Source organism: Vanellus vanellus, assembly GCF_965231255.1.
Source record: "Vanellus vanellus genome assembly, chromosome: 5".
NCBI lineage: Eukaryota > Metazoa > Chordata > Aves > Charadriiformes > Charadriidae > Vanellus > Vanellus vanellus.
Window position 1 is genome coordinate 40911617 of NC_138910.1, and position 126140 is coordinate 41037756.

At 41.4% G+C, this 126140-nt stretch overlaps 1 protein-coding gene across 4 annotated transcripts; it reads right to left on the reverse strand.

Moving 5' to 3' along the window:
* Positions 1 to 13485: 13485 nt before the first annotated feature.
* IKZF2 (IKAROS family zinc finger 2) lies at positions 13486 to 121426 on the reverse strand (the record flags this gene model as incomplete). 4 transcript variants are annotated; one of them, XM_082484201.1, is made up of 7 exons in its annotated part: positions 13486 to 14210; positions 20067 to 20210; positions 27546 to 27683; positions 51490 to 51657; positions 61312 to 61578; positions 120541 to 120645; positions 121384 to 121426. In XM_082484201.1, the coding sequence occupies 7 exons, from the start codon at positions 121415 to 121417 to the stop codon at positions 13486 to 13488; spliced, it is 1581 nt and encodes a 526-aa protein (XP_082340327.1). The 4 variants fall into 4 exon arrangements, with proteins under 4 accessions (XP_082340327.1, XP_082340324.1, XP_082340326.1 ...); XM_082484198.1 differs by having other exon boundaries at positions 61390 to 61578; positions 121384 to 121417; XM_082484200.1 differs by lacking the exon at positions 20067 to 20210 and having other exon boundaries at positions 61390 to 61578; positions 121384 to 121417.
* Positions 121427 to 126140: the final 4714 nt, after the last annotated feature.

Consider the following 126140-nt stretch of genomic DNA (forward strand, 5'->3'; position numbering starts at 1 on the left):
AGAGAGCTCAGAGGAGCACAAGCATCTTGCAGAGAAACAGGGTAAATCAGCTTAGCTCCAGGAAGGCTGCTCAGGCCACACAGATCTGTAGCAGCTGCAGACCTGGTCCTATAGGTGATGTACCCCTTGTGCCTTATACAGCAGCTCGTCCTTCCTAAGATGGGACCGGTTCAGAAAAGAGTTTTGGTGAGCCAGAGCATCTGTGGTACCGCTGACAGCAGGCTGCCAAAATGCCTCTTCACAGCTTTTGTGAAAATACAGCTGTGTTTCAGGCATGTCTGCTACGACTTGCGTGGAACTGAAAACAGCTTGACAATTTTACTCGAGTCCAACAGCAACTGCAGAGCTCCCTTTTGTAGATTAGTCCCGTTTCTTCACCATCATGAACCACATTCAGAGAGAAACCTTTAAACTTGTTTTTTTAAAGTCAGTTATCAAGAGACAGCCAGTGGTAGGCTACCATGGGAGATGAATTTTGAAAAGGGAGGCTGGTCAGATTTTGCAACTAACTGATAAAAACAAATCAACCGCAGAAACAAATTCCTCTGCTCATTTCAAAGAGAAAAAAAAAAAAAAAAAGAAAAAAGAAAAAAAAAGAGAAAGGCTTCAAGCAAGATCTCTTTTTTTTCCATCTCTGAGATTTCTGGGAGTGCTTTGAATGCTTTATTTTAGCAAGGAATAAAAGTCCCTGCTCCTGATAGATTGCAACGTTCTCTGCCCTGAAGACAGATCAATATTACAGATCACAAATAAAATAGTCAGAAGGATTGAAAACAGGATTTACAACTGAATAGCTACCACACCTACATAAAAATAATAATTTACATTCCTCACCACACCCTATAAACTACACACAGGCAGCCTGAAACAGGAAAAGTAACAAAAATAATGGGAAAGAGCAGCAAATAGGGTCTTGACATTATTTGAACTGATATGAAAACAGGAGTTGAGGGCAGGGAAGTATTTCCTCTTGAAACCAAACAAAATAACCCAGAAACCTTGGAGGGTTTAGAGTTTCAGGCTTTCTTATTGAGAAAAAAAATCCCCAAATCCTCCCAAATCTATGAAAAGCAGACACTTTCCATAGAAAATGGGTTCATTGAAAAGCAATTTTCTGTTCAAAATCAGTTTTGACAGGGTAGTTTCATCCAGGCTCAGATGTTGGATGCCAGAGGAGCGTTTGCCGGGAATAAAAATAGGCATTTAGCTCCGAAGGGCCAGGCTGCCAGGGTTAAAGACTTCTTCTTGCCTGGGTGAGAGGTTCTTCCGTCCCAGGGACGACCGGTGACAGATCAGAAGGGATAGAGGTTCACGATTTGTGTGGGAGTCTTGAATAATCTGTTCCTATTTTAATGTGAACATGGGTGGTAACATGGAATTACAGCGTGTGGAGGCGGGCTGGTGTGCGCGGATTAATGAAAAATAATGAGATAATATTGAGCATTTATATAGTCTCATTAGAAGGGCTCGGTTTCTCCACCGACAGAAATCCCTGGGAAATGTTGTATTCTGGGACTTCATCCCTAATCTCTGTACCAGGAGTTAATAGGATACACAGAGGCTATTTCACAAGTATATTCCTTTGAAAAGAGCTTTCATTCTTAGTCTTAAATTTTAAGCAACCCGAGTACTTACACAGTAATCCCTTCAACTCATATTTCATTGAATCCAGAAGTCACTGTGGCTTCTAAGGTACTCTGCTGTGAAAAAAAAAATAAACATTGATAATTGCATGCTGGAAATTATGACATGCTTATACGATGCACCAAGAAGAGACAAAAATAAACACTGAAGGGCAGAAGGGTAAAGCTGGGTTTATTGAGGACCAACTACATTAGGATTGACTAAAAAGAAAAAAAAAACCCAAGCATCTTCAAAAACTGCAATCCAAGCAAAATTTATTTTTAGTCCCTCGATTATTGTGAGTTTCATAATGTGATTTTGAGGGCCTACTGTTGCCTCCCATTAACACAGTTCTGTTATATATTCTGCGGTGTCTTGGTGGGAAATGATTCATTGGAGGGCTGGGGTTTGACATTCAAGCACAGAAATGGAGAAAAACGTACTTTGATTCACCGCGTTTCAAAAACACAAATTCACTCTCAGATGAAGCTTTAGTAATTTCTTGAAAGTACTGCATAAAAAATAGAAATATTAGCGCTATAAAAGGAAAAGCAAGGAACCAACACTTAATCTTTATTAACTGGGAAAATTATATTAGTTTTGGTAAAGCACTTGAGCACACGCTGCTCAAAATTCACTTGTGCTGTCACTGCCTGTTGGTGACAAGGGGAATTTCAGCTTAATGCCATGGTGCTGGACAGGCAGGTTAGATATATGTCACTTACCTGGCTACTAGATTGATCCAGTCAATCAACATGAAGGGTGATGCTGCAGTTTAAAAGACCCGCTGCAATTACATCATTTGATCCAGTAACAGAGAAAATTATGAACTATTTTGAAATCAGTTGCTTCCCATAGACCAAATTAAGACTCGGTGATGACAGCATGCGCAGATACTGGTCACTGGAGTAATTTCTAAGCCTCTGTTGCTATAAAGCAGCAAAAGGCTATTTTCAACAGAGTAAGAGTTTCTCAGCAAAAGTGATGCAGGGGAAGGATTAGACACGATTCCCTGTTGCCTAGGTATTGTTGAATGAGCGAGGTCAACCTGTCCTTTGCTTGCAACTGCTGACAGGGTGATCTAGAGAAAAAGGCGATGGTACACCATGGCGTGACTCTCACCCAGACACTTCAACAAGCACAAACAACACACTGGCCCTGAATCACGGCCAGGAGATTTCTAAGACACTCTTCCTCAATAACATGAGGTCATACACAGCATCTCGCTCCTGCAAACAACTCAGCAGCCTTACTGACTATCAGTCATTTAGTTTCTGCCTACAAGCTCCCCCCTCGTCTTCTCAGACCCTTATCTGAAGTCAATTAAAAGAGCATCACCATCTCCAGTAAGTTTTGGGACAGGACCTTGAGTTGGTCAAGCCAGTCGTTTCTGTCTTACAATGGCACAATGTGATTTCTCCTCCACACATTAAATATTTGGACTGTCCCATTAGCTGAATCCTGGGTCTTTCTGAAGCAAAACCAGTAATTTGGCAATCCTGAGCAAAGGAAAATAGGGGAAATTCTGCTCCTCAGAGCAGAATTCTGCATTCCTCAGAGACAACATACATCAAACATGACTTAAAGGAAGATTAAGTTTTATTCAGATGATATCTAAAGGAGTTTTCATTCTCATGTCAACGATGAACACTTTTATTACGGGGAGAGGCTGGTTAATCTTTAACCAAGAATTTACAGGAGAGTCTTAAAATAAACAACAGACAACTTACAAAGCTTCATGAGATCTTCCTTTTTATTCTGAAGAGTTTGTACTGTGAACGCTACCACATTGATAGCTGCATTACGAAAGAAAGAACAAGTTAGGTGATGTGGACTACCCAATAAATCCCTACCGGGAAGATCATCTCTGGATACAAGAGAGGGGAACTCAGCCAAAAACCCATGCTGAGGGAACGGTTCAGAGGAATCGTTTATGTGGTCTGAGTGTTTTCAAGGAAAGTTGGACCTCGGGCCACCAACTCATTTCAAAAACATGGTAGACCAAGTGGCGGGTGACTGATGCCACCATTTTACACAGTAGGACCTTAGGGGGAATACTTCTGTAATTTTACGCTGAAGCTGATGAAAAGAATGGCATTAGCTTCAATGAATATTAAAAGCGGATCTGCGCCCAAATCGCCAGTCTCATGACCCATACTCATAACCCCAACTCATAACGCATTCAGTCTCTCTAGTTAATGAATAGGATTTGTTATCAGGTAGAAATGCAATTCCTTTGAGATGCCAAATTGCCATGTGTGTTTCCTGCTACAAGAAAGAAACATTTATGCATACACCAATGTTTCCAGAAAGCTTGAGTGGAAAACCCTTTCATGTCAGAAGTTTATTTTTATTGGTAAAATATTAAATAATATACAGAATTAAAAACTGCACTTACACTTCTGAGAAGAAATAATTCTTGGACAAATTATATGCTTGTTCCTGAGATTCCCTACATTTATTCCAGTAGCTGTGCACTCAAGACAGTACAAACCTTTATAATATAATCCTTTTCACAAAGTATTACAAAGTTTCTGCAGCTTCTTTTATTTATACACACATACAGACTCACACTCTCACATGGCTGTACAACACTCACACATGTACAGAGTACACACATACAGCTGTGGAAACATATGTATGCATGTATAATAAGAAGAAAAAAAACCCAAAACACAACCAAGTTCCATAGTTCAGTCGATAGCGGCAAAACTTTTTTAGCAGGGTGATACAGGTTTACATTAGGGTTGCCCATGTGCACCACTGTCATAGTGATCATTTCTGAACTCCTTGTATAAAAGCCTGTTCCAATGACCACGTAAAGCAATGGGACAATTCCCATTATCTTCATTGGCTTTTGGAACAAACTCTGATGATTTTTTTTTTAATTTAATTTTTAATTTAAAAGATTCCTCAATTTGCGCTCAGAACACCTGTCACAGAACTAAAAAATCATAACCTGGGAGAAAAGTGGTCATTTGTCAGATTACCACCTGGCTTGCGTCAGGAAAACAGCACTAAAGTGGGCAGAGTGCAACACCGTATGAGTCAGGGAAGATGCCGTGACAAATGGGTCAGACCCCATGGCCTGAAATTACGCTCACAAAATGGTGCGTGCTTTGCTATGATCCCACTGCTTCATTGCGGTCCCCGTTTGTGGGAGGACCTGAACAACCTACGTGAGGTGACCAGAATTTGGCCCTAAGAGCGTGAGAACCCATGGGCAGCCACAACAGTCACCCATCGAATGCATTTTTCTTCTTGAACTCAAACACAAGAGCCCGGGAAATAATTTTGGCAATCAATCAGAACGGGATACTGTTTCCTCACCTTTGTTACAATTAAAAAGAAATATCTTAAATACAAATTTAAATGAAAAAAGTGGCTACTGTGCATGCGCAGTAACTGCTTTTCAAAGAAATCTCAGTGGGATTTTTTTTATTTTATTACGTACCTAAATACATATTTACAGAACAGCGGCTTCAGTCTACTGGGGGGAAAAAAAGGCATTAAAAATACACTATATATAAATATGTATGATATGTAAAACAAGTCCCATCTAAACTTATATAAGACAAGGACAACTCTAAAGAAGCTTTTCTGGTCTCTCAGGTAGATAAAGGACACGAGTCCTGTAATTCTTACACAGGCAAATCTCTCCCATTAGAGTAAATGGCAGTTTTGCCCTAGCTAAGAGATTAGGCCTAATCCAAAATCCATTATCAAAGTCAACAAGAGTCTCCACTGAGTGGGTTTTGGATCAGACCAAATTTTTTTTTTTTTTTTATTTTTAATAAACATCAGTATTAAGTGCTTTTCCTAAAAAGAAAGCTGCAGTTACAAAAGAAAAGGAAGGAAGAGGCAAGAACAGGTATGTCCTTAATTCATACACTGGATGTGTTTCAATGTCAAATAAAAGCAGTAGTTAAGGTACGGGCTTTAGCCTTAACTTACAGTTTCTCACCTTTTGTCAGTCACAATCTTAATTTACATAGTCACTTGACCCTTATCTTTGAATGTATTTAAGACAGAACATTTTGTTTCACTGATCTGCGTGGACTGAGGAAAGAAAAAAGAAATCATTGTACATTAATAAGACGTCAGGGAAAGTATTGCACTTGAACAGAAAAATAACCCAAAAAGGTGGTTTTGTTGGTGATCTTTTTTCAAACTAATATAAGCAAATCATCCATGTCTGCAATGAGCATGTTTAGAAAGCAAGATCCAAGAATGAAGCATAAGAAGCAAATCTGGGGCTGGTAACCCCCACCCTGGAATACAACAGTAGTAAAACTTTTTTTAAAGCATTTTCTTCCAACAGGAAAAAAAAATTATATGACTTTTTTTACTGTACAATTTTAAGTCTTTCTAAACATTTGCATTAAAAGTTTCCAGTTTCTCATAAAAAGATATACATTTTAGGAAAAAAAAAAAAAAAGAACAGAAAATAAAACCAACTAAAAAGGAAGGCAAATATACAATAATATAATTACATCACTGTGGAGTCATCTTGGAAGGTACCCTAGATCTTTAAAGTGTTACAAAGTGTATGTACCTTAATATTTTTTTTTCTCAAATCAACTATCTTTTTTTCTTTTTCCTGTTTTTAATATAAAACTACACTTGAGTACAAAAATATGTAAACAGACTGTACAGCCAATGAACAAAAAAAAAAAACACCCCAAAACAACCCCCCAAACCCCTAGACAGCCCAAAGCTACAGGAGACAAGAGCAGGCCCAGACTTAAAGCTCAGAGAAGGAAAAGGGGGAGAGAGAAAGAGAAAACCACTGAAAGCCAGAGGAGATTGCTACATGGCAGAGGAAGTGAACATGTTCAAGCTCTGAGGACACTTGACAATTTGTCAAATAATTGATCACAGTTTCAGAATCTGAACGACTACAAAAGTAACCAAAAAGTCCTTCCCTTGTTACAGTGTGTTCAGAAATGAACATCCATTTCCAGTAAGCAATGTCAAATCCCAGTAAGTGCATAGTAGGGGATTCAGTGACCTCTACCCCTTCAAGAAGCTTTTCTTATTCGATGTCACTTGAGGTAAAACTAAATGGCCCGATTTACTGCAAACTGGCCTCATTGTGCCAATAACGGAGTCATGCACTCCACTACACCTTGTGGGAGGCATCTGTATTTTATCCGTGATTGATAATACAGACTAGAGGCTACCGGTATTCACGTACCGCCGAGTGCGAGGGATTAAGGCTACTACACAAATGTAAGCAAACATGTCTTCACCGCAGAGCCCCGCTACCGAATGCTGATGACCGAGACCTAACCAGAGCTGCTGTGCTGCACCAGTTAGCAAGTAAGTCCCTGTTCTCACAAATAATGGTACTTATTAAGCACATGGTTAACTGCACAGCTCCTGTGCACTTCCAGATCGGATCAAAGGGATGGCAGGAGGCTAGTCGTGCTCAAATGTTTTATTGGGCTGCAGTGCTGTGGCCTAAATCAGTACCTGCCGCAGGAAGGAAGCGGCTCAAGCTTTGGGTCAAGCTGCTCCCTTTCTCCCAACAGAGTATGCATCACATGAGCCCTTCTCAAGACACGATCTGATTAACTTCATCGTCATTCACTCTGTTAAAATACTTCACGTACTGCTAGTAAATACATCACAGTATTTTTTTTATGTAACTGTAAATAATATTAGGTTTTACTACAGCAATGTAAGTCTTTATTGAAATGGTCATTTCTGTTCACAGATTAATTAGGTCCCATGATTTGTATGTAAAGTAAAAGTTTTTATAGAAGGAGAGAGCATGGACAGTTATCCTCCCAAATGAGGATCCGCACAACCATACCAAGAACCACCTTTCCGAAGGCTGGAAACGAACAGAAACCAGGAATGCTTGTCTGCACGATTAACTGAAAAGCTAGATGATTTAAATAAATACAATTTTTATTGTGATCTTGGCCTACTAAGTGTGCAGCATGGCAAGATGTCAGCACACCACCTCCTCCTGACTGTCCCGTGTTCACTTCAGAGCCTCAGCGGAGAAGGACAGAAATCTCTCGCTTCCTGGTATGGTTGTAGGAACCTAAATTAGAAACCGGGGATGTTCTCCTTGGCCTATACTTTAGGACGACTCTTAATGGGATAAAAAGGGAGAGATTTACTATGAGGCAAATTCTACCTCTTTTCTACCCAATTCCTAATTCCTCCTCCCACATACTCTCTGTGACCACCGTGGCCCCGACCCCAGCAGAGAGGTGCCAAGGAGCTGGCACCGGGCTGCTGCTGGGCTCAGGGTCTGGCCGAAAGCGTGCTGGCCTAGCCTTCTCCCCTGCCAGCAGGCTTCATACCGTGCCTGCGCCTGCAGCCTTAGAGGCTGCACCCGTGCAGGGTAAATAACTAGATCTGAAACTAGGTCACCAACCTGCCAGGAAAGTACCGAAATAACACTGCGCTTTTCACCAAAGTCTTCCAGCTAATAAACCTCCATAACATCTTCTACAGATGGGCTTCTCATCTCTACGTCAGCTATTAGGGTGGCAGCAGCACGACAGTCAAACTTCCAAACCATTTCCAAAGGACTTTTGTTATTGCCGGATTTCTTTTTCCAGGTTGAAACAAGTGGCAGATGCTTTAAAGTCTGCTCCCATTCCTCAATGGGAACTTAAAAGTACAGCAAAGTCCATTTTCAAGTGTGCTTTACTTAAAGCTGTGGAGGGGAAGAATACAGGAGACAGCTGCCCCAGCACTCTGCGGGGCACCACGCAGCTGGGGGCTTTTGCAGCAAGTCTCAGCACCACTCTGGGGACACTGTGTCAGTTGGGACCAGCTCTGAGACCAGCTCTGGCTGGATAGCTGGAATGCACTTCACTTAGGTAATTTTCAGCCCTTCCCACTCCCAAAAGCCAGTGGACTCCAGGAAATCCCACAGCCAAGTACTAAGATGGTTCTCTCTATGGGTCAAGCTGCCAAGGAGGGTGGCAGGAGGGGAGAGGGATCTGCCTCAATAACGCTGTAGGAGAAGGGATGTTTAATTTGGGTTGGTTTTTGTCATGCATTCTGAAAAGGTATGGTAGGATATCATGAATGACACCATGAACTTCCAAAATGCATTTGAAAAAGGCACATATACAATAAAGCATGTATCTAATTATATGATACCATATATATAAATATACTTTCTCAAAATCTCCAGCTTCCCTAGATGGCAGGCCATTACTACCATCCATTTTTGTTTTTAAATGATACTAAGCCAAGCTAAGATGCAAATTTCTAGCATCAAAGTCAATTTCATCGCACTTTTCCTAAAATCCCACACTGAGTTTAGGCAACTCAGGTATCAGTGCAGCCTCCCTTCTCCCTCCTCGTTACATTATAACACACAGCGAAAGTTAAGGAAAGAGTATTATCTAGCAAAGGAACTGTATTACTGTGGCTCCTGTCCTTGGCTGAAATAAGCACTGTTCCCTAAATTATCTCCAAAGTTTCTCTCTGGAGGAAGGAGTGTCTGCTACCTGGCTTCTTTCAAATATGAAAAAGCCAGCTCAGGACCTAGACAACAGTAATAATGTTCTACTAAAGGCCAGTTTTGAAGGATTTGGTTTAATTCCTGGCCTCCTCTTCTGCATGACAGCCCCAATTTAGGAATACCCTTTTAAACAGAAAGAAATTTGGAAAGTCTTAAAAATGAGAATTTCTTCACCTTTTACTAAATATACTTTATGTCCACATGGCTATTTTGCAAGCTGTGTCCTCACATTATAGAAACTACCACCATTAAGCCCACAAAAAAAAATCAGGCCAATTATCAAATTCAGATTCTTTCTGTCTAATACAGACCAATAGACATTAATGCCTAGACACTTTTCACATCACATCATAGATGGAAGCACTTTTTAAGGAGAATAAAATTGTTTTAATGCCATAAGTTACTGAGTAAAGAGCTGGCTTTACTGAAAAATGCTATATATTTTGATTTGCACTCCTAACTGACTGCAAAGAGAAGGGGCTGTAAAATTCATTGGCCATAACAGCAGATATATAGATAATGCCCTTTGCTCCAAGAATATGGATCATACCCAGAGCAGAATAAGCAGTCACACTTCTTCTTTAATTAATAGATTTGTAATACTCTAAATTGAGTCAGAATCTCGCCATATTTGATGTAAAAAGCAGCGACAGGATTTACTGGCAGGGATGTGTGCAGAAATGTTGGGTTTTTTTTTAAATGAAAATGGAGAATGCTCATAGAAAGACAGTTCTAAATTTGCAAATGCATGTTTTTAACTGGAAACTTGATTCCAAGAATTTCAAGAGAGTCCAATAAAAATCAGCCAGGTTTGATTTCCAACACCAAATACTTAGAACAAATGGATCCGCAGGCCAAGGATTATCTAGTGAAATTCCTAGTACACTGTGAATGACTAATGAACTTGACAAAACTCAAGAGCTTTTCTTAGAAATCTGCAGAGAGCAAGCAAGAAGAAAAAAAAAAAAATAAATCCCCGAGGCCTCATTTTGCACACTTCCATGTAGGGGCAAACTACTTTATATAAAACCCTCCAATAATTTTCAGTAGGAAGTGAATGCTGACATAAATGCTAGTCCAAAACTTTGTTCAAAATTTGAACTAGAATTTAATCTTTTTCCTTTCCCTAGCTCTAGGATGAAAAACGGCAGTGAGTGTTCAGAAAAGGACATTGATAATAAAAATTAATGCAACCCCTCGTGATCTTGCTCTCCAAAAAACGCAGTTTTTTGGAAGATACCTTGTCTCCCGACTGCCTCCCCAGTTCTCCGTGCCTGTGCTCACATTCAGACGTGGCAGTGCTCACATTCAGATCTTGCATGCTACCATTGGAACAAGAAATTGGGCTTAACTGAAGGCAGATAACAAAACCACTGAGCCTCCCCATCTGATCCTTTAAACATTTACAGAATGTACACTACAGAAGGTATCAATGAATGAAAGTGCACACTAACGAACTGCAGATATAATGGCAGCCAACTTATTTGGGGATACAGAAGAGATTGCCTTTCCTGTATTCTGATGCCTTCCCAAACATGGAAAGAATTTTTTAACACTTTTCCATAGTGCTAACTATTTGAAGAAACTATAGCCCATGTTCTTTCCACTGACCACAGAGCAGAGAATGGAGTTCCCCAGAGACTGAAAGGAATTGGCAGCAACTCTGGCTCAGGCACATGTCTTTCTGGAGGCCCGTGCAAGCCTTGTGACCTTCAGGGCCAGCACCTTTCCCACCTTTTTTTTTTTTTTTTTGGTGTTACATGCTGTAAAAGCAACGCTCCTTTTCTGAATTTCTGAGCACATCCTGATGCAGAACATGGCTGGCTGCTTCCTAAGCCAACCTTCATAGCTACAGAGAATCAGCCATACAGGATAAAAGTAATGCCCTCCAGCATCTCCCCCTTTTTCTCCTACATAAACTCCTGTGATTGCAACAAGCACAAGAAAGTGAGAATGGTCTGGAGGATGGCAGCAGTTCAGTTGCCTGAGTTTTCTCTACGTTAGGGCGAAGAAAGGAGGGGGAGGAACCCAACGACATTAAGAACAATGTTGGGAATAGGTCTTTAAATCTGTCTCTCCAAAGCCCGTATATTCCCAGCCTTGATAGCTCTCACATTACACAAGATGACGTTTCTCTCCATATTGTATTATAATTAATAGGCTACTGCAAGACTTTACCAGCTCTTACTTAATAGCATTTCAGTGCTGGGAAGCAGTCATCAGGTAATCTGGCCATGATCTACTGTATCCTTTCTAAACACAGGTTCTAGCTGCCAAGAATGTCACCATAAAAAGATTTCAATCAATACCACTCAGCTCCTACTTTCAAATGCTCCAGGTCTAGGAAGAGAAGAAGAAAAAACCCAATACCCTCAAAACGAACAGCAAACTGGCATATGCGTCGAGTACGCAGATTGAAGTGAGCAGATGGGAATTCATTATGGCCTGATCTTGCTCTCTCTTTTACACTTTAGTAACTTTATACTTTGGAAAAGGTCTCACCAAGCGCATGGAGACCGCGTGCACAGAGGGGGTTAAACCCATGCAGATCTTTCCATTCTCAAGCTGTGCTCTTGTTGCCAAACAACAACATTTCAATTGTGATTGGTACAAACAGTTGGGTTTCAATGGCAATCTGTCATGTAGGTTTAAGCCCAGTTTTTACTGATGCAACCTGCAACTTGCTGGCTTTGTTACTTACTGGGAGAAAAAGAAAGGAAACAAAACAGATTGGTGTTTTTTTTTCCTTGTCCAGTCTGTAGTTCAACGACTTGCTCTGGAGTTTGTTTCTCCATTTGTTTTCCCTACAGTGAAATTAATAAATAGGAATAAAAATAAAATCTGCAAATCCAAATCAAAGCACGGCACCTGCATCTCCACCTGAAGAAGTAGGGAAGGTCATGTGCAACCTGTTTGTTTGCAGGGCTTCTGTGGTCTCCAAGAGCAAAGGCTATACAGCAAAACCTGCAAACACTTCCACCCATAAATTAAAGCAGAATTGATGACTGAAAAACAAAAGGAAGTCACTGGTTCAGCAAATGAGCAAATAAGATGTTAACAATAGGAAAAACAGTCAAGGCTCGGATCCTGATGTAGCTGAAGTAGTTGGGGTAGTTCCATTAAATTCAATGGAGCTAAGAGGATTAATGCTGGCCAAGGATCTGGCTCCTAGCGTTTTCCCAGCTGCAAGTCTCAGTTTAGGCTGTTGCCAAGAGGTTAACACTGTGATAATAGAATGAGAAAGTATTTATACAACTATATATCTACATATACCTATATTTAAAGAACACTTTGCTACTAGTACTTCTGTCATTTTAAAATCTGTAATTTTAAAACAAAATTATTTCAGAAGAGCAGCAGAACCTCTTGAGTAAACTACAGACTCTCACTCACTCCTAGGCCACTTGCTGTCCTAGAAGCAAGTTTAAATGTTATTTCTAAATGCTATTTCTTAAAACGTAGGGTGCAACTAAATAAGTAAGGCTCCCAAGGGTCGCTAAGAAGCCAGTGAGTCAACACACAGGCATGGAGTAACAGCAAATCAACAATTCTAAAAAAGGTGCTTCATAAGTTAAGGAAAATAAAAATACAAAGCCTCAGACTTACCACAGAAGGCCCTGACTTATGAAACTAAACTGCTGTGATGTGGTACAGTGTTAAGACATAAATTTCTTTTTTTTTGTTTGTTTGTTTTGGTTTGTTTTTTTTTTTTTTTTTTGTTGGTTTTTTTACATTCTAGAGGGGCAATACATACTGAACCCAGGAAAGCAGCTCACCTAGAAAGTAATTTTGAAAGGAATATCGACTTTGATTCGTGCTCCTAACAGTTTTGCTTTAAAAATAATTGATCATTCTGCAGAATAAAGTTCCCTCCCCTCTCCTCCAGCCACCGAAACCCCACACCATATCTATACATTTGAAAAAGGCTCTCCTCTGAAATGTTTCTACCTGTTTGTCTGAAATTGTAAATGAGTGGCATCTCATGGGGACTTTAAAGCACCTAGCAGGGTTGAGCGATATCCAAAAAAAGGACATGATGTACAGCTGGTTGAGACAGAAACGGACTGCCTTTCAATTCCCACAGAAAGGGAGGCGGGTCACTCACCACAAAGTGATGGCAACAACAAACCCCTCTTTTATCCCTTCCATTCCTTCTTTCCATTCTTAAGCTGGGCAGAGCAAATGAGGTTGGGTCCACAAAAAATAAGGTTAATAATAATAATAATTAAACAACAGCAACAACAACAACAGCAACAACAACATAATAGGCGTCTCAATGTCTGAGGAAAAGTGGGATTGTAAGTGCAGTATTTCTTCATGTGCAGTTCTTCTACTTCATACGAGTCCCCTTTGGATGAGAAGGCCTAGTGGAATGTGTGCTCCCCTCGGACTATGTGCGACGAGAACTCATAGCGGTCCTGGCTTCGGTAGCCACAGATGTTGCACTCTAGTGGGTCCCGGTAACCGTGGCAGCCCATGTGGATGGTGTACATGACATGGTCCAGGAAAAGGACGCGACAGTGCTCGCACTTGAAAGCCCTAATCTGCTCCCCTTCTCCATTGATGACCTTGTAGATATCCTTTAAAGAGCCCTTAGAAGCTTTTGTGGCATCCAAAGCCTTGGCGTCCTCCTTCATATAAGCCGGGCTTGGCTTTCTCTTGGGATTTAAGGCAGAGTTTCCTTGGTAGGACTGGCGGTCTTCGTGGCTGCTCTCTGAGTCAGTAGAATCCAGGCAGCTATTGCTGGGGGAGCCCTCTCTATCCTGGGTTCGACTCTTTGGTCTGATGAGGGAGATCGGGCCATCCATGTTGTTCTCGTGACTGTCAGCTGTTTCCCTGCTAATGGGCCTTTCTATCCTGTTAGGATGATAGACCTGAGCGTAAGCTGAGCTGATGACCGGGGCCACCTCTGCAATTGTGCTTGGTGTGTGCTGCATCAGGGGGTGAAGTGCCTCGGTTCCAAGGTAGGTGATTGCATTGTTGATGGCTTGGTCCATCATGTGAGACTGCATCAGCTCAGCCTCCTTCTCATAGGTTAGGTTCATATCAAAGGGAATATCTGGATAGCCAAATCTCATGAGCTTTTCACCTAAGGGACAAGAGCAAATAAATGAGAAAAATCAACGTAATCACTCCAAGGCTGCACTGTAAAAGGTGCGAGGAGAGACAGAAAATCCCCGACTTGGGGTGAAATTCATTCCAGAGTCCAAAGTTAGCCTTCTTCTACTTGTTTATTGACCTCCTACAAAATTTCTGTCCTGAGATGGGTAAAAGAGCAACCTCACCAACAGCTTTTTTTTTTTTTTTATTCCAGGTGAAGTATGTGGCTACAGCGACCTCCAGACCAATTACAAACCTTCCACTGTGCCTGACTGTCCTCATTCGTCAAGTTAGGAAATACATGTTAACTGGTATAACATGGGATTGAACCACTGAGGTCAATGAAGCTCTGCCGGTTTATACCATTAGACATACTCTCCCAAAATTAAAGGAGGCAGTACCACATGTCCCCTGCACTCCAAGGTGCCTCATACGTACCTTACAACAGGGCTGCATAGTGAGAAATTTAACCAACAGGTACAGAGGACTGGTACAGTGGGGACCTTACAGCTGTAGAGCCACAATATGTAAATCTTTCAACCAGCAGACAAAATATAAAATGACTGAATACGGCTACAGAAGAGAGCAAGTAACAGGAGCACAGGGAGTTTGACCTGCTGCCTTGTGTTCAGGCTATAGTATTTTTGTAGTTCCTCCCCCCCAAATAATAATCCTACCTCGATATTTTGGACTGAGAAAAAAAGACACATACACACACACCAGTGTCCATTTAGGCAAGAAAACAAAATAGAGAAACCACACGTGTAGCTAAGTTTCATTTGGTAAAAGGCAAAAGTAACTTTCATTGACACAGGATAAATGAATATATAATGATCATGAAGCCAGCCAATTGATCACTATGTGAATCCAAATTAACATCCTTGTAACCTTTTTAAATCAATGGTGTTACAGATATGCGAAACCAGAACCACACAGTCATAAATTACGTTAGTCACAGAACATGTTGCGTATCACAGCTCTACTTTGAAGTTAACAAATTTACCACTGCTTACATCAGTGCTCAGCTCAGCAGCACTGCTTTCCCAGTGATGGCCTTAGAGTGCAAGTACAGGGAAAGTTCATATAACTCTTCTTTTTCAATAGAAAAGGTTATATGTATAACTATGTGTAAGATACAAGACATACATACTCATATGTGTTCATGCACACAAATATTAGCTAGTTGTTAACAGTTCTGAAGCTGATTTTACAAAGTCTGGTAATTTTGGTTGGTTTTCATTGTCTTTGTTACTTTTCACTGCCTCAGTACATAAAACCAGACTTTTCTTCAATAGTGTAAGCTAATAAATTCATGGCGTCACTACATACAATTGGTTTGGCTATTCAAGAATTAAAGAACTCAAGAATCTCGTATCACCTTTTGCCAAAATTGCTTGGAACAAAATGCGTATAAACCACCATAAGAAAGAAACAGAACTGTAAGCCCAAATCTGTTCCAAATAACATTAGTACATCTCAACATAGCTATCACTCAGCATTTTATTTTTCACTATAATAATTCATTCCACTTAGTGTGGCTTATCTTAAAGTGATGCATAAAGAGAGAAACAATTTTACATTACCCACGGAACAATCAGGTTAACCTTGGAGATGATGCATCACTTTTGCTTGGGAACTTAGCCCTGATTAGCAAGGTAATTAAATGCAAGTCTGAAGTGAAGCACGTGACTATTCCTACTTCCTTCAGCAGTACTGCTCATTAGACCCCATGTTCATGTACCTCACTATGTTGCCCTATGGCTGGCTGTGGTACGCTTATAGCTTACCGAAAGAAAGCATAGTGTAGAAAACCATTCCTTTGTTACACATTAGACATTTGGAGAAAAAATAGGGAAAGAAGGAAGAAGCAATCGGCACTACAACGATCACTTTTGTAATCTAACATGACCTAGGGATAAGTCTTGCCATCAAACATCCTCTTTTCAGTATTTCTACTGTGGGCTGACAGTCTTGCTGTCTGTCCTGCCAACTGACAGAACAGACAACTTTTTAATGGGAGGTGGCTTCTTCCCAGGTGGGGCCAAAGTGGGACTGGAGGAAAGCTCCAGGAAGCATGTGGTGTCTTTGGCACGGTGGGAAGAAAGAAATGAAAATGGAAAAGTCCATTGGTTCTCTGGCCACCTGTATCATTCCTGTGTTTGAATAAAGAACTGGCTCTGTTGAGAGTCTGATTCAGACTCCAAACACGCTGTCTCTTGTAGGCTACATAGATCAATAAGTAATACTTGTTCTTTATGGACTACTTGGATGAACTACGTAAACCTTATTTTGATTCCTTTTATCTTCCACGTTTAGTTACTCCACCACAGACAGCAGAGAAAACTGTAAATTGCCAGTGACCTTAATTATTCATTCCTTTAATTATGAACCAGTTCCAAAGATGTCAGAACCTAAGAAATAGTGTGACAAAAAAAGTAAAATAAATGATAACGTGGGGAGGAGAGAGCATAAAACATAGAGCTCAGAAGAAATGTTAACAAACCAGTCCAACATGGTTTTCAATTTTAATTCCTCTTTAGCCAAATCTGTACTTAAAACTGACTAATCAGATTCATCATTTTGAATTTTCATGCAAAATTATGCTGAAATTCTATTTAATCTTGCCCTACATTCATGAAGTAGAAGAAGAAACATTCTCCACTGTGGTCATCTTATCATATGACATTCAAAAAAACCTCAAAAACAGGTATTTGAAGCTAGATGAAAGCACACAGACACGGCTGTCCTGTGATACCTTTAGTCCATCTTGTCAAGTATCTAAAGCAACTGCAGTGCCAGACACTTGGGAGAAAGCTGCAAGAAACCTTGGAGAAAGCAGTTACAGAATTTACCACTGCGTAAATTTCTTCCCAACCCTTATTAAGTAGAAGTTCACTCTAACTTTGAAGCTGGCTGATCTTCCAAGATGCCTGTGTATTTTTAATTCTTGCTATAACAACTGTGGCCTTATCGTAAGCCACATAAATGTCTCCGTTTTGTATCCTGCTAGCTCTTAACCTCAGTGATACTCTGTGAGAGTAAGCGCTACATTCAAACTGAAAATACGTGAATCTGCTTCATGTCATCAGCTTGAAAATGGTTGCTTTCAATTTCACTAGTGCCTGCTTCTCCCTTCATTGAAGTAGAGGCTAAAACAAGTACTCAGACTCCTGTGCATCATAAGTTATACTTTCTGCCTCCATTATTTCAACAGGTTTGGTAAGACTAGTACCTCAATAGCAGATATATAACCAACTCTCTCACTCAGAAATTAACTCAATTTGCTGTATGCTGCTTCCCTTCCTCACGAAATTTCAGCCAGAGTAGAGACTGTGGTCCATAACCAAGGTCCCTTGGAAATTGCTGATCAGAAAAAGCAGTAAAGCATTGATAGATGTAGCATGCAAAGATTTTAGCTTATGCTTACATGACCTTCTCATAAACACCATTAAGTTGTTTTGGACAGGTGCCACACTTGCAGTATGCACAGGAAAATTTCCTGCAAGCAAGAGAACCATTACAAGTTCTTCCTGATAGAGTTGAACAATATTTCATGGGGGAGAAAACGGGAAGAAAAGTGAGGTCATGGTGAAAAAAAGAAAGGTAGCAAAGCAGACACTGCTGTTTTTTCAATTCAAACGCTGTGATGCCATAAAAAAAATCAGAAAAGGCAGAAAAATAAAATACGGTAAATATGAAAGAGGACACTTTTCCCTACAGCTGGATCTGGATGAAAAGCTGCATGTGACATGAAACCCTGGATTCCTAGCCCCAGAAAAAAGGAATACAAAAGTGATCTGTTACACCTATAGAAGAAACAGGTTTATCTAACAACAAAGTACTATACCCTACTGAAGAGAGTAATACTCTGCTACGCATATCTCAGGCAAAGATTTCCAATCAGTAAATTTGCCCTTGAAGATAGTAACAGCCTATGGCCAATTGCACGTAGGTGGACAAGTAAAATAACCTTCCTGGTCTGAAAAAAAGAGACAATCATCTATAGCTTCCAAAAATTGATTCAATTTATACCATACAAAAAATTGGGTTGCCTCAGTTGTGACGTATACTTATAATCAGTAAACTATACTGCTTTGAGAGCAGGCGTAGGTACACCAGAATTTAAGGGAAGAGAGCAAGGTCTCCAGCCCTCTCAGATGAAGTCTCCAACCCCTGCAAAGATAAACTCTGAGAGGTATTGCAAACACAATTCTGTTCAAGTCTGAGGACAATCCGGGGGGAAAAAAAGAGAAAGAGGTATGAACCGCCCTTGGTTTTGTTGAGTCTGTAATGTTTCTGAGGTCTAGACACACCAGTTTAGGCATCAGCATGGTTAACTATTTTACTGTTGATCACAACCTGCAAGAAGTACAGCATTTGCTGAGACAACACTAGGGAAATCTGCTATGATAGGGCCATGTTTACAATCTCATAAAGCTGTACTTGGCTTGTCAGTAGAGAGTCCCGGTCCCATGTCCACCCTCTTCAATCCCAACTGTTGTCACAGCAGTAAATTAAATCAGAGTATAAATCCTCCAGTTCTTGTCAGCTATACAGTAATTAATTTCAGACCACTCTTAAAAAAAACAGGCTAAGAATTAGGCTTTTATCTCAGAAGGACTAATAACAATATAGGAAATACTGATGCCTTCCAGCATTTCTCGTGTGGGTTGGATTGTTACTGACCTAACCTTGGTTTAGCACTGATATTTGGGAATGGTCAGATGACTGAGAGCTGCCAGGTCAGCGTGTCAGTGTCCCCTCAGGTGAGCTGCTGCATGCTGCTAGCCCCCTACTATTCAAAACCATGTGGGTTAGCTTAAAACCACCTTCAGTGGTGATTTAACAAATCCATCTGAATCTGCATTTAGCTGAGGGGCAATGACTTTTCTAAATGTCTTTGTTAATTGCTTACAGTCTCTGATCCTCTCTCCATAAGTGTCCTCTGTATAGGCAGAACAAGTATAGGACATCCTTAAAAACTGTACAACTGTCCTTCCAGGGAGTGTACGTGGAAAATGCATATTACATGACTTTGGAGTCTAGCCGCATAAACTTACCCCAAATAATTCTCTGTCCCAGCTCCCCTCCTAAGAAGTTTATCACTGCCTCAGTAGCAGTAAAAAGAAGCTTTAAGTTACAGCTCAAACAAAGCAAAATTCCCCATACTGTCTCCTGTTACAAGCTGAACAATTTAAAGATGTCAAGATACAAAGCAAAATATGAATTCTGGGCCTAGGATTCTAAATTTGGTAACCAAACCATGTTTTATATTCATGTGTTAATAAATTTATTGTGTGCAGCATGGTGCACTTGGAGCAAGCACTTCTTCCAACAGAAGCAATGTGATTTTACTTCCTCATGCCGGTATGATCAGACCACTTGTTGCCAACTCTCAAGAATTTAATACAAGTTACAAGTCTTGAGATACTTGGGTTTGGTTTTTTTTTGACACACACACATATGGAGACAGAAAATTATATGAGAGTCTTAGTTTTTATTTGCTGGGGCAAGGAGAGGGAAGGATGACAACTCTAAATCTCAAAAGGGCCAGAGAAAAGTTAAAAAAAACCAAAACAGCCTTAAGGCACAGTAAAAAGCTCAAGATTTTCTAAGCCATTTTCATGATTCGCGGGACCTCACTTTTGAATTCTCTGGGTTGGTAAAATTAATTCAATAATTTTCAGGATTTTTTGCTGTAGTTTAACCATTTCAACTGTTGTCCCTCCCCATCACGACCAAGTTCTGAGAGTGCTACTTCTCCCCTTGTTCTTTTGGCTATTACAAATTACAAGTAACCTATACCTATGCACTAAAAATAATAAAAGGCGTATTTCAAGCTTACCCACAAACTTCTGTGGGGTGGAGCTTTTACGCTTTCCCATGTTGCTTGTCAGCTTCTCTATAACAGCAGGTCTCTCAAAAGGCACCAGAGAAATATTGTTGTCCATCACAGGCTCTTGTTCCTTACAATCTTCCATAGGAGGTACTACATAAAACCAAAAAATCGTATCAGACAAGTCTGGTCTACACTTCACAGACAACACAAATCATTTGAGCCCTGCTGATTGCGCAACAAGTGCAACACAAAATAAAGCAAGGTGTAGGAACACACTGGGCATCAAGATAGCAACCACCTTTAAGCAGAGCCACATTTTCAAAACATCTCTCTTTGGTACCATCATATTTAGCAGAAGCCCAACTTTAAGCATTTATTAAAGGACTTGTTTTGCTCTGAATACTCAAGATCTCCAGTGAGGAGGAACACTTTTGAAAACTCACTCTGTAGATAATATTTTCTGTTATTCTCCCTCCAATATGGTCACCTGTTGCCAATGTAACTTTTTAGTTATGATTCTTTGTGTATTCCCTTAACTTCACACTTATGATAGGGCATGCTTACCATTCTTATTTTCTTTTCGTGCTAATCTCTACGACTAGAAAACATACAAGGCACTGATGAATTATGTTTCTTGGGCCTGGTTGTGCGTTCCCCAAGACAAAGGCTTCCAGAATGAAGGATCTGTTTGTTAAAGTGTGTTTCCTCTTTCTATACGTGAGACTGTAAAATCAACAAATGCTGTACTGGAATTAAAGAATCAACATTGTATGGAAATTCCCTTCAGAATCAGTTGCAGAAACCAACATTTTTTTTATTTTATCCCTAACAACCAGTGAATGCAATTCTTCTCTGTCTGTCTTCTCACTTTCCGGGATCAGCAGGGAGCATTCCTGTGCTATGTTAGGGGAATGCTCATACATTGTCTTTGAGACAATAACAAGAAATTAATGACCCATTCTGTCTTTACTCATTTCACTCTTTGTTGCTTGTTGACTTAGGGAATGAGGTTCTAGAGCAAAAGAAGTATAGGAACTTAGGAACTCCATGGGACCAGGGTAGCAACCAACTCACACGGGGTTTTATGTCACTTGCTGACATAGCTAATCACTAAATACCTACAGAGTACTCCGTTTTTGTTGAGCATCCTCTTATAAACACCAAGAAAGGTCAGTGGTACCTTGCTGCAGATCAGGCTTAGAGAGTCCAAGTCATTTGCAGTATATGTCAAATAATGATTTCATGTGTCACTCTTCCCACTGCTCTGCTGCCATGAATTTAATACGTGGCCTAATTGTCCCGCATTCATCTTCATCAGGTAGCAAGAGAAACCTAAGAAGGATCAGCTACTAGTTTGTGCACTAATGGCATGGCTGAGGGATAAAAAATTATTTGAGGCGAAAAATGGATGGCAGAGAAATAGAAACTTGGGTGATCTTGCAAGAAGTTCCTACAATCTGTAAACTGTGAGCAACCCATTGCATTCTCTGTATCAGATAAAACTTACAGTGAAGTCATGGGTGGTATCACAGAGGTAGTAGAGGACTGAAACCCACATCTTCTGCTAGTCATCCTCTGGTGTCTCACTGTAGCAGTCTTTTGTGTCACAGATACCTTCAGCCTGAGACTGTGCCATAAATGAACACCACCAGCCTACTTTCCTCCCATGTAACTTTACTACCTTTAGGACCCTAATATGGAATAATCACTCCCCTGTTCTTAAACATGCGGCTGTTTGCTAGCACATAAGATATGAAAAATGAGGTGATAAAAGCCTTGTCTTTGCCTTCTTTCTAGTAAGGAAGAGCAAATACCAGGCAATTACAAAACAGAGTATCTGCTCAGGTGAACTTCTCAATTCAGACATTCATAATAAGAAAACATGGCAATTTATTCATTTGATTCCATTTGTGCCTCTGCTGCTATGGAAAGCTGAGTACTTTGAGGCTTAGAATCTACCATATGCTATAAAATGATTTACTCTGCTGCTTTTTTATTTGTACAGGATGCTCCCCCTGAGAAACACAATGGTTTCTCATTTACAAGGCAGTCCTGCTGGCATCAGTGAGAGATGAAGAAAAAGCATAAATATGAAATGAATCTAATGTTGCAACAAAATGAAAATGGGATGCAGTGTTTGAGTGACCTAATTAATATCCAGTGCAGACTGGGAGGTCTGGAATACTTTAATAGCTAACGCTAAATTCTTAACATTATTTAAATACTGTGCTTGCTCAGGAGCTATCTGCTCTAGTTCTACTCAAGCATTTACCAGTAAGATTTTGGAAGAAAGGAAATATTATGTCTGTTGATTTTCACTGGGAACTGGTGTCTGACTGTCCTTTTGGCTTACCAAAAATCAGCATCGGCATGCACATGCACACACACTCTGCATGAAACCCTGCTCAGTGGCAATACCAATCCTCACTGCCATGGGCCAGGTTTGCATGTGATTGCCACTTCAAGAATTTACAGCCGTTGGTGTACGGGACACACAAGGCTGGTGGTGAGGATCTAGGGAGGTGCAGAGGTCCCTAAATCCCAAGGTATGCTGGCTTTGTAGGACTGTACTTGCCCAGGAAATCAGTTGAAAACCTCTTAATCAGATGGCTATTAAAGTAATCAAGCCCCAAATGTAGTGACATTTGTATGTCTTATAAAAATTAAGTAATAACTAATAATTCTACTGTTGGGTATATGTGTGTAAAATTTCCTAGACAGAATTTAAAACCTTTCTTCCATGAAAAATGAATAGCACTAAAAAAAGACATCTTCTCCAAGTCGCAAAAATTCTGTTTGGACTTCTTTTAGAAGTAAAGTCTTCACCAGTAAAATCTTTTTCTTTTCTATCTTTCATGCTGCAAGCTCTTTTTCCCACCTCAGAACTCAACTGTATAATCCAGGGCATGGCTCTTTTGCAACAGAATCACTGTATCACACCAATATTTGTGTTATAAAGGGAATAAGTTACCAGAATGTGTTTTGTTATGTATATCTCCTGGGAGAAGGGAGTGATGGAAATAGCCTAGTTTCCGAAACCATTTAAATTGCATGCAAAATGGGAGCAAACAGGTGAGATGTCACATTTTAGAAACCCAAAGAGTTAAGCTAAAGATCCCACTGTCAATTCTAGATACATTAATTTTCATTTCAATTTAAAAATATACATATAAAGGACAAATAGCCCAGCCTGCCTTTTTTTTTTTCTAGGAAAAGCAAAATAAAAAAGGGGAAAACCAAACTGATCACACACAACCAAGAGTTATCACAAATCAGCTGCTCTGTGATAGAAGCTCATGTGTAGACATTTACTCTGCAGTAAATTCAATTCCTTTTTTGTTGTATTTCATTGTACTTCGTTACCTTAGTAGTGGGATGTCACGAAGAACAGCTGACACGTTATAACTAGCTTTGATACAGCAACTCATTTTATGCTATGAACTTATGGTCTCAGCTCAGGATGGCTTTTTTATTCTAAAAATCAAGCATGTAGTCCATGAAAAGCCCACGCTTGAGTACGTTTCTGTTCAGAGATGTTCTTAATCAGCTATCAGGGTGTGCTCCTGGACTGCCCATTCAAAGGTTTACCATCTCTGACATTGTTAATGTCCTCAACTGCAGTTAACACCAAATGCTGTTTCCAAGCCCAGACTCTCAATACACAAACCTGGATGGTCTTCAGAACAAAGCCTTTATGTTCCTGAAGACATTGGTCTTTCAATCATAGTGCTTAAAAGTGGCTATCTTTTAAGTTTTGCTTCTTAATTTGTAAGAAACCACACATACTATAAAAAAGTTTATGCTGTTCCAGTGAGGAAAGAATAGGGAAGAAAAGAAGCAAAAAAAATTACCCAGTATGCATTTTGCTGATAAATACTTTTGTGTGCAGACAACAGACACTGGACTAAGTCTCAGCTGGTATAAATTAGTATTACTCCATCAACCTCAATTTCCTTTCCTAAGCTCACAATATCGCTATTTAAAAAAAACTGTGTGCAGAGAAATGACAGGAAATATTCCCATGGACCCTGGTGTGAAGTCTCCTGTGGGACCAGCATTTTAATGATGTTTTAGCAACTATGTAAGAAGGAAGGACACAAGGCCATTGTGTGTTCTATGTGGAGCTGCCCTTTAAGCCTCACACAGCCTAGGACTAGACTTATTTCTCCTTCTAAAAAGAGTACCCTTCTCCTCTCCAATTTAAGAATTTGTCTGGATTTTTGCTTTGTGAAGATGGAAAAGAATGTATAACCATGGCTAGCCTTCAACATTTGTCCCTGTTTGTTCCCACAAAGGTCATGTTCTTGGTATTCAGAGACTGTCACTTTTGTTACCCCCAAAATGCTGCTAGCTAGAAGACCACAGACTAGTTTCTACCTTTGGGGCCAGCACTGCTTAACCGAGAATTGCCATCAACAAAGTCATGGGACCTCTCTTGCAGCAGCCATCATGCTGAGAGCCAGGGACAGGACCCAGCCACAAGGAGGGGCAGCTCAGCAAGCAACCAGCACACTGCAAGAGGATGGAGAGAGACCCAGAAACTTGTACCTTCCTACCCACACACGGAAACTAGCCCTCCTTCCTTTCCTCTTGCTTCCCCTTGTGGCTTTAGTCAGGTGATCTAGCCATCTGCAAGACAATTATAATTGAAATTAAAGGCATCATGAAGCCATGGTAAAAACACCCAAGTAGGTGTCTGTAGCATGCCTATAAACTGATCAACTTGAGCACAATGCTTGAAAAAAATCCAAACTCTCTAGGGGCTGCCTCCAGTTTTCTGGAACAATTAATCTCTGCAGAAATAATTTAGACTGATGTTAAACGGTGGCCATATTGCTTGAGAACTAGCACAGCCACCTGTGTCCTTAAAGCAGGATGTTGGTTTGGGTAAGAAAATCCCTTACCTCTGCCTATTCTGTGCATAACAGTAAAGTTGTGACAAGCAGTCACACCAAAATGCATTCAGAGGCTTCAAAACACTCAGCAAGAACAAAATACTTTGAAAATATTTGGAAAGACAGGAAAACTTAACCCCAATGTGAGGCGAAATAAACCACTGATCAAAATCTCCAAAGCATGCACTCACTCATCCTCAGGAACACCCTTTCCATGTGTGACATGGGAGAGAAAGAAATTAGTACATTTTTCAGGGTTAGACTAAGACCTATCTTTAAGATGAGTAATCATTTGTATACTCTTCCCTGGTGTCTTTATAGTCCCAGGAGAAAGGAATTTGCTGCAGACCTCTACAGGGTGGTGCTCATGACCCTCACTTCCATGCTGAGCTTCATGGGTGGGAGTGATGCTGGGATGTGATGTGAGATTTATTACTGGTTCCAGCTGATTTTGGAGCTCCCTGTTGCTGCCTGTCCTTGTTATGCCCTCACTAAACAGCACAATGAAGACAGTGGATCAAACATCTCTTAAACGTTCACCAGGGGACATATAGGCATATTTGCCCAGAGGAGAAAGAGGCACTAGTTGAATTCAAAGTGCTGTTTTAAGGTAATTTTGTTGAGAAAAGTAAAGTGGTTGTGTGAACATTTCTATTTTAAGCCCAAGCAAAGTCAGTCAGGCTGTAAATAAAAGAACTGTCCACATGGGGTTTGCACTGGTTTAACTTCAGTTGGTAGAAAAATCAATGCAAGGTCAACCATGCCCGCGTCTTTGGGTAGACAAGGTTAAGGACTTACCCTTCTTGTCATAGCATTAAGCAGCTTAGAAAAAGCTTTAGATTTCCTCAGAAGTACACTGTCAACAAGAGTAAAGCCAATTTTAATAAATAACTGAAAAATAAACCTAGAAGTTGGGTGGAACTTGGGAAGATCCTCCACACCGTGATTTCTGAAACAACCTGGCTGTCATAACTATATCAGTCTACTGTTACTCTGACTCAAATCATCACCCAACTGGTTAATAAGACAGGCACAACCTTGTAGAGTTAAGAGTGTATATTTTGTTGGGAACGGAGTCGGTGATTAAAACCCTACTATCAACTCCAACTAGCATCCAGTGCTCCATCTAATAGACCATGCACACAACAGGTACCTGCTAATAGCAAAGCCCTGAAATCAGTCTTTTCACTGACTTTTACAAGCGTAAAGTCAGGTCTAAAGCAGGTAATCGCTAACTTCAATGTCTTTAAAGTCACCCATTACATTTTAAATGTTGATTTTAATCTCCATGGTGTCTACTAGGATAATAATTACGTAATAAAGCTATATAAACATTTTGGCAATAGATATTAAACACTAAAATATTAAATATTATTCAGAATGCCTTTATAGGATTAAATTGTTCATGGAAAATTACTCTTTAAAATTTTTTGGTGATTTTTTTCACAAAAAAATACCCTGTATTAGAAATGCTGAATAGATTTTATTTAAGCTTGTATTTTTAGTTTTTTAGAAATGACTTTTCAGAATTTTTACATAATTAATTTCCAAATGAAGCCATATGACTCCACTCAACAATGAAAAGCAAAATGGAAAAAAAAAAAAAGAGGAAACATTCTTTTGCACCTTTTAATTTACCTACAACCTAACTTTTTGGTATTCTTAGGTATAAAGTAATTTTTAATGAAAATGAAAAACATATTTTTTATATTTTCTGATTAGTTAGAAATTTAAATACTTCAAGTAATGAACATTTAAAGACAACTTTTAAAAGCTAAAAGATGTTCAGTTTTAGAAGACTTTCTGAAACACTGATTCTGAATGAAATTATAACAATTTTTGGACAGCTAACATTAAGTATTTAGTGCAACAGATTAGCCTATAAGCCTGCCATCTGAGATATTATGCTCATTATCCATACTAATAGCTACAGAATTTTTTGAAAACAAATTCACGGAGTTTGACATTTGTTGCTTTCAACAATCTTTTTGGCAATCTTCAGTCTTTATGTATATTAACACATGCAGTGTTAGTTAACATATTAATACTAACACATGTAAATGCATATAAACATTTTTTTTTGTTATAATTACTTTCTTCAACACTCTTGAATTCCATTCTGCTCTGAAGATTTTTATATCTATCCCTCCCTTTTGGGGGGATATAAGATAATATCACAGGGAGTAGAAATGACGACTTCCAAATACCTCCACCATCCTTATGCCTTATAATTATGAGTCACTATCAGAAAGGAAGGGGAGGAGAATCATACATTTTATACCTGGCTTAGTTAATTTTTAGGGTAACTTTGCAGAGGTCTGCTTTATTTTCATGTCTGCGTATTTATGCATACTAAAAAGTGAAATACTGACATAAAAAAAAAAAAAAAAAAAAATCAGCAAACCTAGTGGTGTTAAATTAGACAGAGTCAGGATTTTAGCCCATCTTTTCTCCTCCTGCCCATCTGAGTATAAGCAATCTACAAGACGGAAGTGATGCAAAGCTGAAAGGAAGGAAGAAAAACAGATGGAAAAAAACCCGCAAGAGATGCTCCAAGTCCAAGACACCTCAAAAGGCGGTTTCCACCCACCATGGTGACTCATGACCTGCCCAGCAGCCTCCATACTGACATTCTGCAGATAGTTGTGGCAGCGTTCCTTGTGCTCCTCCAGCGAACTGCGCTGCTTGTAGCTCCGGCCGCAGTAGTTGCACTTGTGAGGCTTCCCCACTGTGGGAAGAAAGAGAGCATCGGGTCAAATCCACTGCAACCCACTTCTTGCTATCAAAAATCACACCTTTGCAATAAAACTCTTACAATGGAAAGACACCTAAGAAAGGTTACTCAAGTCCCAGACCTTTTTCCCAGCCCCATTTTCCCACCGCACACACTTCCTCCCACCCATGAGGTACTTTGCCCCATCCGTTTTTCACACTAACGCACAGTATCAGCAGAAGGAAAAAGAGGCGGACTTGTTGGTCGCGCAGCAAATAAACAGATGACAAGAGGGGAAAACAAACCAGACAGCTGAATCACACCCCAGCACTGCCTGTGTGTCACCAAGTCTCATGGGAAAGAAACTTCTGAGACATTTTGCCCATGGTATGAACAGTTGCCTTCAAAAAAATGGGCTGCCCCAGTGGCCTTATTCTGCTCCCAGCTGTGGGGAAACCCATTACGTGGCCGAGAGGAGTTCTTCTTTCATTGAGACAACTTTGCCAAAATTGCTAAGGGGAGTTTGGAAAATAAAAGACAGCAGAAAGTAACTTTGGCTTTTGGCACTGCTACATGCCAGAAATTAGCCACCTCCAGTAATTCACAGAGATCGGATAATATTAAAATATATGTAATATATATATATTTATATTTTAAAAAATATAAAAGGCCATGTACAATGAAAATCAAGCCAGATGAATGCAAGATGTAACTCTAATTTTTTAATTTTTTTTTGTTTCACTCTGCAGTATTATGAACAAATGCCTCTTAATACATGCAAAACCTGGCACCAAATTCTCATAAAGTATATCCCTTTTGTAGCATGTCATTAAGAAACCACAAGAATGGCCTAATCCAAGGCCAGAAAGCTAGCCAGAAGTGTATTTTGCCAAGCTGTGCTAATAAAGGTTTTTAATATAATTCAGACTTGTAGAACATGAACATTTATTCTCTAATAACTAAAGAGCTATTTAGTCAGTATTGCAAGTCTAGTAAAACATCACCAGCTGTGATTTTCAGAGCTAGCTAAGGGATGGGGAAGGTCAAACAGAGTTTTGAAAATCCTAGGTAAGAATTTCAGTTTCTGACCAAAGAAATTGAGAACATCCTCTGTTGGATAACATACATGTTTCTATTGGGTTTGTCCCAATATTGAAAGCTTTTCACGGTCATTTACTTCATGAAATCCAGGCTGTACTAATTGCATCCAAAAGGCACTGTCACCACTGGGATGGGAAAATGCAAGGCAAACTGCAGGGAGGACACCTGTAGCCAACAAGAAGGCAGTCAGAGGGCTCCTTGCGTTGGGGCTGAAGCCCCAAACATCAAAGACCCAGAATCAGGAAAATGTTCTGGGGTCTCTGCAGGACTAGCATATAGCCCAGTGTGTGCCCCACATCACCTATATGATGGAAGATGAAGAAGCCTGAGCCTCCAGTATCGGAGCTGGTCAAAAAGTTTGAATTGGTTTCGTCTCAGAGCAAAACGGATTTGGTGAAATGAACATGCTTACAGAAAGTTTCTGTTTTTCTCAAAAAGTGTGTTTGTGTGTGCAGTTCAGTGACACAACCAAGTTTTCCACTGGGGAAAAAAGCTGCTTTTAATAAGCGTCCAAACTGTGGATTTATTTCTCTTTATCTAGAGATAAGGCTTATCCTTAGGAAAGTATTGTGTCTTCAACCAAACAGTTGTGGTCTTTATCTTATTTTGCTCACTTACACTTTTGCTTTAACTGGCAGTAGTACCGGGAATCTCAGTGGAGGCCGAGTATGATGCTCATTATCATTCCCAGAGTAATTGCCCTTGATGGGAACGATCTGGAGCAAGCCTCAGCTTTTAAACATAAACAAGCCATCTCATTCTGGAAGCACCTTCAGGAGAACATACTGGCAGCTCCCTAGGATGGAAAGACTTCTAGCATCACCATTACAATGCTTCATCATGCATCTAGATGGCATCAATGTCTGTCAGTCTGACACCTTTATTAGAAGCTAACTTGCTATCTAATAAAAAAAATCCAATGCAATTGAAGGGATTACATCAACCAAGCTGAAGCAGGGCTGAATTAGCCTGCCTGATCTGGCTACACCAAGTTTTCAAGCAACTTCGATAAACTGTAAGATACAAGGGAAAGGGATGATTGCTTTCAGGTATTCCAGAGGTAGCTACAATTAATTAACTATATTATCATTTAGCACAGAGAAACATATTCCCCTACAAGCTTGCAGTACAAAAAATTGATTCAACAATCAAAAAAAATATTGGTATTATACCTCTTCAAATGGTTGCCGCTTGCATTGCAACAATTTCACAAACTATTCACACACCACAAGGCTGAGCTTTTCCAATGATGGTCAGCTATCCAAATTCCATCAAATTTCAAGGTTCATAGAGACGATAAAAGCTAATGATGATAAAGGCATAATTTCTACACGCAATATGGGATTTGAGGAACGTAACTCCCAAAGGAAAGAAATACTCCAGCACACATGCTCCTTCCTCTGGGGAGGAGATAAAAGAATAAACAACATGTGACAAATGTTAGTCGTGTTGCCTAATACACAACTGGAAGCTGCTCAGACACAACTATGAAGAACGAAGTTTGTGAGCTCCAGTTGAGTGAACTCCCTTGGGTTCATTTCCAAATTCTGTCCCCCCTGCCACATCTGCCCCCCCCATCATAGTCCCACATGCGTAAAATCTGATTTATACTATAAACTTATACAAAGTGACTGTGACTGGGGTTGCAGCGCAATTAATCAGGTCAGACCACAATGGAATCGGTTCTGATAGCAGCAGTTTGTGTCACTGGCAATTCTCACAACCCATTTGGCAAGAGGTACAGCTAGCCAAGGTAAAAATTACGATCTGGATTTTAGAAACCTTGTTGTTGTGACAAATGTCAAGTCATTGAAATAACTAAAAATTTCCCCTCATATTCTCAAAGTAACTCATGACAAAAAAATATATGTATTTTTGGATATGAACGTTGCCAGTGGGTGTACATTTTTCCATATTTCGTATTACCCAACAGAAAGATGTAAAAGTGTATACGAGAATTCAATTCCGGTGATCTCCTCAACAGCATACTTTGTTCCACATAACAAACCACCATATGAAACCACATGACTGCCAAGAGATATTTCAGCCTTTGTTAAATACTGTATAGTAGGTAAACGTTAATAGTCAAAATTTACCCCCAAAACTTGTACTACTTGGCGTGAGCAGTCTTGGTCTATAGGCCACTGACTTAAAGGCAAAGAGTTCAACAGTGCTGTAAGCCTACCAAAACCCTCTCCAAGCCCCCACTGAAGGCAGCCCTTTCCACCATAGAGCCATTTCTACAGAGCTATTTCCACTGTGAAGCCACTCAAAGCTTGGCTCAGCTTGCTAGGTACGAAGCTGCCTTCTCCGAGATCCTCATGGAAGACCGTAGTACAGGGACACCACATTCAGCGTTGTACGTAACCACCTCTGCCAATGGTAGTGGCACACAAGCAAAGTCAGTTTGGAAATCCCTGGTTTGGGGTACTTATTCCTTTATCACCTTTTCAGGGTAAGAAATCTGATAAAAAATTACCGTCAGTCATTCTCATAGAAATGACACAATACAGTAAATGCACACAAACCCAAAATCTTGAGAAATCTTCGATCTGTTGTTGAACTGGGAAAGACCAGGGCACTGGGCAAAACCCAGCGGCCGTACCTATGAAACGGCTAACTTGAAGAATATAAAAACACACTTAATATTTCTTACTGAAATGTCAGAATTTCCACACATTGAAGCTCAGATTCATACAGATGACAATGTGGCACAGAAAACCCACAGTGAAGTCTCAGCCTCAAATGGAAAATATTATGACAGTCACAGTGAAAGCGACGTTTAAATTTAAAGTACAATTTTTACCATGAAACAGGTAAACCACTCATCAAAATTCACAGAGAAAGGGAGTTTGCTTGTGAAATTAAAATGCTCATGTGGAGGGAGGAGGGGGAAGAGGAGGAGGACATAAAAGGCAAGGTGTTTCTGAGTTAGGAATACTTTGAGTCCTGTGGGTTAGCTTTGATAGCTGAGAAGTCTGCGTGCAGCGACAATGAGACCGTGTAACTCTAAGGTCAATATTCAAGGCAGAAAGCAGACTTGGGCCTAAGGAAACTTCTTTAAAGTCATAAAAAAAGGTCAGTGAAAGAGAAGAGCCCGTAAGGCACTTGCGCAGCATTTTGTTGTCAGAAGAGATGGATGTGCATAGCAGAATATAAAGTAAGTCAAAGGGAAATAACAAGGCATCTCAGGTAATACCGTGCCATAAGCATATAATATGAGAAAGGCTTAGAGAACAGGTTAAGAGCAATGATACACTTTGCTGAGCTAAAATCCTGCCTCCATTAAGACCGATGACAAAACATGCACTGATTTCAGCAGCCAGGATTAACTACTCCCACCTTTCCTTATTTCAGGTACCATGTTCTTCTCTGCAGCAGTGCAGAGCAGAATTCCTTCCCGTCCAACTACCCACGTCCCAAGTCCCTGCAACAGCTCAACTGCTAACACTACCTGCTCATACAGGAAAAGGCATTACTATGGCTGTGTGACGTACATCAGCCCAATCGAAGGACTAGAGACTTTGCACTGAGCTTTGTACCAGACTTTTTATTATTTTTGCATAATTGCCCTATTAGGGCTTTGGAAGGGAAGCCAGCCAAGATTTATGAACTAAGTGGCCATCTGACGTAGCTACTTTCGGTCTGTGGAAGTCCCTCTGACAGCAGCATGATGAGCACGACTCATTTCTGTAAAATCTGAAATTCCCACTTGGCCCCTAGCATCCCAGAGCTGGGGGAAACCTCAGTAATCTCCAATTGAAACTTTCTGAAACAGCATTGAAGTAGTTAAAATGTTCTTTTGGGCTGATACTTGCAACTATCAGTGAGGCTGCAGAATTGTCTGCCACAATCACAATGAGTATTAATTCATTATTTCTTCTTTCTTCCCTAAAACTGGAAGCTGCCTGGGCGAGGGGAGCTCTTCTACAGTTACACAGTGCCTACCACAAAGCAGCCCTTTGCCTTGAATGGGACTTATCACGTAAGATCAGTTCTAACACAGAGGTAGGAAACATGATTAAGGCGCTGGGCTGGGACTAGGGAGTGTAGTGTTCAGCTCTTAGTTACGCTACAAATTTTGTGACTGCAGGCAAGTTATTCTGATTTCCTGGGCTTCAATTATTCATAGGTATGATTAAGGTAATAATTCCCTTCTTCACAGCATGTAAATGAATTCATGCACTTTGTGAGATGCACAGAGGCTAATTTGGTGAAGCTCACACAAGTAGGTAGACACAGAAAAATATGGCCCGTATCTCTTCTGAGAAATTAAGGACTTAATAATACACTGTGATTTTATTAGATATGGGAGTGAACATTAAAGACCGAGAGGAGATATTTAGGATGGCACAAAGTAGAGGACCAAGCAGGAATAAGAAAATCTAATCAGAAAAAAAATAGATGGCATATGAGGCGATCTACAGGCATGGTGTCTTTTCAGGCCATGAAATGGTCAGCCCAGGGAAATGCAAAATGTCCCTGAGCTTGGTGACATTTAACACCACACAGGACAAAAAAAAAAAAAGAGTGTGCAATAGTCATGAAAAGGTCGATATAAAAGCTGCTATGATCCTTCCCACCTCCAGTTTCCCTGAGCCGAGGAAGCAATTGTCAGAGCCAGGGAAGGCCAAGGCAGTTTCGGCAGGAGGGCTAGGGCTGCAGAGAGGTGACACACAGTCCCTCCAATTCACTACTGTAATTAAATAGAGCACTTTGGCTTTTTTAGAGCTGCCTAGCTTAAAACTTCACACACAAAAATATTTACATGAATAATAGACCCCTGAACGAATTAATCACAAAAAAATTAAAGTGAGACCTAAGCCCATGCTGGCTCTGAGCAGCACGTAGCTTTGCAAAGGAAACCGCCTCCCACTCTGATGCTGTATCTCGCTGCTGTGCTTAATGACTGTAAATGTGTTCATTGAAATTCATGGGGGCTCTTTGATTTGTTGCCTTTTTTTTTTTTTTGCATGGGAGATTACACACACACACAAATCAGTATATACTGGAGCTCAGAAATAACAGCAAGTCCCACAGCTAACCGGAGATTGTCCAAGACAACCTGCATGCAGAAGTCACAACATGTAAACATCTAAAATAAGGCTCCTGGCTGCTAAATCACAGAACACACAGACTTGATACGCAATGTCAAGTACCTCCACTTCTGAGCACCCAACCTGTGACATCTTAAAGTAGTCTGATTTTCAGAAAGAACCAAATCTCTAATCACATTGTGAAAACTTTGTTTTAATCTTTTAATGCTTGCCAGTCCAAGTGGAGGCAGTAATACATGGGGTATGTTTCATGGGATGCAGATACATTTCTGAACCTCGTGGAGTTCTGATGTCTCCATTCTACAGGCACTTTTTAGATTAGCATGTTTTTGGCCAAGTATTAGGGTTTGTGAGATCATATGGTAAAGGACAGGTTCACTAGATCATGTGGTATAGGAGATCATACAGCTAAATCTGTGCTTAAAAAAGTTTCTGGACACTCTGGACACCTCAAAAGGTTAAAAAACCAAAATGCATCATTACAACAGGAGAAGCCTACACTCATGCCATTAAACAACTAGTACTTTCTTGACTTGGGCTTGAAATAGAGCACTTGTCTCACTTCATGATCTCATGGCCCAAAGCCTCTTAGTAAAGATTATGATCAATTGCCTATTGATATACATGTGGCCATTCAAAATTTTGTGAGCCTCCCAGCAAACAAAAACCAGCTTGTCCTGACTTTTTGCACAGTGGCAGTCAATGATTAGTTATTTCTGTCGACAACTACCACATACTGTGCCAGTAGCCCTATGCAGCTAGCACTGAAACACCACTAGATACTTGTGGTACATCAGCACACAGTAAAACAATAGCAAAACATGGCACCTACCCACCCTTTGTTTTCTAGACACGCCTGCCTTTCTTATAAATATCTCCAGGGCACAAAACAGCAGCTTGACACCTGCATCTACCTGCCAGTTGTTTATGGTATTGTAAAATAAGTGGCTAGCAGTGAAATACTCTGCTAGTGTGCTGTCCTTCCTTGATCTTCTGCCGCAAGCAGTATTAAACATCAGATTATATATAAACTCTGAGGACTTCATCCATGCTACATTTTGGCCAGATCGGACCCACAAAAACATGAGCATGCACATGTGGAGAAAAAGTGAATATACTAGTCAGGAGAAACTTCCAAGCATCTATACCTCCTCTATGTATAAAGGACACAGCCAGAATCTAGTGTAAATCAGAAAACATTAGTGCTCATGTACAACAGCTATGGGGTTGGGGTCCTTATTCATATCTTCAAGATGTTTCTGCCTGCAGCCTTTTATCACTTTAGCACTTTACTACAATTTATCTTGCAGCTACCGGTGGCTCTGTTATTTAATCTGATCCATCAGATTGTGTTTATTTATTAACTGATCTGCAGGATTTTACAGATAAAACAATGTTCCAATCTGCCACAAGGGTTATAAATAAGTAGGTGGCATTTTTGTGCCAGAAGTTTAACAAACAAACAAACAAACTCCTGTTTCATTGGCAGTAACAGAATTACTATAATCTCCCTAACCGTGCAGATACTTGCAGGCCTCCTGCCACAGTCTTGCAGTACCCATTAAATAATTAAAAACAGAAAAGCAAGAACCTTACACCCCATTTTCTTCCTTTGCAGCACAGAATACAAACAATTCATTTTGCAGGTCTGTATGTTTATGTATGTGTGAAAAACGAAGGAAAATGTATCTGTCAATGTGAAACCATGCAAATAAATTACATACTAAATCAAGGAAAATACAGATAAGGACACTAAAATCGTATTTAGTTCTGAAAAAGATTCAATTCATGGCTATGTGCTCCAATTCCATGTCCCAAGAAACATACACTGCACCAGATAGAAGCTCTCCTTGTATATTTCTCTTGGCTTACCTTTATTTCTTTCAATATAAGCTTCAAAGTTGGCAAAAGGCATCTGACACTCATTTTTTTAGTTTATATTAAGGGCTATGGAGCTTTCAGATTCCCCCCATATATATTTGAAAATTTCAAGTACCAAAGTTCTGCACCTGCTCTGTGAGGCCACTGAATGGGACATACTGTCCTTGTCCCATACCAATGTGTCCCTGTCCTCCAGGCACCCCTGGTGCTGGTGGGGTTCCCAGCTATTTTACACCGACTCAGCTAACAAAAACCAGGAAGACCACAAAATAACTGGGTGTTTTATCACCTGGCCAGCTTCAAAATTGCTTAAAGGCAGCCAGGTTTACAGCAACTTACTTTTAAAGGGGGAGAGGCCCTGCAACAAATAAAAGAGAGGGGACTTTGGAAGGAAGCCTCCTGCCTGCAATGCCTCCGCACTATCTGGATGTGGGTGGGAACCAGCTTAAGATGGAGGTTAAACCTTAACTGTCAGTACCAGCTCTGTACTTTCCACTCCACTTCAGACCTTTAACATTATATTAAAGATGACTTGATAAATGGAGTGTTATTTGGTTCACACACCAAACCATCCAAAACATGCTTGTTGGCTTCTCTTAGTTTTAACCCTTCTCCACGGACACTGCGAGCAGGAAAAACAAAAACAAGGTTAGGTTGGTCTGCTGTTCTTCTCTTCCCTGTCCTGTCTGCTCCCTGTCAGTGCCACAGCTCAGCAGGAATTTAAAGAGGTGACTGGAGATCCACACGTCATCACAAGCTGAGTTCCACAGCAACCGACTACAGATGGAGAGAAACAGCTCACACAGGCAGCGCAGGGTGTGGGTACCTCGGTGCAGATCAGGAATGCTGCTGGACAAACACTCCCTTGAGAAGCACTTTTGTTTGGTTTGGGTTGTTTTTTTTACCCCTTTGGGTAAAACAAGTGTAGATGTTGGGCCAGATTCGTAGGTAGTATCAATGGAAGTAATACCCTGAAGTCAATTTGCACCAGCTGCTTATAGTTTATATTTATTCCAAGTGCAGCCCCCTCGCGTATCTCGCAGAAGTCCTTTAGCATTATAAAGCCAACAGAATCTATGAGTTATTTGAAGCAAGCAGTGCCAAACACAGTGTTACCAGTTATTTTATACTATATAAACAAAGGGAGACAGAGAGAATACATGACATTTAACTTTCACTATAGCACTAGTTTCCTTCTGCATAAAAACACTGAACCAGCCCTTAACTCTAGCTCATTTCTTCTCAATCCCATGGCAATGTATTCCACTGCTCCACCTACATGCTCCTGCACAAGAAAAAGTATTTCTTTTAGTACCTGGCATCTTTTAATTTAATGTCTCATATTAGGAGATACAAAGAATGCGCTCCAGTTTCCCTTTACGTAAGTAAGTTTTCCCTTTTCTTGTCACTGTCAGAAACATAGTTTTGGAAACAGACTATTAAGAGCAAGCTGTCATAAAGATGATAGCGATGCGGGAGGAATGATATTGACAGCTCCTCTTCTTTTCCCAACCACCGAAGTTGGGAGTTTTCACTTATTTTCATCAAGGCCAGCAGTGAAGGGAACCTTGCTTCCAAAACCAGGTCAGACTGTGAAACTAATGGGCTCCTTTGGGACATGAAAATTTTTATTCATACTTTCCTTACTGCCCAAGAATCAGTGTGGCCCTTGTGTTACCCTCGTAAAGATCTGCTTGTTCAAGCATGTGGTTTTGTCATGTCTTGCACAGATGTCAAATGAGGTCAAACAGAAAAAGAGCTGACTGACTCCTTTTAGCTATGCAGTTTTCCTATCTTCTCCTGTTGCTCTCTGCCTGACAACATACATATTTACCACCACCATTACAGAGGAGCTCGAAATAAGGGTGGGACTTTTCTCAAGCAGACAGTGCTGAGCCAAGCTGTGCTGCCTACTTCAGAAAATCTCATGTGCTAAAGGCTCTGCCAGGATGACGCTTTTTGGGCCAGCTCGCTGCTCCCAAATGCTCTTCCCAACACCCAGAGCATTTACTCCAGCTTCATCAAGGCAAATGAACCTGATGCCATCAGGGCTGGACAGACACCTCCTTTCCCTACCACACTCATCACCAATGGTGTTCATTGCTCCATGTTCAAAGTCAGCCACAGTATTTGGCAAGGGAAGTCAGCACCATTTTGTATGAAAACAATTCTTAGCACAACAAAATGAACAGTAAAGATGTCTTTTAAAAGGTGATGGGATCTTTTAACTCTCTGAGAGATGAATCTGGGATACTGGACAGCTTCTGTTCTAACACAAACCTCTACATCAAGTGTCTATATCTGACATTGAAGCTAGATTAATCTTTTCTGGGTAGTAAAATTCAGTGATTCCTGTTAGCTTCAATATCTTTCCTAGTTGTTTGGGGGGGGGGGTTCTTGTAACAAAAAAAAAAAAAAAAAAAAATAACAACAGTTCCAGAGCACTTCCTAAAACCCAGGATTTTTTAGGTTTGCTCAGTGGGGATAATGAGAAGGCAGGGAGGGAGGAAAGATTTGGGGGTTTAGGATGGGGATTTTTTGGTGTGATTAGTTTTGCACTACAAGCCCTGGATAGATTGAGAAACTGTTATTATGGCTGAAAGGGAGGCAGACAAAATGAAAGGAAATTAAATATGGGTGTGAAATAAACCAAAAGGAAGAAAAAGAAAAGAAGGAAAGAAAAAGCAACTGTTTGGGCTGAAAGTAAAGACAGAAAAGCTGGAGGACACAAAACAGCTCTCTAGACATCCAGAAGTACTTTAAAAAGGTTTCCTGTAAAAACAGGGAATTTAGGAAACTGAACGTACTTAACTCCATTCCTTGACAGGGAAAAAGAAAAAAAAAAAAAACCAAACAAAAACAACAAGAATTCATACTGAAGGTTCCACTAGGCTATTAAAGAGAAGTATCTGAGAGGTCTGAATCAAGACTGAAAGAGTATAAAACAACTCATTTCTCAATATCTAGGAGAGGAAAAATCTCTCTCTTTTTCTTACATCTATTCTTTTTTTCTTTGTGTGTGGAGAGTCTTGTAACTGAGACAACGGACAGGGATTTAGGACATCTGGGTGAATTTCTGTCTGCGACACTGATGTCTTGAATGCCTTGGACAAGTCCTTTTTTGTCTGTACTCTAGGTTCATCCTCTGCAGAAGGTGGTTGGGCAGTAAACCTTGCTGTCTTCTTGTCTTGGACAATCTGAGAAATTAGTGTGTCTCACTATGAGTTATCTATTACGCAACACAAAACGGTCCTTTCTCTTCTTTTCACCAATGGTGCAATCCTATGCAAGGAACTGTACATCAGGCAGGTCAAACTTGTCCTGGACTTGATGCTTATCAAGGCAGAAACCTCATGCGTCTCAACCAAAACGATACTCGCAGCCTCCTGAAGCTGGCTCCTCATTAGCCCTTGGGACAAACTCATTGCTCGTAGAAGACTAATGATATGAACATAATGGATACATTTTTCACAATATAGCTAACGTGGACATTTTACTGTGGCACGTAAAAGTCAAACAAAGCACTTTTCCTGGTGGATGATCTATTTGTTGAAGCTAAGCAGCTTCATTCCAAGAAAACATGCCAAAAATCCATCCTTTGATACTGCTCAATGAAAACATAGCTATGGATATTGAGACAGACCTGATCCTACAGTATTACCTGACCTTAAGTCAGATACAATACTATGCTTTCCTTCATCTCTAGCTCCTGAAGTCAGTTGACCAGAGAGAAAAGTCAGCTTGCATGTTTTTCACTCCCTCCCCACTCATGAAATAAATATCGTAAGGTAAATAAAAAGGCCAATTTATCACCTTTCACTCTCCTCATTTGTAAGTGTCTATGATCTGGGGAATCCAAATTCATGATTTTTTAATTCCTGGGGTTAGAAACACATCATTAGTGTAAACTCTGAGGAATCATGCCAATATCAATCGATTTTCTTTAGATTAGTACAACTACAATTGATACCAAAAGCTCGGTCATTTTGTTCAAAAACACTTTCATGAACCACCTATTTTCTGGAAATTTTCCACTCTCCTCTGTTTTAAAAATCCAGTGGAGTAAGATGGCTTTTCTCCCTAAATGTGCTCTTAGTTACACCTTAAATCACTTTGCTGTTCCATCCTGGTGTTTTATAGGAAGAAAACTAATATTATATAAGATTCACACAATAAAGTGCCTCCTACAAAAGACATCACTCTATTAGGAGCACATTCTAAGTGGCACATTCAATGTGCATTTAATTTTCATTTACAATATGTGCTCTATACCCAGTACGCTGCCTGTATCAGTTTTTGTTTTCATAACCTATTCCTGACACCTAACAAGAACTGGGAGTGCTGATCCAGGATTTGGCAAGAAGGAACAGGTTGTGGATGAGCAAGTTTCTCTGACTCACCTACACGGATCAACAAGGAAAAATAAAAGGGAGAGGGTGGGGACTGGGGGGACTGGGGGGGGAAGGGGAAGAGAGAGAAGTGACGTGTTCCCTTGGATGCAGTGTGTAACGCAGCTGGCAGACTGCCTGCTCGCTGTGCCACAGAGTTCCAGACATGCCAGTCCAGCTGACTCAGCTCTTCGGAAGAAGGAAAGGGAAGAGAGAAATTTCACAAATGTTTCTGATATTTGAGGGACAGGGATCGCTAGGCTGTCTTCAAGGATCTTTGAGCCTGTCTTTCACACCAGGGACTCAAGCAGTGTCCCCAAAGACATATTACAGAGAGATGCTCACTCAATAATCTTTTACAGAACTGCTTATGCTTGTATCAAATCATGCCTCTGTGGCTGTTGGAAAATTCAGCAGCACGGCTTCATCCCACAAACCAGAAACGTCAGGCCTTTCCTAGCCAAGGCTAGCTGCTCTCAGACAAGCCACTGTCTCCAAGGAGACGAGCAAAATGCATGCACATGAAGGGTATCCAAGTGAGAGAGAGTCTATGGCCCATGTCGCTTTTCTATATAAAAATTTCATCATCAGATTCTCAGCAGTGTATCCTTTGCATGTGATTTATTTTCTAGGAAGAGCTTGAAGCCCTTAAATAGTCTGGGCTCTGCCTACCTGTGAGACCAGCCCTATCCCACGATACAGTACTGTGCCATAGGCAGCTCAGAACAGCCTCGGTCCGGTTTGGCTGCGGGAGACGCTGTGCTGTCCTAGACTTCCACTCCAAACTGAAGAGGCAGGAGGAAGAAAGTCCCTATTTCCCAGCAAAAGGAACAGAAACACAGGCTAATGCCCAGACTGTCAAAGCCCCTAATTCTCACTGAAATCAAGCAGACCTCAGCTGTTTTGAAGATATGAGTCACAGTGAACTGACCCCAAAATCAGCACTAGGATGAGCTTGTCTTAATTTTCTGGTCAGGATCCTCACCACGGGTTCTCAACTGTTTCAGAGCACCTAAGAGCATTCACACCTGTCTTGCTGGAAGGGAGGGAAAGGACACGTGTTTGGGGAGCACATTCCCCCATCCTTAATACAGAGTAGCTGGCTCTCTAGGCAGGAGTTGTCTCAGGGCAGCGGCATCCCAGGAAACTCTGCTCCCTGACATCAAAAATCCTACTGAACTACTGCCCCACTGACCCCCCACAGCACTTCCCACAGAGGTACAGTGACTCTTGCACATTTAATACAAAAAGAATGAACAACCTTTAAGTAGAGGCTTTTCCAAAAGCGGGTACTTTGCAGCATACAGATAACTGCGTGGTTGGGGAGCGTCCCAGCCAGGTGCTCTTTGTCAAAGTTTCAATAGGCAAGGCCTCAACAGCATTTCTCCAGCTTCAGGAATGAAGATAGAGATCTTGTCTCTCTATTGCAAAGCACGGAGGGAACTTGGGGCACCCTGTCTGAAATCAACACAGCACAGTTATGCAAAACATGTGTGCAACTGGCATCTCTTGTGTAATCCCGGCTGTAATCAACCACTCTAACCACTCCAGAAAGGAAGGAGGGGCAGAGGGTGGAGAAAGTTCACACTTAGATCAAATAAAAAATGGGAAAATATCCAGAGAGCTTTAGTCAGGTAAAAACACAGTTCCCTCTCATGGGAAACCTCCAGGACAAGTTTCCTTGAACTTCATACAGGGTTATAAATAGGAGGAGAGTCACACAGAGTTCAGTACAGGTTCAGTGTAAAAAAATCTAGACATTCTCATTTTCCTTCTTGAGTGATATCCATCAATATCTTAGCTGTAAGCCAATTCATAATTACAGGTTGCTGAGAGCTCAGGAGAATATATCAGTAGCAGCTTTCCGTAGCTCTGCTATGGCATGGTGTTAACTGGGTTATTTTTTTCCCCCTTTAGTTTCTCTTGGCTTCCTTTCCAGATGGCAAAAATACCTCTCTTACACCTTAAAGCACTCATATATTCTCAAAAATGTCAGCGGCTGTTCTCCATTTCGCATTGCCCCATAAAACAGCTCTGAGATAGCAGTGAAAGATGGCCTCAAACCATTTGATTCCAAGTGCAAAAGCTGAAAGGTTTCACAAACTCCTTCAAGAACTGACAAAGGCCAGCTCCAAACTCTGGATCTCCTTTCCTCGGAGGCAATATGCAAAAGCTTTTGCCCTTGAAAATAATTTTCTCAGGGGAAAAAAAAAAACAAAACACAAAAACTTTTTTAATCCTTAGAGCTGCTGTGGTATTTTGCTGTTCAAAGTACGTGCAAGAAGTGGTCTTGGTTTTGCTGAGACATGGCTTTGTCAAGTCAAAACCATGTTCTCATCTCAAGCGCACGAGAAAGCTCTCAGTCACCTCTTGGATCTCTGTTCTGCAAAAACCACTGCAGCTACCTCAGAAGGCTGCCTCTGGAGCAGGAGAACTCTTGATGCACTGCACCACATCCCTCAAGCTTATTCTACTGCAATGAGACACCCAGCTCCCAAAGACAGTCTGGAGTCCGGCTGTGCAATGCCTGTGTTTACAGCTGCACCTTACATTCTGAGTTTGTACGTATATATGCCAACTCAAGCATAAAAATATTGGATTTGTGAAACAATCCCTGATGACGAGGAAAACAAAGCCAAAAGAAGCCTCTATAGCTTGAACTTAAAGGAGCAAAGGACTACACATCTTTAAATAACTAAGCTACTACACCCTCACCTGCCAGCCTGTCCATAGTAGTTCTGGTGCAGAAAGAAAAGTGATTCACATGAAGCTACCCTGGTGCTTAGGTACCTGAATTTGCAAATTGGGTCTCATAGGGTTTTTTCCTCCTTCATTTTCCCATCACTGAAAAACGGATAACGAGGTAACAACACAAACCCACTTCACACAGGCTTTGGGCTGATGAAGTAAGATAGGGTTCATAAAAGAAACAAGACGCAAAAATTGCAGGCTAAGTAGTAAGTCCTTTAGCATTATTAATAATCACCTTACTATTGTGTCTAAGATAATCATGCTGGTATCGGGGTATAATACCTCAGTGGTTACTGTAACAATACAAAGTTATTATTCCTTCCACTTTGTAATTATCTCATTTCACTATTGCACAAAGGCTAAGGAAAACTAAGGAGATAATATGCAATGCTATGCAGCAGGGGCACCAGCAGCACTGGAATACTCTGCTACGTACTTGCATGACCTTCGTTGCAGCAATACGTGTGTGCCTTGCAATCGTTTGTGCATCCTGCCCTCTCACCATCATGACAAGCTTGAGAAGTACTCTTATTTAGATTTCACCGACAGGCAACTGAGGCAGAGATGAAGTTCAGGAGTCCACATCTCTACTGGCCCATGTTTCCAAATCATAACATGACTTCCCTCATAACATTTACGTCCCTCACAAATGAGTAAATAAGAGTAGCAAAAATTTCAAAATTAGTAACAAAAAGAGAGATGAGAGGATTGGAAGATAAAGACAGACTAGAACAGAATCAATGCCAGACATATGACTACAGCCTATCACAGCGTAAACTGAGCACAGGAATTACAGTCACAGAAGACCGTGTTAGGAAGAGCAATAATCTGCAGCAAAAGAAAGGACAGTTTAGGTTAAATATCAGGATGAGAGTAACAGCTATAAAAAGCAGATGGGAAGTGGAAGTGTCTCCCTAGGGAGGCGACAGAAAAACAATCTCTCTGGACATTTAAAAAACAGGTTAGGCATGCTGTTCAGCAGGACTGCTGCCCTACATGCAGCAGTCTTAGCACATTCATCTGCTTTTTTGATGCCACTGAAATCCCACATACAGCACTGTGGCAGAATAAAAGCCAGAGGAAAAAGAAAGTCACTGTCTCATTTGCTCCTCCAAAGCAGGATGGCTAGAGTAAGAACTGGCATCACTGAGCAGTGGAGAAGTGTCCGTTTTCTCTCCAAATAGCAGCCCAGCAGGACCAGGTGCTTTGCTCTAGTTGTATATGGCCTGAGGCAACACAAAGAGGGACAGAATCTGGCTGATGATGCCAGGATGTGAACTGGTAACGTGGAGGGGAGGCAGAAAACATGCAGAAAACTGGACATCAGCAGTCCCCTCCCAAACACACAATTCCACCTTGGCACAGGCATCCTATGCAGAAGAAAGGAACTGGCCAAAATTAATGAGGGATGATCCCATGTGAATTTACAGCACGCTGATGCTGTCTAAACAAGGGCCTTGTTTACCCCTAAGTAGTGGGGTGCTACCTCATCCAGCAGGTCAGATGACAGCAGGTTTGAGAAGTCTGAAGAAAAGGGCAAAGGTCACCCTGTCCCCTCCTTGTCAGCACCTTGTTGCACTGCAGAACTGAAATCTGCCCTGGGGAAACTTTCCCTCACAGTAAAGCCACAGTATTGGGGCATTAGTACTCTTCCCCATTTTGGGGTGCCGTACCTCTTGCCTTAACACAAAAACTCTTCCTTGCAAAGGGTCCCGAGACTTAGCCTGACACCAAACACAATTCTGCCACTGTCTCATTAAAGACAGGAAATGTGGATGATCAGGGAAAGGAGGAGACAATGCAACCTCCTTCCAGACCTGCTCTCCCCCTTCTCTCTGCTGAAGAACAGAGGACTTGCTGGTAAACCTGCAGGTGGCAGAGACATAGCAAGGCCACGTTCCACTGAGATCTAGAGCAGGAGGCAGGAGACTTTTCTCACAGCTACCACAATAAAACTTAGCACCTACTAATCTTCCTGTGAACTGATATTTAGAATGAGGATACTCCCATGGTGTTCACGTCTTTAATCGCTAGCAGTGTGGGTGAGTCTTTCTCTATTCAGCCAATTTTCAGGCAGCCCCCAGGCACTAAAGGAACAGGGCATCTCCTGCTTACACTGGGGCACCACAAGAAGCTGGGAGCCGCACAGCATCTGTTACCCTGTCATCTCAATCACACTCCCCGGAGAGACAAAAAAAAGGCAAAAAAAAAGGCCGGGGGGCCGGGGGGGGGGGGGGGGGGAAGGAGCTGATACCCAGTCCTAAAAGAGAGAAAGAGAGATTCATGAAGCTGGTACACAGCATATCTACCTTTGCTCGCCAGAACCACTTCTCCTGTTTCTCCATCTTATCTGTTGGAAACAGATCTCCTGGGTTGAGCAATCAAAGATTGATCCATAACTACTGCAGATAAGAATAGGAATCTTTATGGAATTTCAAGACTTTTAAAAGTCCAACAAGGAAAAAGTGAACACTTACGGCTTTGGGTGGGACCATATCTTTTCATGAGTTTCCCCCGAAAACAAAACCCAAATGTACTTTTTCCGGAAAGATCATGATCCTACAGCATCTTTAAATAGAAGATGGTTTCTCAGTGGAAATTATACTCTGTAGAAAGGGCTTAGCATGACCAAGCTTGTATACTGAGATAATTCTGAGCACATAAAAGATGATCTTTTCACATAGCTGATACTAATACTTGTCACAGGAGTGCTCTGGAGGTGAAGAGGACCCAACCACTTCAAGGATCAGATTCAGATGGGGCTTTAGCAAAGCATGGGATACAAGTTGGCTCTACAGAGGAGAGCTTTTACTTTAAATAAGGATGCCTAGGGAAGAAAAGATCTGGCATACCAAACTCCTACCCTTGTACACATTTTGATCTTACCTTCCAAAAATGCATATACAAACAATATGGAAAGCAGAATACCAGAGATTTTAGATACTCTACAACACAGAATGAAGACCTCTAGGTACTGGAAGCATTAATGAGAAAGCAGAGCTGCTGCAGTATTGTGTACATGCTAATAACAGTTCGGAACCTGGAGTTCGATAAGAAAAACACAAAATGATTTTGTGACGAGGTTAATTCCACTGAGTTTAACTGAAACAGCGTAAGAAAACCTGAGAGGAAGAACAGCTCTGCCTGATTAAACAGAGCTCTAAGTATCAGATCAACAGAATAAAAGCCCACTGGCTCATCACAACTGAGGGAAGATGCTGTTTGCTAACCTATTTGCAGAACTGGGATTTGTATGCAAAACATTCCCTCCACCCCTTCACTTACTCGCTTCATTTTTCACAGATAGTATCCCACTTGTTCACCTTTAATTTTTTTCCTCCATTCACAATGTGTTTGAGTCAGTCCAGCTCAGACTGTAATGAGAATTTCAGGTCCCAAGATTCTTCTAATTATGATGTTCCATCCTCAAAAACATGGTAACAGAGTAGATACCGGGCCTTTTGAGAGTAGAGATGTTAATAGTGGTCAAAGTCTCTTCAAGGTGAAAAAAGCAGTTTAAAACATTTACTCTTTATTATTCTTAATAACCATCCTTGCCACTGTTTCAATAATTCTCACTGGCTTTTGACAGGCAGAACTTCACACACAGCATTGTGTTTTTTAGCACTGTACTTAGTCCAGCTGAAAAATTGGATGAACGAGACACTCACAAGTGGAATGACTCCCAAACATGTACCGAGTCAGGCATATCGTCAGAATTCGGATCCAGGTTCCTTCTGCCTCTGAGCACAGTTGCGCACATGGATATCACTTGTCAGTTCTGCTGACAACAGCCATGCAATTGCAGGCATGTAGGACATCTCAAATAGCACACTACCACACTGGAGGAGCTGAGAAGAAAGTCCTTATGGAGAAGAGATGAGAAAGACAGACTTGCAAACCAAGAAATGCAGAAAGAGTTACTAAACTACCTTTCCATGAACAGGGCATTTACCTTTTTAATTATACATGCCTTTTATCTTGTGCACCGTACATAGTTTGCTAAGATTGCGCTTTTGGGAGTTTTTGCCTAAGCCTTTCTTTTCAAAACAAATGCTTCACTGCTTTTCTTTTGCAAATAAAATGATACCATTAGTTCAGTGCTATTGAAGAGTTGGGCAATAACAAACAATGTGCAGCAGCAATGCAGGAAGAAGAGGGGGAGGAAAAAGCAAATATTTGTTAAAAGCAAAAAAGGGGGGGAAAAAAAGCATTTTCTAAACAGGAAAGAAGTAGCTTGGAAGTAAATTTTAAAATGTATTGTGAGGAAAAGCTTCTGTGACAGGAAAAAATAATGATCTGACTCCCCATTTTTTAGGACGAAATAAACAGTAAAACTGCTTTCATATATGAATAACACTTACATACTCCCACAGTAAGGGAACATAATTGAAGTTGCCAAGATAAAGAGAAAAATCAGGAAATTCCAGAATTAAGGTTGCCTGAGAAGGCTTCTTGTAGCCAGTTTGTGTGTATGCATGACGAGATAGTCTTTTAATCACAAAATAATTTGCCCACAGGACCATTCTTGCTTAGTGTAAAGGACAGATGGATGGTTCTCACTTAATTAAAACCTATTCCATGCTTTGTTTTCTCCTTAGCAAGTGATCCTATCCTTCATTTACAGCTTACTGCCCTGATTGGAAAACTAATGCACTAATGTTTTCTATGGGCTCTTCCGGATTGTTCATCGTTACAGCCTTGACTTTTTTAAGAACTATCAAAGTATTTACGTTTACAATAGCATTATGAAAGAAGGGCTCTGTTTTAGACAAGAGAGAAACTTGGTTCCGTTTTAGACACAAGAGAAATAATTGTCTAAACATAACTGCTAATTTTATGTGCCCATTTGAGGATGCCTGGCTTTTCAGGGTAAAACAGCATCAGGTTGTACATCATATCTTTCAAAGTATGGAAGTCAACATCTAGGTGCTTTAACTATCAGATTGATCTGTCAGATCAACTGTCTTCCTTAAAACTTCTGGGTTTTGTTGATTAATTGCCTACAGTAGAATTCATCTCATCTGTTTCGTGTCTCCCTTTCTCTTGTTGTGCAATTCTGGAGATGCTGGAGAAGATGGGCACATCTCAGGGTGGGATAGCAGGTACTCTGTGACTGCCATCAGGAGATGGGCTTTGTCTGGATGTTTTCCTCTTTAAAAACAGCAAAACCTAGACAAGGTGAAGTCAATCCCTGCTGTGCATCCTGCAGGTGCGTCAAGTCCTGTGTCAAGCATTCTGTGTCAAGTGCATCCTGCAGGAGGGGGCTACCAACTTTTGCCCCAGCCCTCCACAGCCTGTCCTTACACTCATGTCCTGGAAGCCCACTCGGGCACCTCTCCTGTATTATCTGTGTTGGGGAACTATGGAGTTAATTCTGAAAACAACATCTGAAAGTCCTGTAAGTACCTTGAGGCTCATGCCCACTCTTAGTGTAATTCTGTGCATGAATCTCTCCCCAGGCGTTATCCTACTGATGTCCTGAAGGCATCATTATATTCCTGAAATCAAAGAAGCTGCATGTGGGAGGAAAATATAGACACAAAGTTCATCAGAACTCCATATGTCAGTAAAAGGTAAATAATCGCAGGAATAAATCACTGCAAGATAAGTCCTTAATTATTTAGGGTTAAATAGCAGCAGCATTACAGCTGCGAAGTGATATTTTGTTAACCACTCATCCTGGGAACACTTACATAGAAAGATATTATGCTGTACAAGAAAGGAAGGCAAAATGAGGATTGTGATCCTTAGAAACATTTTCAAATAAATAGGAAATAATATTAAAAAGCATGAACAAAAAATCTATCCAAAGCAAAAAAAAAAAAGGAAAGAAGCTGTCACAAATCATTATTTTAAGTTAATAGTAGTTTCAGCTATTTCGAATATCTCTGAGATGCTTCTGCTAATTTCTGTTTACAGTTATATTTCCTTATTTTTTCACCTTTCCTGTCTTACTGTATGAAAACCTTCCACTAAGCACAGGAAAAATTCACTAACTGGCTGTAGTGAGAGGGTGTAACTAAGTAGTGATACAAATAAAGGGCTTTCAAATTCACAGATCAAACTATCTGGGAGGAAAAAAATTATTCGATTTCTTTCTTGCATACTCTGCCTTCCATAAAAAATTAGTAGTTTAAAACCTTCTGGGAAGGCAATAAGACTGGGGGGTTTTGATTAATAGGACTCTCTTATTTAAGGAAGAAAAGGACAGACAACATAAAGGAAATTGGTCTTGCATTTATGAAATCATGTGCCAGATTCTCAGCTCGTGCAAAATAGTAATGCTTTGGGATGTAATTTCAATCTATGTCAGCTGAGGAGCTGATCTAACGAGCTTTCCTCTTATAAACATAAAACCATATTCAGACTCTCCTCAATTTAGACATCAGGTGTACCAGATTGAAACCGGATTGAAGTCTCATATTTCAAAATAGTTTTCAACCTCTTCTTCATATATTTTATCCGATATCCTCTCTTATGGTCAGAACTAGCAGAAGTGTCGACATTTGATGAAGTTTACTAGATTTGCTATACCTTCAAGATCTACTTATGGACTTCGATGTGTGCTTTAGTAAAGCAGAAAGTACTTGCATAGTACACTGATACGAAACTGTTTAAAATCTCTAGGGAACATCTACCCATCTTTTCCACAAACCAGGTTCACATATCTACACATAAACCAACCAAGCCTGCCTATAGAACAGGGACAGAAGGACACCTTAACTCTCATGCTTACATTCATATTGGCATCTCACCTTCGTGTAGGTGGGAGTCAGTTTTTAGGGGAATATCTCAGGTTAACTCTTCATGTGAGTGCTAAGAATTGTCTTGGGGAGTGTTGTGGAAGCACTTGACTGTTCCTGCTGGCCCTCTGCTGAAAACTGATGTAGCTGACTGCTTAGAGGGGTGAAACTTTCTCCACTGAGAACAAAACATAAAATTACAAATAGAGCACAGCTGAGCACAGCTAAGTCAGTTAGGGAAGGAGCTCCAGGGGAACTTGTGTGTCGAAGCAGCTTAGGTGCCTTCTGAAAAACCCAAACCTTTATATTTCATCCTCATGCAAAAAGCAGAAACATCAGTCATGTACTTTTCACACAGGAAGAACGAACAATCTCTATCAATGGCTGTATCTAGGTAACAAAATCTATATTCATATTATGAAAACAATCTTCAACCGCAATGTTCATGTATTGCAATGTGGGCTATTTTATGTCACAACTCTCCTTTGTATTTTAATTGTGAGTATTTTTATCTTGTTTTCTTTTTTACTAAATTTCAAGTTGAAACTACAGTTATGGTCAGATATGTGAAAATTACAACTCACAGTTCCACAGACATTTTCCCTTCTGACTTTCAGATCTAATCCTCTCAGCTGACAACTCTCAAGCTATTCTCTCTTAGCCTAGTCCCACACTTGCATTCCCTTGGAAGCTGACTTTCTGTCAGCAGTATGTTTGCATCAATACAGCTTCCTGCATAGTCCAAAGTCTACCTGGAGAAGCTTACTAGCTTATCCTTTCTGATTTGTAGAAATGTCAAGGCAACTCTGTATCCTAAGTCCAGCCTAACCCTCATAAAACAGAAACCTCTACTGAAGTGGGGCTGACCCTGTAGAAGAAGCACATATAAAGAGACAGGAAGCTCCATGATTACATTTCACATGCAGAGTGTCTGTCTGTGGCTCGGCTGCACTTCAACCACTGTGTTTCAGTAGTCACACATTTGCTAACACCTCAAAAAAGTTCATCTGTAATGCTGTCACTTGTATCCAGTCCAATTATCTCTGCTCATTCAACAATGAAAAACACAGTCTCCTATAAATGGCTTGGACACAAAGTTCAACATCCTAGGAGATAAAAAATACTGCAAGTTAAGATCTTACTCAAGAGTCCTACACAAATGAGTAAGTGGGCAGAATGCGGCCCCTTGGTGTAGCATACAGGGACTAGAAACACATCTGATCCTAACCATCATGGCTACCAATGTGACTACTAATATGCAGTTACACGATGGGTATTTCTTTAGAACATATCAAGAAACTCTATCAAGTAGATTTGATATAGACATGATACTATCAAGTAGCAAGGTAAGACAAACACAATCTCTCTCCACCACCTTCTGCTCTTGGGCGAGTGCTGTGGCTGCCATCAATTAGGACTTTACAGCAAGATGGAACTGAATCAAAAGTGCAATTAGGAGGTTGTTGAAAGATGAACAAGCATGAACTCCACCAGCATATGGCATTTATAAGATGAAGAAATGGGTATGAACTGCAAAGCAGGCTTCCAAGAGCCCACAGTTATTCTTTGTGATCTTTGGAATTTCACAGCCACTTTGGGGCTGAGAGTGTCAAAACAAGCAGCCAGTGAAGCCTGGATACACACAAGGAGACATTCAAAGAGAAATGCGATAGCATCAGCAGAGGAGTTCAGTTACACAAAAGGAGAGGTGTGGCTGAACCACAACTTTTCTGATTCACATCAAGGCTTTCCCAAAGTTCAGAGCTGTGCTATCTGAAGAGGATGGTACAGACCCAGAGCCACCAGGAACACACAGTTATTTTTCATAACCTGCTTCGCTTGAACGGTAACAACAAAGGAGAAAACAAGAGGGAAGAGAAGACAAGGTTTGGCTCACCAGAGTGTGTCCTGAGGTGTCCTGTGAGGGCATCCCTCCGTCGGCAGGCATAGCTGCAGAAGGGACATTTGAACGGTTTCTCCCCAGAGTGCAACTTGATGTGCCTCAGCAGGTTCCCCTTCTGGGTAAAAGAAGCTCCACATTGGTTACAGTGGAAGGGGCGTTCACCTGGAAGGGCAATGGAAGGGAGGGAGCTGTCAAGAAACATTGGGAGATGCATGGTGCCCATTATCCCACTCTTTGTAACAGTGCCATCTTACATAGACATGGTCCCCACTCACCATCATCACACAGCACTTGCTAAAGTCAGAGGCTGTTTCTTTTGCACAAAGGCAAAGCCTCCTATAGTGATTTGGGGCTCTGTACTTCTGCAGCTTCAGGTTGAGGTGATCAACACAGCCTGATTTTCATGAAGTTCTCCACCTCAGAGGTTTTATCCTTCATAAAAGATGAGTTCTGCTCAAAATTTAGATCCATAACTGTGGTATTTTTAGTATAGGTCCAATCCACATGAGTATTTAGAACCCATCATAACAATTGGTCTCGGATAGAAGTTAAGGTCTTCGCTTCAAGCCAAATCTTTTGCTTACACTGTACTTTAATTGAAATCCCTTTTTAAAGGCTGTTTTGCATTGCTAGAGTGGTATGAAGAGAATCAGTGTAAGTGAGGATCAGGCCCACAAACTTTGGGCAGTAGTAAACACTGAGAAAAATCTTATGCCATTAAATTGTGAAATAAGCAAATTTATGCTCTAAGTAAAACTACTTGAAAAGACTTATTTGACAAAAAACAAACAAACCAACCCCATAAAATCTACATGTTACCCTCTCCCTTCACCCCATGCATTCACACACACGCACAACTTGTTTTTGTGTTAATCCTTCATATTTGCCCTGGTCAGTGGGGATTGGGTCCATAACAACAACTACCCACTTTTTAAAAAATTATTATTTAGAGGAAAACCCCTGACATACTCACATAGGTTTTGTCAAATATTATCGAAACCATACTCTATGTCAACATTTGTTGAGGATGCTCAGTCTGCTCCAGTATTCTTGGGTAGGCAGTCAGCTCTAATCATCTACCTATGTCCCACTGGGTACAGTGCAAATCAATAGGACACGAGCATATACTCGTGCTGGCCACTCACCTAAGCACTTCACTGCAACTGGGCTCTAGATGCTGAAATATTTTCACCAACTAGGGCCCCAGTTCAACAAGGTCTTGAACATCAAATTTCAGATGTATGTGGTCTCATTCATTTTTTTTTCAGCATATTGCCTATTACAGAGCCTTGGTCAATGCCTGGTGGGACTTCCTGCGGTTGAATTCACTGGCCTGAAGCACAGTTTTTGTGAAAAGCAAACACATTCTGTGATATGTCACATCTCTCCAAAGCCTTTTTCAAGTGCTTTAAAATGATTACTCCCTTGCTGGACAAAAGTAATGCTATCTTTTTATCAAAGTAGTTCATGTGATTAGTGTAAAGTTCAACATATGTCTGTTGATTCAAACGGAAAGAGGGAAGAAGAGACCTCTTACAGATGTCCACGAGCAATTCTTGTTTCAGTGGTTGAAATCACTGCCAGCATTTTGGTCCTGCCAGGAGAGCAGTAGAAGGCAGGTGTGCCAAATATATATGCCATACCTCTGCAACTTCACTTCACGTGCAATTACATCTGAAACCACTGCAGATGCACTGAAAAAGATACTAAGGTTCCTACGATCTTGCCAAGAAGGTTATGGGCTAATAATAAAAAAATCAGGGCATAAAGCTCTTCTGAACACGAGCTCATTGGAATTGATAAGGAGTTTGTGGTTTGCCTTTTAAACTCCCACACTATACTTAAAGGATCTGATTAGCCGTTATCTTCTTTTCTATCATTTCAAAATGTCCATAACAGAGATATGTAAAGAGACTGCAATAGAAAAATATATGTCTTTTTTCTTTTCTGTTTTGCTTTCTCTGTCTGAGAAAACAGGCAAAACCCCTTCCTTTGACACGTTTCTCAGTATTCAGGAATGATAGCTTCAGTTTCAGGATGACAACATTAAAGAAGGTAGCAAGTTTCTTACCAAGTCTAAAGTCTTTCCTTTTACTCCTACTGTATCTAAAACTATGCAGATAATGTGTTTTACCCACTACATCACCCACTTAACTTTGATATTTTGTAAGCCACATATGAGCAGGAATTATTCCTCAATAAACTGGCAGCTGAAGAGATGCTGAAAGCCTTGGTCAGGAATTCAAATAATCACTACACTACAGTTCAGTGGCAAAGATGACATGAAAACACTCACCACAAAGTCACCAATAGTCTGTTCCTCTCTTGCAACAGACAGATTCTGCTACAATAGCACATCTTACCTTAAATAACCTTTGTATCTATTTAAGCTAGCATGAATTCATTTTTCCTACTGGCTTAATTCTGGGTAAATAACTGCTTTGTTGTGCTTGTTATACTTTTGTCCAATCATTTGATTCCTACTCCTTGTTTAAGCTGCAGGCTTATGGAATGACCATAATTTTAGTCACACCTTCATGCTATCGATTGGCAGCTTTTACATTTAGCACAGCTAATCTGGGAGACAATTATCCAATAGAAGGGTGACCAAAAAACATAAAAACTGAGTAAGAACATTTTGCTGGTTTTCCAAGAACTCAGCTGTCTGATGCCCACTCGAGATAGTAGCAAACCAGCCTTCTTTATCACTTCAGTACCTTGAGAAGACTGCTTTCCAATTATTTCCCCTGCTGCCTTTTCCTAGTAGGTTTGTAAGCAGTTTTCCATATTATTATTTCCTAATAACAAAATAACAACCTTGACATCCTTATTCACTTCCCTTACACTTCTGTGAAAAGTAAAATTTTTATTCATAGGCTGAAATTAATCACACTTCAAACTAAAAAACCACTCACAAAAAGACTTTACCTAAATACATTTCTTCTCTCATGCCAGTCCCTGACTGCATTTAAAATGTTTTCCTATCTTTGGGGGTGATGGCAGCAAAGACATAAAAAACATACCAAAAACTGTAGATCTATTAAACAAGTGGCATACATGACTACACGAGGCTACTGATAACAATAAGCTTGGTATGTATTTCACAATTATAGCTAACTATGTATTTACTGTTTGACTCTAATAAACTTAAATTGATTTATTAAAATAAGAACTACTTATAAGAAGGACATATACTGAAATGTGACTAAGAAAGCTTTTAGCTTTTCAACACTGGAAACTATGTGACTGCAAAATATTTTTAGTCTACTTTAAGTAGCAAATCTTTTCTCTATTTTAGAGCTAAACCAAGTCAGAAAGCCCCCAAACTTTAATGATTAAAAAAAAAAAAAAATAGTTTCTGAGTTGGAAGAGGGGGAGGAACATCAAACCAAACAAAAAAGATGTTTCTTTTCAACTCCAGATTTAAGATCTAAAGCCAGACAAAACCAAGAATGCCTAAAAAGCCTTGTTCTCCAGTGGAGGGAATTATCTAAAGGTACTTCAGGAATGGACAAGGCAAGGTAAGCCAGAGTTGCAAAGTATTACCTTTTGTAAAGGCGCAGTAATAGGGGCTGGTGCCAGGGAACAGCCCTGATAAATAACATAAATAAATAAATCTGTGGGGTTTTATCATTTTACAATCAAATAAAGTATTAATTAAAAGGTATTATTTCAAATATTTACCTCTAAATTACAGTAAAATACTGCTGAAACTTCACATTTGATTTTTTTAACATGCATCCATTACAACTATGTCTCCTCCAGGAAAAATAATAATGAAATATTACTGCTCTTTAGCTACACCACTATCTAAAGTACACAAGTTAACTTGCTGTTGTGTAAACAAATACTGAGATGAAAGGTGAAGTGGACTGACTGAGTCAGGGTTATTAGCGAGACACTGTCGTTTCATAAGTATCTTTAATATATGGCAGCTGGCTGGAGACTTCATAGCACAAGCTACGAATGCTGTCTAGCTGATACAACCTGAAATCAGGCGACTGAACTGATTAACTTCCAACAAATAGCTTTCATATTTTACCATGTATATGTCAAATGTTATTTCAAAAAGCAAACCAGCTCCTTTTTCTGCTTAATTGTAAGCTTCCCTGCGCAATAACTCTCCTTTACCACCTCAGCACGGAAGTGCTGCGCAGAAGTTTCAGTATGAGTTACCCTTCTTCGAATCTCACACTGGTGCAAAATACATCAGTGATGTTTTCTGTATTAAAACAGAAATTTAACTGAGGATAAAGAGCCTGCAGACCTCACAACCTAGGAGACTTAGATTTTCGTAACCCATGGCTGGTAACTTCTGTCCCTTTGAAATCAAATGGAGCAACTCACAAAATAATAGTGTCCTCGTTGACAGCGAGGCCTGGTTACTTCTACAGCAGTGCTCAGGTCTCTTCCTGAGAACGTTTTGATTCTTTAAAAAAAAACAAAACAAAAAAAAAAAACACCAAACAACCAACACCAAAAAAACAATGCTGGTTTTAAAGTCTCTTCACAATAACAAGAAAAGTGAGGACTGAGTCCTTCTAAATATAAGAACCAAGTCCAATGGGACTACATTTAAAATCTGTCCTGGTTAAATTTATATCTAAGATCTCAGCCTCTTTTGTCTGGCACATACTTTTGATATGCAAAGGATAGCTTACGTACTTCTCAAACAATGTTTCTTTTTAACCTCAATGCAAAATTACTGTGTCCATGCTGCCATCAGAAAGTATTTGCGTATACTAACAATACTGATTTTCACCCTTCCATAGTAGCTTTTTTTTAATATTCAGTTAAAATGAAACATATATCCTGATCATCAGGTGCTGCAACTGCTCTGATTCTGCTCTGTCCCAGGAGCACAAATGAAATATTAGATGTACTGATAGGCAGTGAGTTGCAACCTGCCTTTACCCAAGCAAAACACAGAGCAGCAGACTTTGCTCCATTTCTATATTTGTTATTCTGTTTGACTATCTAGCCTGCATACCTACTTACTGTTCCATCAGATTCACTTAAATGGCTGCACATCACTTAAAATCAGTGATTTTACTAGGGTTTGTTGTTGGGAAAAACCTACTTCCAGATAGAGAAATTTATTATAAAACAGTAGTGACAAATTCCTGGGAAATCCTGGGTGATTTCCAAGTGTTCTCTGTACACAAATTTATGACCATATCCTTTAGAGAGAAAAATCCTTTAAGTGAGCTAGCAAAAATATCAGAAGAGTTTAGCTCCTGAGTACTGCAAGTAAAACACATCCTTATGCAGAGAACGATTTTGAAAACCTAAGTTTTCCCTCCTTATGCTTAAGTAGAAAATGAGGTTTTGGAAAAGTTAGATTTAGGAACCTAAGTAGAAAACATTACTTTTAGAAATTTGGCCCTACAATTTTTGATTCAGTGCCAAATCAATTCATATTACAAGAGGCAGGAGCCTGCACTAGGTTACAAATTACAAATTGAACCAAATAAAACCTTTCTACTAGAAGAATAAGACAGGCAGTCTGATGGAGTTAATTTTAATGTGTTAATATGACCATTTGTTTAAATTTCTTCCTGGTTAGTTGCTTTAGGCATAAAAGTCCTTTATACTGAACAGCACGATTGGGGTTTTCCTTATTTAGTAATTGTGTCCTGAAAACTTGAACTCTGCATGAAAAATAAAAATTAAATGGCAGCCAGAGTTCCAGTGTTGCATATGTTCAAATATAATGCTCTGGATGCTAAAGCAGAACTTGAGGATTTTCCTCACAGGCACATAACATATCTCATTTCACTGACTTTATGGTACCAAAATGCATGTGGAGTACAAGCAAAGATCTGAAACCGTCCTGCAGTTAGCACCCCAAAAAAGCCTAAAAATAACCTATCAGCAGCCCAAAGAGAGTGGGGCAAGATTGCTACCCCTGCTGCATTGTATCCTGTACCCAGGAACCTGGGCTTTGCTCTGCCACTGTCCCGCTGCATCCACACAGACAAAGCATTTAAGCTCTGGGCGTTCTTAAAACAATGAGGATGATGCCAACCCTCCCTTAAAAATAAAAAGTGTTTCAGAATCCAGCAGTAGACTAGATAAAGGACTGGACATTATGCTGGAGAAAATCACAATTCACAGTGCAAGGAGAACAACGTGTGGACACTGTAGATCACAGAGGCAGAAGCACGGCTGTACTCGCAAATGGTTTCTGCTTTACCAAAAATGAGGTGCAAGGAAATTTTAATTCCGGCCCACTAGCAGAAAGCCTAAAGAGGTAAGAAATCACTGGAGTTCCTTTTCATTACCTCAGATAAATTGGATTATTGACCTTATCTTCTTCCTCTCCCCTTCCCTCAACATCCCCAAGCACAAGCCTCTGGAGTATCCAACGGCAATATTATGTTACCAGTCATCTCCTGCAGTAACAAAAAACTCTGATAAAGATGCTGCAACTTGGGGCATGTGCTGTGGAATACGAAGTTTGGACCAAAGGAAGATACTATGGGAAAGGAGAAAAATAAATCAAAGCTGACAAATACTATTTTTCTGACATGAGGATGTGGCACATGAGGGAAGGGGTGGGGGGTTACCCTGCTCACTAAAGCAGGGAGTGCATCATGCTTAATTCCCACATTGAGCGTTTTATTTATATTCTGTCAGCAATGACAAATAAATAGAAAGGCCTTCTCCTGATGCCCATGTAGATTACAAAAAGACTTCACCTGAATTATCAGTGTTTCAGAGAAACACTGTGTTTGGTTGGTACCAGATGAGCAGGGCCATGGGCTCCATGATGGAGGTGCCGTGGACCAAAGCGTCGCTTGCACTTGTGCGGATCTTAAGGATCAATGGGAAAGCCCTGGCTCAGTCTATCATGGAAAGGGGGCGATGGCAGGCATCAGAGGAGACGGGTGCTGTGGCACATGAGGACGAGAGATGGGACACTGAGCTCATCTACTCTGGCCTCATCTGCCGCACGGATTATTTCCCCCATCTCTGTATCTGTTTGACTGAACTACCATACCATGGCAGGGGAAGACAACTGCTCCTCAGGAACAGATGAATAATGGTTGGAGAAAACCATGCCCCCTTACGTGCGTAACGCAGCCAAAGCAATATGGCACAGCTTCTTGCAAAGTCCGGGTCCCCAGTATAAGGAAAGCCACAGACTCATCCCAGCATACATGCAAATTACAGCCTCTATTATGGACCACAGCATTTCACATGATTTACAGAGAATGCTGTCAGGTTTTTGGGGAAGGGAAAAGAACTTTAGTTTTTGCCAATGCAAACAGCTGGCCAGACCATGCTTTGGTTTTGTACAGATAAAGAGGAGAATAAGGCAGGATTCAGCTCCCAAAACATACTTAAATTGGCTTTGAGAGGTAAGGATTTACATGCCAGTTGCATTAGCTGATAAAGAATATAGTCTGTTTCCACTCACTAGGGACAACCTCCCTCCACCATTCTCCCTTGGGCTGCAAAACCAGACTACCCACAGGTTAGGGCTCATTCCAGAGCTGGGGCCAGCCCATCATACCCTGCTGCTGAGGAAGTGGCAATATATTTTAAAATACTGCACTTTAAAAGATAGATACCAGTATGTTAAAAATACTCCTTAAAATCAAGGATGTGGAAATCTAAGCAAACTTCTCCTTCTGTTGTGGACAGTGAAGCAGCAGCATGTATTAAAAAACAAACAAACAAAGCCGGGGGGAGGGGAAAATCCCCCGCAAAATTTGCCAACTGGTTTACTGAGAGTAGAGCACTGAGCTGCACATTAAAAGGAATGCCATTTCTATATGCTCGAAATCTTCTGTATAGAGCAATACATCACAGCTCCTCCACTCAGATGGGAAGAGAGTCAGAGCTCTATGAAGAACCAGCAGTAGCCCGAAGGAAAAAGCTACCAGTTATGCAATTCCTACCCATACACGTGCCTACAGCCGTCTTGCCTACACACAGACGAGATTTTGTTCTGTTTGCTTTGAATGTCCATGTCTTTAACATAAAAAAGGCAGCTTGTCTGTATTTAAAAGATGCACTAACTATTCAGTATCTGAAAGAACGCAGACCATTTAATTAAGTACCTAAATCTAAATTTAGCAGGTCTAATTTAGCTGTTCAAGTTCAAATACGTGGACTCTGACGCACCTACAACACATATGCTCAGATATGTGTGAATGCCAGTGAAAACTTTTAGGGAGGTTGAAAACTGGGGACTCAGTCTGTTACATTCTCTATTCTCTTTCCTTTTCTTAGTAATAGGATGTCAAATTGTTAATCAAGATTTCAGTTCTGTGGCTAATGCTTTTCCCCTGTCGTAATTGCTGTCTAAAATCATGACTGCATCATAAACAATACTGCAATGCTTTGCATTATACATTTATGTTAAGTTATTATCAATACAACTTATATACAGAGCATTAACTATGCAATATATATTTATTATTCCTCTGCACAGAAATTCTATTGATTTCTTTCCCATCCCATGTACACTACTTGACTGCAAACTACCAAGTTTACAACAGGATTACACAGTCTTTCTTAATCTACCTTAAAACCCCACTTTTCTTTTTATATCCTAGCAGATATCTCACAGTCAGTGTGAGTCTCTCACCCCATTAAATAACAGGAGAGAAAGATAAACAAAATATCTTTCATTTTGTCCAAAAAATATGAAGAACAAACACCCACTGAGGCTCCAACACATAAACCTGTGCTTAATCTTAAGATTTAAGTGTGTATCTTAAGTTAAGCGTATATTGTAGCACTTCAGGGGACTTACACGTGCTTCAATCTCATGAAAGTTAAGCACAAACTTAAGTGATTTTTTGAATCAAAGGCTCTGCCAGGTAGACCTCTGCGAGACTGGAGTGCGTTGCCTTCTGGCACCATCTGTACTTTTATCCTGTTGGAGGTTAACTGTCACTCCCACCTGAGGAGCAGCAGAAGTGAGCAAGTACCAGCCTCTTGGGCACCCCAGTTTGTCCTATTAGCCAAAACTCCCCTGAAATTTCCTGTTTTGAACTCAAGGCCTCATCTTTCAGGCCCCAAAAACCTGCTCAATCAGCATACAGTAAACATTTTGTCTGCCTCTTGAATCCTCAAATCCATAAACCTAGAAAGCTGATTTGGTCTCCAAACAGTAGTAGTACTAGTAGTAATAAAAATAAACGGTAGGAGAGTGCAAGCATTGAAAGGTGCCACAAAAATGGTAACTGGATGGAGAGGGGGAGCCAAGCACTAGCCTATAAGAGTGGTTCAGGTGAAGTTTCCCTGATGGAGCTGTCACGCGATGAGCAGCAAGCCCACACTGGCATCAGGATTGCTAGGTAATGTGTGTCCCCTGCAGGGTTTCTTAATCCCAGTTTTGCTGGGCCACCAGAATCATGCCTAGCCACCTGCAAAGGAGGTGTGATATCTGCAAGAAGCTGCTGGCCCTGTCCACCCGTGAGCACCTCGAAGTGAAGACCATCTAAGACCCACCTTAAAGGTTCAAAAGCCTTGCACATGCACACACACACCCCCATGCCAGCGAATGGCTCTCACCATCTGGTCCCATTCAAGAACAGTAAAAAAAGGCAGTTTCCAGACTTTTGTGCTGTTTTTAAGAACCAAAAGCTGGAAACAAATGTCAAGAAAGCCCCATGCTTGACAGAAACATAGCATCACCAGAATTTGGGGAGCAGAGGGAGAACCAAAACAACAAAGCCCATCTTTCCCCTCCCCAGCCTCCTGCTACCCCATGAATAAAAAGGGAAGAGAGAAGAGTTGTCAGGTAATATCAACATCAGATGCCACAGGCAGTCATCAGGTTTTCTTTCAGCTGCTTACCAGTGTGGCTCCTTTTATGTACCATTAGCACATTGGGCCCAATGCAAACCATGCCACAGACGTCACATTTCAGTTTACCATTCGGAAGCCGGATTCCTCCCTCGCTCGATAGCTCCTGGATCTTTCTGTTATCCGCCATCTCGTTACTCTCAGTGAGGGGCTCTTCCAGGCTGCTTCCTTCATCATGAGCCCTGATCTCATCTTCCTGACTCAGGGGCTTCCTGTCACATTCCTCATCACTTTGCATTTCTAGCTTTACTGAATTTGCTGAAATAAAAATAAATAAAAAAAAATAATTAAAAGGTGTATTTCTGAGTTCCCATTTGCTAATATCATGAGAAATTTCTACTATTATCAATATTAAAGCACAGCCATGAAGCTCAAACCAACACGAGGGCGTCGTGGTGGTGACAGCACCACAAGTTATAACCGCATATTTCTTCAAGGCCCTTTTTTAAAAAAAAAAAGAAAAATTCCTAATTTCTATCCCTATTTTACAGCTTAGAAACTAAGGCTTGGCATAATCCAGAGACCTACCGAAAGTGGCAGAGATGCAGCAGGCTTAAGAACTGACCCCCTGCTTCTCTGCTTGAAACACAGGAGCCCCCTTCCTTTCAAGGAGCCCAAGTCGCAAGAGCAAAGGACATAGCCAAAGCTGCTTCCTTTAGGTCTCTCCTGCCTAGTGCACCAAGATGCAGAGTGTCCAAAGACAGGATACTGCACTGCCACAGCTCATGGAAACAAGCACCCTTTGCAGGCAGGATTGTTCAAAACGCAGGGAACCAGTGAAGCTGCACTTGTGAGCTGTGTCAGTGATCTCCAAATCACCCTGCCTGCATGGGCAGGTCTCCTGACTGAGGGGAGACCAATCTCTGGATGAGCCTCCAGTGCTTTTTTGCTACCATCTTCTGATTCACGTAAATGAGACACTGCCAAGGCAAACAGGTCTGAAGTGAGACCTATGCTGCTGGCTTATTTATATTTGCAAGTGAAATAAGTGCAGCTGAAGATTTTTCATGTCTGCCTGGTTGGACTGACAGGCTCATAGCTGATATCTGTGATCCTTGGGTCACAGGACAAACCTCCTCTAACTAGCAAGAATCAGCAAATCTTTAAAGAAAATGAATGCATCAGGCTTTTTCATGTAGGGGTGTTGGTACAGGCATGTTTTAATCACCAGACACCCCCATTTCAAGGCCTCAATGGTTGGTTGAAACTGCTGAAAGGCCTGTCCCAGAGTCACACTCTCCATCCACACCGTCAGCCAGAAGGCAAGCCCACGTGTCTGCTTCCCTAAGCCTTGATCCTGCTGAGGGGTTTAAAAAGGAGGTGATTCAGCCTTCATATCTAAGCAGTCTTTGACCTCTGTACTAAGGCCATTAATATGAGTGTCGGTGGCAGCAGTAGACCTGGAGTGCAACTGCATGCCCTGGGCCTGGTTGGTGTCTCTGAACCCCAGCCAGGCGTGCTCCAGAGCAGCCGCCCAAGGGGACCTTGTCCAGGAACCCAATAAGAGAGTTAGCAGTAAATGTATCTGATCACTGTGAGGCATCACAGTTTCAAACAGCAAGCCTGGAAATGTCAGAAGAACAAACCCTACTACTTAGACTTACTCTTTCATCCTCCTTTCTCCTCCTTCCCCAGAATTTACGGTTAAAGAAAACTGATGTTGACGTTGCAACTCTAAATAACTGCTCTTACTCCTAGGCAAAGCAAAATGAACAGGGCAAAGGCACCAGAGACCTAACAATGGTAAGATGCTGCTTTTTAATAATAAAATTGTTGAAACGCATCTTCCACTATTCATCAAGGCACTAATGGGAGCTAAAGAATGAAAGTACTATTACGGAAAAGCCCATCCAGAGCAAGGACACAGCCAGATCAGATCACAGCAGACTAGTACTGCGCAGACACTCGTCATCAAAATGGTCTGTAACTATAAAATATTTGAGCACTTCATTTCTAGAAGGGAATTGATATTTTGTTGCCACAGAGATGCATTTATTGTTTAAAAAAACCCAACAAACCAAACAACAGCACAGACTGAGCTTGACCTTGACCTGGCCTCAGTTGGTTGCCTGGGGGCAGTGCGTGGCTGTGTTGGCCTGGGTGCAGCATGGCCATCCCCAACTATACTCAGTGTGGCGGAAGAGCACAGTCCCCTGGGGACAGCTCGCCGCTCCACAGTGCTAACCCTGGTACCAACAGCGTGCACAGAGAAATACGTGGATGAAAGCAACATCTTGCTGGCCGTGAAAAAGATGCTGTAAACTTCATGTAATTGCAAATCATCCCCCAAGGACAAGATACATTTTTCCCTACAGCTTCTTCTGCAAGGCCACCACCACCTCAAGGGGAGGAAGAAAGGCAGAAACAGGTCAACAGGAGGCTGTTTGCATGACAGTGTGAGGGGGCCTGCCTCAGCAAGGCAGCAAGAGAACCAATGGGAAGCCATACTACACTTGTGTGGAGCCCAAGGTATGGTGGGTGGTGCAGCCATCGCCAGCCTCGTGACCAGGAGGATGCACCCTTAGTGGAAGGGCTGAGCAGAAGGGAAGAAGAGTGGGAGCTCTGCCAGCTTCGTAGACTGGTAGGGAGAAGTCCAAGGTGCTAGTCCCACCTCCCCATGGAAAGCACACATTGGTGATTTTTGGACAGCCCACTTTCAGAGGTAAGGAATGGCAGTTCCCTCTAATAATAATTATTATTATTGGAAGATCTGGAAGATCACTTACTCGCTATCTTGCCCTAGTATGCGTTTCTGCTGAATGATGGCTTTCATCCAACAGGATAAACTGCACAACAAAACAGAGAGAGCTGTTTGCTGAAATGCAACCTTCCAAAACACACAGGGCTCTCAAACTCCCACTAATGTAGCTCACAAAGCCCAAGTAATTCATGTTGCATCTTTCACGATATCCCAGCTATTCTGCAGTTGTGCAGGCTGTTTACTCTTCTTACTTCCCTCACCTTAGCACACATGGAGCACCGTTGTTGCCATTTTCAGAAACCCTCTGCTAGCTCTTGTTGCTGTAGGAAGGTTTCCTTCAGCTGGGACTAGTCACAGGTCTCCAAGGAGGGGAGCACTGGTGCAGCAGGGGATCTCCTCAGCTCGTTCTGAGGGCTTTGCTAATCAGGTCACCTCCACTGCCTTGCATCATACTGATGTATATATTAGGTTTGTGTGGTAGCCTGCATACTAACAGGCACTTAAATTGCATATGGTTTGCTTTCTCTGTTCTTAGCCAGCCTTTGAAACTACAATCATTTTTTGGCACTGTCTTTGTTTTCACCTACAGACACAAACTCAGAGAGCATAATGAACTCTGCTGCAAAGAAAAAAAGAAATATTCAAGGGATGTTTATGGCTATCCTGCATCTTACACAAGTCTCCACGTCAAATTTCACTCTGGGTTCCCTTGCCTTTCTTGTTCACACGCTTGCAAAAAGTGGCAGGCTTTCTCATTCCTTGGCAAAGCAAAGCATAAGTAAGTAAATGGAAAAATTTTTTAAAGTTTTTGGCACTTCTCCTAAAAATCACAGCAAAAGAGATAGCAGGGATAAACTGTAATCCAGCTCACTGCAAAAGCATGAGCTTGAAGTCAAACCATTTCCCTCCAGTTAATACGAGTCCCTTCCACTTTTTCCCAGTCCAGCACAACACCTCGTGGGAAATAGAGATGAGCAGCCACAATAGCTTCTACCTATGAACACAGAGCTAATGGCACATATTCAGCAGACCACACAGCAAGGTTTCTTTCCTCTTTTTTTTTTTTTCTTTTGAGCACCAACCAGCTGATCCTGAATCACACTTTACCCTGAGTGGTCAAATTGAATGCAATTATTGTTAATGTCTCATAAGTGCTAATTAAACTGCAATTCTCTGTTAAACGGCATTTTGGCAAGTTTTCAGTATCAGAATATTTCCCTCACCCACGAATTAGTGTAGCTACAAACCAGAAGTTGGAAGATCCACCTAAGAAAAATATTCCTAGTATTTCATCCTCTGTCATGGAAATTTGCTTCGCTCAGAAGTAAGGTCTGAGGGGGAAAAAACTCTCCAGTCTTGCTGAGAGATTTGATCCCCAGGTAGGGTGTAAATTAAAGCACTGGTCATCTTTTTCTTAAGCAAATGCGCTAGAGTGCAATATCCACCACAGAACAAAAATCCTTCTGTCCAACATACCAGGAAGCAAGCAGCAGGACTGTGCCCCTCTGTCTCCTCCACTGTCTGCTGTCCTAGGTTGTTGCTTATTTTATCTGTGGCCTTGGAAAACCAGGCTGGCCACTGTCACCAAGGGTTTGTGGTCTCCAGCTAGAGGTTAGCCTTTCCTGGCAGCAGCCATGCACCGCCAGCCTCTTCCTGCTGCCCCCAGACGAGCAGAAAAAGCAAGCCTGACCCCTCAAGCCCTCCTGCGCCTCTTCCCCCATCCCTCTTCTCTCGTCAACCGGAAACAAAGCTCTGGCCCAGCTTCAGATACTCATCCTTGAGGACGGCAAAATTCAAATCTGCCACCCCCAAAGAGCCTTGGGGTGGCTCTGTGGGCGAACACAGCAAAGGACATTTGCAGCTAACAGGGACACAATGTGTTCTCTAACCAAACTCGTCTGATAACAGGGGGCAGGTGGTGCATTAGCTCTCCTGGGGTCTGCTGAAGATTCCCGGTCCAGAACACAATATAATGTGATATTCAAAGCCTGGATAACGTGTCTGTCTTTATGCCAGAATGCAAAGAAATTAAGAAATTGTTACTTCCCTCTAGGAAATGAGGCCGAGCTCTAACTACTGCAGCACAGTCACAGGCAGCTATAGCACACCCTTCTGCATATTGTCTTGTCAATGGTCAGTGACACCATCTATTTTAATCATGAACTTCTCCTAGGAAGTGGATTAATGACACTGCTAATTGGCAGCTAAAGACAAATAGAATATGACCCAACTTCTTGTGTGTTCTGAACCTGGGTACCTAGTTTTTACACATCGCAAGACTCAGATGTGGTGTGTTTCTAATACTATTAAATATCCTGTTTCTATACTATTAAAAGCACTCAGTAATGGTGAGTGGAATACAGTTAATTTTAAGAGCTGGAATAGCAAACCAATAACTGTTTTGTAAACTGAAAATTAAGGACGGGGGAAGAACTCTTCCATCTTGACAAATTTTGAAAATTCAAGGTAAGGAATGCCAAAAAGCTGGAAACAACGAGCCCTCACTCTTGTTCAGTCTAAGAGCACTCTGGTAACAAAAAGGGTGCTTAAAGAGAGTGCTTACACCACTCTGAAAGTGTAGTGAGACTTTAATGAGTGTTTAAACATACTTACTTCCTGGAATAGTATAAAGGGGTCTTAGTGAAAAGAAAACTTCATCTTTTAGTTTCTTGCTGCTGGTAGAATTTGGCTCTTAATTAACGAGGCTTTCCAAGTCCATTTTGGCTTAATTGTGAGCTATTAAATGTGTAAACAAGCCAGCACCGACAAATCTTCCCTTTTTAAAAAGGCATGCAGGCAAAGGGTGAGAATGCCATCTGAGCAGTGGCAGAACCAGGCGAGGAATCTGCTCTGTTTGTCACCTCATAGCCACAAAGTACTTGGCAATCAGGTTAACATTAAAAAGCAAATTAGCTGGAAATTATATTTAGTTCCTGAGAAATGAACAGGCCCCCCCTTCTCCTCATGCTGTGCTGGTGCAAAGCAGGTATCACTCCAAAGCTGCGTAGGTGTGATGCTGAGGAATAAGGACAGTCAGGTTTGCTCAAGCAGCGCATCTCCTGCTTTGGGGTTGATAACCATGATCTTGAAGATGTCTCTTAAATGACACCTGTGGGCAATGCTGCCCTAACAACACTGTAATGGAAAATGTTTCAGTTGGGGGTTAGAAAGGTGTATTTCAAGGGAGCCAGTTCTGCTTTCACAGTACATTGAGGCTTAGAGAGAAGTGAAGCTGTATCTGGATGGAACAAATGGGGGTGAACATCACCTGCAAAGAAAGGGGAATTACCAAACTCCTTTCTCGAGTCAAGCGAAAAAAAGCCCAAGCAGGGCCTCTTACATTACACATGGACATCCCCTATGCTGGGTGTCAAATTTGTTTATCTCAAGCTGTCAAAGCTTTAGTTTTTGGCCACTGAGCAATTCCAAATCTTAGATGGTGACACCATGTTGTCATGGTGACCTCAGCAGGGTTATGTGCATTTGTAACAGTTAAATAAAATCAAGTATTTCCTACCCAATAAAAAGGAGAGAAAGGAAAGATTTTGAAGCTTTGTCCCAAGTCCTTTTCTGCATTTACAAATGGGATTCTTCAAGCCCACGTGGAGGTGGTTAATACGCCAGAAATTCAGTGAGAAACGATCAGCTTATTTAGGCATCCTTAGAAATTTTTAGTTTTCACATTGAAAAATCTTGGTTTAAGATTACCTCTGAAGTCAATTACCAAGATTACCAAGATTACCTCTGAAGTCAATTTAAGCTCTCACTAAATGCAACAGAATACTTATTTCATATCTTCTGGAGGTGGTGTGTGCAGTAAGTGTAGACTAACAGGTCTGTTACACCCAAGTTTAGTTTATATTAGGATGTGGTTACATAGCTAAGCCAAGCTTCAGTCAGGTTTCAGCTGACACAAACCATGGTTGCCATCCTCTCGTTCCCCACCCCTTCCATCTTTTATACTTGCATCAGTGCTTATAGAACTGGGTGGTAAACCAATCTGGTTGAAAACTAACCTTCCTGAGCATAATCAACCATTTTCAGCTGGATCAGGCCCCTAATCAGGCATACTGTACCATCACAAGAACCAGCTTTGGCTGATGTGGAGCAGCACCCTGCATGTCACTGCATGCTTTCAGAAGCAATGGCTTTAAAATACCAGGCGGCTTCTCCCAACCCAGCTGTCCACCACCAGACACAAGGAATGAAGACTGCAACAGTGAAACCTGCAGAACAACTTTTATGCTCAAATGGCTATACAAGCTTATACAAATATTAAACTGAAAAGACCACAGTTACAGTTGGAAGGGCTCCAGATTTAAGCACACAGCATCCCAGCAAGTGCAGCATTAAGACCTGAAATTTCTTTCCTATCACAGGACCAAACTCTGATAGTTTCAATGATTTTTGAGTCGCATTCAATGAGAAACCTGCTGAAGTCCAAAGGCTGAGATGCTGAGTAAGGAATACCTTGGTATAAGCAAGGGTGACAGTATCTAGACTAGAATTTGTCCCACATGCCCAGCCTTTAGGCATGACTGTTTGCTCACAAGTCACCCATGCTGCATACCTCCACCTGGCAAGAGTAAGAAGTCCTAATTGAATATATATGATTGCTCAGTGTCGCAAGATTCTTCTCCAGAAGGGCCTCAGGCCAAATTTCACCCACAAATGCATCTATGCAGCTCTCAACAAGTAAGAGTCATGTATTCATATCCCAGGGTAGGAAAAGTACTCTTGATGACCCATCCTCCCCCTCCTTTTTTGCCTATACTTACAAATTAATTATGGTGCAACAAGTACTGTGCTTAACATAAAACAAGGCTTCTGCTGATTCCCTATAGGTGCAAGGAAGAGCTTCCTTGCTGCCATGTGCCCCTATCCATTTGCAATGTCAGAACGTGGTCCCTATGAAAGATGAGTGGAATGTAGCTGATGCTTGAGCAAAGCCAGTTATTAGGCTTGAACTCGGATTTTTTCCTAAGGTCAAATTAGGAGCAATTATTGGATACCTGTTTATTTGTTCTACTGTTTTGATGGGGTGAGAGGAAGCAGAGTTTTTCTTTTTCCTCTCCTTTTTCTGTTGCATGAAACACGCTTTTCTGGGCAAATGTCATCTATCAAACTTTCTGCCTTTATGCAACACCCGGTCAGCCCTTATGCTGCCCTGCTCTCTCCTACCACATACTGTAATCACTAACATTTTCTGCCTTTGTCTTTCAACCCTTGTGCTCCGCTGTTCTCTCCTATGACATGCTGTAATCACTAAGATTTTCTGCCTTTGCTTAATGACATTACACTTGTTGCAGACGGGCAGGTGATGTTGGGGGGGCTGTGGTGCATAGCAGGTGTTCTCCAGGGCCCTTTTTCACTGTAAACTTTTATTTCACAGTTACCGTGAACTGTAGGAGGCAGGGTTTGGTCATATGGTCGGTCTTTCACAGCCCTGTCCCTTGCCAATCTAAAGCAAGTCTCTTACTGTCTGCAACACGTACACTGCAATACTATCAGCCTCCTCTCCTACCACAGCTCTTTTTTCCTTCAGTAGAGTTATTTCTGATGCGCACCGGAAAGCAGAGAGGAGGAAAAATAAAATCAGGTTCAGTCCTGTAATGAAACACTGTCTCTCAAAACATTAAACCATTAACACCTTCTTATTTTTAAGACTGGTTCAAATTCTAATAAGGGAGCAGAAGAAACATATACCCATTGAGCAATGACACAACATTTACCTCTAAGTGGATTTTCTAAGAGGTTGCTGAGAGCTCTATACGGCACCCAAAACTAGAAGTTTGCAATGGAAAACGCTGACAAACTACAGCTATATATGGATCATCTCTTATAAACAAAAATAAAGTGATTTATAACATCCATTTAAAGTGACCAAAACCTCATTGCTCACTCATTGTCATCTCTGCTTCTTAAAAAGTGCATGACTTCCTAAAATGCTTTCCAATGTACGCAAGGAGTAGTAATTATAACAGTAATGATTATTTCATTTATAAGGAACTTTCCATTAGGGATCTGCACTATATTTGAAAATACATTTGACAAAGTTGTTTGAAGCCAATGGAATGACTTCCCTGGGTCCGGATCAGGTACTTTGCTTCATTTTCTGGCATTTTTACCACTAGAAACATTTTAAATAAGCGAAAGGCTTTCATTACAAAGTTATACGTTTGGATCATTCACAGCTTTTAGGAAAAGATGTATTTAATTATATAAACTCTAAATCATCTTAATGCAACCTGACCTAGCGATGTCGTCCTCCTCCTCCTCTAAAGGGAGGCACCTCCCCTGACTCATCAACCCACAGAAAATTATAGGATAAGCACCTGCCACAAAAATATTTTCTGTCTTTGTCACTACATTGTAAAAGGAGATTAACAATAAAAACTGTTGTGTTTATTTATTTAAGTCAAAGCTTTGTCTGCACCCTTGGAGGCAGGTGGCTGATGCAAAGCAATGGGCAGATCCCCAGGTACAGGACCATTTGCAGCCCTGGATCACTGCAAACATCTGAGCATAGGGACTTCTCACCATGCACTTCACAGTCGTTGCCGTGTTGGACTCCACCGTGATTAAAAGAAAAAAGGCAAAGCAGTTTTGCCTAACCACAGTATGACTGCATAAAGTTGAAGGAAAACTCTTAAAAGCCAGTGTCTTTGTAAACACCAAGTTCTGCCAGCAAGGTGCTGCTTTGAGACATGTATTTTTACTTAAGACGGCTGAAAAAGTATATTTCCCTTACATTTTTTTTTTCCTTTACTGATTTCAGATGGCCAACTGGGACCAGGATCTGGGATCTAGAGAGACAAGCTCAATCCCCGCAGTGTTGGATTCAGCACATGAAGGCAGGACTTAGAGCAAAAAAAGTTCATGTACATCTAAAGATGCACATGAAAGGGCTACTCTGAAAACCAGACACTGACAGTATGTTATAAGGATTGAAGAATCTGTTTTAGTCCCTTAACTTCTCCAAATTTAAAGGACAGAACAGTTTATAATAATTTTCGACTTTCAGAAGTTACTTCAAGAAGCTAAATCTGTTTAAACCCAAAATCTAATATACTAAAAATGGGGGAGGGTATCTCTGTTGCCTGCTTCCCACAACTTAAAACACACCAGCTATTAAAGCAGCAAGATATTTAAATGACTATTCATTCTGATTTTTTTTTAAAGCAATGCTAGGCTTTCACCTGTATCATTATTATGTAGGCAGTGACAGATGGCAATGGAAAAATATAAAATAACTCTTAGAGTATTAACTTTTTTTCAGTACCGTATGTGTCAGATTCTTTAGCATAAATAAATGGCATTACACAGTCTCATTAAATCTATACATCTGTGTAGTAACTTGCAATTTATGGATATTTTCTGACACAATGTTCAAACCAACAGGTTTAGCTCACATGTTTCTTTTCTCACCATGCCATCTCCAAGTCACCAGAAAAGCAAACAAAAGCAAAACCCTACAGTAAATATTCCTGAAGAATTCTATGAGAAGATTTGCTATTCATCATCTACACATATTTAAGGGAATGAGAAGGAAAGAGGGTGGTGAGATCAAGGAAGAAAGGGCCTGGAGGGAGTTAGCAAGTAAAGCAGATAATTAGGTAACTAAAATTTACATATCTAACAAGTAAGGAATGTTTGTTCAAGATAGATGAAAACAATAAGAATGGGGGGGACACATTTTCTTATATCAACCACTTAAACACCACAACCACCCACCACATTTTCCCCTCGGTACCCAAGAGCACAGAGCCAATACCCCCATTGACTGCTCAAACAAGAAAGGACTAGGGATTGCAGGACCGAACCCCAGGCTGACACATTTCAGACTGCTGAGGACGTCATACGATGCACCATCACCAAACAAGCTGAAAAATGCTGCAAATGGCTTTGAGCACCACTTGGTATTATTCCAGAAGAGTCAAGAAGATGGAGACGTAACAGATTCATAGACTGAAGCATCGGATACTTCCTCAGCAGATGCATACAGCTCTGTCCTGAGCCGGCCCCATAAACTCAGCTACTCTGTGGAAACAGTGCATTCAACCACCACATACAACCATGCACACAGCCCCTCTGATGGACAACAGAACTGTTACATTTGCTTGTCTTCAGTTAGCTGTAAAGCAGCATGTGTCCTTTGTTTTATTAAGGGGCTGAGGTTGGGCAGCATCAAGGAAGGTTCTGGTTGCCTTGTTCTAGCTTCTGCAGCCCAGGTTACATGGGGAGAGCAGGGACACTGCCCCTCCTGGGGCACAGGGCCACAAGGAAGGTGGGATGGGAGGAGAAGAGGGCTGGCTTGTGTGCCTTGTACGTACAAACTGATCCTGGGAACACTCCCAGGCCCACCAGCATTTATCCTTAAGCAGGAAGAAGCAGGGCAGCTGCAGGGGCGTCGTAGCTGCTCAGTAGCTGTCTCAGTTAAAGAGTCTCTTTTTGGGCAACGAGTTATTTAGGAGCCCTCCCTTTAACACAACAGCTCGCTGGTCAAGGCCAGTGGGAAGGGATGCAGCACCGCTCACTGTTACTAAACATTCATTAAAGACATCAACAAAAGATAAAAATCTGTAAACATAGCCACAGGGATGGTCCAAGAACAAGTGCCTGCCACAGAGGTGTACAGCAGCCCTGCAACTTCATTACCAATTGCTTTAAAATATACCTCCTTTTTCAAATCCCGGGATAGTACTTTGGAGACATTCTCCAAAGAGCTCCAACAGATCTGGAGAACTGTTAATACCTCCAAAATATCAGAGTATCAAGAAACACTCCTGCCTGAACACCAAGTCACATCTTATAGACATATTCAACCCTCACGTACACAACACATTCCCATTGGAAAGCTTAAATTTGGCATTAGCAGCAACTTCTGCATGTCAACCTTTTGTCTCCTTGGGTAAAGGATCTGTTGGGAGCTATTTATGTACTGGCTCTTTTCCTCTAGGAGGAGCTGGTATCTGCCTAAAATTAAGATTGCTTGACACTTCCTACGATAAGGCCCTGTTTTTCACTTGCTTATCATTTTGCCGAAACCAATTTAGGCTGAAATTTGTGGGCAATATCTTAAATTTTTTATGTGAAACTGCAAATCAGACCCATTCAACTGACTCTGACAAAACGGTCAAAGAAACTGCCACCACTGGTTCTTAGTGTTCAAGTAAGGTGATCCATGACTGCCCAATCTAACAAAGCCTGCTTTTATACAGATTTGTACCTTCAAGTCTCTTTCAAGCCCCCTTCCCTTGCAGTAATCCCCATTGAAGTACCTGCTGCCAAACAGAACGAGTAACATCTGAGTTCCACTTGCCTTTCTCCTCACTAAGGCCATCAATCCCAAGATCCTCTGATCATGCCCCAAATTTCATCTCATGGATATACTTCTTCTATTGTGTCAGTTCAAGAAAAGTGAGACAAAAAGCGAGAAACAAAATATCACTGACATGCCTTACTTTGTTTTTGAGGATGGGTCATGTGCATTTAAAAATCATTGCTTACTGCAATGAAAAGAAGAAGAAAGAAAAAAAAAAAGGAAATAATTTGGCATCCTAAGAGCCTCACTAAAGCTCTTTAAAGTGCATAATTCCATCACTGTACTGTACATAGCACACAATCTCTGAGGGGTAATTATCCATGGATTGGAAGCCAGTGTGAATATACACACAGTCAGTCAATATGATGTTGTGCTTGCTGCTGCTTCTCTTTTTTTTTTTTTTCTTTAAAAATCAATTTTAATTGTCGTGGATCTATTTCTGCTAATAAAAGAGAGTGAACCGATTCTGGTTGGATAGATTTCTGGATACGGAAAATGAGTGAGCAAAACATGTGAGAGTACTTACTGTATTACCAGAAATATTTATAAATGGCTCTTCCCTCCCTCAGCTGGCAGAATATCAAAGCACTGAGGAAGCAGCATGGAAGGCTTCTGAAGGGATGGAGAAAGCAAAAGTCCACTCCTTCATCATCAACCTGGGAAAGCAATGCCACAGAGCTCTGGCAGAAGCCCAGACTGAACTGCCCTAACAGCAACATCTCCCCTGTTTTCAAAGGGCCAACGCTATTCTGAGCACAAACCGTATTAGAAAGGATCACAAATGAGACTCTACAGGGAATATATACTGCGTCTACTGGGTTATGACTACATATGAACTGGAGACCGAAGTTGTTTTGTAATTCAGATGCGATTCCTGGGACTGTCAGTCATTCCAGCTGAGGACAATCATCTTCTCCTAAGGCTTGATGGCTACGTACACCAGGACCAACCTAGACTCTTTGGGCTTTACAGCAATGCAGCCTTCTCTGTAAAACACAGCACTACCACAATGCATTAGATGTATTTAGATTGGCAAAATAAAAATGTGGAGACAAGCACATTTTCAAGAGGCACACAGAAAACCATCCATATCCTCGTGTGAGAACTTGGCTGAGAAAAAAAGGACTCTGCACCACGAGCCCCTGCAAACAGGGTTTCTACAGAGGTACACACACACAGAACTATACCAGGATGCAGATCCCTGGCACGGATGCATGCTTTTGCATAACTCATACCTGCACACAGACTAATGAGGCTTTCTAGAATTGGATTAACCAAGTCCACGCTCTTAACTTTGCCTAACTTCATGATTTGTTTCCACATATCCCACTTGTGTTAACACAAAGGCATACAGGCCAACTGTGGTCCGAAGGTTTACCTGGGGGAAGATGAGCTGCTGTGCTCCCAGCTGTCCCTGTGCACAGCGAGACACTTGCAGTGACAGCCAGGCTGTGGGAGTGTCCCAAGCCTGCTGTTCATTCCCATCAGTGGAGAACTACAATAAGGTGCACCAATTCCCAAGTTAGCTTGTGCATGTGAAAACGCCTGGGGGTCCTGATTCAGTGCAATACTTAAGCAATCACCGATCTTTAACGTTTAAGTCAACAGGACTTCGGTACATACATAGGTAATTACATGAATTCATTGGGCTGAGCAAGCATGTTCCAGCTCACAAAAGCAATGAAAGGACAACGTGCAGGAAGAACGAAAGCCTTCAGGAAAGGATTAGTAGTGTCACAAGTTAAACATCTCCTCCCTGATGACATACAGGATCGGGTCAACTGTGCAGACAAGCGAGAACGCTGTAGCATGAAGTTGGAAATGGTAATGGCCTGCTCAAACTACTGCCTATAGTAGCTTTTCAGATAATAAATGCAGAACACTAAATGTACAATAAGCAATAGTTTAATAGCTCTCCTGTATAGAAGAAGTAGAGATTTTTCAGTGTTTAACTGCACATCATTTCTATTCCAAATCTCCTACTTGGCTGTTTTAACTTACCTGGCAGATTTAAGTGTAAGAAATAACAATAAACTTATCTCCGTAATCAACCTCTGAAACCCTGCAACTCTTGCTTTACAGTTCTAAAAATCATAACCTAGGAGGGCTATAACCTAATAGTGATATGCTGTCATTAACAGTCTGCTGAATTACAACGAATAATGTTGAAGGACCTGAGCAACAACTCTCCCCCACTATTTTAAAAACAAGTAACAGGGGTTTGGTGACAATATGAACACATTTCAGTTATATAGTACTTAGTAACTTACTAGTAGTTATGACCAATCTTGGTCTTTTAAAAATAAGCATTATTTAAAAAATTGTCTGAATCCATACTAACTATACAAGTTCTGCAGATGATTAGGTCTTCTCAAAAGTACAGTAAATATCAAGAATTTACAGTAGGTCATTTGAGTACCCTGGCTCACAGCAAGCAGAAAGTAGTTCAGCACCTGCTGAAATAATTGCCAAGGAAAAGATAAAACTATAAAGCAAATTTATTGGCTGTCTAGCAGACTTTACATTCAATTTTCTCTTGTCACATTCTCATCAAGTGTATGTACCTGCACCATGCTAGTTGCAAAGGTTACGATCAGAACTGTGTCAGATTCAACTACTACCCTGGTGCCAAATTTGATCTGATGGGTTCAGGAAGGCAGTATGCATACTCCCAGATAGGACATACAATTTTATATATCACACGCAATGCTTCATTTATGTACTTTCGTGTCCATAGTGGATCCATTGATTTCCTTTAATGTTCCTGAACATTCAAACCCACCATTATTCACGCATATATGCTAAACAGTCTTTGCAGAAAGTGACTTATTCATATAAGCAATGCCTCGTTACTACTCTGTTGTCAAGTTACTGGCCTGGGGCTTTGGGATCATTGGCTTCCTTAAAGATATCATCAACAGGGGATTCTCACTCTAAGGTAAGAATAAAGCATCTACTATGAGGCAGAGCCTGAGATGCTTAAAACTTGGAGATTTATTTTAGGCAGCTGCACCCCACACACATGGAGGTGGAATATTCCAGTCTCCAACTTTCAGTTCTGGTGAGAGACATAAGGCAGATAAAGTTTTTGCCGTGACTACTGAAGACAAAAAGAAAGAAATAATCATATGGGTCAAACAAACAGAAACATTTCATTTGCTATGAAAATAATTTGAGTTGACTTGAAACATTTATTTGAGCGAAAAGAAAATAAAACATTTCTGAAGTTGTATAACCTCCCCCTTTTAAGTGCTGGCCTTTTTGAGCTGAAATACATCATTTTGAAACAAACATGGAAATGTTTTCTACTTTCAAACATCAAAAGCCATTTCAATGTTACTGAAGTGTTTTCTTCCCCAACATTTTCATCTAACTTGACTCAAATTTCATTCTGGTCCCGCTCACAAGCTGCCTTTTTCAACAAATTTATTACTTGTCATTTCCACCTAGCGGTTTCCACAGCAAGCTCACTCCCAGCAGGCTGCAAGGATGCAAACCAGTCTCAAGCTAGTCTTCTGCATCAGGAACTCGGGACACACTGAAGTCATTTAAATCAAGGAATTTCTGAAACAGGCATTGTTTAAAACTAACTAACTAAAAAAATCAAAATTACATTAAAAAAGCAAACATTTGACACCTCTGTATGTGCTTAACTGTACGATGGCACAGTTATGTAATATTTCTGAGAATGAATGTGCCTCTTATCCCTTTCTTCATCACAGGTGCTCAATTCAGAAACCTTCACTGTGTTCCTGGTTGCCCAGCCACAACAGGAATATAGGAACTCTGCAGTCACTACACCTCCATGGGTCCTGGAGCCAAACCCTCTGCTGTGTCTGGAATTGATCCAGCTGAAAAATAGGAAAGGGGTTGCTGATAGAAGTTCGAGGCTGGGAACAAACAGAAAGGGGGAACAGTGGCTGTGTATGCCTGTGTGAGTAGTGCTGTCCCCAAATACAAGCCGCAGGCTCCTCAAGGACCCAGCTTTCATCTCCTGTGTGCACTTTCTGCCTGCCATGAAGTGCAAGTCTGAGTTTAGGTCTAGCTCTGCTCCCAAACACAGGGGAGACCAGGGAAGTCATTACGAGGCTGCTATAGATACTCCAGTGCCTAGCTGAATTTATAAAAGCCCCTCACTTCTCTGAGCCTTAAACTTCCACTCAAAATCAGTTAAGGCACTTTCATAAATCTTATTTGGCATCTAGTTGCATCCTTAGGTGCCTGAACACACGTTTAAACAGGAATCTAAATCTCTTTGCAACTCAGTTAATCTACAAAACAGAGGTTGTAATTCTTTATCTTATGGGGGTTCAGCGACAATAATTGATTAATGTTGGAGATTAATGTTCATGTGCTGAAGTCAATGGAAGCAGAAACAAATCCTAATTCAGTGTAAGTGACATACACTGCTCACAGGAATCCTAGCATTTGTACAGCCAGTGCCTTCTCTATTAGGGACAAGATACATCTGCTTGCAAAGAAACTTGCACAATTTTCACTCCGTATATTTTGGCTCAAGCTAGTAGTAGCAGCCTGCCTCTTTTATGAGCCCTTCAGAAAAAGTATCTCTGTACATCATTCAAGTTCTCTACTGTTGAGTTCAATGAAATTGATGCAGAAAAACTTGGAACATAAATTCAAGTGACAACTGAAGTTTAACACAGGCTGCAAGAAAAAGAAAGGCACGCAGGGCTTTGCATACATTTGTGCACAAAAAAAGAAATTGTTTAAGCAAGTGGGAAGAAATTTCTAACACTAATGTCTTATAACGTGACCCCATCCCAGTTAAGATGTCTTTCACAAAGACCACGTCACATGCTGTTGATTCCATGACTCATTATTTCCAATGTTAAAAGAAAAGCATGGCTGGATACTATGCTAAGAAGGAAAATTAATTTGTGTCTTTACAGTAAGTTTTTCTTATATTGCAAACAGAATACATTGATTCAAAAAAACCCCAAAATCTAGATGTTAATTTAAGGGAAAATAGATCATTAATAGTAATTTGGTAAGAAAAAGTAACTACGTCTGCTCAAATAGTATCTACTTGAAGAGACACAAACCAAAATCCTATCTAATATTTAATACATATTATTCTCTTCCTCTATAAACACAGTGCATGACTAGCTCTAGTTTTAAAGAGTGGTTGCATTATACAGAGAATATCAAAGCTGTCACTGAGAAAATCACGAAGACGGGGCAGATTCAGGCTCAAGCAGAGGGAAGAACCCTGCCCCCTTTGGGGTCTACAGCAACACTTCGAGCACTTGCTCAGGTTGACCGAGCCCAAGCTCTCCATGGCACTGCTACAGCCTCTACCTTCTAAGATGGCAAGGGTGTTGATCATGCCTCTGTTTTCATCAGAAATTCCATCTGGATTTTAGAAATCTTCTCAATTTAGATCTCATCAAGACTTGCACACATCTGCAGAGAGTTTTGATTTCTAGACACCAAAGGCTTCCAGTGGGAAGAAAGCTTCTCTGAATAGTTTCCCACCCACTCTCGCAGCAAGACTGATAACAGTACATTTGTGCCTGTACTTTTGCACAGAACAGGTACACATATATATATGTACACACATGTGCTTCTGCTGGTGAAGCCATGCCCTCTTCTTAGCTCGGGTTTGGGTGTCTTTGCTTGAAAAATATCACAGCGTCCTGAACTTATCAGAATAGCATCCACCCTAGAGCTTTGCACCACAGATTTAATGAGGAAATGCCTATGCTGATAGGTTTTGTTTCTACCGTATCTTTACCTGCTGGCTGGAGAATTTAGGTGTGTGAAAGAATGTGGATGTCAGCTGGATACTAAATATCATCAGCCACTGGTGAGCCAAGCAAATGGCAGGACTGAATGGAACGGATTTGACCCAGAGGTTAGCAACTTTTCAAAATTTTACATGTGACCATTCCTCAAATAGATTAAAGGACACATTCTCAGCCAAACACAAACCAGAAAATGGGATTATTATCCTCCTATTTGCCCTCTTTTTGGAAAAAAGGGACAGCAAACTTTCAACTTTCTTAAACAGGCAGTGAGCTTTCTGCATTCCTGACCTTTCACTTGCAGAGGGAATGCTGATTTCTTGCTGAGCTATGGCTCTGATCATCCTTGCCAAAGCTAAGATGTGCACGAGCTGGCTTACCCTTGTTTCCACTGGCTGCTGGAGCACGGCAAAGAGACTGTGTGCCCTACTGCCTTAAGCACTGAGCCAAGCAACGTGATACTTTTCAGAACCTTATATAGCACTTCAAGAGCTGTATAGAGGAGCTCAGAACAGGATGACATAGAGGGCAGCGGTGCAGGGAAGTTGAGAAATGTCTTCTACTTCGGCTGTGAAGCAGATCAAATGGTCAGTTCCAAAGTATGGAATGATAAACTCCCTAAATTTTTGGAGTCAAAAGTTATTTGAAAGACTAGAATAACACACAGTAGGAGGGGAAAGTGGATGTGATCACCCACAGACAAAAAAAGAAGGTTTATTCAAGCATTGCAGTATGACGATCGTGCATTGCAAATGCCCCACTGAAGTTAAAATTTGCAGACAGTACTGGAGGTCTGAGGTTTCAGCATTCACAAGGTAGGTCAGCTAACTGAAGCACTGCATTTGCCTGTGTCATTTCTCCTAGTAAGCCCAACAGGAAACACTTGTGCTGAACTACCACTTCTAAATACACAAGTTACTGTTTGAACAGACTTCCTGCTATCCCTTCCATCAGAGCTCTGTCTGCAGATCCTAAACGATGCCAGCATCCTTTCCTGCCCATTGCCCTGTTTTACCCAGAGTAAGAAAAAGGTGCAACAGCAGAAAGTCAGGAGGGTCTGTACCTGCAGTGCCCATTTATCTATCCCTTTATTTAGTGTAGCGCCTAATACATGCTGCAGTCCTACGATTCTACTTCTGGATGAGTAAAAACGAATCAGAGTTTCATTTTACAATCACTGCAGCATATATCTGGGGTGCTCTCTAGCAGTATCAGCAGACAGACTGTATCTTCAGGCCTGAGGAGAAGAGAATTTGGCCCAAGATGTTAAAGGGTTATTTTAAGGAATGCCTTTTTTTTTTCTTCCCCCTCCCCCTCCATTTGTTTGTTTTGGAATTGATACCAGGAAAAAAAAAAAAATGTAACTAGGAAACAGAATACATAACTGCCTGAGGTGATGTACAAGAAGTTTCTTCGCATTCTCTGACTTTTTTCCTGGTTAAAACCAGTTTGCCTGGGGATGGGCCAGCTTGGTTTCGGCTTCTCCTGCTTTCCCAGCATTCCACAGACAAACATGACCTTCATTAACTCAACACAGCAACTGGATCCAGCTAACAAAATCCAACACATGTAGGCACTTGTCCCCCTCGTCCTCAAGGGTAGAGAAACAAGGATACAGTTGTTCCAAAACTGGCCTTGCCATTTCCAATCCTTATCCTTGCACAACAGATGCTATCAAGACTGCTCGTTTCTGGTCAAAGGCTGCAGCAGTTTCTCGCACCCTTTCTGCTCACTGGGTTAACACCCAGTTGCTCTCTTAAGGAATTGTGGATCTAGTGAGAGCGCTTCATGAAAAATAGTTTTCAACAAATGATAAATAACTAGTAGCCAGCTCTATACTTGTGTTGGCTGGGTGTCAGGGTATTTGTTACTGAGAATATGGGACTTGTCCCAATTTAAAAAAAAAAACAAAACAAAACCAAACCAAGCAACAACAGAAAACCTCAGAATTGTAGCAATCTGGACACAGTTTGATGGATAAGGGGGCAGGAAGGATGGAAAGATCTAGTCAGTCTGCAAAACTACATATCTGAAGATGCAACAGAGATAGTGAGGAATGCACTGAAGATAACAGACTGGCCTCACATTTCATTATTTATTCAAACTCTTCATGTTTTCAGCAGAAATTCCGTTTAAAAAAAAAAAAAAAAATTCCAGTAGCTATCAGTAGCAGAAAGCAGGACACTATTAGGACCTAAAAAAAAATTTAAAAATCTCTATATATACCATTCAGACTCAGGACCAACACTCACAAGCCCACTCAGCAGCAGCAGGTCTTATATGCTGCCTTCAACAAAACTATTTTTCTGAATTTACAGGTTAGTAAACAAGAGAAGCTTCAGGCCTAACTACTCCAAAATTGGACTCTGCACCTCATCTACAGCAAAGAACTACAGTACATAGAGGGACTGCATTATTTATTAATTATGCTGTTTGTCAGGCTGTACTATTACTTGTGACAGCCTTACAAATGCTAAATTGGATCTTAATCCAGAAAGGCTCCTCCAGTGAAACCAGCCCTTAGCAAAGTGGCTGTGCCCAATAGCTACAGAGGCAGAGCTTAAGCCTTGCTCTAGATGAAGCCTAAAGCCATTCTGAATCAATTCAGCTGTAAATGGATCTCTGTGTTCTGAGACAGGGAACCAAAGGAAGCTGGGTGTGATGCCAGTTGGTCAATTCCTTGAGGAGACAGAAACTGGCACACCTCCTACTCAGGGGCCACTTAAGAACAAGGAAGACCCTTGACATGTTTCTGACTATAAGTGTAAGTCCTTTCCCAACTGGGACCCTTTCCCTCACTCCTTAAAAATCACAGAAAACTAAAGTCCACGGACTAAATAACCAGAACGAAGATGGACAATGGGAGACGGTGGAGGAATAAGCCTAAGGGAAATGTTGCATAAGGAGTGTTAGGGTTTTAGTGGGTTTGGTTAGTTTAGCTTGTCATCTCAGCAAAGTAAGCAGAGAAAAGTGGAAGTGTTCCATATTTATAAAGATCAATAAATACTTCTCAGGACCTTGCTCCTCCGTAAGGATTTCAGGTACCGCAGTAATACCAGAAGGAATAAAAAGTATCATCAAGCTTGTACACCAGTTGCTATGTCTCTGTATTTGAGCAAATAGAGAAATCTGTCATTTTTATCCCCAGTTTAATCTCAGACATAATCGTCTGGTGGTGTGTGTATTTAAGCAAACTCCTCATTATAGTGCATGAGTTCCACTAGCAGACAGCACCCTAGATGATGCTACAAAGATCATTACTTTTATGAGCATATACTATATCAAAACAACCACTGTATTTAAAGTAACCAACATGAGAGATGTCCTCGCCATACTCAAATTCCAGAATGGTTTTATGCATGCATTCCCATCTGTGTTTGTCCTTCCCCATGGTGAGTTTAACTATCACCTCACCGTTTACTGCTGCGAGGGCAAATTTATGCCACCTAGTTTTACACATCTAACAGCTAGTTAGCCAAGTCCCAGCTAGCACTGTCTAGGTTCCCTGTGAAGTCAATCCAAATAAATAAGCATCTCCAGAGGGCAAATAATTTCATCCCACCTGTTCTGTGAGATGATGATTTCTGGAAGAGCCTACAGAATAAGATGAAATTATTAGTTCGGACTAGATATCTAGCTTCTACAAGGCTGAAGTGCCTCAAAATGAACTCTATGTGGACAGGACTATTCAGTGCAGAACCTCACAGATCCTTCCACAGAAGTTGGAATATCTTTACCAGCTATTTTGGTTGAAACTATTTATTAATAAGACAACAGTCCTAAATCACCTTCAGAACAAGTCATCCTCACTAGGTATCAAGCAAAGCTGGACCATATTGTTATGTCATCCCAGCTTCAGGTGGATGCTCAGATTGCCCACCACCACCTCTGTTCTACTTTCTTGCCTGTTTCATCCCTTCAAAAGTCCTAAAAGGACATGGCTTACCCATGCCTTCATTTCCATGTTTTCCATGTGATATTGAAGTCAGGTTCTTACAATATGATAAGCTCCGTCTGGATTTGAGAAAGTTTTAATCAGATTATTTTGTGTTACTGGAACTTCTTATACCAAATTCTTTTTTACAGATCATGGATTAATTTATGCCAGAAGAAAATCTTGCACTTATTTTAATTACTTTATTGATTCTTGGAAAAAGTAATACAAACTCAAACTGAGAAGAGGGAAAGATAACGTGCACTTCCACATACAGTCTAAGTCCTTCCAATGATGCTGGTTTTAATAATGCCCAAGATCTACTTTTCTGCTCTACAGTGGTAAAAACCAGACCCTTTTCTTTCCCCTATTCCCATGGGAGAAACAACTACAGAGAAACAGCAGGAGTGAAAAAGACATGGAGAGGCACACTCGCCTATGAAAGCTTTCATATACTACAACTTTGCAATGAGGCTACAAGCATTTATGCAAAGTATCTTACGGTGAGACAGAACCTACCATTAAGTCACTGTGAAACAATGAAAGGAAAACTACCAGTAACAATGGGGGCGTAGGATGGTTTGAGAAGTCCAGAGTCAGGTAGGAGTCTGACACAACCTCGGAAGAGGTTGTTACAATCTTCTAGTCTGACCTCTCTACCCACAGAGCTTCTCCTATCAACGCCTGAACAGAAGCCACAGCTTGTTGGCTGTTATCTTCCCTTAAACCACTGACGCTCTTTCTCTGCAGGTGCCAGAGGTAGGTAGTTCAAAGGTTTCTATCAACTTGTTTCACTCCCTTGTAAATGACAAGCACATTACGTACACAGCTCTTCTGAGGACAGTCCTGAACTCTAATGGTGTGACCAATGGAATTAACTCAGGATTCATTACATGCGTGCTGTGATCCGCCCTGAAAATACCGGGACACGTGGCCACACTTGGCTGTCCACCATGGTAAGTCTTCCCTCCTGTCAAACTTCCAGCCAGGACACTGAGCAAAGTCAGGTTTAATCCCCGGTTACGAGCGCGTATGAGAGCATACAGCTGGAAAAAAGTGGTTTAATAGAAGCTGGAGTTCCTCCTAACTTCACAAACATTGCTAGGGAAGAAGTCCTGCAAGCTGACTCACGCAGTTCCCCACCCTCCCTGAAAGAAGTAAGCTTGTTGAAGAGACCTATAAACTTAAACAGAAAAGAAAACTTACGGGTTTTCTCAAAGGGGAAAAAAAAAAAAAAACAAACACAAAACCAAAAAACCAAGACGGACAGAAAAAGAGGTCCCAAAGAAACACACAGAGAATTTAGCTACACTTGGATATTTTCTAGGAATTTTTTTTTTTTTTTTTAAAAGTAATGGAGAAAAATAACTACTTTCTTAAATTTAAAAAATTCTTAGTTTTTAAATTAATTTCTATAAAAGCTAGTTAGAGCTCAAGACAGTTGTACCGGCTATGTTCTAAACCAGATCTGCAACATAAGAATTAGAAATTAAAAAGTCCTCTCCCAGAAAACACTGTGGTTTGGGTTTTAAACTCTGGCTTTTCACAGCTCCAGGTTTGCTGCTGATTTTTGAAGCACAGCCTGCTCACATAATTCAACCAGAAGAACAGGCAGTGCACAGCCTGCAGTAGCAAGGATATGAGAACAAGCAGGCAAGGGATGAAGGTCCTATCCTTTTCCTGTTGCCAGCAACACCGCTACTGGAACAACAGCCCAGCAACATCGCACGAGCCCAAGTCCTGATCTGAGAGATGGAAAACAAAAAAATAAATCGCTTCTTCCTACAGTGAAACTGAGAAGGATCAACAGGTTTTCCATGCTATGTAAAGGGGAAAAGTGATTATTTGGCTTTTCTTAAGAATGGCTGCTCTCAGGTTAGAGATTATTCTAATAAGCATTATCATCAGTTGCTTTGAGTTCTTTGGTTGCTGCCTGAGCAAAGCTGGAAAACAGTTTTGTACTCCCTGCAATAAATTATTGACTGCTATGACTCTCAGGAAGCCCAAGGTGTGGTCCTTGGCTGGCAGGTGTGAGGGTGTTTGTTTGCCAGCCTTTCCCCCAACTGGAGGAAAGGTGCTCATAAAGTAAAACTGCAGAATAAAAGCAAAAAGTGAGAGCCAGGATTCCCCTAAGTGACTTTTCAGTGTTCAGTGGACACGCACATTTTGACCACGTTGAACAACAAAGGCATCCCACACCAGAAAACTGATGTTTATATTGGTCTGTATTAAAACGCACGGAGATGGCCGACCTTTGGTATGTCTCCTTCTTCAGACCCACAGGTAAACATGACCAGGAACGCAGAAAGCACCGATCATGCTTGCACCACACAGACCAACTACAGAGCAAATCAGGACAGACCACTGCTGTGTATTAGGTCACTGTTAATAGCCACTAAAGGATATTCATGCCCTGTGTGGTGATGTTTCCAAAGATTCAGGTGGGGTTTAATTAACTATTCTGCCCAACACCCATCCTGGGAGGCAGGCAGGCAGGGAAACGTCCTTACCCCTTTCCTTGCAGAGGGGAGAAAAATTAAACAGAAAGGTGAAGCAGCTTGCTTGAGTCTGCCTCATGAGCCAAAACTAGATTTTACCACCTCCTGCCTCCCAACCTAGTTTTCATTCCTGCAGACCACACCACTTCTCAGATCTGCTCCAGGTGAGCAGATAACAACACATGTACTTCATACCACAGAGGAGGAAAAGTCATAGCGAAAAATGACTCAAGGATTCAAAGGTTTGGTGTGATTTATAACTAAGCACCCTGAGAACAGTGGAGGCTGATGATATTTGGAAGCGGGTAGGTAAAAGCATAAAATTAGAATGGGAGCTAAGGTGCTGTGCTAAGCATGACAACCTGAGTGCAAACAGCAACTCCTTTCGCACTTCTCCAGTGCCCTCAGAAGCAAGGCAATTTGGATTTCATTCATGAATCCCTGGTACTACACCCAGTTATCTCTCAGCACCCTTTCCCCACATTTCTCCTCTTTGTGCAGCAAAAGATTAGTTATAAGTTTCATGAAAAAAAGTCTCTATCAATGATACCATTCCTTAGGGCACCAACAGTACAAAAAACCTAAGGGATGTAAAATTAAATGCCTTATGTCCTTAAATATTGTAAAGTGTATTTCCTAGGGGTTTTGGTTGCTGAAAGGTTCAAATGACACCAGGCTGTTCAGAGATATCCTTCGTGGGTGTTTTCGTTGTTCTGACCTCCTATTCTAAAACACAATTGCTAATTCCTGCAAGTTAGAAATAGGAAATTTTAATAAAACAGCCAGCTCTACCTCATATCATTATAAAGTAATGCCACTTGCTATCTCCTAGTTGTAAAAAGTTGGACTTTAAAATAAATCTTATGCTCTGGAAACAGAAAGATATCAAGCCCAGACTTACAGCAGTTGGAACAGTACAAGTATTCCAAGGTGAAATGCTCTACGGCCAGAGGCTCTGAAAAAGCACACACTTAACTTAAAAGCCCTAAAGTTACAGGCTAATTTCAGTACTTGGTGAATCTTAAAATAAAGCCTCCACGTAAGCCTTTTCAGGATTGTGGCCTTCATTTGTTTCTAACTGAAGAAATGAAAACTATCATTATATAGCTCTGGAAAAGGCTTATTCCCAAATAGATCCTATTTACAGGCCAAATTCTACACTCCCATAAAAAAATTAAATACCTTCCCCTGAAGATTATAAGATCATGCAAATACACACGGGCTCCCAAGCATGCTCAACGTGGCCAGGTTCCTCTAAGGCAGCATCTGTTGCTCCCTTGTTTCCACGGGTACCAGTGTCATGGCCACAGTGCCTGCGGGTTCCCTGGGCTGCAGTCAGGGTCGATACCCAAAGCATGCTCAGCCTGTGCTGCTGTGGTGCAGCACTAGCCCTCCTTACATGTACACACAAGCTAATTTACAGCCACCCCAGGTAAATCTGCAGAAGCTGCATTCACATCTCTGACCACACTGTAGATGTACTTTGAGGGGAGCAGAGCAACCCCCAATTCTTTTGAAAAACTAGCCCTTGATGCTGTAACTTCAAAGATAAACTTTTTCACCTATCGCAGACCTGACAAATTTATGGTTACAGAAAAATGAGTTTCCATAAACACAAGAAAGGTGCTGCATTTTACCTTATTTAAGAGTTAAGACTTTCAAGATTACAAGCATTTTCCCCATCTCCTTGAAAGCACCACCTCAGCCGTACCTTGGTAGACCAATACAGGCGAAACCAAAAGGGCGTGTCAAAATTTTAAATCAAAATCACCACCTTTTGGGATGACGGATTGTAGCATTTCTTGCTGAAAATCATTTTTAGTTTCTTTTGATAAAAAATACATTTGCTTTTTTGGAATGCTCTTTGTGAGTAAGCAAATCTGCCTTGGCAGCCCCCTCTCCACGGTGCTGCTGAATTTCAATTTTGTAGGGAAGACAGGATGGCTGTTAATCTCCGTATCATCAGGTCAGCATCACAACAACATGCTCCTTCAACAGTCCCACACCTCCTGTAAGAGCATTCCTCTACCTCCGCTTGTTTTTCCAAGTTTAATTAAAATCCACCACATTTTTTTCCCCATCTGCTCTGTGAGGTTCAGTGCCTCTGCCTTGTTTCTGCTTCTGGAAAGCAGCAGTAATGGAGGGGTTAACGCTCTGTATTCAGAACAAAACCCACAATGCTGAGGCAGATCTGCACTCATCCAATCCATTCCCTGACAAAACTTGTTGCTAGTCCTGTCTGCACCATCCTAGATCTCCCAGGTTTCACTGGCCTCTAGCCAAAAGTGTCATTTTACTCTCATAATGAAGGGGGCCAGAAGGATTTATCTTTCCCAACCTCTCCCTACATTATGTCCATCCCTGCAGAGCAATCTTCTTGTTTTTCCACATTTTCTTGCAGTCTGAAACCCTCCCAAGGGCATATCCCCAAGGATCTGCTGAGACGGAGGGCTTCTCAGCTTACAGCTTCTGCCTACAGTGCTGTATTTAGCCCATTAAAAATCCCAATAAGGTTATACATAAAAGCTCCTTCAAAGTTTTGGCCCTGACACTTTACTCCTTGCCTTCTAAATCAAGTTATGCCTTATTTGAAAATCTTTAAAAATTGTTTGGTGGAGTGAACGACCTATTCTGAGGCTTTAAAATTAGATCAAAAGTATAAAGTTGCTTCCTCCCAAGCCACTGTATTACTAAACAAGGAAACGGTCACACAATAAAATTTCCACAAGAAGAATGGAGTCTGTAAACTGAAGCTGTCACAGGTGAAGTAGTAAAAAAAAAAAGTAGAAATAAAAGCAAAGGCTGATGCTTTAGTGTTTGTTAACGGCCTGAAAGCTATTTTAAACACATACAAATTGCAGTTCCCATCTTCCAACTTGCATTGAGAACTGCCTCCCCCAAAACAACCACCCCTCCATAAAACCAAACCTCTGGGGTCAAACATTTTCCCTAGAAATTAGGTGCAGGCTGAGACTCGGGTTAATGGGGGAGATGCCAATTTTACCTTTACCTGCTCAAGTAGTCTGCTACTCTACTAGAGTCAGAGGATTACATGCAAGTACAAATAATGACACCTGCCCACTGGATCCCACCATTCCCTAGTCTCTTTTCTCCCTACAATGTATCATGACTGAGTTGTCACAATATTGCCACTTACTCACAAAAGCCCTCACAAAGCACTGAAAGCACACCTGAAAAGCAACCCAAAAATCTAGCTCTGTACAATGGTATGTTAGCTTTTTCTGAAAGGATTCATTTTCCTGGACCCAGAAGACTAATCTGAGATTTAAATTGTTCTCCTCCTGGCCTGTGAGGAAAACCCAACAGTAAAAGTTCTGTAGCTGGAACTTAACAAATAATCCCATTGACGAGGCACAGATACCTGTTCTTCTAATGTGGCAGTTATGACTCTACTGGCTCAGTCAATACTACAGTTGGAATAGAAACCTCCCTTATTTTTAGGCAAAGCGAGCAAATAAAAGTCTGAAAGCAGGGAGGATGATCCTGAAGCCAGTAAGTGCTAAGCCAGTAAGTGCTATTTTTACACGTTAATTGCCAATAAAACCACACTTAAGGGAAGAAAGAACTTCAGCAGCACATCCATTGTTCCCCATTGCCATGGTCTACTGAAGGGAATATCAACTAGATCAAACCTGCCTTGAGTTTTACTTTGTGTTTTGATTCCAGCTTTGATAAGGTCACACCTTAGAAGAGCCATGCACAGTGTAACAGATGGGAATAAAGCTTTCAGCTACTCCCAGACTCCACTAATAGCATTTCTAAGAGAAGAAAAATATTTTCTTTATATCTATATAAATAGGTATGAGTTTTCAAGTTACTTTTGCTCCCACCTCATCCCACCAACCCACATGGGGATGATTTCTGGTGCAGAGGAGGCTGTAACAGTTGAGAGCACAGAGGCAAATACCCACTCAGACAGGTGGAACGTCTGCATCTGCCTCCCCATGAGGACCATGATTGCGCTTGGACCATGACCGTGCTTGGCCTCCTCTCTGCTGAGCCACAGTCCTCAGGGAAGCAACTCCTACCATGAGTTCTGCAAACCACCCAGATCCCCAAACCCAACCTACTCCTATGGTGTTAAAGAAAATCTTATGCTCAGACCTTCCTTCCCAAATAAGACAGCCATCCTCCACTGCTGCTCTGCTCCTGGCACTGACTTCACCCCTCTGAAGCCTCAGACCCTTCCTTCGATCTCCTTCCTCCTGCTGCCAGCTTGGGATCCAATCCATCTTGGCTGTCATTGGTAAGACAGCAACAGTGTCAACTATAGGATTTAAAAAAAAAAAAAATAGTGAGGTAATGGTGACCTAATTTCCTAGACTGGCTGTTTGCTAACCACAACTTTAAGGTTTCAGAGACTTTGGCTCACTATCAGCTTGCTCTAAAAATGCCTTCTGTGCAAAATAGAAATAAGCATATTATGTTGTTTTCAGATAATACCATCCATAAAAAAATGAAGGAAGGCCACAAACTTGCATACCCATGAGTAACAAGCCAAAAACTTCTTTATTCATGTCAAACTTCTAAAAGAAATAAGAACTTGTATATAAAAAGTAGCTTAACTGTAGCCCATCACAAAAATGATGGTGTCACACTAATGACCTTGTACCAAGATTTCTACAACACAGGCTTACAGTTCAGTGAATTATGTTATAAAGGCCTTCAGTTTAGCATCACTTTATATCAGGTCAAGAGATAAGTGGTAACATTATTAGCCAGAATGCTGAAAATCAACTGCGGGGAGAAAGTTTTGGAAACTGCATACAACCAGAATGAAATGCTAGGAAAACGTGGAAAGCGATGTGCTTAAGACTGTGACAGCTGGACTGAGGCAGAAGAGGTCATGCTTAGCAAAGCCTCAGGAATTCCCTGGGGACGGCACTGCAGTGACATGAAGGAATTTCGGGGGATGTTGTATATTCAGAGTGCTAAAAATCATTTCACAAGATTCTGCACCAGACAGCAACAGCTAAGGTGAAGAGTTTTGGAAGAAGATCTAAAGTAGGAGCCTATACAGTAAATAGAGTTAAGAACAGGAGCCAAAGAGTACCAAAAGTGAAGTTATTTCAGGTTGGAATGAAATCAAAAGATCACTCCAGAGGTCAGTTGAAACTTTTTTTAAAAAATACATAGGTACTCATTTATTTATACAGGCTCTTCTTGCCTATTTATGTGTTCGACAGAAGTATAGTAAGTCCATAATGCAGTTTTGGTTTGCTCTTCTCTTCCATGTTTCAGTGTATTATATTTGCACATCATGTTACAGTTGCTAAAAAGCAAAATAATGAAATTAATTGGAATAGAACCAGATCAGTGAAGGAATAGAGCCATCATACATCAAGTGATGTTTGACAGATGTGAGCCTTAAGTAGCTTCATCAGTATATAGCCATGTGTGCCTAAATAGTTCATACTCGGGGGTTAGTATACACAAGTACTCAAAAACACAACCCAGCACATGTTGGTCAAAAAAAAAAAAAAAAAAAAGATTAGGCTGCATTTACATGAGTCACAAAGACATTTGTTCCAGAAACTAGAAAAGGTCTAGAAAAGCTATGGAGGCGAGGGGGCAAAAAGCCTAACCAAATTCAAGATGGAGCTTAAGGGAACTGAGACACAGTTGCCTCTACCACAGCTAAAGACAGTATTTCACAGCTAGAAGAGCACAGAAGACAGAAAGGCTCCTACATTCGTAAGTAGGGATCATGGCAGAAACATGGCTGAGAAATTCCAGTACCATACACAGGAACCAGTAAAAAAGCAAAGTATGTGGTTATTTTTCTAGAAGTCTTCATTCAACAAGGCTCGTAGTTGCACACTCAAATCCTGTACAAGCCATAGGGGCTTGCTAGTGTCTTCAGACCCCTGGTGAATGGGGAGAGGATTACTCAAAGCTAAAGAAGTACATAACTGTTTAACTAAATATTGTGCTACTGAATTCCAATCCAAGACATTTGCTAAATACCCATATTGATTAACTTGTGTAAATCCCAATTCAGTTGCTCAAGGACATATTACTATTATCCCAGAAACAGTTCAATGAAAAGCAATCAGAAAGATGCCGAATACCAAACCCCATACATTATGAAGAACAACTGAAGGAGGCAGGTTGATTCCCAGCAGAAGAGACAATTTCTAGGAGACCTTTTTGAAATTTTTTATCAGTACAGGAGGGACAGACATCGTTCACACACCAACTGTTTCACAGTGGTAAAAGGTCTAGAAATGAAGGAGCAGTGTAAAAAGAACAGAAGAAAACAGATTTGCTTCAATGCCTGATTAACTCAGGCAAATATAACTTGGAGAAGAAAATTGAAGTTTTTAATTGAGCTGAGAAGAGACTTACTAAATAGCAGTTCTGGATGAATCCACCAAAGCTCCCAGATCAACTGGTTTGTGTTGGACCAGTCTCTGCTGAAAAGCCAGCCAACAGCAAAAATCCAGCTCCAGGAGCTCAGAAGGAATAGAATACAGTGAGCGTAGCTCACCTCATACTTTTTCAGGAAAGAAGAGAAGTGAAAAATGAAGTTATTCCAAAGACTGTCTCCTTTCCCTAAAGCATCCTCAATTTTGCCAGTTCCACCACCATCAAGCAGACAAAACGATCAGCTTTGCTCATATACACTGAGCTAAGTACCTCAAATGCTGCAGATCACTGACATGGTTTAAGAAAAAGAGGAAACAATGTTCTTATCACACAGCATTTCTTACATCCAGCTAAAAGTTAGCAAAGCCTTCGGCCTCTCAAAATATCCTATACCTAAACTGCAACCATGAGCTTCTCTAATGTGTCACGGCTGTTTGCCTAGTGATTATTCAGCAGAACTACAATGAGAACAGAGTACAATGATTCTCTACTTCCTGGCTTTTAGGCACAGATATTTCTCAAGTCAACTGTTCTGCTTTTCTCCAGCTTTACTGCAGGCCGTGGCCATAGAAAAATTCTGGACCCATCTGGTTTTACTAATATTGCTAATGCAAAGGAACCTGTATCAAACTGAGGTCTATTTGTGCCCATAAATCCCAGATGCCATTTTTCAGCTTGCTTCCAGCGAACGAGTTCCTTGATAAAATGGAAATACATTATGTTCACATTTAAAGAAAATGGGCAAAAACTCACGCAGTGATAGTTTCCAACTTTGTGCTTTTCCTTCCTCTTGTCAAGCAGCCCTTGTAGAGATAGTAACCCAGCAGTGGAAATAGGTGTAGACACAGAAACAAATTTGCAAGAACTGATCCCTATTTGTCACTTTGTCCATGAGATAATGAATTATAACATTCCGAGAACCAACCTCAGGGTAAGCAGGTCCTAATCTGTCATGAATCTCACCCCCCGAGACCCCCACCAAAACACCGAAATTATATTGAATGCAGATACAGGCACCATTTCTTATTGTTCAGGTCTGACAGACAAGGTATCTTGAGGTAAAGGTGGTTAAATAGCCTTTCTCCTGAATAGCACTATAGATATATTCTCTTACATAAACATAATGAAGATACTTATCTCCTAGAAAAGCCCAGCTTCTTTCATTGTCACATCAGGCAGCTCAGAAACATGAAATTTCTGTATTAAAAGATAATTTTGAGGTAGTCCATTACTTTGTTTTAAGAATCACTTATAGTAGTTTCTTCCAGTAGGTACTTTAGATACGATAAAAGCTAAGAGCACTGGGAAATTCTTAGTCTTTAAAGAATACAGTAAGTCTTAAACATGCGTCCAGAAAAGTTCTGACACTTAAGGGTACATTTTCAAAGCAGCTCATGGGAGGTACATGCACAAATCCCATTATTTGTTAACAGGATTAGTGAACACTGCTTCGAAAATATATCCCAGGCTGTTTTGACATTAGCATGCACATTTGCAAATCTCAGACATTATAATTTATTCTTGGCAAAAAAACACTGGCCTACTAACTGTTGTCCAAAAATTCCAGTCAGCCAGTCCCAAGTAATCTCTTGTCTCATTTACTATTGGGGCAGCATACCTTGCTTGTCTGACAGAAGTGACATTACACCATTCTATTTCATAGTAGAGGAGACATAGATTGTGAAACTGAATTTTGATCGTTGGAGTGAATTCATAATTTCAAACATACTACTTAAGAATGGCACTCCTTTTCTGCATATGATAAATACATGGGAAAGGAAACCAAACAACGGTTTACTATGGAGCTTTATGATAAATAAAAACAATGGCACATTTTTAAAAATGAAACAAACAATTTCTGCTACCACTAATTCATTTAAAATTGAAGATAGGCCTAATCTTGCCCTCAGCAAAGTAAGTGGAAAAAGGAACACACTGGGTTTTCAGACTCTGCACCTACTGTCATGCATCACCCATGAGGAACACTGAATCCTCAGATTTACTCTTTCCATCTAACTTTTCCCTTCTAATCAAGATTAGATTCTGAGTATAGGGGTGTAGAAAATAATATGAAAGTCAGTTAAAATGTGCATGAGAGGTATCAAACAATTTTCAAGGGGAAAATTTCACAGTAAAACCTACCTATTTTGATGATATTTGTTAGGAATGGGGACATATTGTCTAAAATGTTGTTTTTCTCTGCTTGTTCTTCCTCTCTTCAAAATATTTAGCTTGCTGCATGGCTGGCCTCAAGTTTGGATAGCAAGGGTTATTATAGAGAAGTGAAGTCACCTTGCTCCTGCCAGCTAATGAAAGAGCAACACTGGAAAGTGCCAAAACATCACATCATTTAGACTCCTTCCACAGCTGCTCAGGGAGATGACTTTCCTTCTTTCACCTTCCTCTCGTAAGGAGAGGAGGAAATTCAAATGTCTGAAGACTTTCATTTTTGCATTGCCTTGCGGCACATCAAAAAGAAAAAAAGAAGCAGACTCTTAAGTCCTTGCTACTCCAAACTCCCCAGTTCTTCAGTAAAATACAGAACTTCTCATCCAACTAAAGAGAGTTCATAACCATGCCTCCAGGCATCTTGGGGCTTCTTGTAAGCAACTGCTTCTTTGCTGTAGATCTAGTATAGGTCTTGCCAAGGAAAAGCTTGGCTTTCCTACTGGAGCTCACCTTAATCAATGGGGCAGCAAACTCATGCTACAGCTGCAGAAAGTCATGAAAAGTACGTGGAAACAATGTTTCTGCTGCTGCACAATTGAACTTTCGGCCATGAAAAGCAAGACATTGTATGAGTGCACAGACATTGCAGGCCTTGACTTGGATGTTAAGATTAGAGAGGGACTGACATCAGCCTTTGAGTGAGAATTTGAGAAGATAAGGAAGGCGTTGCTTATGGCTCCAGGCAGGCCACACAATTGGTGACCTCTATAAAGTGAAAAGGTGCCTCGTTGCCCTACGTGACTTTCAGCCCTCTGCTGTCAGGCCGTCACGCCATACGATCCCATTCAGAAATGTGTCAGACTCCTGCCCAAATTCTAGCACAAGCAAAAGGGTAACTTTGCTTTCTCGTTGTCTGCTGCTTCTCGTGACTTTTTTTTAAGTTTAAAAAGCTTGCCACCCTGCCTGATATTTACCCCTTCCTGTACTTTTCAATGGGCCCAATCCCATGCCCTTTCAAAAGGTTTGATTTACCAGACTGGCTAGACTGGGCAGAATACACCTTCATTTCTTCACAGAGAGGAGAGATTCCCGAACTAGTTTTAAAAGGGAGTTCATGAAACGGAAGACGTCTAGTCGATGAAGCTCAGACTTCTGCGTGGGCTAAGCTACCCTGATTCTCAGGCTTGTAAAACAGCATCAACATTTCCCTTCTCCACTGGAAACACTTTACCTGTAATATCACATTATGGCATGTGCCTTCTTCGTAACTTTATCATGTTGGTGCCTAACAGACATATTGTGTCACCTAAAAAAATTCAGATCTTTTTCCTTCTCTGTCATTTTCAGGCATGCAGGTTACAACAGAAATTCTTGTTAGTCCCTTTGTGTCTGACCTTGCACTACGCACTATCACGTTTCATCTCATTTTCATTGCTCCAGCCTAAGTGTCGATTCTTTCTGTACAATTTTCTGTTTTTCATGTTGATACTGCTTTCTGATTTGACTTTGAAGATACATCAGTACCTCCTCATTTTAAATGGCAATTCACTAAGAATATTTGAAACAAAACCGTTTTGAGACTCAAGCAGGAGCTTGCAAACTTCTTGTAGCCTGATAATTCCCATCTATTATAGCCTGCCATGATCTTCCATTTAGACATTTTCTCATGCACTTTATAATAGCTGTATCAATTTCTATCTTCTTAGTTTGACTAGCAACTTTCTCAGTAGTAGCATATCAGTTGCCCTACCAAAATGCAGATAGATTAGGTATACCGTGTTTCTTGTTTCTAAAATATATATATTTTAATAAAGAGAAAGACATGGTGAATAAATTCATAATCAAGTGATTTAATCACCTATTAAAGCTGGGGTTTAAAAGAGCAACCAGGAAACTTCACTTGAAATACTGGAGCTTAACCTCGTCTCACATTTGGACTTCTCAGTTGTTTTCTAAACAAAACCTATTAGCCACGGAGACCAGCGATTTTGCAAATAAATGCAAGCTTTATAGTAGATCAGGCACTTCTTTTTATTACCTCAGGGGATATACCCTGCACTTATTAAAAAAGCTTAACATTAATTTATTCACACATTTGTTTTACATGTTAATATATTAAAGATAATTAACAGCTTCATTTCCTAGATGATTTTTGAATTCATTATTTATGTCAACCTTAACCTGAACGCAAATTGGAATTGGCCTCAACATCTCAAACCAGTTTTTATTCACTAGCTTGCTGAGGAGAACAAATCTTTCTGCTTTTTCATCTCCTTACAGTCTCACCCGCTTTGACTGAACTCTCAATAAACTGAAGAAAATATCCCTGTACCAACAGAAAAAGCAACAACTAAAGTAATAAAGCACTTTCAGCAAAAAGCTCTGCTTTTAGGTTCTGATTTTGTGACAGGCCCAATTTTAGTAGCTAGACATTCTTTAACATTTCAGCAGCAAATATTTAAGCAGCACTTTTGGTGTTACTTAAGTGATTTTTCTGTTACAGTCGATTTATGTTTTAAAATAGATTCTCTGAATTTCAAACTTAAGCAGGGTTTTAAAAAGTTATTGAATCGCACCTGGAAATCCAATTGACATTTTAAAGCTTCCTTTATAAACTGTGGGATATTTATGTACTCTGGTGTTCAGCTTGCTCAGACTGCCTTTGGACAACTTTGGTTGCATGTTTTCCTGAAGGTATCTTAAGGCGTCTTCCCCCTCATTCTCTCTCCCTCTTTTCTTTCCTCAATTCTTTGTACTATTGAGGTCACACTAACCCAGCTCACATGACTTTTGTCCTGAGATATGCCAGTGGCTACTATGCCATCCCTGTGAGTGGTATTTATTAAATTATGCTTTTGTGGACATTTATTTATTTAAAAACCCCAGGCTTGTGCAAAATAGTGTTAGCTAAGAGGAAGTACACAGAGTTTAATAGACAGGGATGGGCATGTTTTGCTAACTAGCTAATCAGACTCAGAAAAGCATAAACCCATTTAAAACTTCCTGGTAAAACCTGGTGCTGTCACAACCAGCCAGTCACTGGGGTATAGAGGAGTCGCTCTCCATATTGTCCTCCTCCCTTCATTTTCTGCTCCGTTCACTCTGGGTTTCTGCTTTGAGCAAACCAGTATTTAGGCAGTGTGAGCTGCACTCATCTGCACTGGCTGGCCAGGTCAAATAGCTTCATAGGGACACTTAGCATCTACAAGCGCTATAGGATAATCCTGGAGTCCTGCCCAGCATTCTTTCCCTTGCTTTCATAATCATACATAAATTAACTGGCACTAATGAAACGTTCATAACTGTGTGTGGAATATTGTTGCGTGCCTAATGCCTATCTTCAGGTGCATAATTAATTGCTCTGTGAGGCATTTTGAGGCAGGGGGAATAAAAGCTCAGCATAAATGTTGATACAACAGTCTGTAAAGCCAGTGGACTAGAAAAGAAAGGCCTCTGAGATCAGTAGCTTTCAGCTAAGACTCCCACTATCGTTATGCAGAGGACTAATTAGGATATTATTTGTTACCATTTGGAGGAGCAGCTTCTCAGTTTGGTTAGAGGTGAGCACTAATCAGCTGCTGAAATCTAAACTGATTATGTCTGAAGTGTCGACAGATGCAGAACTCCCTGAGTGAGGAACGAACATGTGTCAGCTTTTTGTGACAAGCTAAGGGAATACTTGTTTAACAGAAGAAACCCGCACATTATTTAATACTGTGCAACAGTCGTGTACAAATAGAATAAATCATACGGAGAACAGTGGGATTGAATGTACCGGTCTAACACATAAGAACAACTACATAAAATGTCCTTTTTCTCTCAATATAACCAAACTCTTTCCCCACCGATGCTTTTCTCTTAATTGTTGTCAGGGGCAAGAGAGGGCAGGAAAAAAAGGAAAACCTCTCAGACTTGTCAGCAAAGCATCCTGGTTCATTGCTCTGTACAATGTGCATTAACACTGTTGTTTAAACAGTGTTAAAAATAAGTTTTCCATTCCTCAAACACTAAACTCAAATCCTTGCCCTAATCCCAAAATCATCTGTGCACTCACATTTTTTACACAGTAACCTACCACCACCCGATGTATCTACACACAACAAAATAGCAATCTTTGCCCTAAGGAATTTAGAAGGGAATTTAATAGCAATACTCCCATACATGCTTCAAGGCAGTTCAGAAGTAGCAGAAAGGTCCTAGTTCTAACCAGGACAGTCATGTGGGCAGCCAAGGGAGGACTGCCTAACTTGGCAGGCCCTAAAAATTTTTTTAATTTTGCCAGAGGGGCACTCTATCCTGTTTTCAAAACCCCATGGGACTGAAAGGGAGTAAAACCCAACCAATTTCCTTTGATCTTCTCCCCCAGAGCAGTGGGGTCTCATTCAAAGTACTTTGTAGAGTCAGGACTGAACAGCTCAACACCTAGCAGGAATAAATATCAACATTCCAACTGATACAAGTTATGCAAATACATTAGCAGTTACAGAATTGGGGCTTGAAAGACAAGATTTGAAAAGTGAAAAGAAGGATACAGCATCAAAAATGGCATGTTTCACACAATTACCAGCTACAAGACAAACTGCTACTGCAGTTGCAGTTGTTATGCTCATTGCATTGAGGCAACAACTTGCACACTCACCCTGTCTGCACTTTGCTGGACCAGGTATACAGCTGAAAACGTGCAACCGTTCAAACTGCTCTTTAAGTATTATGATGAAATATAAAGACACTGCAAAAGCATCTAAACTACATAAGGTGATGAGCATATATATGGAGAGAGACAGCCCATATCCCAAAAAGCTTTAATCCTCCTGAAAATTAAAATCCAAATGAACGTGTGGGTTTGAAATGTCATTGTTCAGCACCAGCCAATGAGATATTCCAGTCTGAGTTTCTGAACCATCTGGTAAAGCATCACAACAGCTTTAAGCATCCAAGGATCTGTCAGGGGCTTTAGTTTAGAAATACTAATAATCCCATCATGTGCAGCTCCTGCTGAATGGAAGATATACCTACTCAATGATTTACTCCCCCCTCCTTTTTCCAACTGAGCTAGGGAGCATTAGCCTGAACAAAGATTTGTGAACATTTCTCCATTTGAATACAGAATTGCTCAAATGATTTGAGAACTAGTACCCTTCTTCAGCTTATCAGTCTCAGGGATGACCTTTGGTGGGCCAAAAGGGAAGAACAATTTCCAGGAAAAGCATTTAAGGAAGAGAAAGCCTTCTGCTTTGAATGACTTAATTCTGCTGATTTTATGCTTGGGATTTCTTTCTTACAGTTTACCTTGGCTTTTAGAGGTGACATTTGGGGGAATTTAAAAAAAAAAAAAAAAAGGAGCTTCATTAAACACATTTAACATTTCTACACAACCCATAGAGTGACAAACACTGGTCTGGTGAAGTGAACTCATAGCTGGAAGACTGGTGTTTCAGCTCATTTGTGGCTTGGTTGCTGACTCACTGCATGTCATTCACCAAGTTACTTAGGACCAACTCTTCAAGAGTTCAACTTCATGTATTCTCGACCCATTTTCAAATGATCTAGCAATCCACACCATCTCTAAAAGTCAGGCCTACAATATCCCAAGTGAGGCATCCCAAAGACAGGCAGCTCTTCCCCCACCTCATTTTCTGAAAGTACAGAGGACATTGCTTGTCCAGTTAAAGAGGGCTTTGAAGCCTTTGGATGAAATACTCTCTCTGAACCTTATACATAGCCTCCTAGCACTAATAAGAGGGCTTGGAGTTCTTTTTCCCTTTTAATTCTAATAGGGTTTAAGCCATGTCTACAAGCATAAAGCTGAACTAGCAGTTTAGAACCGTTGGCCCTAACAAGTGGCTTGTGGTCAATGTGTTGCACTTGGGAGAGTTTGATAATGCTTACAGAAAAATGAGGTGACACAGAGACCTGAATACAATATGTTTGCAGCACTTATTTCCCACAGGCCAAGAGTGGCTGGCGACTGTTTTCTAGAGCAGCAGTTTGCAGTCACTAGAGCATAGGATACTCCTAGGAGGCACAAACACACAAAAGAAGAAATGCAAAGCTGTTATTAAACAGTCTTAAATTCACTCAGTGAGACCCATAGCTACAATGCAAAATGGTTTGGGGTCTGGAAATTAGAAAAAAAATAATTGAAAATAAGCACTTTTTAGAGGAAACTGGCCTTTGAAAGTAGCCTCACAGTCTAGCCTCACTAGAAAGGCACTCTGAGCCTAATATGCAGAATCTTCAGGGAAGTTGTTTAAAAATGCTTTGTACCCTGCCAATTCGCTCTAACTTATTGATTGAGATGGCATCTCTTAATCGTTCAATTTGTTAAATATTTCTCTTTGAAGAATTTTCTTTCCAAAGAGCCACTTACACCAATTTTTGTAACTTGCCTTTCAAGCTATCGGTGGACCCATATACATTCATAACAGTTACATGCATGGTGATGAGCTTTTAGTAGTTCAAAAAAACAGCAGCAGCAACAAAAAGCAAAAAAAGGTTTGTCTTAGAAAACCACACTGGAAAATAACCACTCACAGGTAATTCTAAACAGAGACTTGTGAAGTAAAGACAAATGCAACCGAGAGCTAATAAAGCCCTATCTGTTAAACTCAGCATCCTGTGAGCTGATATTGGGCTTTTAGCACTCACCGTTCTGCAAACCACTGGAAAAAAATGGTAATGGGTAAAACCCAAAAAGATGTGATAAAGTCTTCCTATTTCGTTGAAAAGACATATGTCATTTGCATGAACACTTCAGCAATCATTGCAGAAAAATCAGCTGTCAATCAGCTGCTGCTTCTATACCATAAGTTGACCAGCAGGGGGGAAAAAAAAGGTGATTTTCAAAATTAAGAATTGTGTTGATGTATAAAAGCCATTGATCAGTATGTGGGCCAATGAAGAAGTGATGCAAGTTACAATGTATTGAATTAAGAGTCAAAACCCACAAAGTGCAAGCCCTTGCTAAACTCATACGCTCACAGCATCTGAGCAAGAGGGACAGTTTCAGGTAAATGAAGAAGTATTCTTTATTGATGGGAAACCAACCCAGTATGGGGGTTGTGGCCTTAAAGAAGAAAAAAAGCAATTTGCCAGACAAAAAGTCAATGCTGAATGGAAACCTACTGAACACAATTGACAAGACCAACTTTTTTTTGCTGGCATCTGAGCCTTCTCCTATTAGCATCACAACTTCACACTTTCCAGTGAAAACCAGTGAAAGTCAAGCTGCCCCACAATCAAGCCATGCGTGAAAGCTCTCCCCATACAGCATTACAGTGAGGGAATTTACCATGACAGTAGCCTTAAATTGTTTTAGAGCAACTATGCAGATGAGAAACAGTATTTGGCTTTTAAGTGTTCAGTTTCCCCCGCTACCAGCTCTTCACACCCTCTGCCTAAGACACAAGCCTGCGAACACTGAAAAACATTAATAATTCTACCCATAGGTCAAGGTATTTATGTACCAAATCACAAGCAAAACCTCACACTTTACACTTGCTAAACCTCTGGACATAACCTGAGATTCTCAACTTTCAAAAGGAAAGATGTGATGAACACTCTGGTCTTTCTCTCCCTCTCAAGGCTGAAAAGCATCCATGCACTAGATGACAACGTTCCCAGAAGAGTAAAATGCAGGTACTGAATTACCACACAGATCCCAAGCCAAGCATGCCTTTTATTGGGGCAGATGAGAAAAAAGTGAAATTAGGCCTGGACAACAAATATCATGGTTGTAAGATACAACTCTATCCTTAAAGAATGCCCTATTTTCAATCAACAGCAGAGCTGGCTAAAAATAATAGTAATTTAAACTCAAACAGAAAATTGAGGTGTTTTTCATTAAAACTGATTTTTTCAACCAGCTCTAACAAAAAGGAAGTAGAGGAAGAATGAAAATAAAACACATGGAAATGTAATATTAAAAGTACTACATGTTTTGTGGCTCTTACTACAGTAATAACATCTCCCTGCCCCATCCACAATTTTCTTTGCGAGATCAAAAGCAGACCAACCCAGCATCTTGCTCCATATAATTTAGACTTCCACTGAGAAACATTAGTAATACTTTCATTCTCCTTCATACAGTCTACTACTTATCAGCTACAAACACCTTTACTCTGAGATAAAGTAGGTTTCCAGCTCTCTAGATCAAGGGATAACTTACAGCAGCATTTTGAAAATGGGGTTGCCCAACTGGGGAGAATTTAGAGCAAAAAGGGAAGCCCTGCAGGATGTGCTGGCCTCTGATAGTCAAACCTCTCTACTGTTACATGAAGAACCAAAACTGAATGAGGAGGAGAAGTGAGGAAAAGGAAATGTACACATACCACGACTTCGCACTCATACAACACTTTGTCTCCTCAGTCCTCTACAGAGAAACAAGGTATGAATATTCATCATCCCCATCTACCAGGGATGAAAACAAGGCGGAGGAGAGGGGGAATTTCCCTAAGATTGAAAGGGTACTGAGGGGAAAGCAAAGTTCACGCTAAAAAGTTTTACTGGCTCTCAGGATTATGCTAATACTACCACCTTTGTTTTTTCCAACAGAAGAGTCCTACTACATAATTGCTTCTCCAACACAGCAAAGGACATTGAACCTGGAGTTCAGGGAAGCAGGAGGAGGGTGGTGGAGGAGGGGAGACAAGCAGAGTTTCAATCTTTGGTGTGTATTTATAATGTTGTAGAGAAACTGCATTTCAGGATGGAATGATTATTGATTTCTTAATGGATTACTGTTGCACAAATTTACACTCCCCCCCCAAAACATCAATCTTAGGATAATAATTATAAACCTATCACAGTGTATAGAGCATTCTGACCGAGTAGAAACTTATCGCTATCTGCCGGGAAATGGCCAGTTTTCTACTTCTCCCACTCCAACCACACTACAGCATAGGGGGGAGCTGCTGAAAAATACACGCTATTATAAAACAAAGTTTGTAATAGCCACAGGACATACCTCCAGTCAACTTTCATTAAACGGACTCTTTTAAACTGCTGCCCTTAAGACAATGCTTGATCCATTAGCGAACAAGTTAATTAGTTATTAGAATCCTTTTATGTTATTTTTATCACAGTAATGAAGCAGCCCCAGCGTAGAGTGAGACTCCTTAATGGGCAACATACATTCACAAACCCACACACCCTCACTTTTTCTGCTTACCAGCCTACGGTCAAATGTTTCTGTAACTAAGTAATTTTTTAGCTTTGCTACAAGCAGCATCACATTGCAAAAATGACTGAATTACCACAAGGACTCCTCTTGACTTCAAGAAGTGCCAGACCAAATCACTAGAGATGGAGCACTATGGAAATTTAAAAATCACTCTAAACCAAAAACCTCAATACCCCAAAGTCGGTGCAGGAATGTAGAAGACTCAAGTCTGGCTCTGCTTTGTGGTTCCCACCCATAACACCACCTATCTTCAGCCCACTGTTTAACTAGAGATGTTATATGAGGTTATAGTCCAACTGTGAGCCATGAGCTAAAGGTGACCTGCAAAAGGGCTGGTTGTGAAGCCAGTGCCTCTCATCTGCTGGCCTCCTCTCTCTGCAAGAGGTGACCACCTGTTTCCATGGAGGCAGAGGTAGCAGAACAGCCAACTCAATGCTCCCTTGACCAACACAGTTTACAGATCTCACAGCTCCAGGCGGTAGCACAGTTCAGCATACCTTTGCCTCTGAAGAAAAATCAGCACCAGGAGCTCCCACCCCTGCTCAGACACCACCCCTCTGTGTGAGACCACGCAGTAAACTGGATCAGTGAATTGATCCAAGCTAAAAATACTCCATTTTGTTGGGGTTTTTTTCTTCTTTTTTAGAAAAACTGCTGGCATTGTCACAGAGAAGGAGGCATGCTGAACTCTGCTTTGAATGCTTGCCTTAGAAATAGTCATCTCTGCTAGAAGGGCATGTGGGGCACTTGCCAGTCATAACATCTTTAAACAGTCCTAACTAATGACAGCCCACACATCCAGTGCCATTAAAACACGTGCAGGTTAAAATTTGGCACACAACAAATTTTCAAGTGCGTGCAGCGCTGTTCGACTGCAGTTTGCTCCAGAGCAGAGTTGCAGTTACACCCTGCTCAACACCAGTCCCACTGTACTCAGTGCTGAGTCTTGCTGTTAGCAGTGGGTAATAGAATAGCTTGTAGAAGCCAGGTGCTAGAATTTAAATGGAAAGACAAGGTACAGCTTGACTGTAATCTGGCTGTTTCCTTCCACGCCTAAAACAATTTCATATACAAAATGCAGCCAGACTAAACTTGTCACTACCTGCAACTTGCCCCCATGATAGTGGTCTGCTCCAGAAGCACGTGGAATTAGATGGAGAATCTCTCAGGAAGTGCAGTGGGCTTTGGATAGGTCCTAAGTTACTTCTGAGGAAGCTCTCCAGCTACACAGCACATGGTCAGCACCTTAACTCTCATTTCTCTAAGAGGCTACAATTCAATTACTCCAACTTCTCCCCTTTCTCATAACCTATCATTCCTACCCTAGCCCAGGAACTAGTCATCGATGCTCTAGGACACAAAGAGCATCTCCAAAAAAACTAATCTACTCAAAAGGTGGTTAACAAAAAAAGAAAACAGCCAAAGAAAGAAGCATTCTCCAAGGTACACAGGCTACATAAAATAAAAGCAAAGGGCCCAAAGCGTAACACTTGCCATCAGCTTCAATTAGCAGCAAAGTGGGATTTGGGAAAACAAGGGCCTCTTCAGAGCTGCTATAGGGCAAAGATGAAATCCCAGAATTAAAAACAAAATCCCCACATGCACATTAATATTCAGAGGCAATTACCTTTCAGCTTAAAGTCAGCCAACATGCATCTTACTACAGCAGCTCTTAAAGCAATCTTGTTTACAATTGGAAATGGATTACATTATCTCAGCTCCACCTATCCACATAATGCAGAGCAAACTGTCAAACATAAAACTACAAAATGGTTATTGTAAGGTATCCCCTTCAGCATAAGAATTAATTTGACCTATTTTATTACTAAATTATTACTCCCACACAAATTTTCTATCATAGATATCTATCAGCACTGACATTTATATTCCAGCGAGGCACTCTCAGATGAATATTTTCTTCTTTTCCATCTCAAAGGTGTATTGAGCAGATTTGATGTAAACAGCCTCCTGTCAAGCTAGTTAAAATCTTTAAATTTTATACATACGATTAGATTGTGACAATAACTATTTGCTTTAAAAAAGAGAGAGCGAGAAATCTACAGAGTTTCACATTCTGAAACAAAATGCTTCAGAAATGATTAATCTAAATTTAAGGAGGACCTACAGATATTTTTACAACAGCTATGGTAGGTTGTTCTGATTGCCACCAAGAGACATGATTTGACACAATGGCCCTGATTAAGAATGTCCTTAAGTCCTATTAAAGCCAATGGAAGTTAATCATCTGTTTAAGAGCTTTGCTAAATCAGGACCAGAACAGGAGACATTTCCAAAAAATCTGGGCCTAAATTGAACACACTAATTAGCTGCACACACCAATTACATGATTATGGATGAAACACAGTTGTTTAGCATTTACAACAGCACACTTTGTGTGGAATCATTTAGAAATAAGGACCAATTATCATTCTGTAACAGTCCCACAATGCATTATAACCTACATATACCATGTTAATTTTAGTTGAAGAAATAACTTTAAAAAAAAAAAGAAAAAGAAAAAAGAAAAGTCCTTCCAGTAGTATTTGTCCAAATTCTCAAGTGGATCAAGATCTGACCCTTTTGGAGCTTCACTGTGTTCACAGTGAGAACATCTGAGCACTCCAGCTCAGCCCTCTTTTCTTATTGCTACATTTTGCTTACAGAAAATACTCACTCTTGCATTTCAAAACGTAACATTTGTACTCTATGCCACCTAATGACTTAAGCCCTGCACTCAGAAAACAAACAAATTGGCACAGATTTGCATATCCAGGATTACAGATATCAGCATATTATTTCTAGCAAATTATTGTGCCTACAAAACCAGGAGTTGCTAAAGTATAATTGTAAAGGATCTCAACCATTTGAACTATTTGACATTAGCCCAGATTGCCAAGTCTCACTTTTATGTCTCTTAGCCCGATATTTACTGTTTTTTCTTAGCAGTAAGATTTTCAGATAAGTGACTACAAGAATCTCCACTTCCATTAAATTAAGAAAAAAAGGCATTCCCAACCCCAGAGATGGCTGAAAAGCCATGCTTCAGTGCAAAACACAACTCAGAAACGAGAAGTACATCAAGAATTACATTTATTAAACAAACACACACACACAAAAATAATCTCGTGGCATGTAAGGCAATCTTGCGATTTAAAACTTGACTCATGATTGTGAAAGTTTGGAGTTGGCATGCCAACTTGGTGAGCCATCTGCTCACCAACAATTTATAAACGAGACTGCTGCCAAAACCACCCGATTACTCAGTTCTAATATTAGTGATGTAACTAAAACATGCTCGTAGGGTTTTTCTCCCAATGAACCAGGAAGCACAAGGAAAAAAAAAAAACTTGCAGAGGAAAAGTTAAAAATAAAAGAAGTAAAATGTATTTATGCTTAATATTTCTTTCAAGTCTGATTAGTAGAAACACTCAAGATTAATACTTCAGTTCTGTAATTCCCTCTAAACCAAGTCAGAAGGAAAAAAAATCAGTAGTGATCACAAACAATGAGACAAGGTGAATCATATATTCTGTATCCAGTGCCCATTCCTTTGTTAATGATTCAAATGGCAGTTTGTTAAAATAAAACATGGTATGCTAAAAAAACCCAACACCTCATAATAGCATTTAATATATTCTGACAACAGATTAAAAAAAAAATATCAAGAAACTATGCATACAGGCTAGCAGGTAAAACTGCTGACGATACTAGTAATGCTAATTTTACCACTAGAACTGGGCAATTTGGGATAAAAACACTATCCTATTTAAACAATTCCTTTCTTGTTAAAATTCCAGATTACATATAGTAGTGAAAAACTGCTGGAAGTTAATCTACAGTAAATAATCCTTGGGGAAAAAGATACTGTAACAAAACTGCATGGAAAATTACTCATTTTTAAAACATTGAGTCACAATTCAGTTTTGTTGGTTTGAAACTCCAGATCTATCTCCATGGCAAGTCAGTAGCAAATCCCTGAGCATAGCCAGTATTCCCAAAGCTCAGACATGTGGATGCGCCGCTACAGTAGTAAACCCAAGAGTGTGCCTTGCACTAGCACTTCCATGTAGCACTTTCTTCCCATTGAAGTAAAAAAAAACAAACAGTTTAACTGTTGGCTTCAATGTGAGCAGAATTCGGACATTTCCGAGTGCTCTATAGGGGACTCTAAAAAGACTGAAAACACAGGCAATCCTGGTGGTATTAATTAAGAGGACAACGACACCAATAAGCATCCCGCTTCATTTCAGGACACCTTGCTCTATCACTGCCAAAAGGAGTAGCTTTTAAATCTGCATTTTGAAATTAAATGCATCATCACTACACAATTACTGTTCTAATTAGCCTCCTCAACAACAGATCGGCTTTATTTACGATTAATTTTGGTTAATGAGTTAGTTGTAGTTTTATCTGATGGATAATGGATGAGAATTAATAATTGCCTAATCCACACAAAATTTTGTTGTTCACATAGTGCACAAAATTTTGACAAATGTTTCTGAATCCTGGCCAACAACCACCAGCACATTTTCACTATCTGAAAGCAGCCAAAGCACAGCAAATGTTACCAAATTACATTATAGTAGATTAAACTGTTTATATATATATAATTAGAATTATTATTATAACCTACAGTTATAATTATAAATTGAAATTTTGTTGCCAGCTCATAAGGAATCTTTCCCCCTCCCAAAACACCCGGACAGAACAATTAATTCAGGTCATTTCCTTGATGGTCTACCAAGACCTATTCCATTTACAGTCACATGAGAAAATGACACAGAGACCCAAGTTGGAGACATTTTCTTGTCCGCATGTCAGGTGTCCTGTATATTTTATACCTTTGTCCACACCCCTCCAATGAACTCTTGCCTGTGCCTCTGAGGCCTGTTTAAGGTCACAGTCCCAGTTTTTTAACTAGGCATTGGTTTTAAATGGTTTTAAACCATCATCTGTAGTCACCACATTGCCACCTTCTCTCAAAAACACTTTCCCCTTCCCAAATGCAGGGCTGGTTTTGCCTCCACCCAGACCTGAGTATTCACCTCACAACAGGAGACACGTCAGAAATTCCTCAAAGGGACTCTCTCACACCACTAGTTTCATAAGGGCGTTCAGATGCCACAGCAAAGGCAAGGAAAACATGACAAGCTGAGGCAGTGAACGACATTCATGTCTTTGAGAAAACAGAATGGATGATAGCAAACAGCACAAGCAAAGCAGAACCAATAGCTTAGCATAATTCTCTTCTTCTAGTGCAGCTGTCTGTTGCTGGGGTGCTGTCTATCAGACACAACATCAAACTTAGGGAACTCCCCATGCACAGTCAACTAAGGAACCTTGGATAATTATACTGCAATTATCATTCACGTTTCTACAATGAAAACACTACTTTTACTCTTTTTCTAAGGCACTGTACTCAGTTGTTCCAAGCTATTCAAAATACAACCAGGGTTACACTGCAGAAATGGCTGCAGTTGGGACACAGATAAAGCATCTTGACATGAAGATGAGCAAGTACTTTATAGAGCATCATTATAGATTATTTCCTGGAATGCACTGCAGTTTGCTTTGGGTTTGAATACATATGTGATATATATTTGCTATAGCAAAAATCTCACTACTATCGATTTTTCTTTAAATATTTAATGGTTACCAGTCAGAAGCTAAATTTAAGTAACAATAGCGCTAATGACATTAAATAAACGAAGCACTTTAAAAGTGTGAGAAAAAAGCAAATGCCTCTTTACAGCGTTTTAATGCAAGAGCAGTAAGATAGCAACCTGAAACCATGTTACGTGCTGATAGCCTGAGTCATGTCTGATCTCACAGTCCAATCAGCGAGGTGATTTTGCAGAAACATCAAACAAAAAGTAGGTTCTTCGAGAAGCAGACTTATCAGAGACTGGCTTCCAGCGACTTTTTCCCATAAATTTGACATTTGAAGGGGGTGGCACTTAATAGCTTTTCCTTCAGCGGAGGCACAATTCACATACCTCTCCTCTTTCCGGCTTCCTAATTTCATGAGACTTGCACGATTCTAACATTTTTCAAGCCTGTACATCACTATTGTGTGTGGCTGGACCTGACCTCTCTAAAAGTGCCTTCAGTTTGTATTTACACACATCACACATGTACAGCCTTGTCATAAGCCAGGGCTGGACACATTTTCATGGTTTTTTTCTCCAGCTGCCAATTTTCTCTATTTGGTATTAACTAATTTGGGGGCAGCTGACTGGTGATAACATTTATAATCTGAGAACACTCTAGTTTGGGATTCACATACAAGTGTATGGGATGTGGGAGAAATAAAGAAATTATGCAACTGACAAATTTTAGAGAACACAAGAATAAACTGACAGAGCTGTCACAGTCTGCTAACGTCATATACTACTTGACCCTTACATACATAACTAGAACATCATTCTTATGAACTCTTGAGAGCTACCTATAATCTGCCATTTTGAAGTCACATACACAAATGACGAAGCTGACTGCCTCCCACCTATAGGAGCTGAATTCGTACTAATAGTAATTTCTCTAATTTTTCTCCACCTCTTCAGCCTATAATTTTATTCACCCATTTGTATCTCTTCAACTGGCATCCTTTGTGAAGCTCTTAAAGATTTATTATTGAAAAAGCATGATATAACGAGAAGATATTTTTACATTACACTCTAGAAGAATAGATTATCCAAACGATAATAACTAACAATGATGGAGCAGCCTGTATATTTAAGATAGAGAAAAAATTTCAAACAGGGGGTTTCAAGTAAAGCTGATATCGCAGATTGTTCTATGCAGCTGCATGGAGATGTATTAAACTCACAGAGGAACCACTTGTTCTAGTAACAAGGTCAAAACAACCGGTAAAGTTGACCCAATTTTGGGAGATTAAGCTGTAAAACTATTACACACATCTACGTCTAGGACATGCCTACATCTGAAAGGTGATGAGGATTAAGGCACTGAGTGAATTTAAGGCACAACAGTGTATTCTAAAATATTTCTATACTTGGGCAAACTTTGCACACGTGCCAGACCAAACTCCAGAGATGCAGAGAAAGAGGCCCCCACCACGATACTACAACACGCAATAAAAAGCTGTACTTAGGAACAGACAATTAAAAGCAGTATGCAAACCCACTAATTAATAAGATTTGTTACCCTTCAGGGGTAATTATCTGGACAAGGCAAAACACACACTGCAGGATACCAATTTCTCAAGAAATAAGATTAAAACCCACCAAAACCAAACCCTGCTTTCTTCTTTTGCCTGAGACTTCTCCCCTTTATCACAGATGTGGCTTCTAACCAGAACAAGGTCTTCAATCTGCTGTGACTCTTTCCTGGAAACTTTTAAACCATCCATGACTTAAAGAGAATAGCTACTCTTCCCCAAATGAATAGACCTCATATCACTTCTGTGTAAAAACAGTTGCTGTTTTCATACAGAAAGAGACAGCTTCTTTCATTTTCAAAAGAAGGGAATGCACACCATCCTGTTTGCTGCTCTTTGGACAGAAGCAGGTGTTTAATTCGTGCTGCTGGAGTTTAAAGGATGCACAGACACAGTTACCAAAAATTCTTTCAGTTCGTATTTTATGGCTAGACTGCTACCTCAGAGAACACATTTGCCTGCAGAAGGAATCATAAAATGTCCAGAGGCTGAGCTGGTGACTAGGAAAGAGTAGGTGTGACTGCACACACACGCACACATTCCCAAATCAAAGAGTAATTATGAGAAAAATTAACACGGACTCGGGCATATCATAGGCCTCTCCAGCCAGCTGTCTGTGCCACTCACCAATATAACTTTCACAGACTGAGGGAACATAAGTCTGTTGAGAACAAACGGGACAACATCACTTTCTTTTGACAGAATTCGGGATTTTTGGAGGCCTAGGGGAATGCAAGGGAAACATGACTAATAAGGAGCTGAGAAGACTCCAGCCTGCTGTTGAAAGTCACAGCATAGGTATCACAGTATCACAGTATCACAGTATGCTAGGGATTGGAAGGGACCTCAAAAGATCATCTAGTCCAATCCCCCTGTCGGAGCAGGAACACCTAGACGAGGTTGCACAGGAAGGTGTCCAGGCGAGTTTTGAATGTCTCCAGAGAAGGAGACTCCACAACCTCCCTGGGCAGCCTGTTCCAGTACTCTGTCACCCTCACTGAGAAGAAGTTTCTTCTCAAATTTAAGTGGAACCTCTTGTGTTCCAGCTTGAATCCATTACCCCTTGTCCTATCACTGGTCGCCACTGAGAAGAGCCTGGCTCCATCCTCATGACATTCCCCCTTTATATATTTATAAACGCTAATAAGATCACCCCTCAGTCTCCTCTTCTCCAAACTAAAGAGACCCAGCTCCCTCAGTCTTTCCTCATAAGGGAGATGCTCCACTCCCTTAATCATCTTAGTTGCCCTACGCTGGACTCTCTCCAGCAGCTCTCTGTCCTTCTTGAACTGAGGGGCCCAGAACTGGACACAATATTCCAGATGCGGTCTCACCAGGGCAGAGTAGAGGGGAAGGAGGACCTCTCTCGATCTGCTAACCACCCCCCTTCTAATACAGCCCAGGATGCCATTGGCCTTCTTGGCCACAAGGGCACAGTGCTGGCTCATGGTCATCCTGCTGTCCACCAGGACCCCCAGGTCCCTTTCCTCTACACTGCTCTCTAACAGGTAGCTCCCCATCCTATACTGGAACCTGGGGTTGTTTCTGCCCAGATGTAGGACCCTACACTTTCCCTTGTTGTATTTCATTAAGTTATTCCCTGCCCAAATCTCCAGCCTGTCCAAGTCTCTCTGGATGGCAGCACAGCCCTCTGGCGTGTCAGCCACTCCTCCTAGCTTAGTGTCATCAGCAAACTTGCTGATAGTACACTCAATTCCCTCATCTAAATCATTAATGAATATATTGAATAATATGGGCCCCAGTACCGACCCTTGAGGCACTCCGCTGGTTACCGGCCTCCAACTGGACTCTGTATCTTTAGGATAACATTTGTTTTGTTCAAGAAGAGGAACAAAGGGGATAAACAAGAAAGTATCCCTCACCAGAAACTCAAGCTTTATCACGAATGTGGTTTAACTACAAATGGAGCACCTCTATTGCAAGCCCTGCCCAGATCTTCCATTAGCTGGAGATGAAACGTGGACTGTCCTACCTCCTCAAATAGGAGGAAACTTCATGAGAAAAAAGGCGATAGACAGCACAGGCAGATAATGTGTATGGATTTTCTGTGCTTGAGTATGCCCTACCTTCTTTGGACACTGCTTCAGACTTCCATTCCCCAGGACAAAGGACCTGACACCAGAAGCTGCGTCTTCTGTCCCCACTACATGAAGCTTCAGGGTGGACAGTAGAGCTGAATCCTCAAAAGGCCTTCTCCAGCCCAGTGATAGGGATAGGACTTTAATATTCTCACTGTCTCCCCTACTGCAGTGACTATATCTGTGCCCAGAACAGCCTCACAGGTGATACCAATACCTCAGCAGAAAGAGGGCATGCGGAAAAAAAACCCAACAGTCTGTGCAGCTTCTCCAGGTAACATGAAGGTGGGGAGAGTGGAGGTAGGTCTGGAGTGACTCAGATTCCTTGGCCCACGCCTCCCATAAAACCCACAGCCTGCTAAGAAGAGGGTCCCCTAGTTGTGTAGGGAGATGATGCATGTAAACTCTGCTGGTTTTTTCATTCACCACTGGCTGGTAGATGCAGACAGTCATCCCCTCCACATCGGGGCTGGGAGTGCAGTTTGGCCCTAGGAGTGACCTCCAATCAACCTGCAGGTGTTTCTCCCTGTACCTGAGGGGGCACAAGGGTTCAACAGGCAATCTCAGCTTCACCAGAGGGCAGACCCAGAGCCCTATCACCTCTCTAGACAGGCCAAACACAGAGCAGCCATGAGCTAAAAGACTGGATACAACGCACATGGGGCCCACCATCTGTCATGCTATGCCTTAGCCACACAGTGTGAAAGAAATAAACACAAAAACTGGAAAGCAGGGTCAAAAATAAGAGGTTTGGAGAAAGCAAAAGTCAGTTAAAAGAAACAAATAGGAGGTTCTAATTCACAGAAGTTGGAATGACCTATCAGAAATGAGGGGGATGAATCAACCCCATGCTTTTCCAGGAACAGCATCTGCTGTTTTATGGTACGCTCCAGTGTACCACCTGTAACACCATTTGCAGGTGACCCTGCCAGCCAGGGCTACACTCACAGCAGGAGCGTCTGCCAGCATCACTCCACCTGTGAAGGATTACAGCTCTTCAAAGCCACAGGCCAACATGATGGTACCAGCAGAAGCCAGTAATGTAGACCTGGCTCCGGATCAAGGGCACTTTTTGCTGGGCAGTGTAAATAGGGGTTTGTCCACACACAGACCTGGTAATGCTCAGCTGTATGGGAAAAGTTAAAACACTGTGGTTTCTCTAATGTAATCACACCAGACCAGGGTGCTTTAGGACTGCACAGGACAGGAAATAAGCTACACCAGTATTAAGGTACTTCTGAACATGTCTCATTACAGGGCTGCAAAAATTCAGTGTAAAACCCCTAAGCAAAGCAGCCATCATAATAAAATTTCTACTTCTGACAAAGCCTAACATGGGCCATCTAAACCTCCATCTTAAATGACTTATGGCCTCTGTGATTTAGAAAAAAGGCAAGAAGGGAAAAAAGCAGCACAGAAACATGAAGAGACTCCCCTCTCCCCGCCCTGGTCACCTGGCCCAGAGCCATACCTGTCAAGCCCCATCGCTTCTCAGGGATAATCACAGCTCTGCTTCCTTCCATTGGGACACAGCAGTCGACTGCCTGGACCCCAAACAAGCATTCACCGCTCTAGGCAAGGGACAATACGCTGTGGCACAGGTTCTCCACCCAGGCTAGCAACAGGTCTTGTTACTACAGAAAGCAGTGTCACAGCCTTCTCTTAAATTTTCTACAGAGCTGCTTCCAGGTGGATCCCCCAAGGAGTTTCATTCACTGGGATTACTGAGGAGAAAGAAGAGGGCTATGCTTTCTCCTCCTGGCTAGAATAGCATCACTTCTCCAAGGTGCCCTCTTGGCACTGGAAGGAGAATGAGCACGGCTCACCCTTAGTAATGCACAAAGATGACATGGGTAGCTGCATTTTCACCTGTAAAACCTAGTCCTGCAAACTGTCATTTAGCCAGAGGACTAGACAAAAGACAGTGGCCCACAGGAACGTGAAACGAGCCCTCAATCCAACCTCCCAGGAGAAAATACTCATCAGTTTCAACAGGAGTGACACCTTCCCCCAGATTCAGGGATGGGAAAGACAGAGCGCTCTCTAATGAGTATCTCATTTTCGAGCTGCTATCAAAGTGCCGCATTTCAAGGAAGATTAGGATTGCTCTTTTTGTTGGCATGTCTGAGAAGGAACTGAAATTCCAGAAGCAAGCATTGAAAACTTGCTGACTACAAAGCTAGCAAGAGCACTGAGTGTTGTAACAGGGCGTGTACCAAGGAAAGTTAACCGAACCTGACAGTCCAAGAGAATAACAGAAGCTCCCTAAGAAAGGTGTGTGCTGCAACAAAGCCCTGGCAGATGACCTCTCAAGAGGCTTCCATCAGAATGAATAAAAACCTATTTAATGAGATTAACTGATCATTTTGCTCCACCCTCGTTATAACACTCACCGAGAGAGAGGAATGTTTTTGCAGCCGAGTGTCTGATTCCATAGGAAATGCCAGAGAGACTGTGACAGAAGATACGAAAAACACACAGGGGAACCCTCCACCTTTGGAGTGTGAGCTAGTTACTTAAACACCTAGTAGTTTCAGTGGCTACTCAGTTTTCATCTACGCACACATTTTGTAACAGAGGAACTATTTCATGATTTTAACCATACCAGTGTGAAAAATATAAGCTGATGTTTATAAAGGTACAACAATCCAAGGTGCATCCCAGCAGGTATTTCATTTCCAGGTAATCTTTTCTTTCTTTTTCTTTCCTTTCATTTTTTTTATTAATAAGAAGGAAAAAAAAAAAAGCATAACACTATTCTGCAGAGCTTCAGTTTCATACGTGTGGACAAAAACCTAGATTCTAAATTTCTGTTTAAAGCCTGATCACCACCTCTTTTTTTCTTTTTTAATTTTTTTTTTTCCTCCTGAAACCTCAAGAAAGCTAAACCGACTGGCTAACACTTTCATGAGTATTATTTCCTTGGCAATCCTTAGAAAGTCTGAGGTTAAAATACTGAAGCGAAGTCATTGCTTCCCTAAATGTCAAAGTAGCTCACTTTGACCAGTTCCCTGTCACACTTTATTGAGCTCATCCCTTATGTCTTGGCATAGTGCATCTTCACCACACTTCAACCTGTAAAATCACAGGTATCAGGCTGCATCAGGCATCATTGTGAAATTCCACAGCTCAGCTCTCTAAACATCAAACTGTCAAAGTTGGAAAGTCAGTCACAAAGGACTGGAAGACATCTCAAGTGACTGTCAGAAGTTCACCTCTCTGCACTGAGGCAGGATCAAAGATACTTGGGCCAACAGATGTTGCCTACCCTACTCCTTAAGTCCACTGAGGAAAGAGATTCCTCCGCATCTTGACATTATCCAGTCCAAGTTTTTAGCATCATATACAGTGTTTCACACTCTCCAAGATATTTGGAAGAACTGGAGACCTGAATCCCCACTTCAGAGCACAGCAGTTTGGCTGCCAGAATTCTTCATGCCCCAGTGCACGTGTCAGGGGAGTGACTGCCTCGAAGCACTAATTCAGTTTACCCCCTGCAGCCCAGCCCAGACAGCTTCAACCACCCTCCCTAAAGAAAAGCCTCCTGCAGAGGCTCAGCCTCCATCACCCTACCCTACTGAAAAAAACATGTACTGAGACAAAAAGAATCCCAGTGAAAGGTCTAGTCTCACATGCCTGGGCCATAGACCCTGGCGATGGAAAGGCTTGTTTGCTACGTAGCTGAGGCATGAAGCAACTTCTAATTTTACACATTTTCATTCCAAAAGGCAGACTGCATGCTTAGGTTTCCTTATCCATACAGATGTGGTGCTGATACAACTGTGGTACATGAAACTTTCTGCTCAGGGCAATACAACTGTGACAAAACAGCTTGTATGACAATTTAGAGTTGAAAAATGAAAGTAATCAAGAAAGATTTGGGGCTTTGAAGTTACAAAATAAAAAAGTGATAGTCCACCCCAGTCTACCCTGGTCACTGGGAATACAGCATTGGCTACATTATAAGAAGACCTTGTCCAGGTTCTCTTTAAATACTGCTGCTGAAATCACTCGCACTTAATACTGTTGTCCCAATGGTTATCTTGTTATACAGCACAATCATTCCCCACCAATGAGAAAATGCAATCGCCTCATTATTTTCAGCAGAATCAGTTGACAATGCTTATTTTCTTAATAAATTGTTTCTCATAACTTAGTAACACTTTAAGCTACTATAAACGTATCTTGAAAGTGTACCACAATTTTAATCAGTTTCAAACATCAGATGTTGAGTTTGATATTTATGATTGTTCTGACTCAGTTTTGTTACATGGTTCCTTTTGTCTATGAAAGCAAAAATAAGAAAGTTATTTAGGACAGCCACTGTAAAGTCGCTGATTTAAGAGGAAATTTCCTCTGTCACTGACTATCAGATGCTAATAGCTACTGTTACTATTTTCCATATGATACTGGGCAAGTGGTCTTAGAGAAGCATCCTTCATCCTATACAAAGTGGTCATCAAGTCAACTAACCAAACAACTGTGCCCCTGCAGTTTCTAAAGGGGACATTCTTCTAAGTCCATCTTAACCCACAGGGAAAAAAAGTAATATGTATCTCAAATAACTACAGTAAGAACTCAGCATGGTATTACAAGGAGGAGACTGGGAATTATTTCTTTTTAAAGCCTCTTTTATAAAGATTCCCCATCAGCCTTTAATTAGCATGCCAGTTCCTATTCTGAGGTTCCTGATCACTTACAGCCCAGTTCAACATTCACCAAAGGCAACAAGACAGACTCCCTTGAACTAGGTGGGGTCTAGAGGAGGGCCTAGGGCCATGCATGGAACTCTCTAGTACCAACACAAAGTTAATTGAGCAGGCCTTTGACACCCAGCTCTGCATGTCAGCCCTTGGAAGAGTTTTCCTATCGAAGATCAGAAGAAAATCTGGACTTCCAGATTTGGGGCTATGTAAATGTATCATCTGTACTCAGCAGGTATAGCACTACTTTGTCTTTTGCTGTAGAGGAAAGTGAGATGATCTATCAACCTATTCAGTTTGACTATTTATACAGGTATTTTAAATATTTGCTTACATAAAACTACAATAAAGTATTTTAGGACAGAGCATCTGCCAACATACATAGAGTATTCTGCTAAAGGCAGATACATACCGTAAGGTACATTTAAAATCATTAGCTACGACAGGCGGTTTACTGTGATTTATCTTTCAGGATCATCTCATTCACAAGAAAAATTGAACATAAGCCCCATCCATAACCTATGCATCCCGTCTAGATACTTGAAATTGTAGTAGGTTAAAGGATGCAGTAGACAACTCTCCAACACAAGCCAAAATATTTAACCTGAAACCTTTTGGAATAGAACCTGAAAATATCAGTAGCCCAGCCAAAACACCTACTAATATGGATTGCCAGGGGCAAATGAACATAGAAAACTCTTTGCGTAGCACATAATTTTACTGTTGCTGGGAGAGCACTGCTCAGTCGCTTCAGTACAGATCCAAGAAATTTGCTTCTTCTGGTTTTGTCTCTGTTTAAGCCAGACACAAATTAAGGCTAAATTAAGAGCTGTGGTTCAAAACAATTCAACGGAACGCAAAAACAAAGCTCAAAACTTAGATCTCTACCCTGCAGGTGCACATCCCAAGCGTGCATCTAAATAGGGCCATCCACCTTCTGGGGATGACTGGCAACAAAATCAGGAGTGAAACATTTGGGTTCTGATTCATGTACCACCTCCTCCATTAGCAAACCCTACCCAGCCAGAATGACATGTCCTGGGCTTCACTACAGTGGCATGCCAACGGTAGATCAGTCTCCAGTGACTCCACTAGAAATTAAACCATACGGAAATACAGCGCAGCCATTTCCTCCACTTACAATGATGGATCAATCCATCAGGAGCTACCAAATTCATACAAAATATTTCGAATAGCTATTGCTCCTTACTCTCGCACCTCCACCTCTCCTAAAAAAAGTTTGGTTTTTGTTTTTGGTTTTTTTTTTTAAAAAAGGAGGTCTCAGGCCCCTGTGTTACTGAACCTTTAAAAGGATTTCCTGTGCCCTGTAAAACAGGTGGAAATCTCTAAAGCAGAGCCTGGCGATTTAGTCTACACACACCAGATTCAAGATTTGGCCAAAAACCTTAAATGAACCAATGTAACAGCTGTCACAAAACCGGACAACCTCTAATCATTACCTTCCATGTTTCAGACAGAACAAACTGCCTCTCTGCAAAACGTTCTTACGCCTGCAAAGAGTAAATAAATTACAACAAATTTTAAAAGCTCGAGTTTTGTTTGGCTTAGGAAACCCAGGCAGGGGCCCTAATTTTTCAACATCAGAACATGCTTAACGCAAAGCAGCACGGATGAAAGCAGTTGAGACACCTGTGAGAGACCAAAACACACATCTAAAAAAATAAGATCTTCACCAGGCTGCAGATACATGTGTGTTGCAAGAATTAACGAAGCTTAAAAATCATTGAAAATGTTAACACAATAAGCATGAAAATATTGAATGTGTTAAAGTATTTTTGCATTACTTCATCCTTGATCTTTTTATTCCTTAATTTGACTAGTTTTTAGTCTAGATTATAAAGAAGATTTAAAACGGGGAGCTTTTTTTCCCCTTCCAATGAAGGCTTCCCATTAATAAAAAGGAAACAAAGAAAATGAAGAAAGTGAGTAGTAAAACTTTTACAACATAATAAAATATATCAGAATCCCAGTGCAGCAGGATTGGAATTGTCTAAAGATGCTGAGTTATGATCGGTTGTCATATAAAGTTCAGTCCAGAGTATTAGCAATCATATTCTCTAGCAACATGTACATAATTGGGAGATCTTCATAATAACCCTCAGCTTTAAAGGCTCATAAAAACTGCATTTTACACGTAATTTGCAGGAGGAAAGAAGAATTCTTAAAGGAAAGTAACATCTTTTTCTCAGTAAGAAAGACTCTGAAGGCAACACACTGTGTATTTTAAAGCAAGCAACCCTAAACCCCCTCTTTTTCTTTCACAGTTTTTGGTGGGGTATTATACAAACACTCAGTTAAAAAAGATAAATATGGAACTATAGCACACACACTAGAAAGAAAATTAGTATCACATAGAGAGGAACCCTCTGAAAGTATATTGGAAGCAAAGCATGTTACATTATTTTTGAATACAAGTACAGAGGTACTTTACGGTAAATATCTTGATGTAACATTGTAGCCAAGAGTAATGGCACTCACACACACACAAAAAAGAAAGGATTGGTTGGTTGGTTTTATGAAATGTGTATAAGTTACATTTATCCACCTCCAAAATATAGTATGAAAATAATTATAAAAATATTATCAGTAAGTGACACTCTCAATAGACTCCTAAATCTCTACATTTTTTCAATTTTTCCCCTGACATTCTAAACCGAAACCCTTTCAGTTTGTTAGAGAGTCAACTACCGAGTGCCATAAACTTCCAATTATCCCAGCCGCTTTGGACTTGCCAAGGCAAAGCTGAGGTAATGAATAGGATGCTGAAGTTTCTACATGGAATAGTAAGATACAACCTGTCACCAAACCCAGATATTTTAACTTTATACTTTTGCCAGAGTAAAGCCTTTTTGTAAATAAAATGTGTTTGTTTTCAAATAAAGCTAGTTCCAGGTGTTTTGGGAAGCATAGTAAGTAATAATAATAACAACAACAACAATTTCCATTTGGATTTCAAAACCTGATGAAACAAAACCAGCACATGTCAAACCTAGTGTTTTCCTACCTGGAACAGGTAAGGACCAGCTCTCAAATGCCACCTTGGGATAGTTCAGACTAGTAATCCCGTTCATGTTTAGATGAGACACCAGCATGAGCAAGAAAGAAAAGAAAAAAAAAAAAATCTACCCCGACCTTCTCTTCTTTTATTAGCAACTCCTACAGCAGTGGTTAGGACTCAGTAAGCAAGCTGAAGACCCAGAGGACCAGACTAACCCAAACATGCTGCTAGATAGAAACAGGTTTAAGAGACTTACTGCTTGCCATGTGACTGGGGGAGGTATGCTGCCCATTGGGTGTGCTGGAGGTGAGGTCAATGGCCATGCCGGAGTGCTCCCTTTCGGGGGAAAGCTCATTGTCACCTGCTTTCACAAAACAAGTCCCCCGTAAGTTTCCATCCCCTTCTTCAGCAGAGCAACACAACAATTAAACAGTATGACTTGCTCGCTCCCTTCACCTCTGCCCTTCCCTCCTTTACCAGCGGGGTCTTTCAGAGCCTGTAAAAACTGGAGTCTCGGTAGCCACAAGTCAATGTTTGACTGACTGATTTTAACAGCCCCCTCAAACCTACTGTCACCAGTTTTCTATGCACGCACCTGTGACAAATCTTGCCCCAGCTGCTTTGTCTCAAGAGAAGTTAAGATTACTTTTCTATTAGCAGAGGCTGAGAATTGGGTCTGGGCAGAAGTAGCACTTTCCATACAGACACCCCCCCCCCCCCACGTCTCTGTTAACTGACAGTTAAACAAAGCACTTAAACTAAGACATTTTGCCCTGACACAGAAAACAGGAGAAATGCATAGTGAAAGGCATAAAAAGTTTTTGGCTGCAATATGAATTTCTGAAGATGAACTCTCTCTCACATTTGCAAAGTCCATTCATCCTCAGCAAATATTTAAACCTAGAGCTACTCACCCATGCACTCATCCCCATGCATTTTTCAGTTATATACAAAGTTTATGTTTAAATGCTATTAGTTCAGCATCATCTCAAAGCAAAGACCCTATACAAGGACGCTTAAGTTTCAGGCGTCTGCATTATAGAAAGGGCAGTGGGAAAAGGAAACTAATTCAGAATAATCAAATGAAATGACTACTTACATGTTATATATCCATCAGCAGCCTCTGCTTCCATAGTCAAAGTGCAGTGCTGCAAGGCAGAAAAGTAAACCCTCAAAGACTCCTGTCAGTATCAACCATTAAATGATTAAACTTACTTAAAGCCCTGAGTAGTTGCCCATTTTACTGCTGTTGCAACCATCGCCTAGAGAAACACAAGTGTGCTGCATGCACTCATTTGCAAAGCACTGAACTCTTCCTGCAAATTATCTGAGTAGAGAAATTCAGCTGCCTCCTGGGCAGGTGGCACTGGGATCATCTTGGTCTGACTGTACCCCCCTCTGTCCCCCACTCGCATTTTTACCTGAGCTGAGAGCTTTTTCCCTGACTTTCCACTTGTTTTGTTCAAGCCGGGATGGTAACGCTTTATCAATTATCAGCTCTTGTAGCCAGAACAGACTTTGAGGAGATGGATACAATTAACAATTGCTCTTTTCACACTCATTCCAAGAGACTCCATCCTGATCTAAACAAAATAAAGCCCTCCCTTGTCCATTCCCCTTCAAAAGAGTTATTACAACTCTTTGTCTCAAAGACAAACGTGCACACACACCTGTACACCCACCTGTTCACTCTAACCCTATTTATCTGCCGCAGCATGGGGCCGAACGTCACACTTAATACTCTCAGATCATGCATTTTGTGGCATGAAGCAATCTTAAAGTTTCTGGAAGCACTTTGCTGACACAGAACAAGCTATTACTTTCCAGAAACCCAAGTAACTGTATAGAATGACACCCCCTAGCTATCATTTGATATATATTGAGGGGGAAAAAAAAAAAAAAGAGAGAGAGATCAATAATCATAACTATGTTCTTTTAAGTGGAAAAGTTAAGAATCTGACATGACCAGAGGAGAATTTTATTTCCTCTCTCCCTCCACGGCCTCTTTTTTGCCTTTAGTTTCAAAACTCTCACTGCACCAGGCAGCTAAATTATTCACAATGAGCCATTTCTGTATTGATCGCCAAGTATATTTAGCCCTGGCTCCTGGAATTTCTCCATTACTTACTGGAAAACAGGCAGCTTCACTTCTTGTCTCCAAAACCACTTCCCTCCCCTTCTCTTAACCTGCTTTCCTCCCCCCACTACCCCCACCCCGCCATTCCCCCCAATAAATAAATACTTTTCGCTATGCTCTTCTTTGGTATAAAGCAGATCAAATTCCCAAGGCATTCAGCACATAACACTTAAATTTCAACCTGCCCAGCTGCTACCAAACTCTTCAATTACTGATTTTCACATGACTCTTAAAAAGAAATCTCAAAAAAAAAGTTTTCAAAACAGGTAAGCTGCTTCCTCAAACCCTTCAAAATTACCTTATCTTCCCCCTAGTCCAGGTAGGCAGGCACACACTGAGAAAAAGAAAGAAACATCAGAAGCAACAGGGAAAGATCATCCCAGCCAATGAAGTGGAAGGAAAGAAAGGGGAGGAAGGGAGGAGGAAGAGAAAGGAAGACAAAAAGAAACACAGAAACATCCATAACCGAAATTAAAACACGGTTTGATTTTTATTTTTCATTTCTTCAAGGGAGGGAGGAGGATGAAGAGGAAGGGGAAAAGACAAAGTTTGGTAACCATTTTTAGGCTGGTGATGGCAAATCCCAGCTGCTAATCCTCCCTCTCCACAACGGATGAAGAGATAGAGTTTTGCTCGGGCTGAAGACACAGCAAGATGGGGAAAGTTTAAAAAATATTTTTTAAACCGAGAGGAAGGGGAGGGGGTGGGGTGGGGGGGCGGGAAGAGGGAGAGGGGAGAGAAACCCGCCCCCGGCACTTACAGGTGGGGCATGCGGAGCCGGGGAGCCGGGCAGCCCCGGGGATGAGCCGGCGGGGAAAGTCGCTCAGGAATGGCACATACTTTGAAGGAAGATGAAGAACAAAAAAAAAAAAAAAAAAAAAAAAAAAGGGAGAGGGAGAGGGAGAGAGAGAGGGAGAGGGAGAGGGAGGTCAGCCGGTGCTACAGCAATGCGATTAACCAGCGGGGAGGGAGAGAGAGAGAGGAAAACTTGATCCACCGGTTCCTTACGAATCGGCACGAAAACGGGGGGAGAGGAGGCGAGATGGGGGGCGGGGGGGGGGGGCGGCAGACGCACTCACACCCCGCGCAGGAAACCTAGGCCAACTTCCCCGGAGTGCTGCTCCGGCCCTGGGCGACACCGGGCTCCGCGCCTCATCCCTGCCTCTCCCCGCCCATACCACAACCTGTCAAAGTCATGGAAGTCCTGCCTAATTTTTCGTTTTATTTTATTTTCTCCCTTTCCCTTCCACACGCTACCCCCCGCCTCTCTTCACTCACACACACACCCCCCCACACACCCCCGGCCGCCGCGCCAGGCCGCAGCCCCCCGGGGGCCCGCAGGTGGCGGCGAGCGCTGAGGGAAATGGCAGTTGGGGCCGTCGCTGACTAACGGAGCGGGCGAGCCCCGCCGCCCCCCGCCACACGCACACACCCCCACCCCCGCCGCCCCTCTCCGCCAGCTTGGGATGGATTTTGGGGGGCTTTTTTTTTTTTTGGGGGGGGGGGGGCTAACAGCAACAAGTCATTGGGAGATGCTGCACAACCGCACTTCAGTGGGGGACCCCTCCACACACACACACACACACACACACACAGAGCCCCGCCGTCCCCGCAGCCGCCTCGCACACCGGACGGAGCTGTCCTCCCCGCCAGGGAAAGAAAGATCGGGGTGAGGGGGGGGGGGGGGGGGGAAGAAAGGGAAGAAGAAAAAAAAAAAACGAAAAAGAAATAAAAAGAAGCCAGGCGCAGATTTACCTCAGCCGCGCAGGCAGTGAATCACTTCCATCACCCTTTTGTTTGTGTTTTTATTAGTGTCGGCTCTCTCTGCCTAGTGGAGGTGTGTTTGTGCACGGCAGTTGGCTATGGAAACTAAGGCAGTGGAGCTGTAGCTAAGGGTAATCCTGTTTTTACTTCCTCCATCTTCAGAGAGCAGGGTTAGCCTGGGACAGCTGGTCAAACCCCGAGAAACCGATCCGGCGGCGGCGGCAGCCGCCCGCCCGCCCGCCCTCACTCACTCACACACACACACTCACTCACTCACTCACTCACACACACACACACACACACTCGCACGGACACGCTCGCACATACACGCGCGCTCGCGACCGCCACACACGCGGCCGCCGGCGCCCCCACGCGCGCGCGCGCGCCCGCAACCCCGCGGGCGGGCGCGCGCCGCCCCAGCCGCCCCGCGGCGCCTCACCCAAGGGCCGGCGCGCGGCGAAGGGAGGGGGGAAAGGGGGGGCGCGGGGGGCGGGTGCCCGCGCCGGCAGGGCCGCTCAGCACGCTCGGCAATCGATTAGAGGACAAGTGCCGCCGCCGCCGCCGCTGCTGTGTGCGCTCCGCGCCTCGCGCGGGCGGACACACACACACACACACACGCGCGCGCGCGCCGCCCCTTCAGAGCACCGCCGCGTCCCCGTCGTCGTCTTCCCCCCCGCTCCCCCCCAGCCCTGGGCTACCCTGCGCCCCCCTCCCGTCCCCACGCCTCCTCCCCTCAGGAGCGGCAGCCGCTGGGCCGCCACCGCCGCCGGGCGGGTGAAGTTGCCGGCGGAGTCATGATTCAGCACTTCTATTTTTAACCGCCGGGCGGCCGCGGGCGCACAGCGCCCGCCAGCCCTCGCCGCGGCCCGTCCCGCCGCTACCCGCCCCCCCATACCCGTAAGGGCTTTGGGCTAATTGCCGCCGCGGTGGGAGGGCGGGGAGCAGCCGGAGGACGGCGCAGAGCCGGAGGGGAAGGGTTCAGAGCGGCCGTGCCTGTTATCTAATTGGACATTCAAAGTACACATGAGGTAATTTCTGTTCCTTTCTGTAAGTGTTTCGCGTAGAGAGGGAGAGAGCCCGGTTGAAATAAAAGCCCTTCCACGCTATTTTTCCCCTCTCCCGAGAAGTCAGCGTGGTGGGGAAAGGGGTAAAAACAGCCTTATTCTCCTGAGGAAAACCCTTGCTGTGCCTCACAGCCAAGGCTGAAATAGCACCTCCAAGTGCCACAGTCCCGCCTCGGGGCCCTGACCCAAACCCACCGCACCCACCGACGCACCAGTCGGCACGTCCACAGCAAAGCAGTGCCCGGTGTTTTCCATGCCGACGGTGAACCTTTGATGTGCTTTCTCACCGGAGCCTTCCTTTGCCTTCAACAGGTCTTGGATCATGTGTGATAGCGTCATCCTTTTTTCTTTGAGCATCTCTTTGTCGAAGCTTGAACTGCTTGGGTGGTGGTGACCATGGTAATGCTGTCATTAGGCACCAGAGTTAATGGTCCATCAAGAAGCTCTGTTTGTATATGTCATGCATTATATACGTAGATATTATTAAATTTAAATTTGCAAAGTTAAGCACACAAACACTAGGAAGCATCGGAATTCAGGCTGCCGGTACACGCTTGAGCCTTTTCACCCAACAGAGCAGGCAACAGGAAGAATGGAGTTATCCTTTATTTTCACTGGTACTGAAGGGGAATAACACACACATTTTGCCAGCAGGTTGCACTGACGTGAGTACCTTCATCACTATGTACCCATGTTCTTTGTGTATCAAGAGCCTGCAAATGTTCTGGGTACCTGTAAGTTTTGCTTTCAAGCAAAATCTTAACTACATCCTTGACTCTTGCTCCAGCTCCATACAAGCACAATACTGTTGTTAGAGGCAGTAAAGTAAAACCCAGGTTTTATTAGCTTACCCACTTCACATCGACACTGCTTTGTAGTGGCAGAGCCACC